Below are 125263 nucleotides of genomic sequence, written 5' to 3' on the forward strand. Positions count from 1 at the left end.
CAGAGACTGTTTACTTTAGCAGCATTTATCGCGAAACTCGCTAATTAGCACATTATTAGGAAAAGCGATTTGGAAAGCTTCATTAAAAATCCTTATACTCACTTCTTCTGTTGGTGAAGCTGGATTACGAATGATTCGCATGAACATAAATACATTCCCTTTAGAAACAAATGTAAACCATTGCGTCTTCAGTGGCTCAGATGTCAGGAGTAAATGACGACTGCTATGTTCATTATTACATGCAACAACAGAACACTTCAATCGCGTAGGAGACATTCTCTTGTCTACATCTGCTCCGGCGGTGAAACAATGACGGACTGATGACAGTCACTCAGGGAGGGTCTAAGGTAAGACGCCAGTCCAGTCTGTGCTGAAACGCTACTGTCAATCAAACTATTGTGGGAGGGGCCTGTCTGTGTGACGTCACAAAGACACTCATCTGAGATCTGATCGATTTGAGAAAGGGGTAAAGATTTTAGTAGATTAAAAAAAACACTGGGTGGATTTTTTATCATTATAAGGTGGTTTTGTACACATTGCAGTTCAAACTACTTGTAAAAGTGCATGTAGCATCCGATGACCCCTTTAAACAATCATTCCAAGGCCTGGGGCAATCTGATAATTTCTTGATATTTAATATTACAACGTTGACAATTGTTTATCAATTTTTGCACTGCAAAACTTATCACAGGCCAGATTAAATATGACACAATGTAAAACACAAAACAATGCATTTAAATTGGTTCAGAGGTTTTATTTTCTTAACAAATGAACAGAATTGAAAACATTCTTAAAATGCTGTATGAAAATTCCCATGTGAGCAAAGAAAACAGAAACACAAATTCAGAAAGAAAGTTATGAAAAGCAGAAAGTTACCATGTAGCTTGACAAACCAGAAACACAAGAGTGTGCATGTTTATCACTGACCAAGAGAAATAATGGCAAACATGCAAAACACAAAAAATATATATGCAAACCATTTCATTGTGCCATTTCCAATTAAATCCCTGGAGCCAACAATAAGCAGAAGAAACTCCAGCAAGACAAAACTGGATCACTGTAACATTTTCTTTGTAATAATTTTTTTATCTTCCCAAACCATCAACTCCAGTTAAAATTTGTTAAAAACATAATTAACAAAAGTGCCATTTATAGATTTATTGTGTTTGTTGAGAAATATTAGATCCTGTTTAGTGTCACATTTTGTGTTTGTTTTGGCAACAATGAAAACCCTTCAACACATATTGGGCCGTCTACTCATGGCCAGCGGTGGTGTCAGTACTCCAGACCCCTCATGGTGGCGATGGCGGAGGCCAGTCTGCGCGGGAGGGGTTTGGCCGTCTGCCGGTATTCGTCCGGTTTGGCACGAAGAAGGGTGACGATATTCTGGAGAGTTTTAGAGGTCTGCAACCCCAGCGCATCCATGACATTGCTCAGGTAATCTGGAATGACAATGATAAAACACATACACAAGTGTTTAAAAATAAAAATATGCAAACCATTTAAACAAAAGGCCTGTTTTTCCATGGGCTCATTTGTAAAAAATTACATTAATTTTATTTTTTATTTTTTTTCGAAAGACTTAGACTTTTTACACGCATCTAGATGTTAGTGATGAATAATAAAAACAAAGCCACTAGAGCTTTGTAGTTTCATTGAGTAATGTTACATATGAATTGTTTTGGTGATAATGGTGCCATGATGTAATGATGATGTCACCTATGTCAGTTGCCAGCTGTTTTGTTGCATGTGGGCTGAGCTCATGAAGCTGCAGGATGACATCACAATAGGTCTGCATGGTCGCCCTAGCGATAGAACCCAGCCAATAATCCGCCGTGTTCTCCAGCTCAGGGACGTCATCGCCTACAGAGAGAGCAGACATCATACGTGTGTGTGTGTGTGTGTGTGTGTGTGTTACAGCTTTATTTCATGTGCTTGTGTTCACCTTGTTCTGGAGGGTATGGCAGTTTTCCAGTGTGTAGCGCGAGTTCCAGCGCTGGATCCTCCTGAGTCACAAACGGCTCCAAATGAAGAGGCAAAGACATGATATACTGACCGATCTATAGACAAAACACAGTTGAGTGCACAGTTATTTAACTAGAATGTATATAGATCAGATTTATATATGTGACCCTGGACCACAAAACCAGTCGTGGAAGTTGTGGCCTAGTGGTTAGAGAGTTTAACTCCTAACCCTAAGGTTGTGGGTTCGAGTCTCGGGCCGGCAATACCACGACTGAGGTGCTCTTGAGAAAGGCACCAAACCCCCAGCTGCTCCCCGGGTGCCGCAGCATAAATGGCTGCCCACTGCTCCGGGTGTGTGTTCACGGTGTGTGTGTGCACTTTGGATGGGTTAAATGCAGAGCATGAATTCTGAGTATGGGTCACCATACTTGGCTGTATGTCACGTCACTTTCACTTTCAGTCTTAAGTGTAAATTTTTCAAAATTGAGATTTATACATCATCTGAAAGCTGAATAAATAAGCCTTCCATTGATGTATGGTTTGTTAGGAGGACAATATTTGACCGAGATATAACTATTTGAAAATCTGGAATCTGAGGGTGCAAAAAAATTTAAATATTGAGAAAATCACCTTTGAAGTTGTCCAAATTAATTCTTAGCAATGCATATTACTAATCAAAAATTAAGTTTTAATATATTAACAGTGGAAAATTTACAAAATATCTTCATGGAACATGATCTTTACTTAATATCCTAATGATTTTTGGCATAAAAGAAAAATCAATAATTTTGACCCTTACAATGTATTTTTGGCTACTGCTACAAATATACCCCAGAGACTCAAGACTGCTTTTGTGCTCCAGGGTCACATATATAAAATTACATAAAAAAATATGTGTATTATACTTATATAATACACACACACAGACACACAGACACACAGACACACACACACACACACACACATATATTATATATATATATATATATATATATATATATACATACATACATGCATACATTTTATATTTACATATTAAAATGAAGACAGTAAATATAAAAATTTATAAACTACAGTATAACAAACTTGCACAAATAAGGGTGCAGTGTGAAGGTATCTCCGATAAAAAGTCTAATTACAGCCATTCACCTTCATCTCGACCAGTGAACATGTGGCTTGTGTTTGTCATTGTATCTTTAAGAGCATTTTCTGATCATCTGTCATCATGTTTGGCATTATAAGGACATGGAATAACACTCAGATGATGTGTTCATATTGTCTTACATTAGTGATGTACTCCTGCGGTGACAAACTGAAGGCCGGTAGATCATCAGTTAGCGTTTCACTTAAATTAGCAGAGCCGCGGCCTTCAAAAGTTAAAAACACAATGAATCAAACATGAAACACTATTTTTGACACTTCATAGTGACCTAAAAAAGCTGTGCAAACCTCTGGTTTGTTGAGAAGGAAGAGCTGCTGCTTGATTTGCAGGAACACGGAGTCAAACGCCAGCTGATTGGCCTGCTGGTTCAGACGCGTCAGAGCGCTGCGAGTCTCAGCCAATAAGCTTGAGTTTCCTGTTCCTTTCTCCTGCACAAAACAAACTTCAGTTTTACACTTCTAGAATATGAAAGCAGCACATTTAAAGGACACATATATGAAGGGAAACCTTGAGGGAGTGCAGCATCTCCAGTAGAGTATTATACTCAGCCGTGTTGTTCTGCTGAAGGTAGTTGTATTCCTGCCAAGGGTTCTTTTGGCTCCGCCTCTCAGCCGCGCCCTCTTGTAAACCAGTCAGACTTCTGGGGTTAAACCCCTCCCACAGAAAACGCCCCGCCCTCCCCAGGATCCTGCCAATCACAATGCACAACCATGATTCATAACAGAAAACACTTAAATTATTTATATAATTATATAATTTATATTTTCAGATAATAATGATTATTATAACACACACACACACACACATAAGTGTGTTTTTATTTTGTTCTTTTTTAATGGCTATATTTTTTTTAATGTGTTCGTTTTTAGTTTATTTAGTTTGTTATATTAGTACTTCAATTTAACAAAACTAAATTATTAACTATTAAGAATTAACAATACTAATATATATATATATATATATATATATATATATATATATATATATATATATATATATATATATATATAATTAAATATTATAATTACAAGGGTTTTTTGGTTTTAGTTGAGGATAATAACCCTGATAAATACACACACTTACACATATACATAAACATGATACATTTTATAATAAATATATATTTTAAAGAAATACATATTAAATGTTATATTCGTTTTTGTAATGTTTTTAAATATATTAATCATATAATCATAGTGTAACAGGTACATTATTAGGGTAAAATTGTATAACAAGTAAAGATAATTTAATAAATAAAGCAGATTTGTACTTTAACACATCTTACTTGTTTGAAAGCTGCTGTTCAAATGCTCCACACTGTCTGAGTAGTTCTCCACAGGTTGCAATGATTCTAGAAGAAAGAACAAATAGAAGATTTATATACATTTATATAACAGTACATACATCTATAAACATATAACTCATACTAATACCCATTAATGGCAAAAAAACCTCACACCCACCTGACAGAGTTCTGGAAAGCCGTCCAATCCTCAGTGAACACCTCAGAAGTGGGCGTGTCCTCCAACTTATACTTCTTCCTGATTGACTGAAGCGTGACAGAGAAGTCTGACACGTACCTGAGGGAGAAAAGAGAGGATCCGCTAGAGAGCGCAGCTGACCTGTGGGCTGTGTGTTTGTCTCTGTGTGTGAGCGTAGTAAATGTGTGTATGATTCATACTTGCTGAAAAGCCCTCGCAGGGCTTTGATGAGCCCACACACGCCGAGTCCATCCGTGAACTTCACACAGCGATCAACGGCAGCAGCCGCCAAACCAAACACCTTCTGAACCGAGTGCGTGAGCTCTAGCACACAGTCCAGAACCTCACCACGCTCCTAACACACAAATAATGAAGAAAAAACACAGTGATTCACTAAAAAGAATCACTCATAAGCTTCACTTGTTTGCATATCACACTACAAGCAGACACTGAAGACAATGCTACAGAAAAAGTGTTGTTTATGTACGGTCTTGGTAATATTTCTCAGTATGCTGCTTTTTATGCCTCGTCTCATTTAGTTCGGATGAAAAAAAAAATAATCACAATGCAAGTAAAAAATTAATTGGAAGCCAAAGGTTTATACTCTTGGTGTAACTAGTGCAAGATCTCAACAAAATGAAAGCGTCTGTTTCCTCACCAGAGGAACCGCACTGAGCTGGATCAGTAAGTTTGTCTCCTCTAGTTCTCCGTACTGCATCTGATAAGTCGTATAAGGTGAATAAACACATGATACCAGCTCTGCCACCTTCAAGAGGTTACACTCGCCTGAAACATACACATGAAGACAAGAATAAAACAAAAAATAAAATCTCACTCATTCACAAAAAGCATATACAAAGACTGATGATTTTCATGTTCATATTTTTTATAATATTTAATAATGTGTATTTATTGTTGGCGCAGATAGCCTTGTGGTTAGTGCACTCATGGTGACCTGAGTTCGATTCCCGTCTCAAGGTCCTTTGTCAATCCCAATATAATATAATATAATATAATATAATATAATATAATATAAAAATATTATATTTTTTTTTAATATTTTATTATATATACACACACACACACATATATATAGATATATATATATATATATATATATATATATTAAAAAAAGATAATATATATAAAAAAATGTACATTAAAAAAAAAAAATGTTTTTTTTATATATGTTTTTTTTTATTAAGATGTTTTTTTGATAGAGGTTTTTTCTTTTTAAGTAAAATATATATATATATATATATTTTAATGTATTTTTATATAAATTATCTTTTTTAATAAATATATAAGAAAATGTATTTTTTAATAAAATAAATTACCATCACCATTTATAAAAATTCTCATAACAATTAAGAGAATTAAACAATTAAGCAAATTTCCCCGAAAATTCTGTTCATTATAATGTGAAAAAAATAACTCATTACTGTAAATATGTATTCTTGCAATTATTCTCTACAACTTAAATCATATAACAAATGTTAGTATATTTTTTTTGAATTCCAGTAATGAGGAGAATTCTTTTTTTTTTTTTTTTATTAAAGTAACCTACTGAGAATAGCGGGAATGTGCATCATAAATAATGTCATAATCCATATCATATATATGTATATATCTGTATCTATATATAAAATGGGTCATACACAAGATGTCCCATTTTAGTATAAAATCAAATCACATTAACAAAAGTGATACATACAAAGCATATCAAATGCAAATAAAGTGTCCAATGTTTCAAATAACTTTTGTGAAAATGTCAAATTGAGAGAAATAATTTTCCATCATCTTTTAGCGTAACAGATATATTTATGTAAAAATGAAACAACAAACTGACCTGTACTTACTAAGATATATAAAATATACAAAACAGAATAAGGGATACTAAATGTTTTCAAATTTTACATTATTAAAACTTTTTTTTGTACAACCTAGTAGTTTGAAGGAGAGTGGCAAAGACTGTCTGGTAGAGATTTCAAATGACTATTAATTAGTTTTGGGGGCTGCAATGAGATACTTAAATACAGTCCTCTAATGTCATCTAATGATTCTTGTTCTAAATATGCCTGGCGTACACGCACCGAGCTGCGGCTGCATTGCTGCCTCCAGGCTGCGACTGAAGTTCGCCGCCGTCTGATGGAGCTCCAACAGCACATCCAGACGACAATCGCCAGAGCAACGCTTCAGTGCCACAGCAATGCAGTCTGGGATAGACGGCACCATCGCCCCCAGCGTCTGGATCATCAGCACGGTGAGCACTTCACAGGGGTTTCTAAAGACCTGCACACACATGTACACACGTCTTAGTGTGTGTGTGACAGTAAGAGCATGAACGCTGTACTGCGGTGCGGATGAGAGTGTGTGTACCTGACTGCTCCACTGGAGCTGTGTGTGCCACGTAGACAGAAGTGTGTCGTAAAACTCAGAGAGCTGCTGCTTCAGAGGAGCGTCTGACTGACAGATGCTTTCCCACACGCTCAACAGTTGTGCCTAAACACACAAGTTCATTTATTTGGTATATTTTTATAATGCCACATCAGCAGCTAGGCTATTTTCACAGTGGGAACAAAGTGACTAAAAAAAGTTGGAAAAAAATGTACTTATGTTGTAATTGCATATTATAACTGGATCCTAACCCTGAACCTACACCTAAACCTAACCTTATATTGCAAGTACTTTCTTATGTACTGTAAAATAGAGTACAACCAAAAACATAAAACATTTAAGATTAATACAAGACCAAAATGCATTCAGGTTACACTTAGTAATTAAATGTAAAACATAAAAACATCTCTAAACATAAAAATGTTGTAACCTGTACAGTACAGGTATAAAAATCTATATTAAAGCAGTTTAATTACAGGTAATTTCATGATAACACTAAAGCAGTATTTAAATAAATAAATAAATAAATAAATAAAGTCTCAAATTAAATTGTTGTACCTTGTGGCATTTATAGTAGTAAGCCAGCAACTGCGGCATTCTGTCCATTTCGGTAAAAACTCGTACAAAAAGCTTTGCTTGATCTGAAACAGATTATACAAATAAATATTAGCATCTTGGCATGTTAAAGCACATTATTCTGTAAGAAGTCTCTTATGTTCACCAATGTTTATTTTTCAAAAATAAAGTCAAACCTGTAATATGGTGAAATATTATTGCAATTTAAAACAACTTTTTTCTATGTGAATGTATTTTAAATTGTAATTTATTTCTGTGATCAAAGCTGAATTTTCAGCATCATTACTCCAGTCTTCAGTGTCACATGATCTTTCAGAAATCATTCTAATTCTGCTCACGAAACATTTCTGATTATTATTAATGTTGATGATTGTTGTGCTGGAAACTGTGATGCTTTTTCCAGGATTCTTTGATGAATAGAAAGTTCAAACAGCAGTTATGAAAAACAGGAATCTTTAATAACATTATACAATCGATTAATTTAATGCATCTTTGCTGAATAAAAATATTAATTTCCCACTCCAATTCTTTGATAAATGTGATGCCATTTAAAATGTATCTCTTTTAGACATAAACCTGATGTATAACAGCACCTGTAGCCAGCGAGTTGAACGTGGAGACGATCTGTGTGCTGGTCAGAGCTTCCAGACGGTTCTTCAGAGCCTCCAGCTGAACACACTTCTCACTGTAGTCTGGTGTGTCCACCAGCATGGTCAAGCTACCCTGCATGGCGGTCAGTTTACCGCTGATCACAGCCACGTCCTGCAGACAAACACATTCAGATCAGCATCCACACTCATGTGAAGTGTGTGAAGACAGATGTGCGGCTCGTCACCTGTGTCTTAAAAGTCTCCTCGATGTCTGCGCTGAGAGTGCTCCATTTATCAGCTTCCTGTAGCGCTTCTGCTGCTAACTGCATACGAGACTTCACCTGATCAATCTCCACCAACACCTGCCACACATCAATATAACAAACAAACAACGGTCTGCAGTACGCCATAACAAATTAACATTTGCATAAAGCAAAAATCAGCAGGGACCGAACCATTAGATCTATATAACTACCTATATTACCTATAATCTATATTACTACCTTCTTGCTGTGAAATCTTTAATGATTTCTATAAAGTAAACAATAATAACTGTCATGTTGCTAGTAATATTTCACGATGAACACTTACTGGACTGAAGCAACTTAGGTTTACTTCAGTATCCATACATTATTTTTTTTTTAAATACCATGTTGAAATTTGAGGATCAAATATGACTTATCTGTTCATCTCTCAATCATCATTGTACTGGATTGCATTATTAGTTTTGAAACTACAGACCTTTTATCATTGAAATATTATCTTACTAAGACATCATTGGGAGTGATACAGAGACAACTGATATTTCTATGCATTTTATGGAAGTAGTCCGCTATACTGCTGGTCCTAGGAATAAAACTATGAGCTCCATATTCTCACATATATATATACAGTACAGGTCAAAAGTTTGGAAACATTACTATTTTTAATGTTTTTGAAAGAAGTCTCTTCTGCTCATCAAGCCTGCATTTATTTGATCAAAAATACAGAAAAAACAGTAATATTGTGAAATATTATTACAACTTAAAATAATAGTTATTATTTGAATATACTTAAAAAAAAATTTTATTCCTGTGATGCAAAGCTGAATTTTCAGCATCATTACTCCAGCCTTCAGTGTCACATGTAACATCCAGTCTATCACATGATCATTTAGAAATCATTCTAATATTCTGATTTATTATGAGTGTTGGAAACAGTTCTGCTGTCTAATATATTTGATGAATAAAAGGTTAAAAAGAACTGCATTTATTCAAAAAAAAACAACAAATCTAATAATATATTTTCTAATAATATATTTTCTTTACTATCACTTTTGATCAATTTAACACATCCTTGCTGAATAAAAGTATTGAATTTATTTAAAAAAAAAAAGAAAGAAAAAAAAAATTACTGACCCCCAAATTACTGACCAGTAGTGTATATTGTTATTACAAAATATTTATATTTTAAAAACATAGCTTTTTTTTTTTTTTTTATTTTTTATTCATCAAAGTATCCTAAAAAAGTATCACATGTTCTGAAAAAATATTAAGCAGCAGAACTGTTTCCAACTTTGATAATGAATCATCATATTAGAATGATTTCTAAAGGATCATGTGATAATGATCCTAAAAATTCAGCTTTGCATCACAGAAATAAATGATAATTTAAAGTATAATAAATGTAAAAACAATTATTTTAAGTTGTAATAATATTTCACAATATTACTGTTTTTTTCTGTATTTTTTGATCAAATAAATGCAGGCTTGATGAGCAGAAGAAACTTCTTTCAAAAACATTAAAAAATAGTAATGTTTCCAAATTTTTGACCTGTACTGTATATAAATATATATATATATATATATATATATATATATATATATATATATATAAAATCAGTCCCCCAAGTTTTTTCACATGCAATTTTTTTTAGCATATTTTGTCTAAAGATGCAATAAATTGTTCCATTTAAAAAAAGAGTATTTCAGACTTGAAAATGAAGTTAGATATTATATAACAGCTGCACGGATCAAAAAGGTGATTTGTGTGTGTATTTATTCTTACCTGCATAGACTGCACGGTGTCCTGTTCGAATCTCTTGATGTCCTCTTTAACCAGAATCATCTGATCCTTCAGGAAAGACGCCTCCTGTTTCAAAGCCTCGATATCCCTCAATACACGTGGCATATTCTGCAGGGCCTGATTGCTGCTCTCTGCAAACACACACAGAAAGACAATCAGAGACAGACCAAACAGATATAAACTACCGTTCAAAAGTTAAGAGATGAATACTTTTATTCAGCGTTCAATTAATCATAAAACGACAGTAAAGACATTTCTAATGTTACACAAATTTCCATTTCAAACAAATGCTTCTTTCAATTCATCAAAGAATTCCGTAAAGTATCACAGTTTCCATAAAAACATGAAACAGCACAACTGTTTCCAACACTGATAATAATAAAAAAAAAAACAATGATTCTTGAGCAAATCAGTATATTAGAATGATTTCTGAAAGATCATGACACTGAAGACTGGAGTAATGATGATGAAAATTCAGCTTTGAAATCACAGGAATAAAAGTATAATCAAAATATATTAACATAGAAAATAATTACTTTAAATTGTAATAATATTTCACAATATTGCTCTTTTTATTGTATTTTTGATTGAATAAATGCAGCCTCGCTGAGAAGAAGAGACAAAAACGCTTATTACAGAATTTGTGAGAATGCATTGACATTCAGACATTTGAAAGAGGGCTTTAAATAGATACCACACTCACCTTCTATAGAGTTATTGACCTCTTGAATGAACAGCTGCAGCTTCATGACCAGAGTAGAGGCGTGAGCGTCTGTTTTACCAGGTGCCTCTTTCTGAACCACTTTAAAAGCTCCATTCACCCAGTCCTTCACATCAAAATCCTCCGCCAGGAACTTGGAGAAGTCCATTTTCACGCCTTTAGTAAGCCTACAAAGCCGGATCCACCACCTCAAACAGTCAAACCCATCTGCAGAGAATAAAAACGACACGTTGAAAGCGTTCAGCGGTGCATATTTAGCTCTGTTTGCGTTACTCAAATGCAATCTCTCCTGCAGACCTTCACCAGTCTATTCCATAATTCTTGCCCACGGCAGCCTTAGACACGAACATAAAATAAACAGCCCATGAGAAAGATATAATCATGACCACGAGATACAGCTCAAACAATGCGATCGCTTCCTCCAGCGTTAATTTAATAGAATGAAACTGATAAAGAGTTGAGCTTGATGTTTTCAGTGTTTTGCACTCTGCTTCCTGGTTGCGCTCGTGTCCTAAAATGTACCGGCGGTGAAAAAATCCGGCGAAGAATTATTCCGCTTTCAAAACGTTTACTAGATAAAACCATTTTTAAAGCACGTAGGGAAACGGAACAATTGAGTATAGACGTCTGTTACTAATGTAGACAACTGTTATTGTTGTTATTGTACATAAACACGTGCATTACGCTGACGTTATTAAAATAGCTTTCATTTGAGTGACGTGGCTGTGTTGCATCTCATGTAGTTCGGGTGGGTGACAAATAAAATAAAATAAAATAAAATCCTGCTAAAGATATTTTGAAAGGTGCTGTGCTCTGCACTTCCAGATGTAAAAATGCATGTTTAATCTTAATAAGACTCACAAGATAAATTTAACGCACTAGGTTTTTTTAAACATTTTATAAATGAATGAAATGATTTGGTGCCTTATATTCAGTGCCATTTATACACAGATTTTACAGGAGGATTATGTATCAGCTCACTGCAGCCACCTGTTGACAAAAGATTGAATCACACCCTCGTTTAAGGTCAAAATGCGATGCAGCAAGATCATCTCTTAAAATGGCATTAAAGATTATGAATGTGCTTTTTTTAAAAAAAAAAACATTTTCTTTATGTGTTCACTTATAAATCATGTTCTCTATGCTTGTTTCTGAAAGAAGACAGACATGTTGAAGAAAGGTTACTAATCCTAATGTCATTTTGTCAGCCTGATCGATTTTTTAACCTTCTGTTGACCCCCTTGTTTTATTTTCATTCTTATTTTTGTTACAATTTTCATATTTTTTTTTTTTTTTTTTTTTTTTTTTTTTTAAACATGTTATCCTTTTATTTTGAACATCAGCTCAGTTCCTTAGTAGTGTGATTTTGGGCCCTGTTGTGGTCCACAGTTTCAAAACGAACAAAGTATGCACTAGGTGAAATAATATATAGGCTGGTTTTACTATCTCAGCTTGTTTTTATTCATTTCAGCATGTTTTGATACTTCCTGTCCTTATCTTCCTCAAAGTTCCTGTAGCGCAACACTCCAAGAACCTCATCAGATAACCCAGAGATGTTCATAAACATATCAAAGGAATCAACCACTTTTCTGCTGAAGAGATAAGTAAGTGTTGACAACATCAGATTGGGTAATTTTAACCCACAATTACACATAGTATATAAAGGATAAATGTTCAGCGGAAAATATTGTATTATGCATTCATGTTCTTAAAGGAATAGTTCACCTAATAATTAAATCGTACTCACTGTCCAAGATGTAGATGAGTTTGTTTCTTCATTAGAACAGATTTGGAGAAATGTAGCATTACATCACTTGTTCAGCAATGGATGCTCTGCAGTGAATGGGTGCCGTCAGAATGAGAGTCCCAACATCTTATAAAAACATCACAATAATCCACAAGTAATCCACACCACTCCAGTCCATCAGTTAACATCCTGTGAAGTGAAATGCTGCGTGTTTATAAGAAAGTCCTCTATTGATAATTTTGCTTTCTCCAGTGAAACATTTACTTCACATCTTTTTATTGGAGTTTTGTGTGACAATACACATTGGATTAATAAGCTAAACAATATTTATGTTATTTTCATGTCTCAGTATCTGATTCTCAGATAAAAACCACAAACCCAAGCACGTGTATTGGCACACGATGTCTAAGCATCATATCAAGTGGTATTAAGTTCACTAAAGTGTTGGCACCCTGGCACGGCGCTTACTGAATAATGGCACCATCCGTTTGCCATGTGTTTATTTACATTGCAAGACTCATTTGTGAAGACATCTGTTACTTTGTAGGGCATGCTTGTAAGGCAGCATTAGGTGTTGTCATCCATAGATGTTATTTAGTGAAAAATTAGTCTCATCTGAATCAAGAGAGAAATTTGCACAGATCAAACAATGTTTACAAGACAAAACAGTCCAAATATGTGGGTAGATTTTGATGTGAGAGGATAACGGGATGGACTTTTTTACTTGTGAGATATTTTTATTACCTGTTTGGATTCTCATTCTGATGGCACCCATTCACTGCAGATGATCTACTGTTGAGAAAGTGATGCCAAATGGCATGCTAAATTTCTTTAAACCTGTTCTGATGAAGAAACAAACTCATCTACAACTTGGATGAACAAAAAATACAGTGGAACCCAATGGGTACCGAAATGGTTTGGTTAGCAACATTCTATAAAATATCATCTTCAAGTCAAGTATCATCAAGTTCTGCAGAATGGCATACAGGTTTAAAACAACACAAGGGTGAGCAATTAATAATGATTATCATTTTTGGCTGAACTATCCCTTTAAGATGCGTCTGACAAATAAAAATCGGTCTCGTTGATAAAATGTTGGAATATTACAAATTGCAAATATTCAATCACAATAGAAAATCAATTCAGTTTCAATATTCATAGCTTGTTCAATTGTGCACGAACACTGCCGATCCCATGCAAACCATATGTTATTTTCATGTCTCAGTATCTGATTCTCAGATAAAAACCACAAACCCAAGCACTTGGCTTGGCACACGATGTCTAAGCAACATATCAAGTGATATCTAGTGATTCTAAAGTGTTGGCACCCTGGCACGGCGCTTACTGAATAATGGCACCATCCGTTTGCCATGTGTTTACTTACATTGCGAGACTCATTTGTGAAGACATCTGTTACTTTGTAGGGCATGCTTGTAAGGCAGCATTAGGTGTTGTCATCCACAGGACAACCAATCAGATTAGAACACCTCGGGGGATCAGAAAGATTGATCAGATATCATCATTGCAAAACTGCTGTTAATCGGAAAGGCACTTGACTCAGTAGGGAGAAAACAGCTTGTTTTGCGTGACCTTCTGCAAGAATGTGAGGTTAGAAGTCATAAAACACAAACAAACTAGCCCTCACTAAAGCTCCCCCAAGCCGCATGAATAAATATAGGCCTCAGTCTGATTCTCATCAACGTGGGTGTGGGGTTAAGAAGTGTATAGTTTCACATTTAACCTCAACTTTAACTATCACATCAGTGATAATAATATAAACCATACACTTGTACTTGTGTCTAAAACTGAACTATAGACTCACAACATTTATTTTAAAATCTCGCTGCACAGCTCTGTATAGTTTTGTATTGGCCAAGACGTCAAGTCAAATGTAGTGCTTTTGACAGTGTATGTTGTTTCAAAGCAGGTTTTAATATCTTTATAGGTCTATCTTCATGTCTTATTCGCATTGAGCACATTTTGCAACGATATAAACAATGAAGCCGTTGAGATTTGCTATGTTTTGATACATATATCAACCTATATTGTATTAAAATTGAATATGCGTCAATATACAACTTTCTTGAATGACTTGGGAGATAATATAGTTGCATTTTGCGACGATATAAATATGTAAACAATGAAGCAGGTGAGATCTGCTAGTTGAGATGTGCATATAAGCAATATGCTAATAAAGTTTTGTGTTATTGATTTGTGTTATTGTTTTGTATTAGTATATTGTATATTTGTGATATTGATTTATATAAGTATACTGTATGTATATATATATATATATATATATATATATATATATATGACAGATGTTCATTATTAAATAAAAAAAATGAAGAAATCGGGTAAAATATTTAAATATGGAGTTGTGTAGGCTTTCAAAACAGTTAAAGCATCCAGCAGAAGTGTGATGATGTCGGTTAGTAAACGCCTGAAACGTGTCAGAGAATTTGCTGATCTGAGGGCCAAAGTGAGAAAAGATTGGAGATGATGACAGAGATGCAATCTGATAAGAGATCGGATATAGAGAGACAGAGAGAGAGAGAGAGAGAGAGATGCGTAACTGTGCGTGTGAAACCAGAAACAACAACACCCTGCGACTAGCTACAGGTATACGCTTTCAATCACTTTTCTTGTATTTGATTTTCTTGTAGCACGCCACATGCGTTTATCTCTGCCAAGTGTGTTTGCTTAAGTTTTCTTTGTAGTTTTCGTTAAGCAATTTGGTTTCATTTTTTCTGTGGTTTCTTTTGTAATATCTCATGTACTTTCTATTTTAATTGAGTTCATAGCATTAAAGTAACAGAAATCTCGTTCTCAGGTGAGAGTTTAGTCGCATGTAAATTTAGTTTTATGTTCACAGACTCTTTGTAAACAGAAATGATTTGGTTTATTATTATATATTATTATAATCTGACAGTCATCTCAGTCGTCTAATAATTGGTATCAGATAATGTTCTGTTCAGTGCCTTGTTAAATTTATTATAATTTGACAGTGAAGTAATGTTGCGGAAGCTGCAAGAATAAACTTGACTTTTTATTGCAATCAGTCACTGTGCAAGCTTCAGAAAATGACAAATCAACATCACAAATAATATTCTGTTTGTGTGTGTGTGTCTGTACACACACACACACACACACACATAATATCTGTCATTTTATATTAATATATATTTGTTTATTTGTTACAGGGTAAAGAGAACATGCATTGCTCTTCTTTTATCCTCACATTGGTTTGTTTCTCTCATATTTTGGGGAATTTTATAACTTGCGGTAAGATTTTCTACTCACTATTTGATTTAATTATATTACAAACTGTAATCCGTTACTGATTCCAAATTACATGACAAAAAATGTGGTTACTAACGTAATCCATTACATTACACATTTCAGGTAATATTATCAGACCACATTTAGATTGCCTTTGATCTAACTTGTTTATTATATTAATTTAAATTGAATAATCTTGTACCATATAAATAAAAATAAAATGCAAAGAGTAAGAAAATATGTTACATTTGTTGTAATTAACAACATAAAGTGCATTAAACATTACATTTTGCCAAGGTTTCTTCCTATATATATATATATATATTATATATATATATATATATATATATATATATATATATATATATATATATATATATATATATTTGCACTGCGTTTACTGTGATGTATTACTTGTCGCCTATAAAAATGTGTTCAGGTGAACAGTACCATCTGGAGTGTCTCAGTAATTATTTATCCAATATCACCTGCTCCCTGAACATCTCGGCTGAGTCTCTGGGCAATGAATCATCCTACTGGCTGCATTTCAGCACATATGAGTGAGAATACTGCACTGAATCACAATCAACAGTCATTCAAATCACGAACATACTACCAAGCATTCTTGTGCATGCTTGCTTGTGGTAAATGACTCTGTTTTTGTGTAGCGAACACCATGACTGCACACTGAAGATGGGAGAACAGTCGTTACTGTGTGAGTTGGATTTGTCACCGGAAGTGATTTTCAGCGATGTGGACAGCTACAGGATCTCCCTCCATTCCGGTTACCATGGCAACAACTTCTCTGTCATACTAGATGCTAACTTCATGCCTAGTAAAAACAGTAAGAGCAAGTAGCTACATGCATTTCAGAGGCACATGAGACCACAGTTCTGCTCACTGATGTGTGTGTGTGTGTGTGTGTTGTAGTTCGTCCGTTCCCTCCGTCTGACCTGTCGCTGATCTGGGAGAAAGACCGGGCTCTTTTCCAGTGGCAGAGCGGATATGATGCAGACAATAGTTTACTCATATCCCACTTACAGTACCAGCTCAGCATTTACAGTCAACACCAGGTGCGCACTCGCTTTAAAAGTATTGATGTTGAAATTTTGGGCAAACTATGTCAGTGTTTCTGGTGTTACTGTACATGATTCACCAGCACGTTATATATATATGGGGTGTGGAGTGTGTGTGTTGTGGAGATGTGGAGCTGTGGAGTTTTTTTTCAACCCTAATTTAAACACACCTGAACAAGCTAATAAAGGTCTGAAGGGTTATAAGAAAGCTACAGGCAGGTGAGTTTTAATTAGGGTTGGAGCTGAACTCTATAGGGCTGTGGCTCTCCAGGACCGACGTTCACCACCCCTGATATATATATATATATATATATCATATTAATATTGTTTGGGAACTGTGGTACTTTTTCAGGATTCTTTGTTAAATAAAAAGTTAAAAAGAACAGTGTTTGTTCCAAATAGAAATGTTGTGTTACAATATACACTACTATTCAAAAGTTTGGAGTCTGTAAATTTTTTTCTTTCTTTTTTTTTTTAAAGAAATTAATACAATTATTACGCAAGGTTTTGTTAATTGGATAAAAATTGGAAGTAAAGACTTATATTGTTAGAAAAGATTTCTATTTTGCATTAATGCTGTTCTTTTAAACTTTTTATTTGTCAAAGAATCAAACAATAAAGTATCACTGGTTCCAGAAAATATTAAGCAGCACAACAGTTTAACACTGATAATAAATCAGAATATAAGAATGATTTCTGAAGGATCATGTGACACTGAAGACTGGAGTAACGATGCTGAAAATTCAGCACTGCATCACAGAAATAAATTATATTTTAAAATATATTTGTAATACAACTTTTGTTGTTGTTGTTGTTGTTCTTTTTTCATTTTTGGCTGAACAGTCATCAAATTCTTTTTCTCATGCTGTTTTGTTTTCTGATCTAATTTTGCTACATGTCTACGTGTATAGACATATTTAAAACAGTGACTTTGTGTCACATTACAGAAGTGAAACAGGATGTGAACATCATTTCACATTACATGGCTTTAACATTGATGAGACTTTCTATTAATTTCTATTAACACCTCATTCTCACAAGTGTTTGTTTTACACTGTGGGAGAAGTACGTAATACGTAGTACGAGTAGCACCCAGTTTCATGATCAAGCTACATGTGTTTTGCACCTTTTAACCTCATTTGACACTTATTTCTGAGGTTCCTCTTTGAAAGTGTGGTTATGTTGCAGATGTTTGTGTTTCAGCTGTATGAGGTAGAAGCTGTTGACCAGAAGGTGTATGTGGATGAGTCTAGATTTGAGCCTCACACAAATTACACAGTGCGCGTGAGATCGCAGCCAGATCAAGTGGATTACAAGGGCGTGTGGAGTCTGTGGGCCCCTGCGTTACACTGGAGATCAGGGGACATTCAAAGTGAGTCAGTTTACAGAACACTCAAAACAACTGCAAAGAAACTGTTAATATTACATACTGTGATTAAGATTCATCTCCCATTGTGTGTTTAAGAAGAGACTCCAGGAGGATCGTTCCATATTGCCTGGTATCTACTGCTATTGCCATTGCCACTGGTCCTTCTGTCCTGTATCCCATATTCTAGGTTAGAAACATCATCTGCTGCAGCATCATGAAATGTTCTGATTTCTTTTGTCTGTAAATAAATGACAGGATATTTGTGTTGTAGATGGAGGAAGAATGATTTTATACCATCACCAGCCCCTTATTTCAGAGACTGGGATATAGATGTTCAGGTAACTTCCAAAAAACAAAGAAAAAACTGAATCATGATTTATGAGTGTGTCACTGAATCATTCTCTCTACCAGTTTGTTTGAATATGCAGACTCATTCAAGAACGAAACAATCAAATCTCTGTATAAATGAATCACTGAATCATTCAGGAACGAAAAACACCACTATTATTATTTTTTTTTTAATTGGCATTGTTCAGTTTTCATTGGCACAATATTGTGTCTAAAATGTAATTCACATAATATTTCATTCTTGTTTACTGAATTATTCCATGAACTGTTGTTTTTTTCATTTTCTGATGAGCACTGGTTTAATAAACACCTAACTCTAAATTATAAGCAATATTAGTGATGCTTGACTTATTCGATTTAGATGGCAAATTAATTAATAAATCAGTAAATAATACACAAACTCTAGAAAGTTGAGGAAGTCGTGGCCTAATGGTTAGAGAGTTTGACTCCTAACCCTAAGGTTGTGGGTTTGAGTCTCGGGCCGGCAATACCACGACTGAGGTGCTCTTGAGCAAGGTACCGAACCCCCAGCTGCTCCCCGGGCACCGCAGATTAAATGCCTGCCCACTGCTCCGGGTGTGTGTTCACTGCTGTGTGTGTGCACTTTGGATGGGTTAAATGCAGAGCACGAATTCTGAGTATGGGTCACGTCAAGTTTTTATCATTTTTTTTTTTTATAAATGAAGATACATAGAAACTCTTTTAGATTTACATTCCAAGAAATCTGTCTGGGCCAATGATGTTGTTATCTAAAACTATAACTAATTAAAATAAAATAAGATATAATACAAATATTAGATGAAAAAAGGAAATTAAATTCCTAAAAGTAAAACTGAACAAAATTACTAAAACAATAATTTAAATGAAAACTGGAAATTATTTGAATTAGTGTTAAAACATTAACACTAATTCAAAACTTAATAAATCCTATAATAGTTTATAAATGATGCTAAAATATCACTAGTCTTGGCTTTTCATCATTGTCAAATGATTATAGGAAACCTTACAGATCAGATATGAGAAAGATATCAAATACGGTTTTGCGGTCTTATCAGATAAAAGATATAAAACATCTTTCTGACTTTGCAAACCCATTTGGGAATTTGAAGATCACAGAATTAATTTAGAAAACGATTCTATAATTTTATTCTTAAATCCAGGCACACAGGAGAAACATGCTGTTTTGTTTGTCAAATGAAAGGCCGTTTTGTAGGCATCTAAATTCAGAGCTGTGTCCCAAATGACGCACTATACACTATGCACTCATACACTACGTACTTGTGCACTATGTACTCAACCATGTAGTGTATGAATTATATAAGGTTATTTTGTCATTAATAATCAGAGTCTGGTAGCCCCTCCGTCTTCATTACGTTATTAAAGCTGCGACAGTTGAGTACATGAAGTGTCCAACATTCCACACTTAATATTTCGGTTATTTAAGTGCATCATACGGGTATTTAAAGTGCACTTTTTCTTTTTGGAATTTTCAGTGTGAATGCACTACTTGCACTATTCATACTAAAAAAACGTCATAAAATAGTGCATAGGAACGTGATTTGGGACACACCTCAAGTCTTGGGTGGGAGTGCACTTCCAGTAATAAACAATGAATAGCATCCTCATTCTTGCACTGTTTGTCATGACCTTTGATAATTAGCTTAAAGGGATAGTTCACCCAAACGTGAAAATTCAGTCATCATTTACTCACCCTCATGTCGTTCCAAACCTGTATGAGTTGCTTTCTTATGTTGAACATAAAAGAAGATATCTTGAAGATTGCTGGTAATCAAACAGTTGGTGCTTCCCATTGACTTCCATTGTATTTTTTCCTAGTATGAAAGTAGCATCCAATCTTCAAAATATCTTCTTTTATGTTCAACATAAGAAAGCAATTCATACAGGTTTGGAACGACATGAGGGTGAGTAAATGATGACTGAATTTTAATTTTTGGTGAACTATCCCTTTAATGATGATTTCTAGTGTTAGAATTAAGGAGATCTAAAGTTTTGCATGGGTGCAAACAGTTGTTCTCGGTTCTGAGATCATGACTGTTAATAGTCTGATTGTGTTTGTATTTTCAGATCCATTCAATGCTGTCAGGGAAGATGAGAGATATAATGCAGGGGGAGGAGTCTCTCCAGATTGACATTCTGACGGAGAGCACAGACACGCCCCCTCAACCCACCAGCTTAGACTATGAGGATATGGGAGAGATAGATGAGCATGAGTCTCCCAGCATGCCGCAGTCTCCTGTGGGTTCAGAGGTCGACTCAGGCTGCTGGATTCGCGATTTTGTCACAACCGAGAGAGGAAGCATCACATGCAGTGAGGACTACTGCACACTCTCTGGTTCACACACTTATGCAGTCTAACATGTGCATGCAATCTACTGTTCAAAAGTTTGGGGTCAATAAGATTTTTTTTTTTTTTTTAAGAAAATTGCTTTATGCAGCAAGGACACTAACATTAAATTAATCAGAAGTGACATTACAGGCATTTATGTTAAAATATTTCAAATAAACTACCTATTCAATAAAGAAGTCTGATAAAAATATGAGGCGGCACAACTGTTTTCAGCTTTGATAAAAGTAAGAAATGTTTCTTGAGCAGCAAATCATCATAGAATGCTTTCTGAAGGATCATGTGACCCTGAAGACTGGAGTACAAATTCAGCTTTGCATCACACGAATAAATTATATTTTAAAATATATTAAAATAGAAAACAGTTATTTTAATTTGTAATCTCTCACATTAAATGAACCCTCAAAAATATTTAAAATCTTACAAACCCCTTTTTGAGCGGTAGTGTACATGCAGCACAAGTTTGGAAACGAGGCTAAATTTGAACAGTAAGGAATGTATTTTTATTTTACGTATTATGTAATGTGCTAATATACTACATGCACTTTTGCTCTTTGCACAAAAATCTATGTATTCACACATGCTTACCTGCTTTAACAAGCAAATCCTGCTAAATAGCTGAATCATAGCAGTTTATTTAACACAAATTACATAAAGCAATCAAGTAAACAGTATATAATCCGACATTTGAAAAGACAAAGCGGAGGCATTTTAAGGCGAAAAATAAAAATAAGTAAAAACTAAAAGTACAAACTTGTTTGCAGTTGAAAAATGTAATTTTTTTATTCTGTACTTTTTTGAGTTATATTTTTATATTTAAAGCTGTTCTACAATGCTTGCAGTTCAATGCTATAGTTTTTTGTAATTATTAATGTTTAAATGATCATTAAAGCTATATAAATAAAAATGCAATATGTATGATTTCTGATATATCAACTCAGTAAACATTCATCATCAAGGATGACTTTGGCCGTCACATCACCTCGCCCTTTTTCTGTTTTTAGCGAGTCATGAGCATTAAGTTGCTGTGCCAAGTTTAAACACCCCTCCATCAAGCTGTTTTTAAACAACGCATCTGATATATAAGAAGCACATCTGATCAGGATACACACACACACAGTCTGGAGACGCATTTTGTAGAAAGAGCTTTATTAAACATACAGACACAATCAGTGTGAACACAGGACACATGTTCCCATCAAACAAACAACAACCCATGTACAGCATGTTTAAGAGAACTGGACTCTGGTTCTGCTGCTCACAGGAGCATTTATTCTGGACTTTATTTGACGAATCAGCATTAGAAAATCCTAGACAGATCTAAGACCACGCGGCTGATCAAATACAAAGATGTCCAATGGAGAAGAAACTGGTCCTAGATCAGCATTCTGGGGGGAAACTTCACCACGAGGCACTGTCCCACACACGTAACGTAATAAACCAACCTAAACCAGAGCCACACGGGACACGCACTCGCTCGCTCGCTCACTCACTCACTCACTCAAGGGGAAACGAAGCCTCACGAACATATTAAAATGACGAGTGTATGTAAGCGCACGCAGACAGACACGCCAAATGAATAAAGAGCTAAAATCCCAACAGTCCGCTTTTGACTGAAGACTGAAGTTGTGAATGTGATTTCGTACGAGCCGGTTTGAAACGCAACAGGTTACTGAATCGGTGACTGCGTTCTAAAGGGAACGGAGAGCAAATGAAATTAAAAGGGAAGAGGAGTGTGGGAGAGTGTGATGTTTTGTGGTGGAGGGGAAGGGGTCGGGGTCGATGGCACAGACGTCATGTTTTTAAGTCCTTTTAGTCCCGATGAGAGGATAGCAGGAGTATTCACATATTCCCTCTTTCCATTCGTCCATCCCTCCGTCTCGCTTACGACGGGGAGAATTTTTTGGCCTGTGCACGAACTCTCTTCTCGTACTCCACTCTATTCTGACTGTAAACATAAACAGACAGAGCGATCAATACAAGAAATATCTCACATTCAGTGTCATGAAACTAGTGAGCTGCCTACCTAGGGAACATTATAAGGTGTCATAGGTGTGCTTTCAAAGTGAAGGATGCTCCAAACACTAGGCAGCAAAATAATGCTTCCTTATGAATCTAAGACAGATCTGCACTCATCCTTTGTGTTTTAGGTAATCCCAGAATGCACTGCAATGGTATGTGTGCTTATACTCAATTAAGTATTAATAAAAAATAGTTCTATTAAAATAAAAAGATGTAAGTCCATTTCCTCCACATCTTAAAGTATATCATAATTCTGTCTTTTTATCTCAAAAATTACTTTTTAGTATCTCATCTCCCAAAGTCAATAATTAAGAGTCCTAATTATGACACATTAAAACTGACAGTCGATTACGAGTCATAATTATGAGATAAACAGAAAAAAGGCCAAAATTATGAGATGATAATCCACAATTATGACATCGAGTGATAATTTAGATAAAAACTCAAAATTATGATTTAAGTAAAAATTTAGTTGATTATGATGGATTAAATAAAAATTTTATAAAAAGACATTTATGATGACATACTACTTTATACAGTTGAAATAAAAAGTCTTAGATAAAAAAATTGTTCAATAGTCAATTTTGAGATGAAGGTTCATAATTGAGATAAAACTAAAAATTATTATATAAAAAGACCAAATTTTGACATACTATTCCATAATTATGAGATAAAATAGTCAAAATCACAATATAAAAAGTAAAGATTATGATTAAAAAGCCAAAAGTGACAAAGTCGTAATTAAGACATAAAAAGTCTAAATTAAATTAAATAGCATAATTATGACACAAGGTATTTATAAACAAAAAACTCAATTAACTTTTTTCAAATTTGACTTTGTTGCATAATTTTGAGTTCTACTTTCAACACAAAGTACGCAAAAAAAGCAGAAATTATAAGAAAAAGGACATAATTATGATATTTAACCAACGTAGTATTTTTCATATTAACTCAAGTGAAGGAAATGGGTTTAACATTAAATTTTTTTGTTATGCAATCCCAACATTTTTATGTGCATCCTTGTGCTTACCATATTGTTATCTTAGCAACATGCTAACCTGCACTTTTTTTGTGTGTGTTTCTCATACGGCTGACATCATGAGTGCTATTTCTGTGATAGGCCTGTGAGAATCATTTCAAACTGACCACTTGTGAGGTTCTATTTCAAGATGCTCATAAAAAATTTGGAACTACGCAAAACTTATGTTCTGTAACTCATACCAGTATATAGTGTACGCCTCCGCCTGAGCCGGATCCTGTATGTTCGGTTCGTTTAGCAGCTCCTGAATCCCTAACAGGATCTGAAGGAAGAAAACCCGCAAGATGAGCTTTAATAAAAGAGCAGTGTAGAACACAAAGCACTAGAATAGACTTTCAGTGGACCTGTTTAATGGTAATGGCAGGTCTCCAGTCTTTATCCTCCTCTAGGATGGAAAGACACACCGTTCCTGACGGATACACGTTCGGATGGAACAGCGGAGGCTCAAATTTACCTGGAAAAGAAGCAAGCATTTGTAAGGAGTGATCCAGGCAGCAAGGACCGGATATGTTTGTGCAAAACTCACATTTTGGGGGTGATGAGGGGTAGTCATCTTTAAACAGCATCCTTAACTTGAACAGACCTCCTTCCCATGGAGTCTAGAGAGAGATGGAGAGAGATCTCACATGATGCTACAACAGAATAATCAAATTAAAGCTTAAAGGAACAGGCTTACCCCCTTCTTTCCTGGAATAGCACATTCCCAGTTCATAAGATTCATGGTACCGTCAGGGTTTTTCGTCGGCACAGCAACAAAGCCCTGGGGACATTTAGTCGAGACAAAAGCACTAAGTGAGCACCAGAGGATACAATGCACACGTGTTACAGGGTTCAAAATAAAACACAGGTTTATTTTGTAGTATATATCCAGACGTGAACAGGTGTGCACGGGATCAAGCTGATCGTGGTGTGGACTGCAAGTCCATTTATTAAAAGAATATAAGGGTTACTCACGAATGGATGGTCTTTCCGCCATGCTTTGCGCTCTTGTGCAAGTCGACTCAGAGCAATGCCAGACATGACCACTGAACCTACGGAGAAATGCACAGTTATCTGAGAATGTGCTTAATAAATAAATGAGAAAGCTAGTTCAATATATTTAGAAACTACAATATTTGTAGTTCTTATAATATATTTACATTACGGAATATGTGTAGATGATCATTTATATTTAGAATATTTATAGTACCCAACATATAAACAATGAGAAAAGTTCTAAGGATTTTTAAACTAAAGGTGTTATTTTATTTTTATTTATTTTTTTGCATGCCAAAGCAATTTTTAGCTGCCAGGCAAAATGAGATTTTCAAAGTTTTTTTTATTTTTTTTAAAGCACTTCACACACATTTTGGTGAATTATATAAAATCACGTAAACTAAATCATTATACTTCTTCATGAGTTAATAAATGAATCATTCTTATATGGTAGCTTCAGGGTAAACTTCATTGTAGGTTAAGTTTTGACTGGGAACACAACAGGAGTAACTAATTATGGATTAGTAAAATTATGTAAAAGTAAAAAATAAAATAATAATAATAATAATAATAATAATAATAATAATAATAGAGAAGTTGCGAGAAAAGCCAGCCTGTTTTAGTCCGACGCAATAACAATAACTAGCATTTCTGGGAAAAATAAAATTAACTTAAATTATATACTTTATGTGGTTATCATAATCAAGATTTGACGTCACACTATGCTACGAACCAAATTTTAATCACACCACAATCAAAACTGAGGTCGTTAACTTCCTATTACGACGATATAATAAAGGTTGTTGACTATAGATTATGTGTGATAGATTATGTCATAATAAAAAAAATAATAATTAAAAAAAAGATTATGTCATAATATTAAGTTTACAAGCTTGATTGTGGCGTCATAGCTCAGGTTTTTAAGCCCTCATAATAAATTCGTCCTACACTATGACATGATGGAATTTTAATCCCACGTTATGACTCCATAATCAAGGAAGGTTTTGACTTAACATTATGACATCATAAAATGTCAATAAATATGGAGTCGAGCTCTGGAACGCAGTTCATGAGCGCGCGGGACAAAGAAACTCGACTTCCTTTGACGCGAGCGCGCGTTCACACAGCAACCGTGCCAAACAAAACCGATGCGAGCGTCTACCGGCCGCCGAAACACAGTAATACATCGACCGTGCCGACAGAACCGCCTTACCTCGTGAATCCCAGTGTTATTTGACTTCTGGACCCGCGTATTCGAATCGTGTCTGACTCGGAACCAAAGCTGTGAAGTTTCCCTCCCGAAAACACATTCGGTTCTGAAGCAGTCTAATCAGGACCCGCGGTACGACGCGCAGATCGCCTGCAGGAAAAAATTCTGTGTCGGTCGAGATAACGCGAAAGCTGTCCGTTCAACAGACAGAATTGTTTAAATATTTTAGCTTTGACATATAGGCGCCATGTGTTTAGGAAAATTATACTTTGTATTTTTACCCTGGTGGAAACAATTTAGAGCAAGCATTCTTTTAGCCGGCTAACATTTAAAGGGACAGTGCCAGAAAAAAAAATCTATCTATCTATCTATCTATCTATCTATCTATCTATCTATCTATCTATCTATCTATCTATCTATCTATCTATCTATCTATCTATCTATCTATCTATCTATCAGGGTATACTGTATACAGTTTCAAAGAATTTGGCAAGTTTACTAACCATAAATATTAACAAATAAACAAATAAATAAAACTTAATAGAGTAGTTGTTTTGTCCTGGATGTTCAAAAAGCCACAGGAATAAAATAGAGAATATAAATAGAGTCCTTGACGCTTTCAAAGAAAGTCAAATGGGGTTTTCTGCTAATATTAAAGGGTTAGTTCACCCAAAAATAAAAACTCTTGTCATTTGTTGTTGCAGACATGTATGGTTTGTGCTTTGATTGATTTCTTCACAGAGTTTGCTGAAGTGAACATACAGTGTAACACATAGAGGTCTTATTCTCATGGTTTCATTTATACAGATTTCCAGCTATAAAATATTCCTTAGTTCCATTGACTTTTTTATTTTGATTATTTGATTATTGAGTGGTCATTGATTATTTTGTTCCATACTATGGAATCAATATGGACCAGCAACTGTTTGGTTAACCACATTTTTTATTTATTTACTTTTATAAACTGTTTTTTTGTATCACCACACGGTGGCGCTGTGAATGTAGAATTGAGTGAGCTTGATTAATCTAGAATATTTTAAATGAAATATTAGAAAACGGGTAATGCATGTAAATATATTGGCCTCGTGAATTTCCAATCAGTGTTATTTCAGTATTATTTATATGCTATTATACTATTTGTTAACATTTTGAATTAGCTTTTATTTTTATTTAATTTTAGCTTGTATTTTTAATTAGTTGTCAATATTTCTATTTAGCTTAATTTTTTTTTTTTTCAGTTTTAGTTTGAGTAATTTTAGTGCATTCCACATATTTCAGTTAGTGGCTAAAGCAACATTGCTAATTCAAATTTTAAAGTATAATTAATTACAATTAAAAAGGATTTTTAATATATAGCTTTATTTGTATTTTTTTACCAAAATGGCAGTAAAAAGCACACAGACATGTTACTATTTGTTAAAAATGCTTATATATTTTTTAAACGTGTCGCTACATTCAACTACTTTAATTTTACAGTGAGGTGATTTTGCAGCACAGGTTTAGATGTCAGCATTTTCAAAAGTCATACAAATGCATACGCTGCTACCTTATCGGATATATAATATATAACAAAATGTGCAAGATCAGGACAGTCATTTAAATGCTTCGTATCCTGTCTCTCCTCTTGGCTGACAGACAGAAAAGCTCCTTCCCTTTAAGGTCCAGCCAAATATTCAGTAATAATAACACATTTCTTAACAGCAGTTCACCGATACATCTGAAATATTGCCTGGATAATAATAATAATAATAATAGCAGTAGTGCAAAAGCAATTATTTTCACATTAAAAGGAGTAAAAAATCATTCAAAAGTTTGGGATCAGTAAGATTTTTATTCAGCAAGGACACATTAAATTGATCAAAAGCAACAGTAAAGACATTTATAATATTATAAAATATTTCTCTCTCAATTAAATGCTGTTTTAAACTTTCTATTTATCAAACTGAGCAAATCGGCATATTAGAATGGTTTCTGAAGGATCATGTGACAGTTAATTGTAATAAAACTTCACAATATTACTGCTTTTACTGCATTTTTGATCAAACTAATGCAGAGATTATACTTATAAAAAAAATATTTAAAAATCTTACCAACCCCAGACTTGTTATGAATGTTAGTGTAGCTAAAATCTCAACACTAAGAAATATTTCTCAGCACTAAAATCTTGCATTGAAATTTGTGCTCAACCATGGTGCTATTGCCAAATTTTTACTGATTTTCAAAATCACTTTTGTTGCATATATAACTCATAGGACAGTAGGGTCCAAAAGTCTGAGACCAAAGAAAAGGGATTAAAAAAAAAACCTTTACAAAAAGAGTTCACATAATTTTCTCTTTTGAATTAATGTTAAATAAAGACTGTACTATATCGGTGTCTAATCAAATGACGTTGATCATGTGATTTTCCTGCTTCCACTGAAGCTCAAGACGCTCTTTGAAACATTGCAAATCATACAGGAGTACATGACCATCAGGTTTTCTTCATGTTATTGATTAAAGAAAAAGGGAGAGATTTGTGAAGAAAAGCATTCGTTTTAAATGTATTATCCCTTTTGGACCCCACTGTATGTCCATGAATGTCCACTGTAGTGATTGTGGTAAGAGGTGGGCAGTGATTCGGAGTGACCTGTCCATTTCCTTTTGTTCCCTGAGACTGACATTGCTCCAGCTCTCCAGATCCTGTCTCTGAATCCATGAAGATCAAAACAAACAAGCACCAGGAAGACTGGATTGCAGTGGACATGCTCTTCATGTGCTGCTTGCGTGCGGCAGGTGTCCAGTGCTCTTGAGGCGTGAAGAGAACAAGCTTATGAAAAGTTCTAGAAACAGCTGATACAATGTGTCCCAAAATGTGGGAGCTCTAGGTGATCATATTCTAGAACCACGTTCCTGTAGAATCTGAGGGAAAACAGCAGAGGATTTACATCATACAACAAAAGATTACTAATCTGCACTAATCTACTGTCACCAATACCCTAAAACACAGCAGCCATATTTTGAATTCAACTATCGCAGTATGCACATACAGTTCAATGGTCTGTAAGACTTTTAAATGGGTAAGTCTCTTCTGCTCACCGAAGCTGCATTTATTTGATCAAAAATACACTAAAATCAGTAATATTGTGAAATAGTATTACAATTTAAAATGACTGTTTTCTATTTGAATGTGTTGTAAAATGTAATTTATTTCTGTGATGCAGTGCTGTATTTTCAGCATCATTGCTCCAGTCTTCAGTGTCACATGATCTTCAGAAATCATTCTAATATGCTGATTTCCTGCTCAAGAAACATTTCTGATTATTGTCAATGTTGAAAACAGTTGTGCTGCGTCATGTTTTTATGGAAACCGTGATACTTTAATAAACGGAAACTTCAAAAGAACAGCATTTGTTGGAAATAGAAAAATGTTTTCACATTAGGAATGTATTTTACTGTCACTTTTGATCAATTTAACATGACTTTGCTACATAAAAGTATTAATTTCTTTAACGATCATCTTATTGACCCCCAGTATTTTGAACGGTAGTATGCAGTATGCTAGTAATGCGTTTAGAACACACATGCTGCTTACCTTGGCTTTCTCACTGGGTTGAGTGTTGCTGCTGTATGATTGGTTGTGCAGTTCCTTAGAAACAACACACAAGAACTCCGCCTGATCTTCATTACCATAGTTATAAGAGGATCCGATATTGACCAGCTACACAAAACATGAATGAAAGAGAAAACGGAGAGAAACAGACAGAGTTCAGCAGCTGTTCTCAGTGAGTGACTATAGATGGTTAAAGGAATAGTTCACCCAAAAATGAAAATTTACTGAATGCTTATTCACCCTCAAAGTGGATTACTTATGGATTATTGTGATGTTTTTATCAGCTGTTTGGACTCTCATTCTGACGGCACCCATTCACTGCAGAGCATCCATTGGTGAACAAGTGATGGAATGCGACATTTCTACAAATCTGTTGTGATGAATAAACAAACTCATCTACTTCTTGGATGACCAGTGTACATGTTCAGTATATTTTCATTTTTGGGTGAACAGTCCACCTTAAAATGCTGCTGATTGGGCGTCACTGGAAACACTTCCCCCGCCTTAACTCAGGTTTGACTTCAGTGACAACTGGTCATGGAAACATGACATTTGGCATATTTTTAATATTAACCAGAATGTGATTGCAGAGCTATTTGTGATTTAATTTAAGTGCGATTTCACACTTTTTTCCTTATTTCGGAGCTTGACTGTATTGGTTCCCATTCACTTTCATTGCACAGGAACCATGTTAAAATTGTGTAAAATATCTTAACAATGAAGTACATAATAAAGGGGTTTTGAAATGGTCATTTTAGGTGAACAATCCCTTTAACGAAAATACAACGGGGTGCACATAAATTGTCAACATGCTGCAACTGAATGCAAAGACTCGGCCCTTGTTAAAAACATGTGAACACAATTATAAACATGCAGAACATGTGTGAATCACCAGCATCCACGCAGGCGACAGCATTCACTGTGATTTGCAATGAAAATCAGCATGCAGTGGTTAGTGGGAGGACGGGGGATCGTTGGACACACCTCTCCACTGTGGGCGGGGTGAGTTTGGCTTGACTCCTCCCCCTTCACCTCGCGAGACACAATCAGGAAAAACTCTGACTTCTGGGCCCGCCCATAACCTACACTGACAAGCTGCAACAACCAATCAGAGCGTAAGGCGGGGCCTGCGTCACACACCGCAGGTCAGCTGAACCGGCGGGAGCGATTCTGATTGTTGTGGAGCTGGAATGATCAGATGAACTAAAGCCGGGTTCCATTTACCTGCTCGAACTTCCATCCGTCTGACATGGTCGAGACCATCTGAGTAAGTTCTTCCTCTTGACACTGCAACACTCTGTAAACATGCTTGACCGGCGTCTAAAAACAGAGACAAGGATGGTGAAATATGTAAAGCATCTGTCTTTCATTTACATGCTACATGTAAATAAAGAATATGTCATTTAAATACAAATGAATTTAATTTCTATGTAAGCCTGAAGCCACATGTGGATTTGCATTCTGCCTGTTTATGCCTGAATGAAACTTTATTTCCACAGATGTAAATCATCACATTAACTATAGAGAAGTTTAACGGACTTTTGACAACCACAAAGTGTCACAATCATTTTCATCTTCATTTTGAACAACATATCTAGATAGATAGATGCTTGTGCTAGCTCTTTTTCATATAATGTCTTATGTTTATGTATATAACATTCATACATTTTAAGTCCATTATACATTTTTAAGTGTCTTAAGGTTTTAAATATTATCCAAGACCTCTGTTTATTGAATATTTTGAGTTAAATGTAATTTTATGTGTAACGTAGTTCAGTTAGGATCAATTATTGCTATTGCAAATTACTGCAAGTAGTTTTAATGCTTTAAAAATAAGGGTCAAGTAAAAGTATAATGTACAATGTTAGCCAAAGTTTCTAGCAGCAAAAACAATCAGAATTCAGTCACTTTCTCTGAACCTAGAATAAATCTTTTGACATCAATGCATTATTGTGCCAGTGATATTACAGTCTTGATGTGATGAATCATCGTTAACTAAAACTAAAACTATTAAAAACATTTTTGTTCACTGAAATGAAATAAAATATAAATATTAGATGGAGACAATATTAGATAAAGATTTAGAAATGTTGGCAATGAGCTGAAATAAGTTTAAGGTGAAGCACTAAAATTGATAAATGGAAATAAAAACTAAAACTGAACAAAGTACAAATACATTTAACACAAATAGCAATATTCATTAAAAAAAAAAGTCAAAAGCACATTATAAAATCACTGAAAACTAGACTAAAATAGGTATAAAAATAATACTAAAAATAACACTGTGATTCTCCTACAGTAGCCTATCTCAGTTTAAAGTCTGTTTTTATCTAAAAATAAATCTTAAAGGATTTCAGTGTAAGTGTCAGAGTGAATTGTGTGTTCCTGCTTCCTTACGTGTGTCGTCTTGGCTTCTCTTTCACTGATCTTTTCTTTGATTAGTTTTATTAATGATGTGATGTTGTAAAACTCGGCCTCTTCAAGAGCTCCTGAGAGACACACACACACACACACACACACACAGAATGAAAGCTACACAGCAGCAATCACAGTCTCAGTCGTGTCAGTTTGACTGTGGATGTGTGTCGTACCCTCCTCCGTCAGGTTCTTGTTGAGGACCAGCTTCCCATGTCTCAGGTAATTCAGCACAGGCCCGAAATACATGGGATCCCTGTCAATCAAATACGCCCCGGACTCATCCTACAGCACAAATCAAAAGACAGAGAAAGAAAACGTTTTATATACATATATATGGGCTATTCTACGGACTTGGTCCAAACTGCTGTCCCACAATCAAAAAACATTCAAAAAGCATTTAAATCTTCAGTGTTTACTAAGATCCTTCTATTATCTTTTGAAACCCACAATAATATTTAAAATATTAATAAACATAATATATATAAAATCATCATCATCATAGTTTTTATAATTGTACAGCTGTTCAGAACTGCGCTAGCTAACCATGTGCTGATAAGCATCTTTGATTTAGGTTCAAAAGTATCTAACATTGTCACTACCACAACGGTATTGACAATGATGGTATTAACCCATTAAATTGGCACAATCGAAACATGTCATCATTGTTTTGGTAGTGACAAAAGGGAACACATAATCCTCATATTTGGGGGAAATATGCAATTTTTTTGCATGTTAGTATGTTTTAGCAGTGTTTTAGTATGTGAGTTAAAATTCTATAATGTGATGTGATCGCTACCAAAGCATTACTGTCATTACAGAAAATGTGCAGTCACTACCAAAACATGAGATGTTTTGTCAAAACTGAATTATCAGCTAAAATGTTCCGATTCAGATTAATGAATCCTTAACTTTTAAATCGGTATGAACAACTTTTTGCCTTTTACAAAGAAAAATTAGATTTAAAATACAACAAATCTCATAAATGACAATTGAAAAATTTAATTTTTATTGATTTACCTCTTGAATGTTTTTTATAAAATAGCAAAAAATATATATTTACAATGTAGATGCAAGCAAAATCTTAACAGGTCAATATAACCCTTCTAATGAAATTATTTTTACTGTGTTTCTGTAGTGAGAAATTTAACGAGAAGAAAAATATTCCAAAATTTCCCTGCACAATTAGAAATGTGTACCTTGGATATACACACACACACACACAATTTATTTTGAAAAAAAAAACTTTTTTTCAAGATGTTTCTAATTCTGACTTTGGACCAATTTTGTAGAATGGCACATAAGTGAAAACCAAGTTCTCGCTATTATTTCAAAAACAGCGTGTTTCTATTTCAGTATAGCGTGCGAGTGAAGAGAAGAGAAGCATTAGAGGAAAGAGAGTTTAAACATTTATGCGTTGTGCGCGTGTGGGACTCGGCATCTCTGTCTGTAACGGCACGCAGGCCACAGTCATAAACCAAACCTGGAACAGTGTGTGAGTCTGAAATCACCCTTTTATCAAAACTGGGGCACAAACAGCGTGGAGTGATTTCCCAGAGCCTTAGAGACTCCTGCTCTTTACAGGGTTAAAGCCCCTAGAGAGCAGGATTATTCTGGATTAGGGTTATTTTGAGATTACCGCCTGAGATTTGAGAGATGAGAGGAGATGAGACAGCCGGAGCTGCGCGAGCCCGAAACAATGTGACATGCACCGTGATATAATGATTTTTAATTTTGCTACAGTAAAATGATATCACAAATGTGCACTTTAACTAATCATTATATGACAAGGTTTAAAGAGGAAGTGTGTAAGGTTTGTCGCCTTTCAAATCCAAACAAAATAACACACAAATAATTACTGTTTCAAACAAGTTTCCCAAACACTGCCCCGCCCCTATCTGGCATTGGTTGAACTAACATGTGGCCCCGCCCCCAAACCAACGCCATTGGTGGAGACAATAATCTTTTACCTTTACAAAAGAACCAAAATACAAATATTTAACTTCATAATTATCTCTGGATATTATTATGAGATAATTTCTAAGATAAAGTATTTTAACAAATAAATATAAATTCTATTATTAAGCAGTAAGATTTTATAGAGTTTAGGAAGTTATTTTATATTGCATCATCTTTATTTCTTCTCTGTTTTATTTATTTCTACTTTTTTAAAAGTTTTTGATATATTTTATCCTTTTTCTGATTTAAAATGTTTTTTAAACCCGTTACAAAAAAATCCCAAACACTTTGAATAGCACTTAAGCTTTAATATAAATCCAAATAAAAGCCAATATTTTTAATAATCATGTAGACTACAGACAATTATTTAATTTTTATATTACAAACTATCTATTTCATCCATTCAACATGTCACAATAATGCTGTTTCCTACTCAGTTTTCAATTTTAAAAATATTTTTAAATAAAATGTTTGATATATTTGATCAGTTTTTTTAATTATTTTTTAATAATATTTTTGTTTTATTTTATGTTTTTTTTTTTTCAAAGTGGTTGGATAAAGAACAATGAATTTACAACCATGTTTTTACATTAAATTTTTTTACTTAATTTCACTTTATTAGTGCATTAATTTATAATTTATTGGAAAATTTACAAGTGAGTGAAAATTATTTACACCAATTTTTTTACATAATGCACATTTTTAGGTTATTTAGTAATTTCTTGGCAGCAAAATACAGATTCTAATATTTTTAAGAACAATTTAAGACACCGCCACATCAGAAGCCTTCACTTGAAACCTCCGACAGTGATGTTTGCCTGAACCGACCCATGCAGCGTAACCCTCCACCCTGATCTCTGACACAGCTCAGGTGTCATAAGCGGGATTGTGTCCAGATTACAAGGCAAAACTGGGGCAGATGTGCTGATGATGTCATCGCAAGGCCACCCCAGGATGCCTCAGACAAACAAGGTGCCACCATCCACCCGCATGAACACTCAGAGAAGAACAGAAGAGAGCTTGTTCTGGGACTGGGAGACACAGTTAAAGTGTGCTTGTTCGTGTCCATCCAACAGGAAAACAACTCTAGACAAAAACAACCATCTGGACAAGCCCCAAACTGCCATGGAAACAATACAAATAACTCCATACAACAATATAAGTGATTATGAACTTATGACGTGAAATACCCATGACCCATTTTAAAGAAACTCCTCAAATTTGAGAAGAAAGAGATCTTTTGTCTTGTGAAAAAAAAATAAAAAAATTTTTTTTTTTACAATTTATGTACAGCTTTCAGCTTTGGTTTTGTTTACATTACAGCTTCTTTACATTGTTTAGATTTTTGTTTAGAAATTATGATTTGTAGATGCACTTTTCTATTAATGTTCATAATCATAACAGTATCTCTCATTGGCTAACAATAGGTTTGAATAAATAAAATGACATAATATTTTCACAATTAGGTTGGCTAAATAATGTCAGTATAATAGTATTATAATATTATTTAACCTTAAAATTAAATAGGTTTTACAGAGGCTGTATTTGAGTCTCAGACTGCACTCTACTTTTCCAGCCATACTCTATAAATTACTTATACATTAACTAACTAAATAAATGGTCTGTCTGACATATTACGTTATCCACCACAGTAGAACAAGCGAAATGGTCTCTAAACAAATAAATCCAACTGTAGTTACCTTATCAGAATCGAGGTATGGCTCCGTTTGGCACAGTCGGAACAGGAACGATTTGGGATCCCGGCAGAGCGTCTGTCTAGTGGTCAGAAAATACGTGCCACCGACGTTCAAACGGACCCACTTTGAGGATCTGTGGTTAAAGGTCTGTACCGGAGCCGGTCGCCGGCAGACGTGGCCGCTGATCTCGCCCTGAGTGTCGGCCATCCTGCGCTCGGTGTTCCGCTGGAATGCGTAACGCTGACCGCGCGCCTCTCCAGTGACCAGCAGACGGCGCAGAGAAACACCCCTCACTTTTGTTTTTAGGATCAAGACACTGAAAAGCCACAGGCTTTGTTATTTTGTTATTTGCGACATCTAGACACACTGTAGCGTTGTGCGATCGAATTTTTAGGGATTCGAAACCGAATCATTCTTTTGAGTGACCCCTTTTTAGTCGGTAGTTTTTTTAGTAATTAGTCATATGTGATTTTAGATTTGTTTAGTATTTAAAATTGGAAGCCTGGAACAGTATAGTCTTATTAATAATAATGAAAATAACTAATTTCATTATAAACATTATTAAAATAAGTTTTTTTTTTAATATTAAAAAATAAAACGATATTAATAATAATATTTGTGTCAGCAGTAATGTTAGGACAATGAAAGTCAACACCTTATAGTGAAAAATAGCAGTTTTAACAAAATGAACGTAGAATAAGTTCTTAACTCGGTTGTGAATAGGTTGAAGCGAATCGTCCGAACGAACCGATTCGACACAAAGATTCGGATTTATCAATACTACAGATTTCAAAAAGAATATCTGGATTTGAACCCGCGTGAGCAGACTGTCTAAACAACCTTTTTTTGCAGATCATATGACGCCTGTGATTTGCAAATGGATTAGGCACATATATTTGTTTTTATGGATGGTTGAGATTTCAAATGGGATATTTGGTATTTTTACTATAGAGCGCGGTAAATTCATATCTTAATTAGAGGGTCTAATTGATTTCCCTATTTGTAAATCTGGCTTGTAAATAAATATTGTAAATTCATATTATATATATATATATATATATATATATATATATATATATATATATATAAATAAAAGTACGTGTATATTTATTTTAAATGTTTTAATATTAATATATTATATATAAGTTTATTTATTTTTTTTTTTTTAATATATTATTTTTATTTTGTTTATTTTTGTTTATGCAAGTAATATTTTTTCTTTATAACGTAAGTGGTATATTTAAAAAAAAAAAACAATACAACTTTTCAAACAGATGGAGGAAAAACAGAGAGACTGTGTTTGTTGGCCTAAAACCCTACATGCTTTATTTCAGTTCTAGGTTTTGCCGAGCGCAAAAGGCCGACAAGAAGAATACACACATTGCCTACAAGGGCCCCACACACACACTGTATCTCACACACAGACACACACACACTCACGTATGCACGCGCACACACACACACACACACACACAGACAGAGACAGAGACAAGCGGGGCCGTGCGCACACAGGCATTAAATTATCAGAAATGAGCCAATCACTGCGCAAATAGAAAATGTATATGATATAGTAAGAAAACAAAAGCAGTAAAATATCATAGTTTACAATAATTCTTCACATTCAAAGGCTTTACATTTTCAATACATACACAGCAAGGCCCTGGAACATGACTTCAATCCAAATATGCTTTCATATATTAGAATTTAAATAACACAGAAGCCAGGCCAGAACGGAGCGGCCCAATAACCTTATACAAGAATAAAAATACAAAACCTGGATCCTAGAGTCACCTCTTTACTCACCTCCCATTTGCAATATTACATCAACTGTACATCACAGTCATCTGTTACCGATCAGGAAGACACGCACGCACACACTCAGTCTGTCGTCTCACTCACTCCACAGACTTCCTGTTAAAAACGGCCAAATGAGAGGAGCCAAACACACACTCACGCACACACACGATCAGATTGCCCCTCCGTCACAAGCCTCCAATCAGCAATGCATACCGTCACAATGCAAGCGCTTTAAAGGAAAACAGCTAAACTCAGTCGGGGTCGAAGGGGTGACGAATTACCCTCTCAAACCACATTACCCATGTGGCTTTTGCGGCGGTGTGGTGCCGTCTCCCGGTGCGATTTGAAGGTAATGTGAACATGCTGAGGAGACGTTCGACACCACATCCTCCAATCGGCATCAGCAAGACCAGCTACTGCAGCCAATAAGGGTAAAAGGACCCGCCTTAACTCTAGACGCAGACTAAAGCAACACACTCCCATTTAGATATCTGTAAGTAAAGAGCTGAGCGTGTGTGAGCGTCGAGCGAGAAAAAAACAGAACGTGTGCGCTTGTTTCGCGACAGACAGGTAGAGATTGCACGATTTTTAGTGTCCGTAACCTGCATCGCTTGAAATCGATGGAAAGACTTGCGTAATCGTATAAACGTGTGGTTTTCTATGGCTTGCCTGCATGACATGCTGACCACGGCCTTGCTGCTTTTGGTTGTAAAGACTCCACCCTCGGTGCGCGAAACAACTGAATCCGAACAGAGAAGGTGTCTGGGAGTGACGGGACTGATATATGAAGAGACAGAAAGACAATATATAGCTGGAGAGAGATGTCTCTACAGGGGCGTGTCCCTGTTCTGTGATTGGTTGGAGGGCTGTGGCCAAAGGGGGAGCGCTGTAGTCCTATAGGCTGGGGCTCTGGTGTTTGTGGTAGATCTTCCTCCAAACTTCCTGGATTTTCTTGCACCATTTGTCGGCGTTGCCGCTTGGGTCCATCAGATAGTATGTCCGGTTTGGCTAAGGGAACAAAGCACAGTCGTTAAATATCTGGTTTAAAACATGCAAACGTTGTATGAGAAGATAATTGGGATTGCGTTTACCGTGTGAACAAAGAAGGTTTTAAAGTTCTTCGCTTCAGGCCGTAGTTCAGGTGACCACGGAATCTCCCCTTTCAGAACTTTATTGACCGGATCCACATAGTACAAGTGAGGACCCTCGGTCAGGAGCAACTGCCTCCGCCGTGCAAACAGACCCTACACATGTACACAAAAGGAAACATGAAACGCAAATAACATCAACTCTTTTACTAAAGTAAGCTGATCTCTGGATCTTTATCTCTGGATCCTCTCTTATTGCTTGAGCCAGAGGTTTAATAAATAATGCAAACAAAGAGGGACTTAGGGGGCATCCCTGGCGTGTCCCCCTTTCCAGGTTAATTGTTTTAGATAAATGTCCATTAATCTGTATCCTGGCAGCTGGTGAGGAGTATAACATTTTAATACACTTAATACATTTTTCGTTAAAACCGAATCTTGCCAGAACCTGATACAAATAATCCCACCCAACAGAATCAAAAGCTTTCTCAGCATCTAGACTCATCAAAACCGTACTTGTATTTTCTGTCATAATATAACTCATTATATGTAGCGTTCTCCTTAAATTATCCTGTGCCTGTCTACTTTGCATAAAAATACAGTTTGATCTAAATCCACCAACTCAGGAATAATGCCCTCCAATCTCTTAGATAAGATAGAAGCAAATCATTTATAGTCAACATTTAAGACTGATATCAGCCTTTATTATCTACAATCATCCGCATCCTTTCCTCCCTTAGGGATGATTGAGATGACTGCTTCTTCCCAAGACTGTGGGATTTTCCCACCTTTTAGTATATAATTAAAGCAGTTAAGCAAGAACGGGTATTATTTGGGATCTGAAAGTTTAATACAATTCAGGTAGATAACCATCTGTGCCCGGTGCTTTATTAAGCTTTCAACTTTAAAATTGCGCCATCTAGTGACTCACTTTGCGTTTGTCCACTGGGCCCATTTTTAAGATGAGGTTATTCTCCACAAACTGGTGCCTGTTCAAAACAAAAGGACAAAATGCTTACCGAAAGCATACAAGGATGGAAAGTCACATAAAAAGACTGTGTATTTGTGTACCATGGGTTTGCAGCACCCTGCTTGTCCAGTAGGATGCGTTTCTCCTCGTCGCTGTATAGTAGGTCGAGCTCCATGCTATTACTGTCCAGCTCATGAATATGTATAAACTGATCCACACTAGGGGAGGGGTTATATGTAGGTTGACTTGTCTCTCCTGTGAAGGGAACTGAAGGGGCGTGGCCAGGCTGTGCCACCTGCATACAACTGAACTGGCTCAGGAGATCATCATACTGAAAACGAACGAGACAATGAGATTAATAATCATCCCAATTTCATATTTTCTGAGGGATGATCTACATTCATATTTTCTGTTGACTCACGTTTCCATAGCAGTCCTCATCATCCTCAGACATGGCAGGCAGATACGCTGTTAGTTTGGGTGGAGTTTGCAGATGGATATCATCCCAACCAACTGTCTCAAAGAAAGGGTGGGACTTCAGCGGTCCGTAGCCGCCCATCTCCTCACAGCCAATCCGCTTGCACGGCTCCAGTGACTGTGAAAACAAGACAACAATGAGTGCACAGCAGATCCACACCTACACTATAAACAAAGATTTATGATTAAATAAGGCTGACCAGAAGTTGTTCCACAAGGTCCTTAGCTTTGGGGAAAAATTTCTCAGGAAACTCGTACTCGAGTTTTATAATCTTCTGAAATATTAGATACTCATTCCTGTGATGGATTAAAAGAAAACAATGATTAGTGGCTGGAGGCTTACACTTCATCACATGGACAAAGTAGATGTTAGGGATGGATTATGATCGTCCAACTAGTCAATTAGTGAAGTTAATAATAAGTGTTCTGCACTGCACTGTAAATATTGCAATTTAAAAACACATCTGCATTCTGTTTCTTTATTAATTACACTATATGTCGCCATTTTTCTCTTTCTTTATGTACACTCCCATAAAAGTTTGGGATGAGAAACATTTCTTTTAAAGAAATAAATGCTTTTATTCAGCAAAAAACATTGAATTGATTGATTAGTTACAAAAGATTTCTATTTTGAATAAATGCTGTTTCTTTGAAGAATCATTTACACTGATAAAATATTAATATTTTAATATTTCTTGAGCAGCAAATCAGTATATTAGAATGATTTCTGAAGGATCATGTGACACTGAAGACTGGAGTAATGATGCTGAAAATTCAGCTTTGATCAAGGAACAAATATCATATTCAAATAGAAAATTTAGATTGTAATTTCACAATACTACTGTTTTTACTGTATTATTTAAAAACATTTACAAACTTTACGCTTGTTTATATGCTGCAACTACTCTGAAAAAATATTATCACACTAATAAAACACTTTATAACATAGTATAATTTGTTAATATTAATGCATTAGCTAATATGAACAACAATAAACAAGCATTTATTAACTACATAATTAACATTAAGTTACATTAATTAAATGACACTTGAATTAAACACGATCATGAAAATAATAACGAACAAACGGATTGAATTACCATTTACCTGAATTAATGTTAGTTATTGATGGCTCACAAGGCGGCATAAACTAACATAAATTGAATCTTATTAAAAGTGTTACTAGCACAATACAACTGCAGCTTTAATTCTGTGCTGCTCATCTAGCCGTTTATGAACACAAGAAAACATTGTATGTAAACACACCATAAGATAAAAACAAAAAAATTAACTAACCCAGCTCTGAATGGTGGCAAACCAGCAACAAGTTGGTAGATGATGCAGCCTAATGCCCAGAGATCCGAACTGCAACAAGAAATAAGACAGTTAGGATAAGTATCTTTAGCCAAACCCTCAAATAAACCTCTGTTCTTGGTCTTGCTTAGTTAATGCACAAAATGTCACCTGCATTCAGAAGAAAAACCACTAAATAAACAGCGACAAACAGCATCTCTGAATTAGGCCCGGTTTATTACCGATGACAGCATTTCAACTGCACACCATGAAATATTCATCAGCTGTGTTTACCTCTTGCAGGCAGATTTCTCAGTCAGTAATTCAGGAGAGACGTACTGAGCCGTACCAACAAATGAGTTTGCTCTTGCTGCAGGGGAGACATCAGAATGATAATATCACTTAGTAAAAGCACTGTCATAAGAGGATACTTCTGTATGAATGTTTACACTGTCAGAGGACGATTGTTATGCAGTGTATGTGTGTTTTACCCTGTTTGCTGTCAGAGGACAGTTGTTTGGCCGTGCCAAAGTCTGTTATTTGAATGTGCATCTCCTCACTGAGCAGAACATTCTCTGGCTTCAGATCTCTGTAATAAAAGCACAATAACACATAACTCAACGCCACACAATAAAAAAAAGAAAATGGAACAAATAAAATGATTGATACGGACACCTTGAAGACAAAACCTACTGACCTGTGGATGATGCCCTTCTGATGCAAGTACTCAAGAGCACAAACTATCTCAGCTGAGTAGAAACGCGTGCAGGTCTCGTCAAACGAACCTATTTTTCGAATGTATTTCAGCAGTTCGCCATTTTTAGCGTAGCTCAATCCAAAATCTGACAGTGCATTCAGGAAAGCATTCGATTAAATGCAGTGCTGACATTAGACAGGTCTTGTGTAGTAATTTAATTAATTGGTCAACATTGCGAGATTAATGCCATTGAAAGTAATGCCAGTTAAAAAAAGTTTGTGACAGTTAAAAAAAAAAAAATAGACTGATAGTAGATACATATACGTAGTACACATATAGTCTCATTTTATATAACAACTCAGCTTTTTCAGATAATTCTTTTTGTATATTTAAGTGTACGGCTGGGTGGTATATAGAGGAAATATTTCCATTTTGCTGTCAGACTTCAGCGAACAAGCACTGCCGCACACGTGCGCCAAACAGACAGAGCTAAATTAAATGTGGGCGCAATAATTCTGACTAAAAAATACATTTCGCTGAAATATTTGTAGTTGGACAATAAATGTGGCATGTAGAATTATAAACCTACAAGCAAGTCTATTTTTATGATAGCACTAACCGTAAAGTGACTGTAATGGGGTAATCAAAATGGCCTAACAACTCTGTGCTTCTTGTTTTTATTTATTTTCATTTTTATTTCAGTGAATTTAACTTCTGCTTTAAAAGCCTTATTTTTGTTTTTAGATTGCAGTGTTAGAATGAAATGTGATTTTAACCCTTTTTTGCACAGTGTATAAAGGCTTACAAGGTTACATTCACTTTATGTGTTTTCATAGCCTTTAATATAAATTGTTTTATTGGACAAGATTGGGCGGTAAGTGAAAAAAAAAGAGTATATTTTATCTATATTTTTTAAATACAAATACAAAAAAAAAATACCAAGATATATACTGTATGTCGCAAATCGGGCGAAAAATACAGGGATATTAATTTTTGCCCATATCGCCCAGCCCTATTTTAGTGCAAAATAATATGTCATAGAATATTTTTTAAATATAACAGAAATATTTTATATATTACACAAAATACTGGGAAAAAATACTTTTTGTCAAAAAATATTATGTAATATACAATGATAAATATTATATATATATATATATATATATATATATATATATATATATATATATATATATATATAATATTATGTAATTTAAATGTAAAATAAAGTGTATTAAATATTAAAATTCCCATATTAAAACTCATATATACATTTATTTATATAAATCTGAAATAATTTTGTCTTTTTAAAAATAATTATAAGAAATAATTACAATTTCTTCACAAATCAAGATAACGTCAAATTGCACGTTTTGCTCAAAGCAAACAGTGTAAATGACCGTGTGAAAGAACATACTGGCTGTATTACACTTCTATTTGAGCAGAATATCTCCAATGTCTCGCTAATCTCCCAAAGACATGCCAGGTTTTTCAGCTCATCTGGGCTTTTTCCATAATGTAGAGAGAGTGCATGTACATGATTGCCAGGTAGGGAAGAAAATATATCACTTTAGGAAAAAAAAAAAAACTCTTATTGAGGGGTTTAAACTCTTGAAATCTAGCAACATCAACCATGAAAGCATTTTATCACACAGCCCTAATATATTGCACAATTAAAATTTTCAGGCAAATATTATGGCCACCCTGCTCTAGATATGATCACTGGAAATCTATATCGCTTAAACACTAGTTATGTGAAGGATACACAGCTTCTCTTCATCCTGAAAAGTAAAGTAGAGCTTGACAAAGAACGGATGATCCAGGTGTGACATGATGTCTCGTTCTCTCTTGACATATTGCGCTTTGTTCTCCTTCATTATATGGCGCTTTTCCAGGATCTTAACTGTTGAAACACATGCAACAACACTTTTCAGTACAGGCTCATATCTAGAAGTTCATGTCAAAAGTAATACAGATAAACGTATGAACCACAGGCTGATAGTATAATGACTTACTTGCATATTCCTTCCCCGTCGAGTGCTCCTTTGCTAAGACAACCTGTAAGCAGCAAAGACAGCAAAGGTTAGTACATTAAATGAGTAATACTAGTGGAGGTACATCAGATGTGCATTGATGTGTGCATGTCATACGGTTGAGAAAGAGCCTTCTCCCAATATTTTGCCGAAGCGGAAATCCTCGGGTCTCTTCTTGCGAGGCTGGGTGGGCTGGGGCTTTGGTGCCTGTCCCTCCATGCTGTTGCCGTGGAGACGGGGCGTGTCCTGCTGGCCTCTTACCATCGATGGACAGGAGATGAGAACAGAGGAGTGGAGGGATGCAACATCATACTGATGAGAGAGACACAGAGACCAAGTCTCACATTACTCAACTACTGCCTCTGAGATGAAATTACTACACACTTTAAGACAATTCAAACTTTTTAGCATTTTTTAATATTTAAATTATAATTCTTTTATTTATTATTTTCTAAGTTTTTGAATATCTTAGTTTATAGAATATTTACATAAAGTCATATAAAATGCTAAAAGGTTAATTTATACAAATATCCTTTAAACTATATTAATTTTGCTCTAAAATATTAAAATATATATATATATAAAATAATTATTTACTCATCTATAAACTTATATTTTTTAAGTATTAAGAAATATATATTAAATTTAATGTAATGCTTGTATGTGTGATGCCATTACTGTAAATTCATGTTAAAGGGTTAGTTCACCCCAAAATTTAAATTATTTCATTAATGACTCACCCTCATGTCAATCCAAACCCGTGAGACCTCCGTTCATCTTCAGAACACAGTTTAAGATATTTTAGATTTAGTCCGAGAGCTTTCTGTCCCTCCATTGAAAATGTATGTACGGTATACTGTCCATGTCCAGTAAAAGGTTCCGTATAAAAACATCATCAAAGTAGTCCATGTGACATCAGAGGGTCCGTTCATACCGTACATACATTTTCAATGGAGCTTGTCAGAAAGCTCTCGGACTGAAATTAATGACATAATAATCACGGAACTGGCTTTACTGATGAGACACGCAATTTTTGGGTGAACTAACCCTTTAAGTGCAATGACATCACTCAGATTTGACAGCAAAGTGCCTAACTTAAGCAGGACAAGAGCATATGGTTTATGTACAGACACTCTAGATATTGATAATTAACAATTCTAAGGCTCACCTAGAACACAAATGATTTAACATTTATATTTCTATAATTGAAAACAGTTTATTCTTGACTTTAGGTTTTTAATTAATGAGAATTGTAATACTGATTTTAGATTTTGTAATTATTTTAAACAACTTAAATGTGTGTCTCTCCTTAAATTACACTGGATATAATAGTGAAATTCTTAAAAAGGGAACTAATAGACACAGCGAATCCATATGGAAGGTCTTTCTCACACAATGCTGGATATAATAATCACTAGTTTCCTGTAACTACAGCTCACATTATTCGTAATCAGCATTCCTAGCTAACGAACTTCAAACCACCTCAATAAAACATGAGTCACGTGTCAACAAGAACTTCAGTCAAACCTCCAGCAATAATCACGTAACTACCCTTACCTCTTCTTTGCAACCAATGCACCACAATATTAATGCAAAGCACTCACTGAGGCTCATGCAATATTGATAATTACAGAAATAACAGACCAAAGTTACTTTGAAAGATCAAAGCATGTTTACATCTTGATAACTCTAAACCAGCTACATACACCGTTTAATATGATGTGCCTCAAAATGACCACCTATATGAGCCTGATAATTCACTTATCATATTCATAAAGGTTTTAAACCATCTATAATCTATACAGCATTATACTTGGTAACAATCAACTGTCAAAAGTACCTGAGAAGGTGAAACCTTAAAAATCTCAAAGCCACTTTATAGGCCGCAAATCTGAGTCGGTTTATTTTTCAATAGAAATAACACACTTAAATATACCAATGATAACACAGACATGTTAATAAACAGCTACGTATATACAGTACTGCTAAAATTCCTTTAATTATAGATTATAATGACAAACTGACAGCAAACATAGACGCTAAATAACCTGAGGCGACTTGTGCTAGAAGCGCTAGTGACCCAAAAACCGCGTTTTAGTTTGTCAGAGACTCAAGAACAAGCCCTGGACGTTCATTTAATTAATTCTTAGAGACAAAAATGATTCGCGTACATTTACAGCAGGTTTAAGACGAGCAGAAGCAAACGCCCATGTCGTGAGTTAGCGGTCAGGCTAACGGCTAAGAAAACAAGCAAGTTCATTTGTTGACAGAATTAGCTCGCAGAGCTAACACACAACAATATGAGCATTTCCCCACGCGGTTCTTTTAAAAATATCAACATCGAGCCTAATAATTAATTCAGAAATCCCTGTACAAATTACGATAAGGAATAAAAGTTGACACTTCCTGGTTAATAGGCTGGCGCTTGTTTTGGGGGACTAGCGGGCTAATGATGCTAAAATGCTAAGCTAAAGGCTCGGGTCGCGAGCGTCCCGCGCCACCCCCCTTAAAAAAACCCGGTTACAAGCAGCGCGCGCGAGGCGGCTTCGAGCCCGCGCTCCCCAGACGCTGGCGGTACTCACGATCTGACTCGTGGCTCTTGCCATGGAAGTTTTCCGTGGGTAATTTATTTGGGATTAAATAATTGTGGAGACTGGAGTCATGGCCGCCCGCTCTCTGCGCCTTCGTTTCACGGCTGTGACGTCACGCCACAACAACGCTACTGCAGTTATACCCACTTGGTCGAGAGGGGAAAAAATACCGCGCGCCCCCAAACGGCGAATCCCCCAAAAAACCCCGGATCTACTGTATGTGATGTACGTGTTATGGAAGTGGTTTTGCAACTTTGGGTTCAGCAGGTTCGTCTATCACCCACTTTCAATGTTGGGGAGTAACTAGTTGCATGTAACCAATTTACTTAATTTAATTACAAAATAAGGTAACGCTTTATTTTAAGGTCTCATTGTTACACAAGTACTTATTATTATAATAACAATAAATTATTCATAATTACATGCAAGTAACCCTTAGTCAATCCCATGAACATTACATGTAGTTACTACTCAGATTTTGTTTTAAAATAATAAAATGTATAAAAATGTGATGTTATGCTTGTATGTGTGACGTCATTACTGTAAATTCATCTTAAGTTCAATGACATCACTCACATCTTCCTTCAGAAGTTGCAGTGACTGCTCTAAAATATGAGACAGCTATGTTTCAGGAGTTTAGGAGACAGAATAGGGCACATGCTTTTTCGATAATGGTTTTATTTACTATTTGGGTTTATGTACAGGCTTTATTTTTTAAGTTTAACTATAGTATATATTTTTTTTCAAAAGCCATTGTTAGATGCCAGTGTTTCCTGTCATAGCTATGCATTGATTCACAGTTCAAAACATTAGAAAAGTAATCAGATGTAATCAGTTACATTAATAAAGTAACTGAAATAGTTACACTACTTGTTACATTTTAGATCTGGGAACTTGTAATCTGTAACCTATTACATTTTCAAAGTAACTTTCCCAACACTATAACATTCCCATAACACAACATACTTGGCATGGTTTTTGGACACTGTGGTAATATCATGGTCTTTGGAAATAAACCATGGTAATGTCATGATTTTCAAGGAAGTCTAGGGAAAATATAGAGAGAAACAATGTAAAAATGTGAATAAATAAATAGATAAACAAAATAAAAATACATGAATTGTATAAATAACAAAAATGAACAACATAGTAATATAAAAAAATATATTTAATTATATAGAATTAAACTAAATTATTTAAAAATAATAAATAATACAAATAACTTTAAAATAAATGAATAAAATCTAAATAAATTTGATAAATTTAAATACAGTATAAATAATAAACTATAGTTAGTGGAAAATTATTTCAGTATTTAATACTAAATATTTTCAAAATATATTTTAAACATATGTACAATACAAATTAGGCCTTTATACATGAAAAAATATAGCTGTCTTTAAAATTTTAGGATGGGGTCCCTTACAAAGGGATGATCATATTTGGGTCCATGTTAAAATATTGAAAATCCTTGCCTTGGAGTAGTATATACAATAGATTAGATTAGATTAGATTTAACTTTATTGTCATTGCACATGTGGGTACAAGGCAACGAAATGCAGTGTAATGTATAACAATAATGTATGCATGTGGTAATCAGCCCCAATAGATATACATGTAAATAAACAAAATACGCAGACTGGATTGAAAATGGCACTCCAATTAATAAAATTGCTAGTAAACCATACTCGAATGCAGCAAATGCCATTTAATATTTATTTAAACATTTCATTCTGCTTATAAACATGTCAATTATTTTTTGCAATAATAAATGTGTAACAAAGTTCGTAGATCGGGAAGAAGGAGGCGGGATCCAGCGAACATTTAAACATAATTTTAATAATAAAATAAACACAAAACTGAAAATAACGCGACAGCCCCTCACTTACGACTGCTGCGCACAATCAAAACAACATAAATCCAGGCCTGGTATTACTCTGGTTTTGTTAACTTACAAGTTCCATATCTGCAGCCATCTGCAAACACACAGAAAACAGAAGTTTGCTCATGTCAAGTAAAGGTCAGTGTTACTAAATCAGTGACTAAACATCCTTCTTCCCCAAATGTTACATTTTAAGAATACACAACTCGAGACTCCTCATTTCTTTCATCATCTTCCCCTTTACTCTTCTGTTCTTTTTTCCTCACCATCATCTTCCTCCTCCGATGTCTCATCACTGTCATCGTCCTCAGCCCTGAGTGTATAAACACACACGGGTTACTTCAGCTGACTTTCATTTTAACATAAATTTATAACAGAATAAGAAAAAATACAGAGTCTCACTGGACTGGTCTGTTGAGATTCACAAAGTCTCTTCCTGAGTCCACATCGAAACGATCTGGACAAATTTTAAATAAATACACACACACAAACATCAAAGTTAATATGTTCAAAACACTTACAGTACATTTGACTATTTTAAATTACCAACTCGTACCTATATCCTCTTCCTGAGGGGTGGCACTGAGAAACTCTTTCTCCAAAGCAAGTAGTTCCTCTTCTGATTGGCTGGAAGCGTAATGCTCTAGAAGAGTCTTATTCAGTTCAAAAAATCCCAAGCCCCACTTAAACTTCCTCAGCAGGAGCACAGCAAGGTCACGAAATCCTGATGCATTATCACAGACAAACAAATTCAACATCTAGCAAATTTGCACAATTTAATCTCAACTGCTGTCATTTAACATGCACTACCGTTCACAAATTTGGGATTTTTAAAAATGTTTTTAAGAACAGTCTCTTATAGTCACCAAGGCTAATAAATATTTGATCAAAAATACAGTTAACAGTAATATTTTGAAATATTATTATAATTTCAAACAACCATTTTCTATGTGAATGTATTTTAAAATGTAATTTATTTCTGTGATCAAAGCTGAATTTTCAGCATCATTACTCCAGTGTCACATGATCCTTCAGAAATCATTCTAATATGCTGAGGTGCTGCTCAACAACATTTCTGATGATTATCAATGTTGAAAAGATGTTTTGGTGATTATTATTTTTTTGTGAGGTGTTGCATTTTTTAACTATTCTTTGATAAATAGAAAGTTCAGCATACAGCATACAGACCTACAAAACACATAAGACAGAATAGCAGCAATAGAGAAATCTATAGCTAGGAGCTGCTTAGCCACAATGCAGAAGGTGGCGGCATAAGCCTCGATGCAGGACTGCTTGCACGGCTTTCTGTAGTTTACAGGGTTTGCTGCGACCAAGTATGGCAAAAGTCTCGGATGTGAGCCAGTCATTTTGCTGAAAGGCGTGTCTTCGAGTCGAGCCCATGAACAGTCAATCACAGCTAGACCACCCTTTGCCACAATCTCCCTGGAAATTAAAAATATTATTAATTAAATACTGAGACAAATGTTTGTGTTTTTTCATTTTTATCTACAATACCGAAAGTTTAGGGTCGATAAGATTTCTTAATGTTTGTGAAAGAAGTCTCTTCTGTGAACCAGGCTGTATTAATTTGATCAGAAATACTGTAAAAATGTGAAATATTATTACAATTGAAAATAACTCTTTTCTATCTGAATATACTTTAAAATGTAATTTATTCCTGTGATGCAAAGCTGAATTTTCAGCATCATTCAGCATCTTCAGTGTCACATGATCCTTCAGAAATCATTTTTTTCATTTTGGGGTGGAGTAACTCTTTAAGATGAATCGCTTGATGTATTCCCCAAAAGTCGCTTTGAATAAAAGTGTCTGCTAAATGAATAAATGTAAAAAAAGCCTTCTGAACGGTAGTGTACAGAAATGTTGGGATGAGATTCACTATTGAACATTACTATAAAATTGTTAGATTTCATATTGATGATTGTTTGTAAGTGTGAATGGATTTTAAAGTGTGAATGGTAGGTGTGAATGGATTTTAAAAAACAAATAATGATTTTGTGATAATGGCCCACCTGTCTGCGGGTGTAACGTATTTGATTCCCATCGGGCTGAGTATCAGGCCACTGAAGCGCTGGTTGAGTCGCAGGCAGCGCAGAAAACCTTTCCTGGCCAGCTTCCGCCCTGTACACCGTTTCGGGTCACAGTGACCCAGATCCCACATGGCCAACTGACAGGGCAACTTCACACCTCCTGCCGCCTCTGAATCCACATCCTCACTGACTGAAACACACACACAACTCCATTATACATAACTCATGTCTGTCAAGCTTTATTACAAAAATATTAAAGAGAGTAACAGACTTCATGACATGAACCTAAACTCAGATGTTTCAAAAAGATGACATTACATGCATCCATATGATCAACCACAGCTATGACAGACCTTGCAGAGCCTCATGCATCTCCTCTGTGAAAGTTTCTAATGACTTCCCCTTCCCGTGTGTCTTTGCCCTTGTGAACCGGTTGCTCACATTTATTGTTTTTTACGTCCCATGTGTGAAACCCACCTTACTTTTGTTTTTAGGAACAACTTTCACGCGTGTGTAATGGATTGATTGTATTATACCCTATTTAACCACCTTACATCTTACAGCACACCAGTAATGCATCTACTTTACACTAAACCATGGCATAAATTATAATGTTTCTATTATTTTTATTATTATTATTTTTATTATTTATTAAACATTCATTCAAAATACAAGTATGATAGAACATATGCCAAGTAAAAGAACTAGGGGTTCAAGGATGACCAAACAATTACAAATCAAAAAAGAAAGAGTAGAAAAATAAATAAATAAGAAAAAAAATACAATAAGCTAAAATAAAAAAAATAATAATAAGAAAACAAATTACACAACCAAAACCTTTCTCTTCCCTCAAAACATAAGATAATAGTCAGATAGAAATTATACAAAAACACCAAAAAGTGAGCGTTTCTATTATTTTAGATCAAATCCTAAAGATTTATTCTGACACGCTGTTTCGTGAGGCCAAAACACGGTGACGTAATAAAACATGGCTGTTCTTAGAACCAAGCATAAAAATGTACTTAAATGATATAAAATCTAATATTATCCTCCTTTAGTTTCGGTTGTAGAATAGAAATATAAATTTTAAGCACAAAATTATGAACCAGTTATACAAAGCACACACATAATTATCGATAAAGTAAAAACGTAAGAAGACTTTTATTTTGGACAGAATGACACCCGGATGCAGCATAAAAATATTTTTTGGTTTACTGCGATCGCCACCTCTCCGATATTCACGAACGTTTTAATGAATATTTGTATTTGTGTTTAAATTAAACCGCAAAAAGGGACACGGTTAGGTCTAATAAATGTTATTCTGTCGGATATCTCTTAAATGTAACATCTTTTCGCTATAATTGATGCATTTCGCAAGCAACACGTTCATGAAACATAACATCTTCCCATCGGTAATGTTTTCAGTTCAGTCAGTCACGCCGTCTGCGCTTGACTCAGCTGTCAACTGAACAGAGATAAATAAGAAATGTAATTATTCCTCACAAACCCCGCTATTTGAAGAGTTATGGAGTGTGTATATTTAAACCTGTGCCTGTATCTGACAGCTCTGGGTAAGTGTTACAGATGGAGGCTTGTTTTATTGCATGATTAGATCATCAGATCAACAAAGCTGCATGCGGAACTAAAACTGTCCAGCGAGTTAGTTCTCAAAAGCCTCTTTAAGGCTTTACACGCAGGTTTTGTGTTGTTTTTAGGGGGGTTAGTTAATAATAATGTCAGTATCCTTTTTTGGTGTTCCAGTGGCTGTCACATCAGGAGGGAAGATGAAGATAGTGGAGGAACCTAATACATTTGGGTGAGGTGTCCTGCAAACTTTAGATTAAATATAAGATGTATTCATACAACAGACTCTGAATCTTCATATTCTTCTCACTTTGATTTTTCAGGCTGAATAACCAGCTGGTGCCTCAGAATAATCGACTGCAGGCGAAGATCAGCCCGTCTCCAGTGTCTGGACCTCCACATCTGCACAGACTGGCAGGAAAGTGCTACAACTACATTGAAGACATGTCAGTAATATCTGAACAACTTTAAAAACCATATTTAAAAAGCATATTTGCTCAAAATACATACATACCTTTATTCTATACTGGAGACTGGGGCTAGTTGTCACAGAGGCTAACTATGAGGTTTTGAGTCCAACATTTAAAGACATAAATGCTTGTTTTCAAGTTGTCACATGTGTTTTAAAATATAAAATTATTACAGTATTTTTTGGTCAAAACTTTCGTTACGGTTTCATGATTTATTTTGCATTTCATATTTGTTTTACTACTTAAATTTTACTGGAAGTTTCTGTTGTGACAACATGCCCTGCTAAAGAGCAACATTAGTTTTTTTTGTCCTGCAGTTATTGTGGAAATGTTCACAATATTTACTGAAGTGAAGTGACAACTAGCCCGTGTCTTGAGCTATACAGGTTCAGCGATGTTGATTGCATTATATGGCTTTTTTTTTTACTTTTTCATGAAAGAATTTGTATAGAAGCTTGTTTCTGCCATTAAAAAAAAAAAAAAAAGTAATTGCAACATTTTATCTCACAATTCAGATTTCTTTTTTTAATTGCGAGATGTGAACTCACAATTACAGGTTTATTACTTGCAGTTGTGGGGTATAAATGCACAATTGAAAGAACACAAAAGTCTGAATTGTGGTATAAAAAGTCACAATTACCTTTTTTTTTTTTTTTTTTTTATACGATGGCAGAAACCAGCTTCCATAATAGTAATTGTGTGCAGTTAAAAGAAACTGATTTTTTGCTTGTTTTATTTTTTAGATACAAATACGTATTTTGTCCATTTCATAATGTGACTCAGCATGAACAGAGCTTCAGATGGAATGCATACAGCGGTATACTTGGGTAATAATTTTCATAATTTATTTTATTATGCTTTATTCTATTTAGTTTAGCTTAAAACTGTAAATGTGAAATCTCTGCTGTGCGTGTGTAGTATTTGGCAAGAATGGGAGATTCAGAATAACACGTTTACTGGCATGTGGATGCGTGAAGGAGATTCATGCGGCAACAAGAACAGACAGACCAAGGTCTGTATTACATGAACACACAGTCTTTGTGTTAACTGTAATGTGAGTTTATGGATAAGTTATGAATGTAGCTGTATCTGTATGCATATTTTCTGCCAGTAAATGGTGACGTGTGATGCATGTTGAGATGTTATGTCTATATTCAAGGTTCTCCTGGTTTGTGGGAATAGCAGTAAACTAGTGAGTGTTTCAGAGCCTCAGACGTGTGTTTATTCACTGATATTTGAGACGCCACTAGTTTGCCATTCACACTCCCTCTTAGGTGAGTTAATGTCATGTGATTACAAAAAAACTAACCCACAAGTTAGTTTAACACCTATCTACAATAAACCATGTCTGATTGTTTGCTTGTCTTTCAGTGTATCCGGTTTTGAGTGAGATGTTGCAGAAGGAGTGGGATGAAATTGCTCAAGCTCGATATGAAGATCTCATCACAGAACAGGTGACACACAAACACACTGTTATAATCGTCATGCATCGGAGAACATCATAATAATAGGCATTTGTGTGTGTTCAGGGTCATAATAAGCTGCTGAAGGAGCTGTTTGAAGAGGCTGGTTTCCTGAGAAAAGCTCAACAGCCGAAAGCAGAGAAGAGCACGACGTCACTCACACATCAGAGTCTGCAGCAGTGCACACAGGTCAGACAGACAAATATTTAGTCCTAAATTTAAGATTTATGTATTGCATATAACATGTCCATCAAGTTGGATTTCATTTCATTCAACGCAATGAGATGCATATTTGTCAGTCATACAAAAATACTCACCTCAAATAATCAAAAAATCATGGAATAGTTACTATTTGCATTTATTTAATTTAATTTAATCATTTTTTTATTGCATTAATTCACATACCTTAGAATCAGTTCTTTGTCAAAGAATTAAATGTATTTAGTTAAAAAGTATGAACATGGCTAAAATACGGCTAACTGTGGAGCAAGCAATATTTAGTTAAAATGTATGAGTTGTTTCATTTATTTTATTAGTTTATTTTAACCATTTAATACAAATAAATGGAATTTTTTAATGCAAAACTTTATAATTCAAAATATATCCAAATTTGATCAAATTCATAAATGTTAAATTTAGGTCTAAATATTTTGTCCAGGACACATTCCGCTTTAGATTTGCTTGTGAATTCAACTTTTTGTTGTTGTTTTTTTCCACAGGAGTTTGTAAATCAGCGAGCAGAGATAGAGCGGCTACGATCACTTCTAACACAACATAACATCTCCTATCAGATGAAAACAGGTGAGACATGTATGCACTTCTCTCCTAATGACTCAGTGAACACCAAAAAGTCACTTAAAATGACTGAATGCATCAAATCGTTTCTTTATATATACATAAAAACTAAACATTTCACAAAAAGTAGTTTATTGACGACCTTACCGTGCATTGCTAGTGCTCAGACAGGTTAAGTGCACCAACTAAAATCTTCCTGCTCTTTCAGACAGGACACGGGATCAGGGTCCCTCACCCTTCCGGGTCCAGCACCCCCACGGTGACACCGGCTTTATGGCTGATCTGCACTAACATGCCCAGCAGGAACACAAATCATGCAGCTAAACGTTCAGGAAGAAAATACTGCTGTGAGAGAATGTATTTTATGATGTTTAAATATTTGACTTGATTAAGCATAAGCTGACAATGTATTATGAAAAATAAAGTTTGTATGACATGACAATGAAAGTGTTGTGCTATCATTTCTTAAAGTTGACTTCATTTAGTGCATGAAAAAACCTTAATGTAGATTAAACCAGCTTTTTCAAGACCACAAATGTGAATGGAGTTCTTTATTTCATGTGTGTTCATCATATTTGTGTTATTATACTTTTTTATCCATTTCTGAGTGGAAAAAAAAATTATTGCTGTACCTTTAAATGCAAAAGCTAGTTGTTTATGCTAACCTTGTTTCATTATGAAATCGAGACTTGAATTCATGACTTGGATTTGTGCGTGTGGATCCAGTATTGAGGTTTGATTCATGAATGAAAAAAATTTTTTTTTATTATTGTTGGTGGTTATTTTTTCTGATGGAGGGGATTTTTTGTAGTATTTTTTTTTTAACTGGAACATAATTTAAACGCAATTTAAATAAGTATAACCTATTTAAAATAAATACAAAAAGCAGTAGCGTATTTAACAAAAAAGTATTTTACTACAAAACCAAATATTTCAAGAACTATTTTGAGTGATGACTCGTTTGATTGATGAATCATTCTGTGAATTGTTGCATTAAAATGAACTGTTCGAACGAACCGATTCGCTACCATGACTCGAACGTCTACTTGTGATTTGAATCACTAGATGGCAGCATCCAAAGCGTTATCTTTTTCACATTTCAGCACAGTTTTCTGCTTTGTGTAAACAAGCCAAGTATTTTAGCCAATATAGCTCTGACATTTACACAGAAATACCCTTCTCTCACACTCCAGGCTTTTATTTGCTCCTGTCCAACTCTCCCTTTCCTCTGCTCTGACCGTCACTAGACAGCATTAGCAGAACAAACAGCCCACATCCAGCTCAAACCGCAGATCACAGACAACACCCTCAAGCAATCCGTGTCAGGCCTGTGGTTTCTCTTTGGTAGTAAATAAATCAGATGTAATATCTTAGGATGTAGCCACTGTCTTGTTAGAAGGCGACCGAGGCAGAAGAGAAGACCTTCAGAGAGTTCGGCTGAAAATGACCAGACCGTGAAAAAGAAAATCCAATTACACAGAGACAGCCGAGCCCACCCGAGAGCAAATACATCTCGATTCTTACTTCTCCTTCAGCATCTGCCCATGCAAAACGCGCCACCGTGATTGCTATGCAGTTCCTAAGGTGTTCTGGTTTTAACCCTGTGTGGTATTATGTTAAATTTCCCTGATACGATTGTTCTGAGTCTAACTGAGTCTATTTGGATTCAACACAATTCACCAAAAATCTTCAAAGAATAAATAAATAAATAAAATAAACCTTTAACATCAATACTTCTCACACATTACAAAAGAGCAAAATAAGGACATATTATAAAAGAATATTGTAAATATCATTTTAATATATATCTTCATATATTTTTTTTTATTTGCATTTTTTTTTTTTGTTGTTGTTGAAGCTCAAGAAATAAAATGCCCTTTTTTGACACAGCACATATTTCTTTGAATAAAAGTGTCTGCCAAATGCATAAATGTAAATACCCTCAGAGGGTAGAGAAAATGACAACAAAATACATAAAACGTTTAATATATGTGTGTGTGTGAGTGCGCGTGTGTGTATATATGGTGTGTATATATATATATATATATATATATATAAATTTTTTTTTTTATATATTTTTTTTTTTTTATTTTTTATTATTTATTGGGGGGGGGATTTATTTTTTTGGGGGGGGGGCAAAATATATTTTAAACATATATATGTTGTAAACAGTGAAACAGTAAAAGTTTAAAATATATTTTTCACCTTCATATATCAAAATATACTATAAAATATATTTTAATATATTTCAGAGGCGAGAGAATACATTTACAATCAAATGGATTTATAATGAGTTCATAATGTTCAACTTTTATATATATGTATATATATATATATGTATGTTGTATTATATTTTGTATATAATGCCCCCCCCCACATTCCACAACACTTTGCAGGCACATTCACGTCTCTCAAAAATGTTTTACATAATAACAAAAACAACAATCATAATAACTATTATTATTATTATTATTATTCAGATTTTAAAAATCACATTATATTAAGAATTATTATACTGTTTTACTACTAATAATAGTTGGTATTTCTAATTTAATTATTTGTAATAATTTATTATTATTATGTGTGACCTTTATATATATATATATATATATATATATATATATATATATATATATATAATGTGTACATTACATCATCAGTCTCTTCAGAATTTCAGATGACTCATAAAACTCCCTAGTTAATATCGAACAGCTCTGAATGGGAGCTTAGCAAACCAACGAGTACTTTTCCTCCTAAAGCTGTTCAGATTGATTTTTGAGGAAAACATTTAAAGCTGACGAACACAGAAAGGTCAGCGCTGACGCTTCCGTCAGGCTTTTGTCAAGGCTTCAGCACCTGTCACTCAAACCTCAGGTGGGTAATTAAGGCTTTCATCTAATTAGATCCAAGCAACAAAATACAGCAGTGACATTCAGCGTGAAATCCCTGAACTTCACAGTTGTCTTCTGGTGATTTCACGACATCACAGGAGATGAAGAGGACAACAAACATGCTGGAGGCATGTCTCTTCAGAAATGCCAGGAGATTTGGTTCTCAAGAGATCCGTGACCTGCTGAAGGCAGTCAAGGGCTCTGGATCAGGGATGTTCAGCGATTACAGGACTGGGAAGATCCTCAAAGACAGCTGAGAGTGTGAGCTGCTCAGTTCTTAATGAATTCATAAAAGCAGGTCTACACACCAAATCTTTGGATTTGTTTTTTGAGGAGGGCCGTCAGGCAGTAGAGCGACGGAGAGCGAGATAAACGGGTCTCTGTGGAGATGCAAAACACAAGCTGTGAGCAGTGCAGTTCAACACACTGTAACCGTGATGTTATTTCAGTTACTGAATCACTGAGCACACTCACTAAACAGCCACCGATAAAGGGATTGTTATGTTTACATAAGATTATTATATAAAATAATATTATATAATATATAATAATTACTACATAATAATAATGTAATTATTCCCATAATGATTTCAGATTTAATATAATAAAAATAACAATTAAACATAAAAATAATTACTATTATTATTATAGCACATAACAAAAACAACTAATTTATTATAATGTGCCACTTTTATAATAATTGTAATGCAATAGAAATATACATTTATTTATTCTTATTATTGTCATGTGGTTTATAATAATATTAATTAATAATGATTATTATTATATTTTTATTATTATTATTATTATTATTTCTATTTTAATATAATAATGATAATTTAATACAAAATGTTGACAATAATTCTGATGATTTTTAATAATTAGAATTTATTATGTTTATTATTATTATGGCACATAATAACAAAAACAACAAACTTAATAATAAATATTATTGCTATTATTTTACTAATCTAAATAATAATAGTAACAATAATAGTACATTGCTATATTATAGTATATTATAATATAATATAATTTTTGTATTTAGATTTAAATAATAATAGATCATTTTATTGCGCGCCAATTTTTTATTATTATTGATAATTTTATTGCGCGCCAATTTTTTTATAATTGTAATTAAAAAAATTTTATACATTTTATTTTTGTAATTTAATTATAATTGATTGTCATTATTGTTATTATTCTTAACAATAAAGTGTTTATAAACATTTTATAATTGTATATTTTTTTATAATAATTGTTAGCATGTGCCACCTTTATAACAATAATAATATTAACTATTATTATTATTACTGGAGGATGAAGTTTACAGTTGTATAAGATTAATGCTAAAGTTGTTGCACCTTACCTCATAATGCTATGTCTAATTAATATGAAATAATTATTGTGCAATATGTGGGCTTGCTGGGCAGACATTAGTAACAGTTTTTTACATTTGAGCCCATATTTTATAAGACATATTGTTCTGGGAAAGAAAAAAACACGTCGACCTGGATAAAGTGAGGAGACAACAACTTAAACTAGGACAAAAAGTGTGAAGCAGAAGATAAGAGAGGCGTAATGAAAGGAGAAAGAGGCGTAACACAAGCAGAGGTGAGATTATTCTGTATTTAGGCTTTCAGACGCTTCTTGCTGCTGTTCTGAATGGGAGGAAACATCACCATAGATTTACTTTATATCAAGTTAAAGTAGCAAAAGAAGTTTTTAAATTTCAGTTAGTTTGAGGTTTAAGGCTTTGATGATTAAGTATATATCTTGACTGAAATGTAAAACGCTTTAGATAAAAGCATCCTGCAAATGCATAACTGTTGCACTCTCATACATAATAAAGAAAAATCACAATTTAGTATGCAAAGAAATGTTAAACAGAAGACCAATCAAAGCTGAAGTATGTAAATATCACAGTGATGTCATCATTGTCAATTAGGTTTTAGATAACGGACATTTTAAACCAATGAATGTCAGTGGGGGATTTTGATACACGTGAAAGTATTTGTTGTGCTCCGTTGTAGTTATAAACTTCATTACTGTATTTCATGAGAATAATCATTGAGATTAATGAGAATGAGAGAAAAAATATATGTTTTGATCCGTTGTAGTAATTGTGAGTTATTGTTAAAAAAATGAAAGATTAAGATGCTTTTTTTGTTTTTATTAAAATATATTTGTTGTTCTGAGTTTTAGTATATAGTTGTGAAGGCAACGTGTCTCTTCTGTTTAGTTTAACTTGATGTTCTAATATAAGAATTATTTATAAAAAAAATAAATAAGAAAAAACTAAAAAAAAAAAAAAAAATCAAAAACAGACTAATCTAATAAAAATGACAAAAACACAACAAAATTACCAAAACTTAAACAAAAATTAACAAAAATTAACAAAATAAGTATATAGATAATATATATATATATATATATATAGATATATATATATATATATATATTTAAATAATTACTTAAATGTTATCAAAAATTAACAAGGAAACAAAAAAAAAAGTTTTAATTTCGTGTAACAACATATACTGTAGGCTATTTCCAGTAACATTTATTTTATATTTTAATTATTTAATTAATTATTTTATATTTTATTAATGAAGTTTTAATAATTTATTTACTTAATAATTTAATTATGTTTTTTAAATATATTTTTTTTAAGTATTAAAAAAAGCTGTCAAGGCAATATTTCTCATTTTCATTTAGCTTAACTACCAAAATAAATAAAATCAACAAAACTATAGACAAAAAAAAATAATAATAATTCTAATAAAAATGACAAAAACACAACAAAATTACTAAAACTAATTTTAAAATAATGCAAACATTCAAAATATGAATTCAAAAAATTACGATAGCATCTCAATAACACGCATTAGGGGTGCACAGGAATGAGAACTTGGGTGAAAAAAGTGCTTTAGTGTCACAATGCAAAGCAGATCTAAAAATAAGTTTGATGTTCTGCATTAAATCAGGGGTGACAATGAAGCCTGAATGACAGGACGCTGCTGGCTCGAGGGGCTCTGTGATCATGTGGCCGCTGGATGAGCGCATCTGACATCCCTAAAGGGACCCTGGATGCAGCGAGACACAGACAGCATCCGAGAGCGGAAACGCAATGAAGTAGGTCATTCATGCATAGATACGCACGCATGCACCCCCTCCCCTCCATCTCTCTCTCTCTCACACACACACACACACACACCAGCTCCGCGTGCTCCAGCGGCTTCTTTCAGAAGCACACAAAGACAGCAGAACACACTCAGCCGGACGCATGGCAGAAGCGGACCGCTTTTCCCACATGAGTGCAGGATGTAGAGAGCTGGAGTGCTGAGGAAACTCATTTTTTGATGATAGATCATCATGGTTTTTTGGATGAATTTCTAGCAGGGTTGAGAACAGGACGCGGTGTTTGGATGCAGGAACATGAGGGAGAGAGACAGCAGGGCACGGGCAGGTGAGTTCAGCTCATCACTGACGTGTCTATTGATTTCTTTTGTTTGGAGACGCTTGGCTCGGACCTGCTGCACTTGCGCTGTTGGGCACATCGTGTATTCATGTGTTTTTGTTGTTGTTGTTGATGATTTCAGGGTCAGATGCTGTAGGTGTGATTGTTATAATAACACCAAAGCATATGAAGTACAAAAACAGACATGGTGAAAAAGGGAAAGGAAGGCGAAAGAGAATAATAAAAAAGGTAAAATATTGAAATTAAAATTAAAAAATAATAAAAATGGAATGAGAATTAATTTAATCTGATGCTTTTAGCATTTAGATATTTGCTGTTTGAATGTAAACATGAGTTTGCATGTTTGTGCGTTGTGTGTGAAATGAATGTGATTTGTTAGGGAGGTCAGGTCAAAGGTCACCTTCAGGTGTTGACCTTAGGGTCAGTTTCATATTAAGGGAGGTAATTATGTTTAGTATAGTAGATTGCTTTCAAGATGCATCAATACAGAGAAAGCGAATTATAGATTTTACACTCGGTCTGAGATTTAAATTCAGTCTGACTAAATGTATATTTTGCATTTTTATTTATTCATGTTTACGGCTCATTCCCTGGGGATCAAACCCATGACTTTAGCGTCAGTGAACTGAATATGCAATTGCAATTGAATTTATACATTTAAATTAGATTTTTAAATATTAATTGTATGTACTGGCATTAAATAGAATGAAATTACAAGAAACTGCTTTATATGTTTAGTATGTATAATATATGTAATATCTTATATATGTATAAGCAAGTTATCATACAGACAACATATGGGCAATTTCCAGAACATGCCACCTATAGAAAAATATTTTTAATTTGCAATTATTTATGTATAATAAATATTTCATATATTATATTTTTAAATATAACATTATTGTATGAATTAAATGTTTTTCCACAAAAATAATTATTTATGTATAATAAATATTTCATACCGCCTAAAAGCCATTTGAAAATTTCCTTTAAAATAGCATTTTTATTCGGCTGCTGTGTTTATGTTAGAACTTTAATGTCATGAATAGTTTCTTCTCATTGCCATTAAAGTGAAATAACTTAACATAAACACAGGAGCTTGATAAGATAAAAATGCTAATTTCAGAAGAAAATTTCAGATGGCTTTTAGAGGGTTTTGCATCTGAACTCTTCATATATAGAAAATATGAACAATATATATTACTGACATATATTAAATATATTAATGACCTTTTTTTTTCTTGTTTATAATATAACAACAAATTCATGTCTTTAATTGTAGTGGAAAAAACACTGCATTTACTCTAATTTAAAAAGTCAAAGTCTTTATAATGGAGCTAATTAACATTAAGACATTTTATAAGTTTACATTCCTGCCAAATTTGTTGTTTTGCTGGATTCATGTGAATTTCTTTGAATTGGAATTCCTTTTCCTGTCGTTCCAATTCAATATCTATGTTGCAGCCCAATCAATTCAAATTCCATCTCATGAACTGAAACTGAGACCATTTCTTAATTCTGGCTTTTGCTCTGGCGGTTGAGCTGAATGAAGGGCCAGAGAGAACGGCTGGTGGTTTAATGCAGTAGAAATCAAAGGCTGGCAATGACCTCTAGAGAAAATGAGAATGTTCCTGAATCAATTTCTCATTTGTTTCTCAGTCAGGGGTTAAAGTGGGCAGGATAGCAGGGGTTGGGCTCATCAGAACTTCTGGCAGGTCATCTTAAGGTCGTCTGGCATCTTCATCTGTTGTTGTTGTGGTTGTGCAGCGCTGATGCTCACCCGAGGGTCTTCACTATGCATGATGCTGATAACGTGAGGCCTCATATAGGTCACTGCTTTATTCCCGTGAGGAGCTTGATTCAGTTAGTGCCCTTTGCTGTTGTTGAAATATTCACAAAGATTTTACTGAGAGCATCAAGCCAGGTACAAAAACAGAGTGTAGGTAGAGTGTTGACGAGAGGAAAGAAAAGAGGACACAGACACTAGAGAGAAAGAGAGAGAGAAGAATAAAAAGAGAAAGACAAATGATGCCAACAAGGAGCTCTGTAATACCAGGAGAGAGTTCTTCGCCAGGATGCAGTTCCTCTTGAAATGAGTTTGTGTTCAAACAATAGTGTGTGTGTGTGTGTGTGTGTGTGTGTGTGTGTGTGTGTGTGTGTGTGTGTGTGTGTGTGTGTGTGTGTGTGTGTGTGTGTGTGTGTTTCTCAGTGCCCAGGTGGGGGTTCTCTCAGCGGGACGGGGCAGTGGGACGGGCGGCGCTCCGGTCGGGGACATGCAGGCGCTGTCAATCACATCTCTCTCCGCCTCGGAGCTGGAACAGCAGTATGAGCTGATCGCTCCTTTAGGGAAGGGCACCTATGGCAAAGTCGACTTGGTGGTGCATCGGACACAGGGTGAGTCTGTGTAAAAAATGAGGGAGTGGCGTTCCGATTTTCTTTTTTATGAATGTCCTGCATAGCTGCTCCTCTCCATGCAACAGAAGTGAATGGAGTTGGAAGCTGTCAAGCCCTAAAAATGTTTCAAAATAATATTATGATAGTATATAATTATGCGACAAGCCAAAATTTAAATTACTATTCACTGAAATCTAAGCTGTAGCTATAAGATATAAATCTCATTTACCCATGTGCAGGGTTATTATCATTAATTAAAATCAAAACTACATACATTAAAAATATTTTTGTTATTTAAAATAAACCTTAATTGAAATAAAATCAAATTTAAAAAAATGTAAAATACTAAAAATATTTGCAAATGCAAAAATTTTCTGTTATTTCATTTAACCTGAAGTGCTAAAATAACTAAAACTGAAAAATCAATCAATCAATCAATAAAAAAAATTAGCCATAAAAAACAATAAAAATGTAAAAAAAAATTAAAAAGGAAAAGTAAAAATATAAAAATAAAAACAAATTCAAAATATCAATAAAGAGTTTGAGTTTCACTTGGTATAAAATAAACAAAATAAAATAAACTGAAATAAAATACAATAAAATATAAAAATAAACATATATTTCAGCTAAAATAATTAAAACTGAAATAAAAAAAATTACATAGACATTTAAAAAACTAATAAAAATAACAATCACACAAAAATAGAACTTAAAATGAAATAAAAATGAAAAAAAAAAAAAAAAAAAAAAACCTAATTGAAAATATTAATTAAATGTATATCAACGATACTAAAACAACACTGGACTTCACTCTAAAAAATAAAGGTTATTGGCATCAGTGGTTCCATGAAGAACATTTAACACCCATAGAAACTTTTCATTCCACAAAAGGTTCTTTATTGTGGCAAACGTGTATTTAGACTATTAAAATGTTCTTAAAAACAGTGTGAGAATTGTTCTTTTTTGGGAACCAAAAGTGTTTCTTCTGTGGCATCACTGCAAAAACCACTTTTGGAACCTTTATTTTTAAGATGTACAGTATCATATTTCATTCAGCATTATTTTGTGTATTTGCAGGTACTAAGCTGGCTCTTAAGTATGTGAGTAAGAACAAGACGAAGTTGCGCAGTTTTCTGCGTGAGTACAGCCTGACGGCCGCGCTGGGCTGCAGCCCGTTTATCATCAAAGTTCTGAACGTGCTGTTTGAGACGGAGGACAGCTATGTGTTCGGACAGGAGTATGCACCTGCAGGAGATCTGTTCGACATCATCCCACCTCAGGTACCACAGCACCTCGTTATTAACACCACCATCTTTACATCGCAAATCACATTTTTAGTAATGCATTTGTTGCCTGTAGCACTATCAAAAATTCGACAAACTCAACTGACAAATAAAAATCATTTTTATGAAAAAATCATTAAGAAGGATTAATTCTATTTTATATAAAGAAAAAATAAAAGCAATTTAAATGAAAAAAAAAAAAAACTATTAACAATATTGGTTAATTTAATATTAAATATTTATACATCATTCTAGTATTAGTTTACAACAAGGGTGTCCACGTTTTTTTTTTAAAGGAGGCCAGATTCGATGATGTGGACACTCTGAGGGGCCGGTTGCTTCTCCCTTTATGACATTAGCTTGAGTTTGGTTGAGGATGTAAAACTTTTCTCCACATTTTTGAGGATTTGTTCAGTATTAAAAAAAAAAAAATTATAAAAATGCCCGGGGAATATGCATAGCAATGAATGCTGGGTATCTGAATTCTGAAGACATCTGTGGAGTACAACAGGCACATGCACATGATCCAGCTTTCGATTATGGAAAACTAGGTGGATCAAAGTCAACTGCTTACTCCCTTACAGATTAAGAGCCTGTGCTGTATTTCTCTCTGTATCTCCTCCGCTCTAAACTGTGGTTTGTGTCTCTGTCTCTGTCCAGGCCGGTTTGCCGGAGGAGATGGTCAAGCGCTGCGTTCAGCAGCTGGGTTTGGCTCTGGATTTCATGCACAGCAAGAGTCTTGTCCATCGGGATGTGAAGCCAGAAAACATTCTGCTTTTCGACCGTGAGTGTCGACGTGTGAAATTGGCAGATTTAGGTATGACACGGCGGGCAGGCAGCCGGATCAAGCGGATCAGCGGCACCATCCCATACACCGCCGCCGAGGTGTGCCAGGCCTCGGTATCGGAGGGAATCGTGGTGGCGATGACCCAGGACGTGTGGGCATTCGGAGTTCTGCTGTTCTGCATGCTGACGGGAAACTTTCCGTGGGAAGCGGCATTGCCTAGCGATGCATTCTTTTCGGAATTTCAGCGATGGCAGCGGGGGGCATTTCCTCCCGGCATTGTTCCCTCCCAATGGCGGCGGTTTTCGGACGATGCATTGCGCATGTTCGGTCGGCTGTTGGCGCTGGAGCCAGAGCGGCGCTGTGGGGTTAAAGAGGTCTTCTACTTCCTCAAATACGACCTGCTGAATCATCACCGCCGCAGAGCTTCCTGTAGGGCTTCTAGGGGCGGTTCCGCACGTTGCTCCGCCCACAGACACGCAGAGCCCTCTCCACCTTCAGGAACTTCCTGTCTACGCCCCACCCCCCTCAAACGTAGCATCCTGTCCGAACCGCATTCTTCTAGGGAGGAGTCCTCCAAAAGCCCGTCGCCCAACCGCCAAGACAAGAGCAAAGTAATGATGACCACTCCTATTGAGATTTGCGTATGAAGCCAAAACTGGATACAGCCGCAAAAAGGTAGCAATATTGCTTCAGAATTACTATTGGGAAAATGTTTGCACAGGAACGACAACGTATTTCATGATGGAAGTTCATAGAACGGCCACGAATGTCAAAATAGCAAACTATTACAAGGTGACTTTGAAACCTAGCTAATGTAAACTAAAAGACATAGCTTTGGTAGGTCACTTTAGCACTAGAAATGAATCCGTTTCACTAGGAAACCGTGGTGAATTAATTCAAACTGCTTTCATTTTAAAGGAATAGTTCACTCCAAAAAGAAATGGAAATTCTGTCATCATTTACCTCATGTCATTCCAAACCCTTATGATTTTCTTCTTACTCAAAACATGGAAGAAATACTGCATGATGGATCCTGAAATTACATAAGAGTACCATATTCTGAGTCCTCTAAAGCCATATGTTAGATTTATGTGAGGAAAAGTCCAAAATTTAAGTCATTATTGACCAATAAGTCTACAAATTGTACCTGTAGGAGTGCAGCAGCTGGGTCAGTACCCTTAAAGGGACAAATTTGTTCTATTTTTACCACTAAAAGTATATTAGTTCTACAGAGTAGTATATATTGTACTAATATGAACCTTTTATGGGTAAATTAGGTAAATTAATACCCTAAAGGTAAACTTGTTGATTGATTTTTCTGAAAGTTGAAGATGCATTGCGTCTGGTCATTGACATCAGGTCTAATGTATCTAAATGTGTTGTATTTGAATTGAATGACCTTTGAGAGACACTGCATGAGGAAAACATTTCAACCCAGTTTTTGGTCTGTTTCTCACTCAAAGCTGATCATCATGTGGCTTTGCAAGACTTATTTATATATTATATATTTTATAGTTGTATAGTAATCGTTTTATTGTGCTTTTTGTCTTTCTGGGAGCAAGTGTTATTTTATTATCATTGACACTATCATTACAGTTTTTGTTGATATTTTGAATCAGATTTTGTTTTTCAGATTTTCTGGATTTAATTTTAATTTCTGTTCATGTTTTAGCATTTTTTTTAAGATGTCTATACATATTTCGTTTTTAGTTTTAGTTTATTTAATTTGTGTTATCATGAACTTCAACCTAAAGTAAAAGACAATGAGAACTTGATTGGCAACTTTATTGTATATTCAGTTAATGGATTCTTTTATATTTTTAGATTTAAATGACATGACATGAAGTAAATGATGTTAGGTGAACTAATACTTTAATTATATATAGTGGCTTCTAGGGCTGTATGATTAATTAAAATAAAACCATAATTGGTTTGGTGTGATGATCAAATTTTAAAGGCTGTGGTTTAAATAAAATGAAACAGAAATAAAAACAAAATACACTTATTTTTAATAAATACTTGGTTTTTCATTTACTGTAAAATAACAGTAATATTAGTAAACTTATTTAGTTATTTATTTATTTATTTATTTATTTATTAGTTATAATAATAAAAATGATAACCAATTAAAATATATATATATATATATTTATATATATATATATATATATATATATATATATATATATTAAAATATATATATATATTAATAAATAACACAATGTTTGGACAAATTTTGTGGCCCAATCACAATTTTTGACTTTTATCATAAAATTGCAATTTAATCCAAATCGCACAGCCCTAGTGGCTACCATATTATCATAAGCACTTAACTTTCTTATAGTGCACTGATACTCAGAGTAGCTCACTTAAGATATGAAGATACTAAATGCAATCTTTTCTTGGTGGATCATCATGTGAACTTCAAACCAGCCTTTGACAAATCATACATGTGCACCAATAGAAGAATAAGATATATTTTATACTGGATTTTTTTAGTTTTACGAGACAACCGGATGCCACCATCACCTGGAGGAACTTCCCAAGAGACAGAGGACATTTTAATCAGTCTTCAAAGCTTCCTCTCCTGAGTTTTTTAAGAGTAACAGTCTCCATAGATCACAGGGATTTTATTAAGTCTCTTTGTATTTGATGTGTGCATTCAAACAACTTTCTATGAGATCTTTGAAGAAATGCATCAGGAGCTGCTCGTTTTCCTGGGAGGTTTTAGATAAACAGTCGTGATCTTAACAGCTCAACTGAGACCAGTCTTCTGTGTTCTCATATAATGGGTCAATTAGGTAAGGGAAGCCTTAAGGGATCATTAGAGAACACAAGAGCATCTGCTCCCTAGAACATTGTGACTGTGTTTCGTCAGGTAGTGCTAATTTGTAGCTTTTTTTGTATCAGAGAACAAATGATCAATTAACTCACTTCTACAGACTCTTTTTAGTCTTAAATTAAAGTGTATGTTTACATAGGATGCATTAGATATTAAGGTGGTATAGAGCAGTTTAAGTCTTAATGTTTGAGCTACAATGTTTGTGTTGCAAATGAGCACAAGCAATTAAAAAACAAACTCAAGGACATATAAAAAGAAAAATAAAGCATATTCTGAAGGAGTTCTTTGGTGTAAGTACAAATGAGACAATAACAATCATAAAACAGTTTAATGATGGTGATTTTTGCTCCTTTTTTTATAGGACTGTTTCTTGGTAATTTATGGTTGTTCAAACAACCTGGAATATTGACCTACAATAGTTGGTGTTTTCTATTCAAACTAAAAAAGAGTAAATATATATAAAACTAGATGTTATTAATAGCTGCTGTAAGGATTGTCATACGGTCGTAGATTGTTCTGAATGAGAAACAACTAATTAAACAGATTAAATGCACTTCATCTTTCATGTTTCTTATTTGTCATGTGACCATTTGCAATTTAAAAACTACATCAATTCAGTAGACCCATCGCCACAACATAAATAAATGCATGGATGCAAGTTAAAAAATTTGTGATTTGATTAAACCTTTTAAGTTGGAAACAATAGTTCTGTTGACATAATAATGTTGAACATCACAACAACGTAAGATTGTGTGTCATTTAAAGTCAATTTCTGCATGCATTGATTTTTTTGGTAGTAACTTGCTGAAATTATCTTGACAGCTTTGAAAACTGGGCAGTGGATTTCTAATTCCCAGCATGCTTTGCAGAGGACTGGATAAGGAGAGTAAAAGTTGAAATTAAGTGTAATTTTGTGCGTTTTTTTTGTGGGCTGTGGATTTCTAATTCCTGTGATTTTTTTTAGAGTGATGGATAAAATTGGTGTAGACACACAATTAAAGAGAAATTTTGAAGTAGAAAGACAATTCAAAACAAGTCAATACTCTGTCTTATTTATAACTTTTTTTTTTTACATTATAGTAAGGGGAAAAACTGTTAGTGTTTAATGCTGTTTGGAATCATTTGTTGTTGTTTTTTAGAATACTCAATTTGAAATTTTGTGATTATGCTACAAATTATGTTCCTCTAACTTAATGTGGTTTGTTGGTTCATTAGAAGTTGTCATAACTCAAAAAGATTGATGCAAACTCTTAATTTTCCAATGCATAGGGTATGTCCATCTCTAAACAACATGCACGCACTGAAACTATTATGGCTTTACAAATGAAAACAGTTTAGTTCTAGCTCATCATGTATCATCTGCAGTAGACCAAGCTCCCCTGGTCCGGTTTAGCAGCCATGTGAGCTCATTTATTACACCTCCAACCATTTATCCACTTCAGATAGCATGCCATCACAATGTCAAACTGTTTAAATATAACAGATTCATTGGGTTTTGTACTTGAGTGGTTTCATAGTGGAAATTATTTATGGTATGTGATTCCCTCTATCTTACTTTCATTGTCCATTATCTTTAATCTGTATCCTTCAGTCTGAATGAAGTGATGTTGTAATAAACATCTGTCACAGATAAGAAGAAAACACAGAAGATTACATAAGTGTAGCAAATGGTTTTCATAATTAGTTATATTTTGAGTCTTTCCATTATGCATTATTACAGAGAACGTAGCATATTTATAGTGTATAGCATTAATGAGATTATGGACTTTTTTACAACATTACAGTTTCCAATGTGAATTTAGATATTGTAAAAATATACAACTTTACAGAGAGGTAATGTAAAATGTAAAGCTTTACAGTCTTACAGTGCAAAGCAATGCAAATATTTACAGTGTTACAGTGAGGTTGTATAAATCTTTAGTTACAGTAAGATAATGTAAATCTTTACAGTGTTACATTTAGGTAATGTAAATATTTAAAGTGTTATAGTGAGATAATGTGAATATTTACAGTGTTACATTGAGGTAATGTAAATATTTAAAGTGTTGTAGTGAGATAATGTGAATATTTACAGTGTTATATTGAGGTATGTAAATATTTAAAGTGTAATAGTGAGATAATGTGAATATTTACAGTGTTACATTGAGGCAATGTAAATAATTAATGTGTAATAGTGAGATAATGTAAATATTTATAGTGTTACACTGAGGTAATGTAAATATTTAAAGTATTGTAGTGAGATAATGTAAATCCTTACAGTGTTACACTGAGGTAATGTAAATATTTAAAGTGTTGTAGTGAGATAATGTGAATATTTACAGTGTTATATTGAGGTAATGTAAATATTTATAGTGTAATAGTGAGATAATGTGAATATTTACAGTGTTACATTGAGGTAATGTAAATGTTTAAATAGTAATAGTGAGATAATGTAAATATTTAAAGTGTAACATTGAGGATAGTAATAGTGAGATAATGTAAATATTTAAAGTGTAATAGTGAGATAATGTAAATATTTACAGTGTTACATTGAGGTAATGTAAATATTTAAAGTGTAATAGTGAGATAATGTTAATTTTTGTTAATGTAAATATTTAAAGTGTTATAGTGAGATAATGTAAATATTTACAGTACTTCGGGCCTTTTTTTCCATTCCTGTCTGTTTTGGATAGAAACTGTCTACCAGCCAATGGCAGGGCTCAATGCCAAAACTAATGAAAACACAATTGTTCACTGGATACTGTAGACACAAACAGAGTTTAAACTGGATCAATGGCATCATTCAATTGTCCCTTATTAACATTCCCTGACATTTCACTCAGTCTGTCACTTTATTGCTTACGGCTTGATATCTGTGTGTGTCTGTATCACTACAGAAATGCAGTCTTTCATGCATAGAGACCTTTCAAAGGTGGTTTGTGTGTAATTTTAATCATCTGACAAGAGTCATGCATCATTAAAGACGTGAGATCTGCGGATAACTGACTCTTTTGCTCTCTCGCTGGCCTTTTCTCCCCGTTACTTAATTCATCTCTTTATCCTACTTCGCTTTGCATCATCTTTTGCAGCTTATCTGAAGGTCATTTAAAATAGGTCTCTCTCTCTCTCTCTCTCTCTCTCTCTCTCCCCCTCTCTCTCTAATATAAAACACTAATGAGTTGTTTCAGAGAGTAAAATAATAAATGCACAATTAGACTGCGGGGAACTAGAAAACTAAGTAGACAGTAGATGCTACCAGCCTGACAAAGTGAGTGTGACTGTGTGTGTGATGGCGGCAATGCTTGGGAGCTCATTAAGTTGTGGTGATAAGAGGTGTTCAGATTCAGTCACAAGGGAATTCAAGAGAAAAAATAAAAGAAAGAAGAAAAAGAGTGAAGCGAATAAAAAGAGGACAAAATGCAGATTAGAGCAGAGGACCTCGTTTCCAATCCTTCAAAAATCCCTCAGTAAAGAAACGCATGCAAATGTTGAATAAAACAGCAGGGAGTATTTCATCTCTCTTGGGTGTTTCTAGAACCAGTGCACAATTTACAATGTACTGTATGTTTTGTCAGTCCAAACTATTTTGTCCTCAAGATGTCCATTGTAATCTGAAATATCTTTCTTTGCCCTCTAGTTTTGCCTTTATCTACAAAGTACATGATAGCACAAACTGTAAACACAAACATCACCATAAAATCAAATATAAGCAAATATAATTGCATAAAGACTAAACTATACAGTTTTCTGCATTAAGAATATTTTCTCCAACACATTCTCACAGCAAAAATATACAATGATTACAACGAGTCTTCAGAATAAATGAATGGAAATTGAAAATGACTAATGCAAATGGTGTTCAATTAAAATAATAATAATAAAAATAAATCTTTAAAAAGTCCTGAAACAGGTTTTATTTAATTTATGTTTAACTGTAAGTACTGCATAAAAAATAAAGAAGAATAAAATATTTTTCTAAATAAATATAAAAAATTAATATATAGGAGATGCATTATGTTTAAAAATCTATTATTCTTAGTATTAAACACTAGATTTTAATATATATATATATTTTATTTGTGAAAATGTACTGTATGAAAAAAAATTATTGTACAATGATAATGATTTTTTCCGTGTAAATTAATGTAAGCAAATTGCATTACAGTAATGGAAATTAAATAATTTAGCATTATGATAATGAGAATTCAATTAAAAGAAATACATTTAATAAATTCTTTAAAAAGTCCTAAGTAGGTTTTATTTTTTAAATAGGTTTAACTGTAAGTACTGCATAAATAGAATAAAAATACATATTTTCAAATAAAAGAAAATAAATAAGAGATACACTGTAATGCTTAGTATTAAAAACATTAATTTAAAGATGTATTAAATATAACATATATGTAATTCTTGTATATAAAATGTTTATGCTGCAAAAAAAAAGTTAAACAGCATTTTTACTACTTGAGAAGTGAAAAAAAAAGTTTTATGACATCATAATACTTTAGATGGTTAGTGATTATTTTTAGTTTTTTGGAATTGTAATACTTTAGCTGAGAAGTGCTTAAAGCCCTGACTCGTTCCAAACCCGTAAGACCTCCATTCATCTTCGGAACACAGTATAAGATATTTTAGATTTAGTCATCGAGAGCTTTCTGTCCCTCCATTGAGAATGTATGTACGGTATACTGTCCACGTCCAGAAAGGTAATAAAAACATCTTCAAAGTAGTCCATGTGACATCAGAGGGTCCGTTAGAATTTTTTGAAGCATCGAAAATACATTTTTGGTCCAAGAATATCAAAAACTACTACTTTATTCAGCATTGACTTCTCTCCCGGGTCTGTTATGAGCGCGTTCACCTCACATCCGTTTTCGCGAACGAATAACTCGATGTAACCGGATCTTCTTGAACCAGTTCACCAAATCGAACTGAATCGTTTGAAACGGTTCGCGTCAACAATAAGCATTAATCCACAAATGACTTAAGCTGTTAACTTTTTTAACATGGCTGACACTCCCTCTGAGTTTCAAATAAACCATATCCCGGAGTAATTCCATTTACTCAAACAGTACACTGACTGAACCGAGCCAGATAACGAACGAAACATTGACTCGTTCTCGAGTCAAGAACCGTTTCTGTCGGACGCGTCCGGTTCGAGAACCGAGGAGCTGATGATACTGCGCATGGGTGATTCAGACTGACACACAGCGCGTCTGAACTGAACTGGTTCTTTTGGTGATTGATTCTGAACCGATTCTGTGCTAATGTTATGAGCGCGGGTAAACCGAAGGCTTCAATCAAGGGCAATCATCGCCAATGAAGTCATTACGTCGAGCGCAAAGAACTGGTGAACCGTTTTTCGGCAACCGGTTTATTGAATCAAACTGTCCGAAAGAACCGGTTCGCGGAGAAGAAACAGAACTTCCCATCACTACCGGTGATCCGAAAACCGATGCAACCGGTTATTGACTCGAGAACGAGTCAATGTTTCGTTCGTTATCTGGCTCGGTTCAGTCAGTGTACTGTGAGTAAATGAATTACTCCGGGATATTGTTTTTTTTTAACTCTGAGGGAGTGTCAGCCATGTTAAAAAAGTTAACAGCTTAAGTCATTTGTGGATTAATGCTTATTGTTGACGCGCGAACCGTTTCAAACGATTCAGTTCGATTTGGTGAACTGGTTCAAGAAGATCCGTTTACATCGAGTGATTCGTTCGCGAACCGGATGTGAGGTGAACGCGCTCATAACAGACCGGGAGAGAAGTCAATGCTGAATAAAGTCGTAGTTTTTGATATTTTTTGGACCAAAATGTATTTTTGATGCTTCAAAAAATTCTAACGGACCCTCTGATGTCACATGGACTACTTTTGAAGATGTATTTATTACCCTTTTGGACGTGGACAGTATACCGTACATACATTCTCAATGGAGGGACTGAAAGCTCTCGGACTAAATCTAAAATATCTTAAACTGTGTTCCGAAGATGAACGGAGGTCTCACGGGTTTGGAACGACATGAGGGTGAGTCATTAATGACATAATTTTTAATATTTAGGTGAACTAACCCGCTGAGAAGTGCTTAAAGCCCTGATCTCGTGTGAAGGCACAGTTTTGCATTTTAATTCCTTTTTAAACTGTGGAATATGAAAGTTTAATGCTTTTATGAATCATGTTAATCAAAGTCAAGGGCATACTGTCCTTCTCACGGGTCACTTGAGAAACAAATGATCTTTTGGTTCTTACAGGTAAACATAAACAGACGGACAACCTTTCTGTGACCTTTCGAAAGTTTTTCTTTGACTTCTTTTGGTCTTCATCACTCAAAGCTATCTGTGTGGATAATTAACTTTTCAACCCAGCACAGACATACACAAAGATTCATTATGCAGCTTAATCAAAGTAATTAACTCTGCTGATGATTTCTGCTCAAGTTGGATCCGCTAGAGACCGAAGCTGACACACCAATGCACGCTAACACACTCATCATGAGTCTGATAATGGAAAAGTTGTTTGTTTATCTCATTTTCGTGTCTTTAACAAAAAAGTAATACATAATGTGACATTCCACCTCACCAGCAAGGCTATTAAACGACAGTCTGAATCAAACTCAAAGCAAAATACACACAGTTCAGATCCTGCAGCGTTAATGCTCTCGAGTTTCTCTTTCACACACAAATGAGTCGATTGTTGACACATTACAGTTGTCGTACAGAAATAATGTTCATGAGAGATTTTGTTAATGGTTTTGAAATATCATGAGTTCGCGAAGAATTTAGCTATTTTCCAAATAAACAGATTATAAAATGTAATTTATTCCTGTGATCACAGCTGAATGTCCTGCATCATTACACCAGTCTTCAGTGTCACATGATCCTTCAGAAATCATTCTGATATGCTGATTTGCTGCTCAAGAAACATTTCTGATTATTATTAATGTTGAAAACAGTTGAAACATTGTTTTTTTTAAGATTCTGAAAGAAAAGTTGAAAAAACAGCATTTATTTATTTGAAATCTTTTGCAATGTTATAAATGTATTTACTGTCACTTATATATATATTTTTTTATTTTGCAATGTTATAAATTTGTTTATTGTGAATTATTTATGTAATAATTTGTAAGCATGCTTGATTGTAAACTGTTAGTTTAATGTAATAAAGTGCCATTTAATATTTCCTAGTTTATTATGCGCACACATACAGGCAACCACACACACACACAAAGCAGGGAGTGAGTCTGAGACATTTCCATGGCAACCACTGCAGACAACTTCCAGTTTTGGTTCACAGATGTATTTAATAATAATATCACTTCCCCCTCTCCATTCCTTCTCATTCCCTTGCAGATTTTCTCTCGTGGCGGTCTGAGCAATCCTGTTACTGTCACAGTGAACCATAACGAACCTTTACACGACGTCACAAATCAAAACACCCTGACACATTTAGCTGAGAAATATTTCTGTTTTTTTTATGTTTTGAAAGCATAGCTATTATTATTGCTCATACTGTAAATTCAAACAGACCCCAAACACTAATCAGCTGTAATGTTTTCAAGCTTAAATTATTTTATTATTAATTTTATTATCAAATTTATAATTGCCATCTGATGAGAAATAAAAAAAAAAATACAAATGACATTGATGTTTTGAGCAATTGAAGCCTATGTAAGCGTTTGTGTGATAAAGTCAGCCAGAGCTCCTCCATCACAGTGAGCTGAGCGCTTCTGCTTCTCTTTTCCCATTTCCTCTTATCTCTCCTTCACTTAGCTTCAGCATTGTTATTTTGCATCCTTTAAGAAACCGAGGCATGGCTATAGAGTTAGTGAGACCTCAGGGGATGAGAGAGAGAGAGAGAGAGACGGTGAGCACATTTGTTCTGCCACCTCACACATTCAGATTGTCGTTTTTCAAAATTCCATTTTGTGTAGAGTCATCAAAGACCGTTTACTTTATCAGGAAAAATACGTTTCCGACATTTTAAATGTCTCCGTATCTGTGTTTCCTAATAACCAGGTGGGGAAAAAGGAGGAAATAACCGGGTTTTTCAAGGCTTTAATGGCCAAAGTCAGATACAGCCTAAGAAATATGGGATTATTTAAATCTTATTTAAACTTGGGGTTTGAAAAATTTAAAACAAAAAAAGGTTAATATCTAAAATAATAAGAAATTTCAGATAATATTTTTATGTTTCGTATATAAGAAATTAATACTTTTGTTCAGCGAGGATACATTAAATTTTCGTAAAGTGAAGCTATAAACATTTCAAATAAATACTTCAGCGAGGATACATTAAATTCTTTTGAACTTTCTGTTCATCAAAGAATCCTAAATACAAGTATCATGGTTTCCACAACAATATGAAGTAGGACAACTATTTTTAACATTAATATTAATCAGAAATGTTTCTTGAGCAGCACATCAGCATATTAGAATGATTTCTGAAGGATCATGTGAAACTGAAGACTGGAGTAATGATGCTGAAAATACAGCTTTGATCACAGGAATAAATTATATTTTACAATGTACTCTACTCATATAGAAAACAGTTAATTGAAATTGTAATATTTCACAATTTTAGTGTTTTTACTGTATTTTAGTCAAATAAATGCAGCCTAGGTGAGCAGAAGAATCTTCTACAACATTAAAAATATGACTGAACACAATTTTTAAATAGTTTAAAAGTGTCTGCCAAATGCATAAACTGCCAAAATTATACAGACGATTCTTGTTTCCATTAAGCTCAAATCATGGAGAACATGTTCATCAGATTTGGTTCATGCAGCTCCAGGGCAGTAATTTCACGACAAGCACACTAAATACTAATGTTTAACTCGACTCAAACTGTTAGGCTTATAACCGAATCCCACTTGTATATAGATATCTCAAATAAACACACACATTTTTCCCCAAAGTGGGTTACCCCAGATATTCAGGCTGTTTTTAGATTCCCCAACCCAACAGATGTTCTTCTTCTGAACACATGCTGAAGGTGTGGACGTCACTTTATAGTCAGCACTGACATTAATGTGCAATCTCTACCTTTTTTTGGTGTAAATATGTTCCTGTGCCCCAGTAAATATTAATTTGTTGTTTATATAAATAACATGCAACCATGTATAGCACCTCAACATAATATCAACATGCAGGTCTATACTTGGCATTTAATACTGGTTTTCAAGCATGTTTGGTGTTCACTGAGCGGCTGTCTAGTGTTCAGTCACTAGAGCTTTTGTAAGTAGTATTGTATGTGTAGTGCAATCGATATTTTTGCTCTCAAGATGTGACAAATCATTGGCTACGATTGTTTCCACTTTATTTTCCACCTCAAAAGAAGCACATCGGTTCAAAACGATTTTGTTTAAGACTGATACACTGGAAAACGTTTACTAGTTCACACAAAAGTAGCAATCCTGTTATTATTTAGTCATCATCATGTCCTTCCAGACCCATATAACTTTCTTTCTTCAGTGGCACATTCACGTTTGTGCACATTTAAATGCACAGCAACCGTGGGAATCCAGTGACATAAATCCAGTATGTTTATGGTGATTTTTTTGGAGCTGAAAAGGATGAACAACTCTTTGTGTATTCCTAGAAGGAAATACAAATGTGTTAAGAATAACATGAGGCAGGTGAGTAAATGATGACAGACTTTTAATTTAGTGTTAACTAGTTTTTAAAATTATGTTTGAAAAATAAATAACATCTATTAATTAATATAATAATATAACAATATTAATACTTACTATAATACTACCTTAAATATAATATTTACATTTAATATTACTATTATTTTTAAGTGAGATTTTTTCAATTTTAATTTTTTTTTTTTTAATTTAATTTAAATTACTACTACTACTGCTATAATTCTATGAAATTCTATATATTACAAATATATTATTTACTATTAATATAATTTATGCTATGTTAGCTTTATATAATCTATAAATTGTTTATTTAATATTAATTCATTTTAGTTTGTGTGTGTTTATGCTAGCTTTATTTATTTTTAAGTTAAATATGTTTTTTAAATATTTTTACATTTTCCTAAATTTTAATATTTGAAATATTCTTAAAATTTAAAATTCTCACATCCTCCTTTTATTTTTGATTTCATTTTGTTTTATTGTCATTCACTTTTTTTTCTGATCTGTGAAGCTGCATTTTATGCATAAAAGGTCCTATACAAATAAGTATTATTTAATTGTTTTCAACTATATGAAAGTTATTTTATAATCTATAAGATGTTTTATTTAATATTCATATTTATTTACAAGCTGTCTTATTAACATATTTAAAAAGGATTTAATATTACATTTTATCATTTTCTATTAATAATATAATATTTTTAATATAGAGAATAGAATATAATTATACAATAATATATTAAACATTATTATTTAATATTATTTAATTTTATTTATATTTTAATTTTAAAATTATATAATTTTATGCTAGGTTTAGCTTTTTATGATCTATAAGTTAGACTTTGTATTTAATGTTATGAATATATTCTAAATTATCTTTTTCATGAGAATATATTTTAGCCTTTTTTATTTAAATACTGAAATTACATCTTCAAAATTTATTATTTATGATTAATATAATAATGATGTTTTATAATCTATAAGTTATTTTTGTATTTAATATTTATAATTTTTGAAGTTTTTTTTCCATTAGCTTTAATTAATATAAATATTTTTTACATTGACATTACATATTACTATGAAAAAAATATTTTGCAAATATATAATTAAAATTGTACATTTTTTTTTGCATTTTATATTTGTTTTTATAATCTGTAAATTCTGTAAAATAGATGGATAGATTTTCCAGGAGCATCTTAGATTTCGACATAAAACATATTTTTCCAGTCAGAATAGATATAAAGAGGATGTAAATCTCACTTTCAGAGACTGTGAATTTGAATTTGGATTTGTCTGAACAGAACTTTTGTACAGGTCTGTAAATTTCCAATCTAATTGGATTTGCTCATCAACACTATTCAGTTTGAATTGCTTCTGAAATGATAAAGTTGAAAACCAATAATAGACCCACACCTGACATAGCCTTATTTCCTCTGCTCTACTTTTTATTTCTCTCCCTCTGAAATAAAATAGAACAGAGTCTTCCCATGAGCGTCCTGGGCCAGACAGGAGATTTATTACCCGAGCTGGTATCTGAATGATGGATAGATCAGTAAAGCTGGAATCCCCCATATTTTAGATGGCAGGATGCCCAGAAGAGGAGAGGAGTGCAGGTAAAGTGGAGAAGAGGTGTTGCAGCGCTCCGGCTGTGTCCTGATAAATCTGCACTAGCTGCAGAAGATATAATCAACTCATATAGATTTATTAATAGTCATAACAAAAAAGTCCCCTATATGTGTTTATGATCCCAAAGCATCATAGTGATGAGACTGCCGTCATGTTTTGACTCCTGGTTTTTCCATGGGTAACAGCCCATGCTGCACCTGACCTACATATGACCATCAGTAGTGAAAGCACACCCCCATAAACACACACTTTCTTCGATGGTTAGCACCATTGAACACTTTTGAACACTTTTTTAATAGTGTACACCACACACCATCGTTGTTCCTCAGGTGGATTGTAAAATTATTCACAATTTCCTCAGATTCTACAAGGGGTTCCCAAACTTTCGCATGCCGTAGTACTTAAACAAAAAGCTTATTTTATTTCGGTTTCAGTTGGCAAGGCAAGTTTCTAATTTCATTTAAGTTTTTTTAGTTCATGGGTGCCAAAGTTCATACTGAGTTTACCCAAAAATTAAATAAAAAAATAGTATTGGAAAACAGAAAAAACCATTCACTTCCATCACGTATAGTATTTTTTCCCCACCCTGTTTGGTAAATGGCTACTCTCAAGTTTGGTTACCACATTTTTCATCGGAAGAAACACAAAATACTATGTTCTATAACAAACTTGAGGATGAGTAAATGAAGAAAACCCACATCCTTCCAGTTACTAGAATGTGCCACTCTTAATAGTTGCATTACCCAAATACTCTTTATAACCTAGTGTTGTTCCTGCCACAGTGCTATCTATGACTTATAATACAAATGGCAGGACTGTTTCCTGGGCTTGACCTGGTTTTGCGAGAGTTCTTTGTTTTGATCCCTCGGGTGGAGGAGAGTGTAATATCTTGGAATGTTTTGATGTGTCGGGTGCTTTGAGGCCTTCCAGTTATAGAAAGTCCTTGAATTGACGATATCTCACCTGTTGGAGAAGCAATGTCTAGATTTTGTGGGGAAAACGAATTAATCTCTTTTGAAAGTGATTTGCATCATCTGGATATCGAAATTCTGTTTCCTTCAACAGGTCTTTTTTCCCATCAGTCCTTGTTATTATGGTGGTGCTGAGAGTTTTTAGCCAGCGTGTTAGAGATGGAGTTTGTCTCCCCCCCCTGGTGGCGGTAATGTGTGTTTTCAAACAGACGACCCGTGTTTAATGATCAGTGAGGTCAACTGTTTTACAATCCCAAACTGGACGATACAGGAATTTGTGGAGCTGTACTATGAAGGTACGCATCCTACTTTCTCTGGAGGATCGGATACACGCTTGGTGTTCTACCAACGGCAATTAGACATGTGCGTACCGGGTCATCGATCGGAGTGGACACCACACGGACACCGAGTTTTTTCATAGTTGGCTCTTCGGAACCTCACTCCTCGTCCAGCCATCTTTCTTCCACTCAACTCCATTCAGAACGGGCAGTCGATGGCCATCGCGCCCTCTACGGCCCCAACTGGGCACCGGTGGCCGAAGGGGGACTGGTTTCAGGTGGGGTTGCTGGAACGCATGTTGTGCTATAATGCACGTTTAGAAATCCGTAGAGGGGCGCGCCGGACGGCCTTGCGGTCCGTTCGACTCCTTGGCTCGGTCCCGTACGGGAGGATGAGACAGCTCTGGAGGGGGACGGAGTCCATCAGCGCTGCTGGCAGTCAGAGAAATGTGGTCATTCTACACCGCCCGCCAACCCTGCGTGGGGCAACACTGCCCACCTGCCGACCCCCTGCAGAGGTTGGATCAATGAAGTCAACCTCTGTGGGTCGGACCAGGTCGGGGCCATGTGGAACTCAGGGTTGGCATGGCAATGGATCATTTAATTGGTGCTTTTGATGGTAACTACGGATCTGCTTAGCACGAGTCAGGCGTCATTGCAAAAGAGCATGGATTATTCGCCGTACCCGTGAAACAAAAGAGTTGTCAGGTCGTGCTGAGGGATATTGCAGATAAAGTTATTTAAGGTACCACTATTAACACTTTTTTTTTTTACTATTATTTGTGTGCTAGTATAGTTTTTTTTTATATTTTAATATTTTCTTCATATTTTCATTAAAACACAATATTCCCCCCCTGAATTTTGTTGCTGTAATGTGACGACAGAAAACAGTAATGAAATGAATAAAAAATTATCCTGCCCTGACACAAATATATATATTTTTTTATTAAACAGGAAAAGCGTCAATACAGCACATTTATTTTGTACATAGTAAACCATAGCCTATTAATATTAATTTTCTCTATCTATAGTATATTATATTATATTCTCATTATAGTAGCTTACAGCGTTTATATTTATTGTGTCAAGTAAGAGTAATGCAATAATGCAAAATGTCCTATTGGTCTTTCAATTAAAAGGTATCTTTTTGCATGGAGTGCGAAATATGAAATATTACAAAAACTTTCGTTTAACTAAAATAATTTTACAATTTATATTTGACTGTTAGGGTGACAAAGTGCAGCACTGGCGTTGTTATAAAGGCCACGCTACAGACTTCCCTAAGGACGGCCCCCTCAGCCAAACAGCCAATCGCTCCGCCTTTGTTTACGGTGGACTCTGCCCACTGCCCAAGTGAAAACTCACAGAGACAACTATTCCAGGGGAGAAAACCTTCATTCTCACAGAGAGGGATCACTACATGTGCAATACAATGCAGATGCTTTCTTGTGGCATTTGTGTATATATTATGTGGCCTCATCCATGTTTGTAGCTGCAGTTTTCTCACAGCAGGTCTTCATGTCAGTCGCTGTGGTGTTGCCGAATGGACGAGAAGATCCGGGACTGTTTTTGTAACAAGGAGGAGTCCGGAAAACCAATGACTGTGTTTGGTTTCCGCTACTGCCCGCTTAATCATGAGTACGTCTTGATTTTTAGGTCATGTAGCAAAAAATTACTTTCTCTTCCTGTGTTGAAGGGTAGGTCAATCATTGACTCATCTCATGGTTGTTCTTAACTTGTATGAGATTCGTTCAGCTTGTTGAACACAAAGAAGATATTTTAAAGGATGTTGTAACCCAAACAGTGGACGGCACCCATTGACTTCCATAGTATTTTTTCCATAAATATTGGAAGTCAATGGACTACGTCCACGGTTTGGTTACAAGTTCTTCAAAAGGTTTGGAACAACAAAAATCTTCCTAGGCGTGAGTAGTAAACGATGATTAGACATCCTTCATTTTGGGTGATCTTCCCCTTTAAGGACACTGAGGTGTCTTATCTCATGTTTTAATTTCAGTGGCTTTGTCATTTCAGCCTCTTTCACAGAGTCAGGACGGATCCAGCCCCGTCATAGGATTGTTGATTTCCGTTAACGAAATCAACACTGACTCACCAGTAGGAGCCGAGGATTTTATAGGAGTTTTGTGGCATCCGTCTGGCTTTCTTAGCTTTTATGTCGCTGGATGTTTCATCTGGCTGGTGTGGATCAATGGACAGACTGAAAAAGTTTTTTGTGTACTATGACGCGGAGCTGAATGGATCTACAAGATGATGTACGGATACTTATGGTGAGTTTATGCATATTGGATCACTTGTGCACAACACTGAAGTCATACAACTGAAGGATTAGAATTTGTCGTGTCAGCTGTAAAAGAAAAGGACAGTTAGCACTTTATGTACATAGTGTTTAAAAGGTTGGGTTGGGTAGGATATTTCAATGTTTTTTGAAAAGAAAAGTCGTTATATCGCCGAGCTGTTGTACAAATACAATAATCAGTTAAGATTATGAAATATTATTCAATTTCACAATTCTGTTTTGTCTTTTTGAATATATTTTAAACTGTAATTTATTTCTGTGATCAAAGCTGAATTTTCAGCATTTCATATCCGTCTTCAGTGTCACTTGATCCTTCAGAAATCATTCTTATATGTGACCAATGGAACAACAAACGCAGTCTAAAGGTGCTGTATGTAAGTTTTGGACTCTACTAAATGTCATATTAAAATAACATAATATGTTTGCCAGATATTTAAGAAACATGCTAAGTTAAAACATACTTGTTTATCTGAAAAAACAATGCTACGGTCAGTTATTTCCTTGACAACCTCGTGCGCTCAGGGCTCAGAATGTCTGTCTGGGTTTTGGTTTGTGAAACCGCCACTGCCTAGTTTACCCCCCACCCCACTATATTCAGCACGAGTTGCCAGTAGGGAAAACACAACGCTATTCATTTCATTCATCGTCTCAAGTGTGTCTAATTTCTGTTTGGCGTATATCACCACCCCCCAATCTGGAAAATGGTCAAGTTGAGGGTGGAAGGGTCTGGTTGTTGAAAAAAAGCCTCTTCTTATATTGATTTTGAATTGGACTCCTGCAATACCTAGTTCAACACTCGGTGCAATACTACATACTTCTTGGCACGTTCGTCGTTGGTAGTATTTGTAGCAATAGACACTACAAAAGCACCACTTGTCGGGTCAAAATTATTGATTTTTTTATGCCCAAAAAACCTAGGATATTAAGGAAAGCTCAGGTTTCCATGAAGTACTTATTAATTTCCTAGCTTAAATATCTATCACTTAATTTTTGATTAAGTAATATTTGTCGAATTTGCTAAGAATTTTTCTTATTAAGCCCATAGTTGCGATTTAATTATTTTTTCATTGAGATTTGTTTTTGAGCCCTCGTCTTCAGATTTTAAAATTTGTTAGTGTACCGGCCCAAATATGGTCTGGATCCTAACCATAACCATAATCAATGGAAAGCTATTTATTCAGCTTTCTCATTTTGTGGCGTCTCAATTTCCCAAATGTATCTTTATGATGGTTTTGTGGCCAGCGGTCACATATGCGATTCAATGCTAAGAAAGAACGCGGTTTATTATTATGACATTGTTGACCCAAGTTTTAATAATAACATTATACATTTGTTTCATGATTCTTTTGATAACACATAAAGTAAAAAAAAAAAAAAAAAATTTTATTGGAAATATAAATTTTTTGTAAAATACAAATGTCTCCCCCCACAACCACTTTGTGATTATTTGGAATGATCTTTGCCTGAATCAAGTAGAATTTCAGTTAACACAATAAATCTTACTACGCCCCACTTTGAAAAGTTTGAACCTACAAACATACAAGTTTTTTTTTCAACTGTTAACGTCACTTTCTGAATCTGTTATTCCAGATTGGCAGTTCGAAGGTTGGCACTGACATTAGAATCTCAACGGGGACATATTCGGAGGACGGAGAATTTTGGTTGTGTATATCGCCAGGCCACGTCTCCGCCATCTAAAGTAGGGTCAGACAGCACCATATTCCCAAAAGTGGTTTGCTGGACTGCGGGGGCGTCTACCGCACTCGTTGTGTTGATGATAAAAATGCAGAGCTAACGGACGCGCTGACACCAGGACCGATCCCTCTGCTGGAGGACATCAGTGCGCTAACCGCTGACGAGACCCTCAGTCGAGGTGAGGGCCCAGGACCTCAACCTCAGTGCTTTCACGGGTGAGTACCTGTTTTTTTGTTTCAGTTTCATGCAGAAATTGCTCAGTGGAAACGTACTAATATCATTTTGCTACATCTGCCTTTGTAATCTGCTACACTCTGCCTTTACTTTGAACTCGACAGTGTGTGTGCTACACCCTTTTTACAATCTCTAGATTTATAATATTTATTACACTGTATTTGTTCCCAGCAATGTAACGTCCCCCCCCCCCTCCCCCCCCTTCCCCCGGCGTAACGTAATAGAGGCCTTGGCTTGTAACCTATACTTAGTGCTATTTGAACAATTCTAACGCGTTTATTTAAATTACTCCGTTACTAAAAAACAGTAATCCAAATTACAGTAACGCGTTACTAAGTAATGCGTTACTGCCATCACTGGTTGTCTATAATAGTATGTTTAATTCCTATGCCGATTATACGTATGTAAAATGGTTACGTAGTTTGATACTTCTCAAAAGGAAACTAGTAGGTAAGTAGGCGTCCGGGTTTATTTGCTAGTTCTTTCTACTTTTTTTAGGAGTGTTTTTGGAGTGTCCTAAGCAAATGTCGTGATATTAACCCTCTATGTGTTACCAGCGTTCACTTCTTGACCAACCAGGCGAAGCAGAATAATGTCCTTCCAAAACCCACCATACCTCCGACATCCCTGAGGGTCGCGTCAGTCACATGATTTTATTTGGTATTGCAAGACCTCGGTGGTGATCGCCAACGATTCTCATGAGGTCGCCGTGCGTTTGATCTGGGAAATGTCTTCTTTGTGAGGCACGCCATGATATTTGGTATATTTTTGCAGCATAGCCAAAAATACATGTATGGTTTTGTCAAAAGTATTAATTTTTCTTTATGCCCAAAAATCATTAGACAATATTAAGGGAAAGATCATGTCTCATGAAGATATTGTTTGTAATTTCCTATCACATAAATTTTATACAAAACGTAATTTGATTACGTAATATGCATTGCCTAAGAACTTCATTTGGAACAACTTAAAGGCAAACTCCCTTTCAATATTTACATTTTTTTGCACCACCTCCCCAAAATTCCAGATTTTCAAATAATTGTATCTCAGCCAAAATATTGTCTATCAACCCACAAATACATCAATTTGAAAATCTTATTTATTCAGACTTCAGTTATGATGACTAAATCTAAATTTCGAAAAAATTGACGTGCTTATGACCTGGTATGTTGTCAGCCCGGTCACGAATTTATCACATGCAATTGTTTGTGGGAAATGTGAAGTAGATTTTTTCGTGGCTGGATAGTAGCAACTAGTTTTTAGATGCTCTATGTGTTAGTTTAGTTTTTGCTTGCATTCAAAACAGTTAACCGATGAGCATTTTGAATAATTTTCTTATAGAAAACATACAATACAAGCAAAACATGGGGAACACACCCAGAGAATTAATCCTGCTGCAATGATACAGGTTGAGGTTTGCTTTGGATGACTTATATTCTCTTAAATTTGTCCTTCAGGTTGTTCCTGCTTTTTACGGGTTGTGTAGACAGGGGTTCCCACGCGTCTTGAAAACACTGTGAGACATTTCTGTGCTGTCATCAACATTAATAAAATCCTGTAACGCATGTATAAATGACACTCGTCTCTATACACTTCAGGGTTAAAAGGATTTCTGTCCGTAAGCATATTTAGACGACATTAATAATACTTTTTTAGCAAGGATGCATTAAATGTTCAAAAGTTGCATTTTCATGTTACCAAAAGGATTTCTCTTTTCAATATACCGCTTTCTGTTTGCACCATATTTCTGCCTCATCAACTAATCTTAAAAGATGATCACACGTTTCAAAACCATATGAGCCGCACACAGTTTTCAACAATTTTCAAAAGAAAAATATTACATTTTTAAAACTATTAAAATAGAAAACGGTCCTTCTGGCTCGACATTAAGCCTTGACATGTGCTGTCTTGGACAAGTAACTCAGTCCATTCACCTGTCCGAGGTTTTTAAAAACGTTACTTGCAGGGGGATAAATGGGTTCTTTTTTTTGGCATTAATGTAATTAGTCTGAAGCATGCTCTATCAGGTTATACTTAATCAGCCTATTTGTGACTTTTGACCGTGAATTGATTTCTAGGACACTTTTTAACTTTCTAAGAGCCAATATTTTTCAAACCTTACTAAATGTACTGTGTTATCATTTACGCATATTAAATTCTTACCTCTTATCACTACATTCTGTAGAATAATTAGAACTATATGAGTGTTACATTCAACTGAAATCATTCATCAAAGAATCATAAATACAAGTAATCAGTGGTTTCCACAACATATGAAGTAGGACAAATCTCTTTTTAACATTCATAGTAATCAGAACTGTTTTCGTTGAGCAGCACATGCCAAAATTATACAGACGCAATCGTTTTCCATTAAGCTCAAATCATGGAGAAACATAGTTCATCAGCTTTGGTTACATGCAGCTCCAGGGGCGTTAACTTTCACGCCAAGCACAACACACTAAATTTACTAATGTTTAACTCGACTCAAACTGTTAGGCTATATAACCGAATCCCACTTGTATATAGATATCTCAAATAAACACACACATTTTTCCCCAAAGCTGGGTTTATACCCCAGATATTCAGCTGTTTTGTAGATTCCCCAACCCAACAGATGTTCTTCTTCTGAACCACATGCTGAAGGTGTGTGACGTCCACTTTATAGTCAGCACTGACATTAATGTGCAATCTCTACCTTTTTTTGGTGGTAAATATGTTCCTGTGCCCCAGTAAATATTAATTTGTTGTGTTTATATAAATAACATGCAACCATGTATAGCACTTCAAACTAATATCAACATGCAGGTCTATACTTGGGCATTTAATAGCCTGGTTTTCAAGCATGTTTGGTGTTCCACTGAGCTGGCTGTCTAGTGTTCAGTCACTAGAGCTAGAGCTCATTTGTAAGTAGTATTGTATGTGTAGTGCAATCGATATTTTTGCTCTCAAGATGTGACAAATCATTGGCTACGATTGTTTCCACTTTATTTTCCACCTCAAAAGAAGCACATCGGTTCAAAACGATTTTGTTTAAGACTGATACTTGTAAGGAAACGGGTTTACTAGAATTCACACAAAAAGTAGGCAATGCCTGTTATTATTTAGTCATCATCATGTCCTTCCAGACCCATATAACTTTCTTTCTTCAGTTGGCACTTCACGTTTGTGCATCATTTAATATGCACAGCAACCGTGGAATCCAGTGACATAAATCCGTATGTTTATGGTGATTTTTTTGGAGCTGAAAAGGATGAAACAACTCTTTGTGTATTCCTAGAAGGAAATACAAATGTGTTAAGAATAACATGAGGCAGGTGAGTAAATGATGACAGACTTTTAATTTAGTGTTAACTAGTTTTTAAAATTATGTTTGAAAAATAAATAACATCTATATTAATATATATATATAATAATATAACAAAATTAAATTAAATTAAAATAAATTTAATAATATAACAATATTAATACTTACTATAATACTACCTTAAATATAATATTTACATTTAATATTAGTATATTTTAAGTTAGTTTTTTTTTTCAATTTTAATTTAATTTAATTTAATTTAAATTACTACTACTACTGCTATAATTCTATGAAATTCTATATATTACAAATATATTATTTACTATTAATATAATTTATGCTATGTTAGCTTTATATAATCTATAAATTGTTTTATTTATATTAGATTCATTTTAGTTTGTGTGTGTTTATGCTAGCTTTATTTATTTTTAAGTTAAATATGTTTTTTAAATATTTTTACATTTTCCTAAATTTTAATATTTGAAATATTCTTAAAATTTAAAATTCTCACATCCTCCTTTTATTTTTGATTTCATTTTGTTTTATTGTCATTCACTTTTTTTTTTCTGATCTGTGAAGCTGCATTTTATGCATAAAAGGTCCTATACAAATAAGTATTATTTAATTGTTTTCAACTATATGAAAGTTATTTTATAATCTATAAGATGTTTTATTTAATATTCATATTTATTTACAAGCTGTCTTATTAACATATTTAAAAAGGATTTAATATTACATTTTATCATTTTCTATTAATAATATAATATTTTTAATATAGAAATTACATATATTATACAATAATATATTAAACATTATTATTTAATATTATTTAATTTTATTGTTTTAATTTTATTTTTATTTTAATTTTATATATTTTTTATTTTTGTTTTAGGTTTTTATTTTTTTTATGTTTGAGTTTGTATTTGTTTTTATTGTTTTTGTTTTTATTTATCTTTTTCATGAGAATATATTTTAGCCTTTTTTTTTTTTATTTATGTAATTACATTTTCATATTTTATTTTTTATTATTTATGTTTTATTTAATGTTTTTTTTTTTTAAAGTTATTTTTGTATTTAATATTTATAATTTTTGAAGCTTTAAGTTTTTTAAGTTAGCTTTTTCCATTTAATATAAATATTTTTTACATTGAAATTACGTATTACTATGAAATAATATATTGCAAATATATTATTGAAATTGTAATTTTTTTTTTTTTTTTTTATTTAGCTTTTTATAATCTGTAAATTCTGTAAAATAGATGGATAGATTTTCCAGGAGCATCTTAGATTTCGACATAAAACATATTTTTCCAGTCAGAATAGATATAAAGAGGATGTAAATCTCACTTTCAGAGACTGTGAATTACCATTTGGATTTGTCTGAACAGAACTTTTGTACAGGTCTGTAAATTTCCAATCTAATTGGATTTGCTCATCAACACTATTCACGCTCTCTTTGAATTTGCTTCTGAAATGATAAAGTTGAAAACCAATAATAGACCCACACCTGACATAGCCTTATTTCCTCTGCTCGCTACTTTTTATTCTCTCTCCCTCTGAAATAAAATAGAACAGAGTCTTCCCATGAGCGTCCTGGGCCAGACAGGAGATTTATTACCCGAGCTGGTATCTGAATGATGGATAGAGCAGTAAAGCTGGTTATTTTAGATGGCAGGATGCCCAGAAGAGGAAGAGGAGTGCAGGTAAAGTGGAGAAGAGGTGTTGCAGCGCTCCGGCTGTGTCCTGATAAATCTGCACTAGCTGCAGAAGATATAATCAACTCATATAGATTTATTAATAGTCATAACAAAAAAGTCCCCTATATGTGTTTATGATCCCAAAGCATCATAGTGATGAGACTGCAGTCATGTTTGACTCCTGGTTTCCACGGTAACAGCCCATGCTGCACCTGACCTACATATGACCATCAGCTGAAAGCACACCCCATAAACACACACACACACACACACACACACACACACACACACACACACACACACACACACACACACATACATTAAGGTATGTATGTGTTTTGTAAGGTGTAAAATTCTTACTTCTGACTAAAAATAGACACGACAAACACATTAAATTTAGTTGTCTGCTCAGACATGCTAATTCTGGCACAAAAGCACCGCTTCATGTGTTTTAGACAAAAAGAACAACTGTTCGGGTTTATCACATTCCAAACACATTGAAAAAGTATCTGACTTTTATTAACAAAATCTTTTAGTCTTTTATACAAGTTAGCTTTTATGAATATATATATAAAGTCCTATTAATATAAAAGTTAGCCTTTTTATTTAATATGAATATATTCTAGGCTAGTTTTTTTTATAATACGGTGTTTTGGGTTAGTGTTTTCTATTTAATATCAAAATATTTTTAATATTGAAATAAAATTACATAACATGTCTAAACTATATATTATTAATTATATATTATTAATATACTTTTATGATAGATTTATCATAAATAGACTTAGATATATAATTTAGAATTTTTTATGTAATATGAATATATTTTTTAAGTTTGGAATTCTATATATTACAAATATATTATTTAATATTAATATAATTTATACGTTATGTTAGCTTTATATAATCTATATATTATTGTTTAGTTTAATATTAATATATTTTTGTTTAGCTTATATATGTATATATATATCTATATACCTAAAAATATATATATATATATATGTATGTATGTTTGTGTGTGTGTGTGTGTGTTTACACTACCTTTTTATTTATTTTTTACATTTATTTATTATAAGATAAATAAGTTTTTAAATATTTTTACATTTTCCTAAATTTTAATAATTAATGTTTTAGATATTATATAACATTAAGTTTTTACATTTTAATTTAATAATTAAAATACTATGAAAGTCTATATATTATAATATATATTATTTAATATTTATATAATTTGTTATGTTAGCTTTATATAATATATATAATTTAATACTAATTATTTAATACTAATTCAATTTAGTTTGCGTGTGTGTGTGTGTGTGTGTGTGTGTGTGTGTGTGTGTTTATGCTAGCTTTTTATTTATTTTTAAGTTAAATGCATTTTTTTAAATATTTTTTTACATTTTCCAAAATTTTTATATTTTAAATATTCTTAAATTTTAAGTTCCCACTTCCTTCTTTTCTTTTGGAATTCATTTTATGTTTGAATGTATTTCACTTTTTATTTTATTCTGTGAAGCTGCATTTTATGCATAGAATGTCCTACACATATTATATAACAAGATCATACAGCAGTCGATTACAGATTGGTCAATAACTCTATTTAGCTGTAAAATATCAACTTTAGTTTGAAGTTTAATAATTATTTTGAAGTGACATGCATAATCACCGGTCAAAAACTTTCAAAATAAGGTTTTTCTATGTTGTTTTTCTTTACTGTTTTCCATGATTGAACATTTTTATTGTTAAAAAAGCAGATCTCAATCATTTCACATGAATGCGTGAGCAGCTACAGCTGCCTGGTTTGCAGAGCGTTGTGCGTGCATGTATCACTACAGCAGACTGTTATGTGTTACAAGTCGATGATTCAAACATCTTGTGTGCCAGAGTGAGTCAACATCTCATTCACAAATAAATGAACAGATGCTTGCATATCCTGAAATACCCTCCACTGATGCCTCAAAGCCTCTCCATTCAACATGACGACATGACAACACTTTCTTATAATCAGCCTGTCAAACACTCCCCAGGTGATCCGAGCTTACCTGCAGACACCATATGGAGAAACAGTTCTGAGGATTGAGAGAGAGAGAGAGAGAGAGAGAGAGAGAGAGATCTTCCAGTCTAATTCCTCAAACGTGGATCAACGGCCCATAAGAGTCCAGATGCCCCGCCATCAGCTCTCAAACTGCCATCAAAACCTGTGTTAGAGCGCGAATAAATGGAGTTAAATGGAGCTCAAACCCATTCTGATATGATCTGATGACAACAAGATGATTTAACACAGCCAGATGAATAAAGTGGAAAAACTGGGCCATCTATGTTCTCTCTAAACCACCTTATACTTTCTCTACACGACTTCTGAAAACATCTCATTACCGTGAGCCATGCCACATTATGTTTTCCTTATCATGCAGACGTTTTATTATATTTTTGCCTGGCATTAGCTTAGCATTTATATTACTACATTTTAAGTTAGCCTTTTCTGTTAAATTTAAAAATATTTTTAAGACTGAAATTACATATATTATGAAATACTATATGTATTAAAATATATTTTTTAATATTAATACTTAATAATATATGTAATTTTAGCATTCATATTTTATAAAATTAAATAGAAAAGCTAAACTATTCAATATTAATATATTAGTATGCCAGGATAAGTTGTTAATAATCTATATGTTAGCTTGATATTTAATATCATCAATCAAATATAGTTGGCGTTATTTATACAGAAAACTGTGTTATAGTTCTTTCAGTTTTACAACTGTAAAATGCAAATGCAATGTGAAGAACAACAAATTAAAAAACGAATTTAGCTGACACTAATATGCATCTAAAACAAATAAAGACTAAAATTAATGATGGATTTGTATCTTATAAACAAGCAGCTTTTCACTTCACAAGACATTAACTGATGGACTAAAAATCACACTAGAAATAGAAAGTTGTGCACACTGCATTGTATTGTACAGTATTCTACTTAGTGTACTACACTTTTTGTCAAATTTAGTAAGTCATCTGGTTATTCCATGCATAGAAAATTCACAATCTGAGGGCAATATACTGTACATACTATATACTTCTGAGACAATAACTGTAGTGTAGCAGTATGCTATTCTCAACACAACCCAATTCAACACCTAATAGTGTGAAGACAGCGACCTCTAGCTTTAATATCTTTAAAGAAAGGAATCTTTTGGATTTTAATATTCTACTGCAGAATGAATGTTGGTAGAGTTGTGTAAGGTGAACATGGATTTCAAGCCTGCTATTCTGTATTCATACAGCGGAATGAAGAATCATAATCCCATACAGCACACACAAGTTATAGTTTGAAGTGATACACTTATTAATGGGTCAGAACATTTCAACACTTACCATGTAACGTTACTTTATGCACAGATAATGCACCTTCTTTTCATGTGACGGCTAAAAAATGCCACAAAGGAATTCTGGAGAGAAAAATTTAATGATTTAATCAGGTATTTGTATGATAAGAACATCAACAATGCTGATAATCTATCATGTTAAAAATCATCTTCACATAATACGTATTGCATTTATTTCCCTCGCTGTTTAGCCTTTAAAACATATTTTTTTATAATTAATTAAAATAATATATTATCACCTAAAAAAAATCATATTACTAGATCAAGTCTGGTACAATTAAAACAGTAAGGTCATCTGATATATAACAAAAATAATGTTCTAAGCTTTTAAAACAGTTGTTTGTTTTAGTGTGAACTTTATATAATAAAAATATGATTTAAAAAAAATGAATAGCTGTGGAAACACTCTTACACTGTTGTACTTTTTCTTGCAAAGGTTTTTGATATTTTCTATCTAAATAATAATATTTAATTTTTAAGTGTGTCTTAAATGTCAGAATAGTTTGGGGATTTAGAAACAGGCTATGAGGCATCCGCTGTGAAGCAGTAAGTGTTGGAAAAATCTTCCAGGAGCACACACAAAGCAGAGAGGCATCTTTCTGGCAATCAGGATTTATGTCTCCGAGAATGTGCGTGAATTCATCCAGATTCACCGCCCACACGCAAAAGTTACTGCAACTTCACAAAACCCTTTCAAACCCGTCCAACCGGGCGTCAAGGTAAGCAGCACTTCCCATGATCTCACTGCGGTTCTTCTTCTCCTCGCGCTTATCTTTTTTTTTTTCGTTTTCGCAGCGAGTTAAAAAGATTGAGTCTGCTGGGGTTTTAACTTCGTACTGTTGCGAAAATCTGTAAACAATGCTTTAAATGCATGTTGTGACGTCACGATGATAGCGACGTGTTTGCAATGGTATATGAGCGTAGCCTACTACATGCTGTACATGCTGTGCAGAAAACATTGGTTTAAAAACAAGTATGCAGTATGCAACTATACACATTATTTAGTATGCTAGGTTTAAGTGGAGGTTTAATTCAGCCAGTCGAAAATTTTAATAGTTGTTCAAATTAAACTTATCAAAAAGTTATCAAATTGTGTAAAAAAAAAATATCTCAACAAATGATTTGAAAATACTCTACTAAATGTGATTATTCAGTCAAGTGCATTGCATTGTGCTCTGTTGCACTGCTCATGCAAATATGTTCAATTTTTTGATTTGAAGTTTATTGGCAGCATAGTTCTAACTCGAGTTGAAGACCTGCACGTCCTTCACAGATGTTAAGAATATGCTTCTCAGGATTTTTTAATCCCCCAAAAACTGTATGTAAAAATATTCATCTGCTATGTTATGAGGTAGCCTATAGTGTTGATTTCTAGAGAACATACACATACATACACATTAAGAAATTAACACATTAACACTGGCTGACAGTATTTACAGATATGGTTATTTTTGGATCGTGGAGGTGGTTTATAGATGGGCAGAGGGTTTGAGGTGTAAGCTGTGGCATATTCTTAGTACCTTAGTGTGCTTCTTCAATGTCAGTTAAGTGGCACCAAAAAAACAAAAAAAAAACAAGAGAAAAACACAAGCACTTACGCAACAATAGTCATCTGAGGCTTGATCAGCTCACCACAGACTCCATTAATCAGCAAATCCAGCTTCCAGAAATGTAATAGGTTACAGTATACAATTTACCCTATTTAAAATTTAATAAGTAGTCTATATATATATTTATATATACATATCTGAATCCTTTCCTTTCCTTCTGGAGCATCATTGAACCTTTGAACCTTTTTTAATAGTTGTATTTGAGTCCCTCAGTTGTCCTCAGTGTGAAAAGATGGATCTCAAAATCATACAGTCACTGCTGGAAAGGATTCAAATATGCAAATGATGCTGGAAAACTGAAGAAAGGATTTTTCTGAATCACAGAGCTCAGTTTAACTGTTCAGAACAAACAAGGGACTCATGAACAACAATCACAAAACATAAAAACAGTTGTGGATCATCCAGGTAACAACACACAGTATTAAGAACGAAGGGTTCACAAACTTTTGAATGGGGTTATGTTAATCATTTCAGCTATTTTTATGTCTTGTGGAATAAATGTAAACATCTTGTATGTGCAATATCTTATTCAGGACAGTACTAAATAAAAAAATAACATGCATTTTGTATGATCTCTCTTATTTTGTTAAAATTATTCACATTTCCTCAGATTCTACAAGGGGTTCCCAAACTTTCGCATGCCACTGTAGTACTTAAACAAAAGCTTATTTTATTTCGTTCAGTTGTCAAGGCAAGATTTCTAATTTTCATTTAAGTTTTTTTTAGTTTATGGGTGCCACAGTTCATACTTAGTTTACCCAAAAATAAAAAATGATATTGGAAAACAGAAACCATTCACTTCCATAGTATTTTTTCCCCACCCTGTTTGAAAGTAAATGGCTACTGTCAACTGTTTGGTTACCAACATTTTCATCGGAAGAAACACAAACATACATGTTTATAACAACTTGAGGATGAGTAAATGAAGACAAACCCACACTTCCTTCACAGTTACTAAGAATGTGCCACTCTTAATAGTTCATTACCCAAATACTTATTTATAAACTAGTGTCTGTTCCTGACACAGTGCTATCATATGACTTATAATACAATGGCATGGACTGTTTTCCTGGTGCTTGACCTGGTTTTGAGAGGCATGTTCTTTGTTTTGATCCCTAGGGTTGAGGAGAGTGTAATATCTTGGAATTGTTTTGATGTGTCGGGTGCTTTGAGGCCTTCCAGTTCATAGAAAGTCCTTGAGATTGACGATATCTCAACTGTTGGAGAAGCAATGTCTAGATTTTGTGGAAACGAAACTTAATATCTTTTGAAAGTGATTGCATTCATCTGGAATGAACCTTCTGTTTTCCTTCCACAGGTCCTTTTCCCATCAGTCCTTGTTTATTATGGTGTGCTGAGAGTTTTTAGCCATGCGTGTAGAGCTGAGTTTGGTGTGTGTGGCGTTAATGTGTGTTTTCAAACAGACGACCTCGTGTTTAATGATCAGTGAGGTCAACTGTGACAATCCCAAACTGGACGATCAGGAATTTGTGGAGCTGTACTATGAAGGTACGAATCCTACTTCTCTGGATGGATACACGCTTGTGTTCTACAACGGCAATTCAGACATGGCGTACCGGGTCATCGATCTGAGTGGACACCCACACGGATCAAACCGAGGTTTTTTCATAGTTGGCTCTTCTGAACTCACTGCTCCTCGTCCATGCCATCTTTCTTCCACTCAACTCCATTCGAACGGGGGCGTCCTTCAGAACGGGGCCCCGATATGCATCGCGCTCTACGCCCCTAGTAAGGCACTGGGCCACAGCCGGTTGCCGAAGGGGGACTGTTTCAGGAGTGGGGTTGCCTGGATCGCTGTTGTGTATACTTCACGTAGAATCCGTAGATGGCGCCGACGGCCTCTGGCGTCCGCTTTCTGACTCCTGTGCTCGGTCCCCGTACGTGGAGGATGAGACAGCTCTGGAGGGGTCATTCGTTGCGAGTCCATTTCAGCGCTGCTGCAGTCAGAGAACTTGTGGTCATTCTACACCGTGCCCGCCAACCCCCTGCGGGTCAATCACTGCCCACCCGCGCCGACCCCTTGCAGCCTGCAGAGGTCTGGATCAATGAAGTCGGTGTGTGTGGGTAGTAGGGGTATGTGGATGTGGGTGTTGGTGTTGGAATTGGATCTTTTTCATTTTTGCTTTATGATGTTACTACGGATCTGATTAGCACGAGTCAGGCGTTCATTGCAAAAGAGCCTGGAATATTCGCCGTACCCGTGAAAAACAACGATTTTGTCAGTAGTGCTGATTGGATATTGGCAGATAAAGTTATTTAAGGACACTAATTAACCCTTTTTTTTTTTACTATTATTTGTGTGCTAGTATAGTGTTTTTTTTATATTTTAATATTTCTCTTGCATTATTTTCAATTAGCACAAATATTCCCCCCGTGAATTCTTGTTGCTGTAATGTGACGAAAGAAAACAGTAATGAATAATAAAAATTATCCTGCCCTGACACAATTATATATATTTTTTTATTAAACAGAAATTCAGTTCAATACAATCACATCTTATTTTGGGGTACCTAAGTGTAAATAACTCTATGCATTATTCTATTTAATTTCTCTCTATATATATATATATTATTAATATTTCATTATAGTATGCTACAGAGTTTTTAGATTTATGTGTCAAGAAGTAATGCCATATTTGCAAAATGTGCAATTTGGTCCCTTAAATTAAACTGTATCTTTTTTGCATGGAGTGCTGCAAATGATATATATTACAAAAACTTTCGTTAAACTCAAATAATTTTACAGATTTAATATTTGATCTTTAAGGGCTATACAAAGGTGCATCACTGGCCGTTGTATAAAGGCCCGATATCAGAACTTCCCTAAGGACGGCCCCACTCAGCCACAAACAGCCAAGTCGATGCCCTTTTTGTTTACGTGGACTATCTGCCCCCACATGCCCAGTGAGCCAACCTGCAGCAGAGACAAGCTCATTCTCTTCCGAAGGGTCAGAAAACCCTTTCATAATCTCAACAGAGACGGTGATCAACATGTGCAATACAAATGCAGAACTGATTTCTTGTGGCATTTGTGTATTATCTTATGTGCTCATCCATGTTTTGTATGCTGCCGTCTTTTCTCACCGCAGCGGTCTTCATAGTCAGTCGCTGTGGTGTTTGCCTGAATGGACGAGAGAATCCGGACTGTTTGTAACAAGCCCCCGCAGTCCCGGAATAACCAATGACTGTGTTTGGTTTGCAGTCCTGCCCCGCGTGACATGAGTAAACGTCTTGATTTTTAGGATTCATGTAGTCAAAACTTACTTTCTCTTTCCGTGTTGAAGGGGTAGTCAATCAGTTTACCTCATCCTCATGTTGTTCTTAACGTGGTTGAGAGGTCTTTCAGCTGTTGAACACAAAAGAAGATATTTAAAGGATGATTGTAACCAAACAGTGTGACGCAAACGGCACCCACTTGACATTTAGTTCCTAGTATTTTTTTCATACTATGCTGACCTATGGGCGTCAATGGTGCTACCGTCCACTGTTTGGTTACTAACGTTCTTCAAACAGGTTTGGAACAACATTAGAGTGAGTAAACGATGATAGAATTTTCATTTTGGGTGGATCTATCACCTTTGAAGGTCCTCATTTGAGGTGTCTTAATCATGTTTGTTTTAATTTCATGTGCTTGTCATTTCAGCCTCTTTCCACAGAGTCAAGGACCGATCCAGCCCCGATTCATAGCGACTGATTTGATCATCCTGCTTAAACGAAATCAACACTTGACTCACCAGGAGGAGCCGAGGATTTTATTTATAGAGTTGTGGGCATCCGTCTGGCTTCCCGTCTGTCGCTGGATTTTTCATCTGGCTGGTGGGTTGATCAATGGACAGACATGGAAAAAGTGTAACTATGAGCTGGAATCTGAATGGATTCCTTACACAGATGATGACGGAGTACTTCCTGTGAGTGTTATGCATACTTGGACACTTGGTGGCACAATGGAGTCATACCCAACTGAATTTGATTAGAATTGTTGTGTCATCTGTAAAAGGACCAAGACGACAGTTAGCACTTTATTACAATAGTGGTTTAAAAGTTGTGGGGTTGGTAGGCATATTTAAATGTTTTTTTGAAAGAAGTCTTTATTAACTCCTGCCGAGTGTTGTACAAATAACAAATAAAATCAGTAATAATTATGAAATATTATTTCAATTTCAATATACTTTTTCTTTTTCTGAATATATTTTAAAGCAAATGGTAATTTATTTCTGTGATCAAAGCTGCAATTTTTCAGCATCATTACTCCAGTCTTCAGTGTCACGTGATCCTTCAAGAAATCACATTCTAATATGTGACCGTTCTGGAACACAAAAGCATCTTAAAGTGCCTGTATGGTAGTTTTTTTTGACTGCTTTCTATCTAACGCATAAAATACATAATATGTGTTGCAGAGTTATTTAAGAAACATGCTAAGTTAACATACTTGTTTATCCTGAAAACAATGCTAAAGCTACTGTCCTTATTATTTGCCTTTGAAATGGGCGCTCAGGCTCGAATGTCTGTCTCTGTTTTTTGGTTTGTGAAACCCGCCCACTGTGCCAGTTTTAACCCAATTAGAATTTCAGCACCCGAGTTGCCAGTTATGGGAAACCACAACGTATTCTCATGTTCATTCATCGTCAAGTGTGCTCATTCCTGTTGCGTGTCCCATCAATCTGGCAACCCGTGGTCCAAGTCTGAGGTGAATGTCGGGTGCAAAAAAAGCCTCTCTATCTATTTTGAATTTGTACTGCAATACCTATTCAACCACCCTCGGTGTCCATGTCGTACTCATACGGCAACCGTTAAGTTCAGCTGGGGTAATTTTGAGTAGCAATAGCCAAAATACATTGTTGTCGGTCAAATTATATGAGTTTTTTTTATGCCCAATAATCCATTAGGATATTAAGGAAAGATCATGTCGCGCTGGTGAAGATTGAGTTTATAAATTTCCTAGCTTAAATAGATCAGTAACCTGTATATGTTTTGGATACCAAGTAATACTGCATTGCTAAGAACTTATAAGATAGTTGCGATTTCTCACAATATTTAGTTTTTTTTTTTTGTCGCACTCAGATTCCAGACTTGTTTCAAATATGTTTTATCTCGGCCAAATCGTGTCTGAGTCCCTAACAAACCTACATCAATGGAACAGCTTAGTTATTCAGCTTTCTCTTTTGTTGCAGTCTCAATTTCCCAAAATGTATCTTTATGACTGGTTTTGTGGTCCAGGGTCACATATGCTGATTCACTGCTAAGAAGCGTTTATTATTATGAATGTTGAAAAGTTTAATATATAACATTATACATTTGTTTCATGATTCTTTGATAAACATAAAGTAAAAAAAAAAAAAAACATTTATTTGAAATATAAATCTTTTGTAAAATTACAAATGTCTTTACTATCACTTTTGCAATTGGAATTTGACTCTTTGCCGAATCAAAGTATTAAGTTCTTTAAAAAAAAATCTTACTACGCCCAACGTTTTGAAAGTTTGAAACTCCAAACATAACGTTTTCAACTGTGTAATCTTCTCTGAATCTGTTCTTCCAGATTGGCAGTTCGAAGGTTTTGGCCCTGACATTAGAATCTCAACGACACTATTTCGACGGACCGGACGCCATACGTGTTATATCAGCAAGCAAGTCCTCCACCCTCTAAAGAGGGTCAGAATATTCCCAAAAGTGGTTTGCTGGATGCGGTGGTCTACCGCACTCGTTGGGTCGATGAAGAAAAAATGTCAGAGCTAACGGAACGCAATTGACCACCAGGACCGCTCCCTCTGCTGGAGGACATCAAGTGCGCTACCGCTGACGAGACCCTCAGTCGATGTGGTGTCCAGAGACCCGCAACCTCATTGGCTTTCAGGGTGAGACCTAGTGTTTTCAGTGTCATGCAGAATTCTCAGTGGAACGTACTAAATATCATTTTGTATACATCTCCTTCGTACATCTGTAACATCTGCCAACTTGACTCACAGTGTGTGTGCTACTCCTTTTTTTACAATCTCTAGAATTATAAAACCCTGTCAAAACTTCTGTCAGAAATGTAACCGCGGCAGTAACGTAATAAGACCTTGGCTTGTAGACTATACTCTATTGCTATTTTGAAAATTATAACGCGTTAAATTACTCCGTTACTAGAAAAAAGTGAATCAATTTACAGTAACGCGTTACTAAGTAAATGCGTTCCTGCCCATCACTGGTTTTGTCCTATTAACATCTTAATTAACTATGCAGATTATACGTCAACTGTAACATAATTCGGTACGTAGTTTGATACTTCCAAACAGGAAACCTCATTAGGGTAGTAGCTAAGCCCCGTCAGGGGTTCGGATTTTTGCAGTCCGCACCTTTTTTAGGATTTTAAATGTCCATCAAATGTGTGTGGATATTCTAACCGCCCTCATACTGTATCTCCAGGCGCATCACTTCTCCCACACCAAGCGGAATCAAATAACTGTCCTCCAAACCCACCATACCTCCGCCCTGAGGTCTCGTCATCATGTTGAGCAGACCTCGGTGGTGATCGCCAACGTTCTCATGCAGGTGCGTGCGTTTGATCTGGAATTGTCTTCTTTGTGAGAGCTAGCCATGATATTTGGTATATTTTTGCAGCATAGCCAAAAATACATTAATGGTTGAGTCCAAAATTATTAATTTCTTTTTTTATGCCCAAAAATCATTAGACAATATTAAAGTAAAGATCATGTCTCATGAAGATATTGTTTGTAAATTTCCTACCGCATAAATTTTATACAAAACGTAATTTGATGACGTAGTATGCATTGCCTAAGAACTTCATTTGGAACAACTTTAAAGGCTAAATTCCTTTCAATATTTACATTTTTTTGCACCACCTCCCCAAAATTCCAGATTTTCAAATAATTGTATCTCAGCCAAAATATTGTCTATCAACCCACAAATACATCAATTTGAAAATCTTATTTATTCAGACTTCAGTTATGATGACTAAATCTAAATTTCGAAAAAATTGACGTGCTTATGACCTGGTATGTTGTCAGCCCGGTCACGAATTTATCACATGCAATTGTTTGTGGGAAATGTGAAGTAGATTTTTTCGTGGCTGGATAGTAGCAACTAGTTTTTAGATGCTCTATGTGTTAGTTTAGTTTTTGCTTGCATTCAAAACAGTTAACCGATGAGCATTTTGAATAATTTTCTTATAGAAAACATACAATACAAGCAAAACATGGGGAACACACCCAGAGAATTAATCCTGCTGCAATGATACAGGTTGAGGTTTGCTTTGGATGACTTATATTCTCTTAAATTTGTCCTTCAGGTTGTTCCTGCTTTTTACGGGTTGTGTAGACAGGGGTTCCCACGCGTCTTGAAAACACTGTGAGACATTTCTGTGCTGTCATCAACATTAATAAAATCCTGTAACGCATGTATAAATGACACTCGTCTCTATACACTTCAGGGTTAAAAGGATTTCTGTCCGTAAGCATATTTAGACGACATTAATAATACTTTTTTAGCAAGGATGCATTAAATGTTCAAAAGTTGCATTTTCATGTTACCAAAAGGATTTCTCTTTTCAATATACCGCTTTCTGTTTGCACCATATTTCTGCCTCATCAACTAATCTTAAAAGATGATCACACGTTTCAAAACCATATGAGCCGCACACAGTTTTCAACAATTTTCAAAAGAAAAATATTACATTTTTAAAACTATTAAAATAGAAAACGGTCCTTCTGGCTCGACATTAAGCCTTGACATGTGCTGTCTTGGACAAGTAACTCAGTCCATTCACCTGTCCGAGGTTTTTAAAAACGTTACTTGCAGGGGGATAAATGGGTTCTTTTTTTTGGCATTAATGTAATTAGTCTGAAGCATGCTCTATCAGGTTATACTTAATCAGCCTATTTGTGACTTTTGACCGTGAATTGAAGGGCCTACTAAGTTTTACCCCCAAAAATAAAATGATCTGGACAACAGAAAACCATTCACTTCCATAGTATTGTTTTTCCACCTTGTTGAACGTAATGGCTACCTGTCAACTGTTTTGGTTACCAACATTTTCATCGGAAGAAACACAAACATACATGTTTATAACAACTTGAGGATGAGTAGTAAATGAAGACAAAACCACACTTCCTTCACAGCTTACTAAGAATGTGCCACTCTTAATAGTCATTACCCTAAATTACTTATTTAATACTAGTGTCTGTTCCTGACACAGTGCTATCATATGACTTATAATACAATGGCATGGACTGTTTTCCTGGTGCTTGACCTGGTTTTAGAGGCATGTTCTTGTTTTGATGCCCTAGGGTTGAGGAGAGTGTAATATCTTGGACATTGTTTTGATGTGTCGGGTGCTTTGAGGCCTTCCAGTTCATAGAAAGTCCTTGAGATTGACGATATCTCAACTGTTGGAGAAGCAATGTCTAGATTTTTTGTGGGAAACGAAACTTAATATCTTTTGAAAGTGATTGCATTCATCTGGAATGAACCTTCTGTTTTCCTTCCACAGGTCCTTTTCCCATCAGTCCTTGTTTATTATGGTGTGCTGAGAGTTTTTAGCCATGCGTGTAGAGCTGAGTTTGGTGTGTGTGGCGTTAATGTGTGTTTTCAAACAGACGAGCTCGTGTTTAATGATCAGTGAGGTCAACTGTGACAATCCCAAACTGGACGATCAGGAATTTGTGGAGCTGTACTATGAAGGTACGAATCCTACTTCTCTGGATGGATACACGCTTGTGTTCTACAACGGCAATTCAGACATGGCGTACCGGGTCATCGATCTGAGTGGACACCACACGGATCACCGAGGTTTTTTCATAGTTGGCTCTTCTGAACTCACTCCTCGTCCAGCCATCTTTCTTCCACTCAACTCCATTCAGAACGGGCCCGATGCCATCGCGCTCTACGGCCCCAACTGGGCACCGGTTGCCGAAGGGGGACTGGTTTCAGGAGTGGGGTTGCTGGACGCCGTTGTGTATACTTCACGTAGATCCGTAGATGGCGCCGACGGCCTTGCGTCCGTTCTGACTCCTGGCTCGGTCCCGTACGTGGAGGATGAGACAGCTCTGGAGGGGGACGAGTCCATTCAGCGCTGCTGGCAGTCAGAGAACTTGTGGTCATTCTACACCGGCCCGCCAACCCCTGCGTGGGTCAATCACTGCCCACCGCCGACCCCTGCAGAGGTCTGGATCAATGAAGTCAACCTCGGTGGGTCGGACCAGTCGGGCCATGTGGAACTCAGTGTTGGCATGGCAACTGGATCATTTTCATTGGTGCTTTATGATGTTACTACGGATCTGATTAGCACGAGTCAGGCGTTCATTGCAAAAGAGCCTGGAATATTCGCCGTACCCGTGAAAACAACGAGTTTGTCAGGTAGTGCTGATTGGATATTGCAGATAAAGTTATTTAAGGACACTATTAACACTTTTTTTTTTTACTATTATTTGTGTGCTAGTATAGTTTTTTTTTATATTTTAATATTTTCTTGCATTATTTTCATTACACAAATATTCCCCCCTGAATTCTTGTTGCTGTAATGTGACGAAAGAAAAACAGTAATGAATGAATAAAAATTATCCTGCCCTGACACAATTATATATATTTTTTTATTAAACAGAAATTCAGTTCAATACAGCACATCTTATTTTGTACACTAAGTAAACCATATGCATTATTAATATTTAATTTCTCTCTATATATATATATATTATTAATATTTCATTATAGTATGCTACAGAGTTTTTAGATTTATGTGTCAAGAAGTAATGCAATAATGCAAAATGTCATATTGGTCTTAAATTAAATGTATCTTTTTGCATGGAGTGCTGAAATATGAATATTACAAAAACTTTCGTTAAACTAAAATAATTTTACAATTTAATATTTGATCTTTAAGGGCTACAAAGTGCAGCACTGGCGTTGTATAAAGGCCCGATATCAGACTTCCCTAAGGACGGCCCCCTCAGCCACAAACAGCCAATCGATGCCTTTGTTTACGGTGACTCTGCCCACATGCCCAGTGACAACCTCACAGAGACACTCATTCCAGGGAGAAAACCTTTCATTCTCACAGAGAGGTGATCAACATGTGCAATACAATGCAGAATGATTTCTTGTGGCATTTGTGTATTATATTATGTGCTCATCCATGTTTGTATGCTGCAGTTTTCTCACAGCAGGTCTTCATGTCAGTCGCTGTGGTGTTGCCGAATGGACGAGAGATCCGGGACTGTTTGTAACAAGGCCCCGGAGTCCCGGAAAACCCAATGACTGTGTTTGGTTTCAGTCCTGCCCGCTTAACATGAGTACGTCTTGATTTTTAGTTCATGTAGCAAAACTTACTTTCTCTTCCGTGTTGAAGGGGTAGGTCAATCATTTACTCATCCTCATGTTGTTCTTAACTTGTATGAGATTCTTTCAGCTGTTGAACACAAAAGAAGATATTTTAAAGGATGATTGTAACCAAACAGTTGACGGCACCCATTGACTTCCATAGTATTTTTTTCCATACTATGGAAGTCAATGGCTACAGTCGTCTGCTTTTTTTTTTATAGTTGTTCTAAACAGGTTTGGAACAACATTAGAGTGAGTATAAGATTGTTGGATTTTTTTTTTTTGTGTTATATATCTTTAAGGACACATTGAGGTGTCTTATCATGTTTTTAATTTCATGTGGCTTGTCATTTCAGCCTCTTTCACAGAGTCAGGACGGATCCAGCCCCCGATTCATAGCGATGTTGATTTCCTGCTTAACGAAATCAACACTGACTCACCAGGAGGAGCCGAGGATTTTATAGAGTTGTGGCATCCGTCTGGCTTCCGTATGTCGCTGGATTTCATCTGGCTGGTGTTGATCAATGGACAGACTGGAAAAGTGTACTATGAGCTGGAGCTGAATGGATCTTACACAGATGATGACGGATACTTCCTGGTGAGTTTATGCATACTTGGACACTTGTGGCACAAATGAGTCATACAACTGAATTTGATTAGAATTGTGTGTCAGCTGTAAAAGAAAAGGCAGTTAGCACTTTATGTACAATAGTGTTTAAAAGTTTGGGGTTGGTAGGATATTTAAATGTTTTTGAAAGAAGTCTTTATTACTCGCCGAGGTTGTACAAATACAATAAAATGGTTTTTATTATTTTGTGTTTTTTAGGTTTCAAATATCTGTTTTCTTTTTGAATATATTTTAAAATGTAATTTATTTCTGTGATCAAAGCTGAATTTTCAGCATCATTACTCCAGTCTTCAGTGTCACTTGATCCTTCAGAAATCATTCTAATATGTGACCCTGGAACACAAAAGCAGTCTTAAAGGTGCTGTATGTAAGTTTTTGACTCTACTAAAGCATAAAAATACCATAATATGTTTGCAGATATTTAAGAAACATGCTAAGTTAACATACTTGTTTATCTGAAAAACAATGCTACGGTCAGTTATTTTCCTTTGAAAATGTGCGCTCAGGCTCAGAATGTCTGTCTCTGTTTTGGTTTGTGAAACCCGCCCACTGCCAGTTTACCCAATTATATTTCAGCACCCGAGTTGCCAGTTAGTGGAAAACACAACGTATTTCATTTCATTCATCGTCAAGTGTGCTCATTCCTGTTGGTGTCATCAATCTGGCAACCCGTGTCAAGTCTGAGGGGGAAGGGTCGGGTGAAAAAAAGCCTCTCTAATATTTTGAATTTGGACTGCAATACCTAGTTCAACCACTCGGTGTCAATCCTACATACGGCACCGTTAAGTCGCTGGGGTATATTTGTAGCAATAGCCAAAAATACATTGTGCGGGTCAAAATTATTGATTTTTTTTATGCCAAAAATCATTAGGATATTAAGGAAAGATCATGTTCCATGAAGATATTTAGTAAATTTCCTAGCTTAAATATATCATAACTTAATTTTTGATAAGTAATATGCATTGCTAAGAACTTATTAGATAGTTGCGATTTTCACAATATTTAGATTTTTTTTGCGCCCTCAGATTCCAGATTTTCAAATAGTTGTATCTCGGCCAAATATTGTCTGATCCTAACAAACCATACATCAATGGAAAGCTTATTTATTCAGCTTTCTCTTTTGTTGCAGTCTCAATTTCCCAAAATGTATCTTTATGACTGGTTTTGTGGTCCAGGGGCTAAATTTGCTGTTTGATTGTTAAGTGGTGTTTAGTTTTTATTATTGTTGATGTTTTTAATTTTTATATTTAACATTATACATTTGTCTTTGATAAACTAAATAAATTAAAAAAAAAAAAAAAACATTTATTTGAAATATAAATCTTTTGTAAAATTACAAATGTCTTTACTATCACTTTTTGAATTGAATGACTCTTTGCCGAATCAAAGTATTAATTTCTTTAAAAAAAAATCTTACTAAGCCCAAACTTTTGAAAGTTTGAAACTACAAACATAACGTTTCAACTGTTAATCTTTCTGAATCTGTTCTTCCAGATTGGCAGTTCGAAGGTTGGCCCTGACATTAGAATCTCAACGGACACTATTCAGAACGGACCGGACGCCATAGTGTTATATCGCAGCAAGTCTCCGCCCTCTAAAGAGGGTCAGAATATTCCCAAAAGTGGTTTGCTGGATGCGGTGGTCTACCGCACTCGTTGGTCTGATGAAAAAATGTCAGAGCTAACGGAAGCGCTGACACCAGGACAGCTCCCTCTGCTGGAGGACATCAGTGCGCTACCCGCTGACGAGACCCTCAGTCGATGTGGGGCCCAGAGACTCAACCTCAGTGCTTTCAGGGTGAGACCTAGTGTTTCAGTTCATGCAGAATTCTCAGTGGAACGTACTAAATATCATTTTGTACATCTGCCTTGTACATCTGTACATCTGCCACTTGACTCGACAGTGTGTGTGCTACATCCTTTTTTACAATCTCTAGATTATAAAACACTGTATTCTGTCAGCAATGTAACGCGGCAGTAACGTATAGAGACCTTGGCTTGTAACTATACTCTAATTGCTATTTTGAAAATTATAACGCGTTAAATTACTCCGTTACTAAAAAAAGTAATCAAATTACAGTAACGCGTTACTAAGTAATGCGTTACTGCCCATCACTGGTTGTCTATAACATTTAATTACTATGCAGATTATACTTAATGTAAAAATGGTACGTAGTTTGATATTCCAAACAGGAAACTATTAGGTAAGTAGCCCGTCAGGGTTTATTTTGCAGTCCTACTTTTTTAGGATTTTATGTCCATCAAATGTGTGTGATATTAACCCTCTATGTGTCTACAGGTCACTTCTCCCACACCAAGGAAGCAGAATAACTGTCCTTCCAAACCCACCATACCTCCGCCTCCTGAGGGTCTCGTCATCAATGAATGGAGCAAGACCTCGGTGGTGATCGCCAACGATTCTCATGCAGGTGCGTGCGTTTGATCTGGAAATGTCTTCTTTGTGAGGCACAGCTTGATATTTGGTATATTTGCAGCAATAGCCAAAAATACATTGTATGGGTCAAAATTATTAATTTTTCTTTTATGCCAAAAATCATTAGAATATTAAGTAAAGATCATGTCTCATGAAGATATTTTGTAAATTTCCTACCATAAATATATCAAAACGTAATTTTTGATTAGTAATATGCATTGCTAAGAACTTCATTTGGACAACTTTAAAGGCAAATTTCTCAATATTTACATTTTTTTGCACCATCAAATTCCAGATTTTCAAATAATTGTATCTCAGCCAAATATTGTCCTATCATAACAAATACATCAATTGAAATCTTATTTATTCAGCTTTCAGATGATGTATAAATCTAAATTTCGAAAAATTGACTCTTATGACTGGTTATGTTGTCCAGGGTCACGAATTATCACATGCAATGTTTGTGGGAAATGTTGAAGTAGATTTTTTCGTGCTGGCTAGTAGCAACTAGTTTTTAGATGCTCTATAGTGTTAGTTTAGTTTTTGCATAACAGTTCATCGAGAGCATTTGAATAATTATTCTTATAGAAAACCTACAATACAAGCACAAACATGGGGAACACACCCAGAGAATTAATCCTGCTGCAATGACAGGTTAGAGGTTTGGTTTTGGATGACTTATATTTCTCTTAAATTGTCCTTCAGGTTGTCATGCTTTTTACTGGGTGTGTAATGACAGGGTTCCCACGAGTCTTGAAAAACTGTGAGACATTTCTGTGCTGTCATCAAAATTAATAAAATCCTGTAAAGTCATGTATAAATGACAATAGTCTATATACACTTCAGTTAAAAGGATTTCTGTCAGTAAGAATATTTTAGAAGAAATTAATATATATATTTTTTAGCAAGGATGCATTAAATTGATCAAAAGTGACATTTATAATGTTACAAAAGATTTCTATTTCAAATAAATGCTGTTCTTTTGAACTTTCTGCTCATCAAATAATCTTAAAAGATGCATCACAGTTTCCACAAACATATGAAGCAGCACAACAGTTTTCAACAATTTTCAAAGAAATAAATTACATTTTAAAATATATTAAAATAGAAAACGGTCATTTGGCTCGACATTAAGCCTTGACATGTGCTTGTCCTTTGGACAAGTAAATCAGTCATTCACTTGTCCGAGTAAAAAAGTTACTTGCAGGGGGATAAAAATGTGGTTCTTTTTTTTTGGCATTAATGTAATTTATTCTGAAGCAGTGCTCTATCAGGTATTACTTTAATCAGCATATTTGTGATATTTGCCTTGAATTGATTTCTAGGACACTTTTTAACTTTATAAAGAGCAATATTTTTCAAACCTTACTAAATGTACGTGTTATCATTTACGTCAAATTCTTACATTTTATCAATACATTCTGTTAGAATAATAAGATACTATATGATTGTTACCATTCAAATGAAATCAGTATCAACAAACTCCATCTTTCCACTGCAGAGGAAACACAGAAGCTGCATCGAAAGTACCATTTAGATGTATTTACTGTTTAATGAAGAGGTTCCATAAATGCATTTACTCAAAATTGCAAATGCATAAATAATGTTATTAGATTAATCTTTTACTTTTTTTTTTTGACATACAAATATGAAATGTTGAAAAAATGCAATGATACTTTTAAATATGAATTCAAACCACCAGTAGGTGGGGGCAAGTCACGGTCTTAATGAGTGTGTCATTGATTCAACCTATTAATTCAAATGGCTGATTCATTCAATAAATAAAGCTAGTGACTGTCTTTATGAATGGCTCACTGAATCATTGACTCGCCCGATTCTTTCAAAAATGCTAAATCATTCTGTAATGGAACTGTTGTGTGTTGTTCGCGACTGTTCTGCTGTGGCTTTGCTTAGAACTATTTTCGTTAGCGAAATGGAGCAGAAACGTCAATAATGTGTCTAAAATGTCAGTTAGTTAATATTACTTGTATATTGAACTAAAGTTGTATAAAATCAACATCACATTTGCAATCGTGCTGAAAGTCGGGAAAACATCACCCTTGGTCGAGTGATGTTGCATATATTATATAGAATATTTATCTTTTTTTTCTACCGCAGTATGTTTGTTCACGTTTGTTTCTTTGTATGTGCTGTTGCGTTTATAGTTTTGATTTCTCCATGAGTCAGACAGGCTCTGACGCGACCTTGATACTGTCAATACATTATCTGTTATTAGTCACCGTTTACACTGAAAGTTATAAAACCAGAATCATTCTCGCCAAAGTTTTGCTGCTGCCCTATTTATCATTTTAATCAGGTTACCTGTCCGGTCAGGCAGGTAAAATAAACTTTCACTTGCCCTTTCACAAAATCCACTTGTCCCGAAAAAGCGTCAATATCGAGCCCTATTTCACAATATTGTTTTTACTGCAGTTTTGATCAAATAAATGCTGCCTTGGTGAGTGTAAGAAACCTGAAAATAAAAATCAAAAAAAGAAAATGGAATGTTTTACTGTATTTTTGCAGCCTTGAGCAAAAAACATAAAGTCTTCCCAAACTTTTCAGCAACACTGTTATGTATTTTTTCTGCTATGCTCCATTTTTATTATTTCACTGTCTATAAGTGTAAAAAAAAAAGTCATCTCGTCATCACAAAATACTGTAAAAGATATGGAGATATATTAAAAATAACTGGTCCGATAGTGTGAAAACCCTGATGTTTTGAGTTAATGTGTACCTTTCCATTTCATAAAGATCAAGAAACATTTGATCCCTCATGATAAGAAGTTTAATATTCTTTTTCCTATTTTCTCATCCCTGTCTTTTGCACATCATCTCACAGTTATGAAGTCATATAACCTGCTTTAAAATGATCACATATTCAACCTTTTTCTCTTTTTAGTGGACACTTGATGTAAGATGCATTCAAAATGTAGGTTTCTAAATAAAATCAACAGTAACAGTAATACATCTCATCTGAAGTGTTTCTCTGTGTCAGATTGTGCCCAGGAGGAGTTTGCTGTTTTATTAGAGCTCTTGTGTAACTGTGGGATCTCAAGCTTGCGTGTTAAAGGTAAGACACTTGAAAACACACATTAATGGTGTTAAAATGAGATGATCTGGTAATGACAGTTATTTCTTGTCTTTCAGGTGTGAATGTGTCCTGTGAGGCGGGTCGGTTGTATGCACAGGGATCTGTTCTTGCTGTCTCTGACCAACAGAGGGAGCGAATCAGTGAGATACTGAGTGACAACAAGCTCTTATGTTCAGCTGAACAGGAGCTACAGGTTCATGGAGGTACAAGACATGCTCTTGTGAAAGTTCAGGGTATATTTTGGTCTGAAGGAAGGAAGTAACCATGTGTTTGTACTGTATGTGCAGCGGGGTCGTCGGTCGCTCTGCAGGTCTGGCTTGTGCTCGTGGTGCCCCTGCTGTTCACACTGGGTGGGTGCTACACTATTTGTCTTCTTGTACATCAAAAGGTCAGGACTGATCAGTTTGTGTTTGTGTTTTGCATGAAAGTCTCTGTGATGATGCCTCGAGGTTAGGGCTGTCAGTTGATTTATAATTTTTTTTAAGTACATTATGTGCCAGTTAAAACTTTTATTTTATTTAATAAATTAAACCAATGTACGATTTAAAAGTAGTTGTAATTTGTACATTTTATTTAAAATATCAAATTAATATCAAAGATTTAAAAATAGTTTTAAATCTTTTCTTATTTTATGTTTTAAATAATATTAAATAATAGTATGGTATAGTATTAAATAATGTTTATTTATGCAAACTGATCAACTGATTTGATGTCAGTATACTGTAGATGTCATTCAATTTATTTGAAAAATATAAAATAATTTTTCTGCCAAATAATAAATTGAATTTAAATCACTACACAGTTTTATTTATACCAGTTAATATCAGTATACAGTTTAAAAGTAATTCAACTTATTTTATTTTTTAAATATTAACTATTTTTTTATTTATGCCAATTAATAAATAGAATTAATATCAAAATACAGTTTAAAAATTAAATATTATGTCATTTTATTTATGCTACTTAATACATTGAATACTATCAGCATACAGTTGAACTTATTTTATTTTAAAATATTAAATACATTTTATTCATGCCGATTAATTAATTGAATTAATATTAATATACAGTTTAAAACTAGTTAAATGTTTTTTAAACATAAAATAATCTTGATTAATTCACTTCATTTACCGTACCTCTCTTTTAACACACACAAAATGCTGAAAAATTTATTCTTGATAAATTCCACATTTTAGATTTTTTAAGACATATAGTCTTTTAGATGATAAAGCAGTAAACCCTCAGTGTTCTTTTAAGTGCAGTGGAGTACCATGGTTAATATTATGGTACCATGGATATGATCATCATTCTGTACAGTGGTATATATCAAAGTACCATCTCATCTGGTGTGGTATTGTCTGATTTCTAAGAGTAATTTATAAGGCATTTACAGTATTTGTTGTTGGGATCGGCCCATTTCTAGGATGAATGTGTCCTTGTGTGCATTTTTAGCATTTGAAAAACAAATATAATGTTAAAACATTCATTGCAACTCTTATGTGTACATGATCTTTTGGCAGGCGTCCTGCTGACTACCTCTCCATGCAGCTGAGCGAACAGGCCGAGGCGCCGCTCGATCTCTAGTGTGTTTGCATGAGCGTGCGTGTGAGTGAAGATGAATGTGTTTTTACTATAAATGAATGCAGGCTCACAGTTTTATCAGAAACACTTTGATTATGCAATGTTGATATTCCAGAGATTTTATTAAGACATCAGGATGTTTGATTTCTTTAGTGTTCCAAAAATCATTCTTTTATTGTATTTCTGTTTCATATTGTGACTTTGAATTGAATTGTCATTAGTTAGCATTAAAGACTGTAAAAAACAATAATAGTTATTACTATAAGTAGAAATCAGCAAAAAAATCCTTCAGAATCAAAACAAGATCATTCCAGCATAAAGTTCATGTTAGCAATTTTAAATCTAAGCATATTGATGCATAGCTTTATCAGTGTTTATAAAGTCTGGCTGTTTGTGATTGCCGTAGTTGCTGTACAGAATCTTTCTGCGGGTGTTGTTTGTTTTATGTGTTTACAGATTTTCTTTTATGCATCTGCACAGTATTGTCAGTTGTTCTCAGGGTCATCAGAGCAGTGTTTGTGGCCACAGACGCATCTCTGTGTGTAGAACTAATGTGCCATTATGGTAAAACAGAGCAAGTAACATTACTTAAAGTTCACTGTTCGCTCAATTAATTTCCATTCTCAGTTGTTAATTGATCTTGAGATATCCCAGTGTTCTGTCACTTTATTGTCGTTCTAGGACTGACAGCACTCATGAAACTGAATCAGACAGTCAGCTCGGCAAAACACAGATACAATTTTGCAAATGTTGCCTTCTCACTGGTTCCTTATAGGATTTTTTATGTAATTGATTATTTAATTACCAGTACATTTGGAAGAGGACATTTTCTAAAATAATACAGTCACAATAAAAGTTTCTATTTGTTAATATTGAATATTTGTGTGTTTATTTAATTTTATATTATTTCTTTATAATATATACATCTGGGGTTGAAATGTTTTTTTTTTTATGTTTGTGAAAGTCACCAAGGATGCATTTATTATACAAAAATACAGTAAAAGCAGCAATAATATGAAATATTATTACAATCTAAAATAAGTTTTATATTTGATTATATTTTAAATAAATGTAATTTATTTCTGTGATGCAAACGTACATTTTCAGCATCATTACTCCCTCTTCAGAGTCACATGATCATTCAGAAATCATTCTAATACGCTTGTTCTTATTGTTATCTGTGTTAAAAACAGTTGTGCTGCTTCATATTTTTGTGGAAATGATTAAACTATTTTTTTATTTCAAGATTCTTTGAACAGCTTTTACTTGAAAGAGAAATCTTTGGTAACATTATAAATGTCTTTACTGTCACTTTTGTTCAATTAAATACATCCTTGACCCCAAACTGAGCCCATATACCTATATATTATTTTTTTTAGCGGTCTGTACCTTTGTCTCATTTGTCGGTCTGATCTCTCAGTCTGTCTTTTCTCTTCCTGTTCTTTAATCAGCACGTCTGTATCAGATGCATCTTCTTAAGACAAAGTCACACATTTATTGACCTGCATTATTTTTTTCTGTATTGCATATGCATTTTTGGCACACATGCATGACCTTAGGCTGTCTGTGTTAGTAATTTCACTCGGCTGTAGTCATGTGTGAAAATATGTCTTTTTGTATTTTTACAGTCTAGTGCTTATGTAAAGCGAGCGCATGGAAGCATGTGCATCTATGTATTGTGGTTTTGTGCACATAATGACAGCATGTCAGACGATGCTACACGTCAAAAGTGCGTCTGTGGCCTGCTGCACAGGAAGAGAAGGAGGTGCAACAGGAAGGATAGAAGAGAGGGAAAGAAAAAGACAGACTGCGTGACAGAGACACTCAAACAGAGAAAGTGTCGAATGGAGGATGAAGATGAGGTCCATGAGAAGTAGGGTAGAGACAAGCGGAGGTTAGCAGATGCCAGCGAGACTTCCTGTGCTCAGAAACACACCTGATGCTGCTGCGCTTGAGTTTGTGTGTTTGGTGCCTCCAGATCTGAAGGCCAACAAGATCAACTCCATTCAATCAGCAGTGAGTATTAGCTTTCTTCATCAAGCGGATTAGCTATGTTTTATACTATACATTTGTGTATATAAGGTGTTGTGTATATAAGGAGCTGTATGCAGTTAATTGCTGGAGAATTTCTATTTTTTAAACACACAACCTTCAAAAAGCTAAATTTTAAACCATTACATTAATTAATATTGCTATTGTAAAATCATTATTTCATTTGTGCTTTTTTGTTATTTTATATGTTTTTATATACATGTATATTGGTGTTCTGAGTGGTTACTATGGTATTTAGGATGGTTGCTAGTGTATTTTGAGTGGTTACTAAGGTATTTAAGATGGTTTCTAGGGTATAATGAGTGGTTACTAAGGTATTTAGAATGGTTGCTAGAGTATTATGAGTGGTTTCTAAGGTATTTAGGTATTTTAAAAAACTAACACTAGCTCTCTATATTCTTTTTCTGTTCTATCTAATTGTTTTCTTTGTGGTATATATATATATATATATATAAATATATATAAGCGTCTGCTAAATGACTAAATGTTAATGTAAATTTAGGATGGTTGCTAGGGTAAAGGACGGTTGCTATGGTATTTTGAGTGGTTACTAAGGTATTTAGGGTGGTTGCTAGGGTATTCTGAATGCTTTCGAGTGGTTACTAGGATAAAGGATGGTTGCTGGGGTATTCTGAGTGGTTACTAAGGTATTTAGGATGGTTGCTAGGGTAAAGGATGGTTGTTAGGGTAAACAGAGTGGTTAATTATTTAGGGTATTTAGGAATGTTGCTTAAGTATTTAGGATAGTTGCTAGTGTATTCTGAATGGTTACTGGAGTATTTAGGATGGTTGCTAGGGTATTCTGAATGTTGAGTAGGGTTTTCTGAGTGGTTACTAGGATAAAAGATGATTGCTGAGGTATTTTGAGTGGTTATTAAGGTATTTAGGGTGGTTGCTAGGGTAAAGGATGGTTGCTAGGGTAAAGGACGGTTGCTATTGTATTTTGAGTGGTTACTAAGGTATTTAGGATGGTTGCTAGGGTATTCTGAATGTTTCTGAGTGGTTACTATGATAAAGAATGGTTGCTGGGGTATTCTGAGTGGTTACTAAGGTATTTAGGATGGTTGCTAGGGTAAAGGATGGTTGCTAGGGTAATCTGAGTGGTTACTTATTTAGGATATTTAGGAATGTTGCTAGAGTATTTAGGATAGTTGCTATGGTATTCTGAATGTTTAGTAGGGTATTCTGAGTGGTTACTAGGAAAAAGGATGATTGCTGGGGTATTCTGAGTGGTTACTAAGGAATTTAGGATGGTTGCTAGGGTAAACAGAGTGGTTAATTATTTAGGGTATTTAGGAATGTTGCTAAAGTATTTAGTATAATTGCTAGTGTATTCTGAATGGTTATTAGAGTATTTAGGATGGTTGCTAGGGTATTCGGAATGCTTCTGAGTGGTTACTAGGATAAAGGATGGTTGCTGGGGTATTTTGAGTGGTTACTAAGGTATTTAGGATGGTTGCTAGGGTAAACAGAGTGGTTAATTATTTAGGGTATTTAGGAATGTTGCTAAAGTATTTAGTATAATTGCTAGTGTATTCTGAATGGTTATTAGAGTATTTAGGATGGTTGCTAGGGTATTCGGAATGCTTCTGAGTGGTTACTAGGATAAAGGATGGTTGCTGGGGTATTTTGAGTGGTTACTAAGGTATTTAGGATGGTTGCTAGGGTATTCTGAATGTTTAGTAGGGTATTCTGAGTGGTTACTAGGATAAAGGATGTTTGCTGGGGTATTTTGAGTGGTTACTAAGGTATTTAGGATGGTTGCTAGGGTATTCTGAATGTTTAGTAGGGTATTCTGAGTGGTTACTAGGATAAAGGATGTTTGCTGGGGTATTTTGAGTGGTTACTAGGGTATTTAGGATGGTTGTTAGGGTATTCTGAATGGTTATTAGAGTATTTAGGATGGTTCCTAGGGTATTCTGAATGTTTAGTAGGGTATTCTGAGTGGTTACTAGGATAAAGGATGTTTGCTGGGGTATTTTGAGTGGTTACTAATGTATTTAGGATGGTTGCTAGGGTATTCTGAATGTTTAGTAGGGTATTCTGAGTGGTTACTAGGATAAAGGATGATTGGTGGGGTATTTTGAGTGGTTACTAGGGTATTTAGGATGGTTGTTAGGGTATTCTGAGTGGTAACTAGGGTATTTAGGATGGTTGTTAGGGTATTCTGAGTGGTTACTAGGGTATTTAGGATGGTTGTTAGGGTATTCTGAGTGGTTACTTATTTAGGGTATTAAGGAATGTTGCTAGAGTATTTAAGATGGTTGCTAGGGTATTCTGAATGTTTGGTAGGGTATTCTGAGTGGTTACTAGGTTATTTAGGATGGTTGTTAGGGTATTCTGAGTGGTTACTAGGTTATTTAGGATGGCTGTTAGGGTATTCTGAGTGGTTACTAGGTTATTTAGGATGGCTGTTAGGGTATTCTGAATGTTTAGTAGGGTATTTTGAGTGGTTACTAGGTTATTTAGGATGGTTGTTAGGGTATTCTGAGTGGTTACTAGGTTATTTAGGATGGTTGTTAGGGTATTCTGAGTGGTTACTAGGTTATTTAGGATGGCTGTTAGGGTATTCTGAATGTTTAGTAGGGTATTTTGAGTGGTTACTAGGGTATTTAGGATGGTTGCTAGGGTATTCTGAATGTTTGGTAGGGTATTCTGAGTGGTTACTAGGATAATTATGGTGGTTGCTAATATGGTATTCTGGTTGTCTAGATTTAAAAGTAAATGATGTTTTAGAAGACGCTCTGGATATTTGTAAGGTTTCAGTCAATCAGTTTTTATATAGAGATATAGTGTATGGTAACTGCTTTAAACCCAACCATGGGAAACAAAATCATTCTTGTTATAATTGTTATTAAAATACCACAAAGGAAGTGAACTACTATAGTTTGAACACGTTTAGACATTGAGTGTAACATGACATTGACACTGCTGTTACTTACTGAACACATAGTACAGTATGTGAACATTTATATCTTCTTAAATTGGTTTTGACCGTTCAAAAGTTTAAGGTCAGTATGATTTATTTTAAAAACACTTTTATTCAAAAGTGACTGCAAAGCATTTATAATGTTACAAAAGATTTTTATTTCAAAGATAGTTCTTTTTAATTGTGTCTAGTCATGAAAGTGTCCTGAAAAAAATGTATCATGGTTTCCACAAAAATACAAAGCAGCTCCACCGTTTTCAACACTGATAATAATAAATGTTTCTTAAGCAGCAAATCAGCATATTAGAATGATTTCTGAAGGATCATGTGTCACTGAAGACTGGAGTAATGATGCTGAAAATTCAGTTTCTATCACAGAAATAAATTACATTTTGAAAATATATTCAAGGTATGCCAAAATTCATTAGGATATTAAGCAAAGATCATGTTCCATGAAAATATTTTGTAAATTTCCTACTGTAAATATATTAAAACTTATACTTAAAACTTAAGTAATATGCATAGCTAAGAATTCATTTGGACAACTTTAAAGGCAATTTTTTCAGTATTTAGATTTTTTTGAACCTTCAGATTCCAGATTTTCAAATAGTTATATCCAAATATTGTCCTGTCATAACAAATCATACATCAATGGAGAGCTTATTTATTCAGCTTTCATATGATGAAAATTGACACTTTAGACTGGTTTTGTGGTCCAGGGTCACATATTTGTTGAAATATCTCAGAAGTAATTAATATTTCCATAATTTAACAAAACATTAGCATGTTCACAGTTCTCTGATGTTAGTTAATGGTCACACTGACATGCAGGTAAACAAATACAATATTTGTATTTTTAGTGTTCAAGTGTTTAAATTACATTTATTTTACATTTTTATGATTTAATTAATAATTAGGTTATCAACTTACTATTCACTATTCGCTCTGTATTAATTCACTAATATAATTTATGATATTGACATCAAAACATGGAATATATTTTCTTTCTCTTTGCCTTTTTATATCAATATGGTATGTTTTAAACAAGTTTGATAAAAAAAAAAGTAATCTAAAAGCAATCTAAAAAAATAGTCGTCAGATTACATTACCAAAAATGTGTAACCTCAATTACGTTACTAACTACAGTTTACATCATTAATCTGTAGTTCGTAATGGATTACAATTTGTAAGTAATCTACCCAGCTCTGTCTGTCATATGGGACTCTTAATGTGTTTGAGGGGAAGGCCAATGCTGCAGTTTCTACCTCCCCTGAGCTTTTAATATCTTAACAGGTTGTTTTGTTAATAGAAACAAGGCTTATTGTGGCATAAGAATGTCATTGTTGTCTTGTTACTACAGGCTTGTAAACTGTACCTCGCATCTGTTTGGGACAGCTGTCATGCTGTAACCACAGTAACACAGTGTTTGTTAAAGCATGTGGGTAATGAGGTTCAGTCTTGGTTTCCAGAGAACTGACATGTGCTCGTCTGGAGCTTTCTCTACATGTTTTATTCAAGAAGTTTTAAAGACATTCATTCTTAAAATTCATAAAAAAATTCTGAACACAGTTAGAAAGCATGTCAGTGCAATTCCACATTTCATAAATGTGGTGAGCTTTTATGAACAAAATATACATCTGGAGGAAAATCAGCATTGTTTATCTGTGCAAAACTTGCAGCCAGGATGCTGTGATGGTGACCATATCCGTTTGATTGATGTGTGCTGCTGATGCATTGTCTGTCTGTGTTACAGGGAAATGGATGCCACTGAATGACACTGAGGGTCTGACACACACACACACACACACAGCTGAACACGGTTTCCTAGCGCTCTGGGATGGATAGACATTCCCATATCCCATGGCAGGAGTACTGCTGCCTGGATCTGAAGACCAATGCTCAAAAACAAGACACTAGCAAAAGGATGGAAGGTAGAGATAAGAAGATATAGCCCACAAACCTATAACATTTTATGTATTTTTTATCTTTTTTTTACCATCATTTAGCTCTAGTTTTACTAGGATAGTAATAGATTAAAGTTATTTTATGTTTTTTATTTTTTTATTTTATTATTTTATATATTATTTTGTTTGTCTTGTGTGTGTGTGTGTGTGTGTGTGTATACATATATATATATATATATACACACACACACACAAAATAATATATATATATAATATTAAAGTATACATGCAACTAGTAGATCTATAGAGAGAGTGTCTGTGCATTAAAAATTACAGTAAAAACTGAAATGTAGTTTTTGTTTAATTTTTTATTTGTATAAAAATATATTTGTATTTAATCTTTTGTTAATATAACAAAGCAGCATTATAGATTATATAATAATAATAATAATAATAATAATAATAATAATTAATAATAAAAATGTAGTCATTTAGCAGACACTTTTATCCAAAGCGACTTACAAATGAGGACAATAAAAACAATCAAAACTAATATGTAACAATATGTAAGTGCAAATGACAAGTCTCGGTTAGCCTAACACAGTACATGTAGCAAGCTTTTATATATAAAATAGAAAAATAGAAAGCTAGACAAACAGATAAAGTAAAATATATAGATATTTATACTTAACAGATAAAGTATATATCAGTGCTGGCCAAAAATTTAGTATATGTGCATCCCCATTTTTAACATTTTATGCATTCCTTACTCTAAATTATATGTTTGTGTACCTATGTGTGTGTTCCTCAGATACTGGGTGGTTACGCAGACACCAGACGTTGTTGCAACGGTTCTTATCCACCTCCATTTTGGTAAATGTGGTCCATCACATGAGAAAAGCTGACCTGCTTAGTGCACAGGAGGCGGGGCTTATACAGGAAATGGGGTCATTGAAGGATAAAGTGCATTTAATGGTTGAGTTCCTTTCTGTCACTGATCCACATGGCTCCGCCCTTCAGACTTATCTTCAATGTTCACACCTGACCGAGTACAACCTTATAACTGTACACGGTTAGTATATGTGATTAACATATTTGTTTCTTTTTTTTTGCCTGTGTTTCTCACATCTGTCTCTCTCTCTCTGTAGACTCTGTGGTTCGACGGTATAAAGACGCTCTCATTCAGCGACTCAAAGAAGATGAAAATTCATTGGCGCAAGTCCCCGGCAACTCAAATTCCACTTTACTCCTCATAGAGAGCGTATCTGACCTTCAGCAGCGAGAACACGACCTTGTACAGGTGTCAGTCAACAGAGGGGCGGGGCCTCTTCACGGTCGAGTGCTGGGATTGGACAAGCTGATTGCTTCTTTGACGAGAGGTAGCACCGCCCCTCGCGTGACACTGACGGTGGGTGTGGCCGGCAGCGGGAAGAGCCGAATGGTCCGCCGTTTCATCCAGCTGTGGAGCACCAGTCAGATATATCCAGAGCTGAGTCTCGCAATCCCCATTGCATGCTGGGAATTGAGCAGTTTCGATCGGCTATCGGTCGAGCGCATGCTGCGACTGTTCGTTCCGTATGATAACATGGACATCATTTTATTTAACGAATCCTGCAAAGTGTTGCTCATTTTGGACGGATTGGAAGAATTTCGCCAGTCGCTGGATTTCGCAGATGCCCCGCCCACTAGCGACCCTCGTCGTGAAATTCCCGTGTCAGATCTCATTGCGAATATTGTACGAGGTAACTTGTTGCCAGGGGCAACACTCTGGCTTTTGTCAAGGCCTGGCACTGGTGCGAAAGTTCCAGCAGGATTGGTCGACCGTGTGACGGAAGCCCCGCCTCTTTCCCGAACCCAAATAAAGGATTATATTAATCACTGTATTACGAACACGCTGGATGCATATTCAATATCACAAGACAGCTCACCGTCTCAAACAAGCACACCTGAAGATATCTCCTCCCAAGTGTGGACTTACCTGAATTCCCAGAAACCATTGCTTATTTTGTCTTCCGTGCCCGCGGTTTGCCACATTATCATAACTACGCTATCGCGCCTTCTAAAGTTGGACTCAGATGCCACGCCCCTTCCTCGAACGTTAACAGAAGTCTATGCCCACTACTGTTGGCCACACCTCTCTGGATCAGACACGCCCAGTGGCGGCATCAGGAAGCCACTTAGTACTCTAGGTCGCCTTGCTTTTTATAGCCTCTTACGACGACGGTATACATTCAGCGAGACAGAATTGCGAACTTACAGTGTCGACATACCAACTCAGGGCAGCATGCTCGGCTGCCGCATCCTCCAACGCAGGCAAAGTTGGTTGTCCGATAGTGTGGCGTGGCAGTTTACGCACACGTCCGTGCAGGAGTTCCTGGGGGCGCTCTTTTACTACATTTCTTCGAGGCGCGGGATGTTCGATCTGTTTTTTTAAGGAAGCGGTTTTTTGTGGCCGCGTATTGTTTTACAGAGACTATAGTGTTGTGCTGTGGAGAAAAAAAAAATATGGGGCGGCGGGGCGAGGTGTAATCTACCTATTTATTCGCGCTTCCTGTCAGGGCTGCTGTCTCCAGCGGCTGCTGCTTTGCTAGGCAGTTCGCTGGGTGTTGGGCAAGAGGAGCAGTTGACACAGCGCACAACAGCGTCAACTTTGCTTCAAAACACAGTAACCGGGACAGGAGGCGACGCCGTTAGCATGCGCAGCGTCACGATAGTAACGTGTCTGGCGGAGCTGCAGCAGGTGGAGTGGCTACGATCCATAGAGGACGATCTCATTAACTGCAACCTGCGGGGGAAGCTAAAGGGCGGAGTTTGTGCTGTTCTCGCCTACTTATTGCAAGTATCAGACACATGTACTGAAGAGACGCAACTGTCCAACTGCCTAGACTCCTCCTCCTTGAAGAGGCTCCTCCCACAGCTGCTGTACTGCAGTAAGCTGAGGTAAAATGCATATGCTTATACTGACTTCCAAAGCCATATTACAGATTTGTATGAGAAACGCACCTTAGTTTGAGTTATTTTCCATGTTAAATCTCTTATGTACCCTGTTAACTCTGTATATGTGTGTTGTGCAGAATGGAAAACAATGAATTTAAGGAAGGCACCATGGAGCTGTTGGGAAGTCTGCTGAGTGCCAAAGAGTGCCATATTCAGATGCTCAGGTATGGACACACATAATACATAAATTACCGGTCAAAAGTTTGGGGACAGTAAGTTTTATTATTTTAAAAGAAATTAAGACTTTTATCTAGCAAGGGTGCATTACAGTAAATTGATCAAAAATGACATTAACATTGTTACAAAAATTCCTGTCAAATAAATATTGTATTTCTAAACTTTCTATTTATCAAATAATTGTGAATTTTTTTTTTTTTTTTTTAAATATGAGGAAGCACAACACTGATAAACATAAATGTTTCTCAAGCAGCAAATATTAGAATGATTTCTAAAGGATCATGTGACACTGAAGACTGGAGTAATGATGCTGAAAATTAAACTTTGCATCACAGAAATAAATTATATTTGACAATATATTCAAATAGAAAATGGTTATTTTAAATTGTAATAATATTTCACAATATAAATGTTTTTACTATAATTTGTGAAATAATTGCAGCCTTAGTGAGCAGAAGAGACTTAAAGACCCCAACCTTTTGAATGGTAGTATGTTTTATTACAGTCTTGTTTAACTCTACTTCTCTCTCTTTTCTAGTCTGGCTGATAACTCCATAAGCAGCAAAGGCATTAAACCGCTCAGTCGGGCTCTACTTGTCAACCGAACCCTCACAACCCTGGAGTCAGTGACTTTTTTTTATTAATATAATAATAATTTTGCATTTTCACCAGCAGTTACAAGGTCATTGAATAATATAATGCAAACTAATGTGATACGTCTTTTCCTGTGTCCTTGAACCTTATAACCCGAATCAACAAGACAAAAAACAAAATTGATTGTTAAATAAAACTGATCTATTTTGTTTTAGTCTTCGTGGCAATAACATTGGTGCCAAGGGAGCAAAGACATTGTGCGAGGCCCTAAAAATGAACCAGGTCCTCGTGTCAGTCAAGTAAGTTCTGATAAGTCATTATAGAATTGTTACTATTACTATTAATTAATATACTATCTATTTATTGATTAAAGAAATTATTTAAATAATATATATTTCTAATTTATTAAACTGCAATAATATAAGAGCTAATGAGATCCTCATGTCAGTCAAGTGAGTTCTGACTAACATTATAGAATTGTTACAGTTATAATATTTATAAAAAAATTAATTATTATTCATTCAGTTTTTTAAATAATATTTTCTAATTAAGATAATTATCTAATAAAGATAATCTAATTTATTTGTAATTTAATCAATTTAATTAAAGAACTAATGAGGTCCTTCTGTCAGTCAAGTGAATTCTACATATATAAAAAAGTATAAAAAAAATTTATAATAAAAAATGTATGTATTTATTTATAAAATAAAGTACATTATTTCTGAAAAAATATATTTTGAATTTAATACATTAATAAACAAATCTTTAATCAATTATTTGATTTATTTTGTACATGCTTGTGAGCACATATGAGCATACTGTATGTGTGTTTTTGTTTGACTGGATGTGTGTGCAGTCTGCAGAATAACCACAT

The 125263-nt window shown here is 34.7% G+C and overlaps 10 protein-coding genes across 15 annotated transcripts in view; 5 read left to right on the top strand and 5 right to left on the bottom strand.

Annotated features, from left to right (window-relative positions):
• Positions 1-727: 727 nt before the first annotated feature.
• On the bottom strand, positions 728-11618 carry cog7 (component of oligomeric golgi complex 7). The gene is made up of 18 exons (XM_042751918.1): positions 11254-11618; positions 10939-11163; positions 10218-10366; positions 8417-8533; positions 8175-8343; positions 7564-7646; positions 6988-7110; positions 6702-6900; positions 5267-5394; positions 4809-4963; positions 4591-4707; positions 4413-4478; positions 3635-3815; positions 3414-3555; positions 3250-3332; positions 1946-2060; positions 1720-1863; positions 728-1442 (listed from the first exon to the last, which is right to left on the bottom strand). Exons 2-18 carry the CDS (start codon positions 11102-11104, stop codon positions 1276-1278), a joined length of 2304 nt encoding a protein of 767 aa, XP_042607852.1. The 5' UTR covers positions 11105-11163; positions 11254-11618; the 3' UTR covers positions 728-1275.
• A 3563-nt stretch (positions 11619-15181) lies between these two features.
• On the top strand, positions 15182-21990 carry LOC109092444 (interleukin-4 receptor subunit alpha-like). Of its 2 annotated transcripts, none has more exons than XM_019106247.2 (9): positions 15182-15325; positions 15907-15988; positions 16425-16545; positions 16654-16829; positions 16916-17058; positions 18265-18433; positions 18527-18617; positions 18702-18768; positions 20864-21990. In XM_019106247.2, the coding sequence occupies exons 2-9, from the start codon at positions 15919-15921 to the stop codon at positions 21152-21154; spliced, it is 1128 nt and encodes a 375-aa protein (XP_018961792.2). In that variant the 5' UTR covers positions 15182-15325; positions 15907-15918; the 3' UTR covers positions 21155-21990. The 2 variants fall into 2 exon arrangements, with proteins under 2 accessions (XP_018961792.2, XP_042607813.1); XM_042751879.1 differs by having other exon boundaries at positions 18530-18617.
• Positions 21991-22275: 285 nt separating this feature from the next.
• LOC109092443 (SUMO-conjugating enzyme UBC9-B-like) lies at positions 22276-26548 on the bottom strand. Its single transcript, XM_019106244.2, has 7 exons — positions 26393-26548; positions 25159-25235; positions 24881-24964; positions 24731-24803; positions 24549-24658; positions 24387-24466; positions 22276-23091 (listed from the first exon to the last, which is right to left on the bottom strand). Exons 2-7 carry the CDS (start codon positions 25222-25224, stop codon positions 23028-23030), a joined length of 477 nt encoding a protein of 158 aa, XP_018961789.1. The 5' UTR covers positions 25225-25235; positions 26393-26548; the 3' UTR covers positions 22276-23027.
• A 1820-nt stretch (positions 26549-28368) lies between these two features.
• On the bottom strand, positions 28369-36398 carry LOC109092442 (BTB/POZ domain-containing protein KCTD5-like). Of its 2 annotated transcripts, XM_019106243.2 has the most exons (7): positions 36053-36398; positions 32570-32678; positions 32376-32467; positions 31203-31298; positions 30963-31073; positions 29961-30086; positions 28369-29287 (listed from the first exon to the last, which is right to left on the bottom strand). In XM_019106243.2, the coding sequence occupies exons 1-7, from the start codon at positions 36254-36256 to the stop codon at positions 29258-29260; spliced, it is 768 nt and encodes a 255-aa protein (XP_018961788.1). In that variant the 5' UTR covers positions 36257-36398; the 3' UTR covers positions 28369-29257. The 2 variants fall into 2 exon arrangements, with proteins under 2 accessions (XP_018961788.1, XP_042608130.1); XM_042752196.1 differs by lacking the exon at positions 30963-31073 and having other exon boundaries at positions 36053-36390.
• Positions 36399-37348: 950 nt separating this feature from the next.
• On the bottom strand, positions 37349-47141 carry LOC109092440 (3-phosphoinositide-dependent protein kinase 1-like). Its single transcript, XM_019106241.2, has 14 exons — positions 46984-47141; positions 44519-44713; positions 44384-44426; positions 44134-44271; positions 42369-42513; positions 42163-42260; positions 41966-42041; positions 41675-41743; positions 40579-40675; positions 40323-40496; positions 40003-40232; positions 39863-39920; positions 38938-39090; positions 37349-38854 (listed from the first exon to the last, which is right to left on the bottom strand). The coding sequence occupies exons 1-14, from the start codon at positions 47005-47007 to the stop codon at positions 38741-38743; spliced, it is 1614 nt and encodes a 537-aa protein (XP_018961786.2). The 5' UTR covers positions 47008-47141; the 3' UTR covers positions 37349-38740.
• Positions 47142-48838: 1697 nt separating this feature from the next.
• On the bottom strand, positions 48839-51546 carry tsr3 (TSR3 ribosome maturation factor). Its single transcript, XM_042752482.1, is given in 8 exon segments — positions 48839-49187; positions 49277-49331; positions 49431-49600; positions 50126-50317; positions 50905-51112; positions 51276-51328; positions 51330-51368; positions 51370-51546. Coding segments are annotated over 8 exon segments (807 nt in total). The 5' UTR covers positions 51387-51546; the 3' UTR covers positions 48839-49114.
• Positions 51547-52135: 589 nt separating this feature from the next.
• LOC109092441 (N-acetylglucosamine-1-phosphotransferase subunit gamma-like) lies at positions 52136-55676 on the top strand. Of its 2 annotated transcripts, none has more exons than XM_042752480.1 (10): positions 52136-52493; positions 52663-52738; positions 52830-52952; positions 53720-53803; positions 53895-53988; positions 54136-54250; positions 54348-54430; positions 54506-54628; positions 55159-55240; positions 55443-55676. In XM_042752480.1, exons 1-10 carry the CDS (start codon positions 52448-52450, stop codon positions 55523-55525), a joined length of 909 nt encoding a protein of 302 aa, XP_042608414.1. In that variant the 5' UTR covers positions 52136-52447; the 3' UTR covers positions 55526-55676. The 2 variants fall into 2 exon arrangements, with proteins under 2 accessions (XP_042608414.1, XP_042608415.1); XM_042752481.1 differs by having other exon boundaries at positions 52139-52493; positions 52684-52738.
• Positions 55677-61055: 5379 nt separating this feature from the next.
• Positions 61056-69465, top strand: LOC122142240 (serine/threonine-protein kinase SBK1-like). Of its 2 annotated transcripts, none has more exons than XM_042752159.1 (5): positions 61056-61594; positions 63816-64000; positions 65078-65280; positions 65944-66745; positions 68570-69465. In XM_042752159.1, the coding sequence occupies exons 1-4, from the start codon at positions 61488-61490 to the stop codon at positions 66715-66717; spliced, it is 1269 nt and encodes a 422-aa protein (XP_042608093.1). In that variant the 5' UTR covers positions 61056-61487; the 3' UTR covers positions 66718-66745; positions 68570-69465. The 2 variants fall into 2 exon arrangements, with proteins under 2 accessions (XP_042608093.1, XP_042608094.1); XM_042752160.1 differs by lacking the exon at positions 68570-69465 and adding an exon at positions 61728-61834 and having other exon boundaries at positions 61057-61594; positions 65944-67639.
• A 25080-nt stretch (positions 69466-94545) lies between these two features.
• On the top strand, positions 94546-114579 carry LOC109092084. Of its 2 annotated transcripts, XM_042752241.1 has the most exons (11): positions 94546-94772; positions 104281-105040; positions 105564-105744; positions 105833-105972; positions 106357-106598; positions 108123-108425; positions 108927-109056; positions 112060-112134; positions 112212-112358; positions 112443-112505; positions 113676-114579. In XM_042752241.1, the coding sequence occupies exons 2-11, from the start codon at positions 104296-104298 to the stop codon at positions 113705-113707; spliced, it is 2058 nt and encodes a 685-aa protein (XP_042608175.1). In that variant the 5' UTR covers positions 94546-94772; positions 104281-104295; the 3' UTR covers positions 113708-114579. The 2 variants fall into 2 exon arrangements, with proteins under 2 accessions (XP_042608175.1, XP_042608174.1); XM_042752240.1 differs by lacking the exon at positions 94546-94772 and having other exon boundaries at positions 104159-105040.
• A 750-nt stretch (positions 114580-115329) lies between these two features.
• Positions 115330-125263, top strand: part of nlrc3 (NLR family, CARD domain containing 3) — a 14356-nt gene continuing 4422 nt past the window's right edge. The window contains 8 exon segments of the mRNA XM_042752008.1: positions 115330-115752; positions 120471-120648; positions 121433-121693; positions 121770-123561; positions 123696-123782; positions 124334-124417; positions 124605-124688; positions 125246-125263. The exon segment at positions 125246-125263 is cut by the window's right edge and continues 66 nt beyond it. Coding sequence (XP_042607942.1) covers positions 120555-120648; positions 121433-121693; positions 121770-123561; positions 123696-123782; positions 124334-124417; positions 124605-124688; positions 125246-125263 — 2420 coding nt within the window. The 5' untranslated portion in view covers positions 115330-115752; positions 120471-120554.

Source organism: Cyprinus carpio, chromosome B24 (genome assembly GCF_018340385.1).
Source record: "Cyprinus carpio isolate SPL01 chromosome B24, ASM1834038v1, whole genome shotgun sequence".
NCBI lineage: Eukaryota > Metazoa > Chordata > Actinopteri > Cypriniformes > Cyprinidae > Cyprinus > Cyprinus carpio.

Coding starts and splice junctions, on each gene's coding strand:
- cog7 (XM_042751918.1), bottom strand. CDS start 11,104: ATGGACTTCTCCAAGTTCCTGGCGGAGGATTTTGATGTGAAGGACTGG. Junction 4,964..5,266: donor AGCTCAGTGCGGTTCCTCTG/GTGAGGAAACAG, acceptor TTTGTGTGTTAG/GAGCGTGGTGAGGTTCTGGA. Junction 3,333..3,413: donor CCTTCTCAACAAACCAGAGG/TTTGCACAGCTT, acceptor TAACTTTTGAAG/GCCGCGGCTCTGCTAATTTA.
- LOC109092444 (XM_019106247.2), top strand. CDS start 15,919: ATGCATTGCTCTTCTTTTATCCTCACATTGGTTTGTTTCTCTCATATT. Junction 15,989..16,424: donor GGGGAATTTTATAACTTGCG/GTAAGATTTTCT, acceptor AAATGTGTTCAG/GTGAACAGTACCATCTGGAG. Junction 16,546..16,653: donor CTGCATTTCAGCACATATGA/GTGAGAATACTG, acceptor GTTTTTGTGTAG/CGAACACCATGACTGCACAC.
- LOC109092443 (XM_019106244.2), bottom strand. CDS start 25,224: ATGTCTGGCATTGCTCTGAGTCGACTTGCACAAGAGCGCAAAGCATGG. Junction 24,965..25,158: donor GGCGGAAAGACCATCCATTC/GTGAGTAACCCT, acceptor AAATGTCCCCAG/GGCTTTGTTGCTGTGCCGAC. Junction 23,092..24,386: donor GAGGCGTACACTATATACTG/GTATGAGTTACA, acceptor TTATGTTTACAG/TCAGAATAGAGTGGAGTACG.
- LOC109092442 (XM_019106243.2), bottom strand. CDS start 36,256: ATGGCCGACACTCAGGGCGAGATCAGCGGCCACGTCTGCCGGCGACCG. Junction 32,468..32,569: donor CAAGAACCTGACGGAGGAGG/GTACGACACACA, acceptor TGTGTCTCTCAG/GAGCTCTTGAAGAGGCCGAG. Junction 31,299..32,375: donor GAGAAGCCAAGACGACACAC/GTAAGGAAGCAG, acceptor CTCTGTTTTTAG/ACGCCGGTCAAGCATGTTTA.
- LOC109092440 (XM_019106241.2), bottom strand. CDS start 47,007: ATGGCAAGAGCCACGAGTCAGATC. Junction 42,261..42,368: donor CAGAAGGGCATCATCCACAG/GTCAGTAGGTTT, acceptor CTTTTATTACAG/AGATCTGAAGCCAGAGAATG. Junction 39,091..39,862: donor GCCCAGTGGACAAACGCAAA/GTGAGTCACTAG, acceptor GTACATGTGTAG/GGTCTGTTTGCACGGCGGAG.
- LOC109092441 (XM_042752480.1), top strand. CDS start 52,448: ATGGAGTGTGTATATTTAAACCTGTGCCTGTATCTGACAGCTCTGG. Junction 53,989..54,135: donor ACAAGAACAGACAGACCAAG/GTCTGTATTACA, acceptor TCTATATTCAAG/GTTCTCCTGGTTTGTGGGAA. Junction 54,629..55,158: donor GTCTGCAGCAGTGCACACAG/GTCAGACAGACA, acceptor TTTTTTCCACAG/GAGTTTGTAAATCAGCGAGC.
- LOC122142240 (XM_042752159.1), top strand. CDS start 61,488: ATGATAGATCATCATGGTTTTTTGGATGAATTTCTAGCAGGGTTGAGA. Junction 61,595..63,815: donor AGACAGCAGGGCACGGGCAG/GTGAGTTCAGCT, acceptor TGTGTTTCTCAG/TGCCCAGGTGGGGGTTCTCT. Junction 64,001..65,077: donor GGTGGTGCATCGGACACAGG/GTGAGTCTGTGT, acceptor GTGTATTTGCAG/GTACTAAGCTGGCTCTTAAG.
- LOC109092084 (XM_042752240.1), top strand. CDS start 104,227: ATGCGTGTAGAGCTGAGTTTGGTGTGTGTGGCGTTAATGTGTGTTTTC. Junction 105,041..105,563: donor GAAAACAACGAGTTTGTCAG/GTAGTGCTGATT, acceptor TTGATCTTTAAG/GGCTACAAAGTGCAGCACTG. Junction 112,506..113,675: donor GCCCCTGCTGTTCACACTGG/GTGGGTGCTACA, acceptor ATCTTTTGGCAG/GCGTCCTGCTGACTACCTCT.